At 55.6% G+C, this 136,214-nt stretch overlaps 7 protein-coding genes and 1 pseudogene across 25 annotated transcripts; 4 read left to right on the top strand and 4 right to left on the bottom strand.

The window, feature by feature from the left end:
- Positions 1 to 302: 302 nt before the first annotated feature.
- On the bottom strand, positions 303 to 10,254 carry PMPCA (peptidase, mitochondrial processing subunit alpha). Its single transcript, XM_081151444.1, has 13 exons — positions 10,153 to 10,254; positions 9,288 to 9,490; positions 8,823 to 8,902; positions 8,507 to 8,589; positions 6,215 to 6,309; positions 5,504 to 5,604; positions 4,828 to 5,091; positions 4,466 to 4,558; positions 4,272 to 4,390; positions 4,079 to 4,169; positions 3,921 to 3,983; positions 2,416 to 2,560; positions 303 to 1,558 (listed from the first exon to the last, which is right to left on the bottom strand). The coding sequence occupies exons 1-13, from the start codon at positions 10,221 to 10,223 to the stop codon at positions 1,389 to 1,391; spliced, it is 1,578 nt and encodes a 525-aa protein (XP_081007570.1). The 5' UTR covers positions 10,224 to 10,254; the 3' UTR covers positions 303 to 1,388.
- Positions 10,255 to 10,330: 76 nt separating this feature from the next.
- ENTR1 (endosome associated trafficking regulator 1) lies at positions 10,331 to 16,558 on the top strand. 4 transcript variants are annotated; one of them, XM_081151440.1, is made up of 10 exons: positions 10,331 to 10,546; positions 10,720 to 10,869; positions 11,548 to 11,616; positions 12,252 to 12,367; positions 12,629 to 13,033; positions 13,571 to 13,644; positions 14,051 to 14,162; positions 14,444 to 14,506; positions 14,915 to 15,054; positions 15,572 to 16,558. In XM_081151440.1, the coding sequence occupies exons 1-10, from the start codon at positions 10,477 to 10,479 to the stop codon at positions 15,672 to 15,674; spliced, it is 1,302 nt and encodes a 433-aa protein (XP_081007566.1). In that variant the 5' UTR covers positions 10,331 to 10,476; the 3' UTR covers positions 15,675 to 16,558. The 4 variants fall into 4 exon arrangements, with proteins under 4 accessions (XP_081007566.1, XP_081007568.1, XP_081007569.1 ...); XM_081151442.1 differs by lacking the exon at positions 10,720 to 10,869; XM_081151441.1 differs by lacking the exon at positions 14,444 to 14,506 and having other exon boundaries at positions 10,378 to 10,546.
- Positions 16,559 to 17,866: 1,308 nt separating this feature from the next.
- Positions 17,867 to 37,393, top strand: SNAPC4 (small nuclear RNA activating complex polypeptide 4). 3 transcript variants are annotated; one of them, XM_081152149.1, is made up of 24 exons: positions 17,867 to 17,918; positions 18,748 to 18,966; positions 19,848 to 19,894; positions 20,764 to 20,928; positions 21,036 to 21,161; positions 21,655 to 21,733; positions 22,028 to 22,109; positions 22,902 to 23,006; positions 23,082 to 23,154; positions 23,349 to 23,513; positions 26,380 to 26,527; positions 26,754 to 26,860; positions 27,023 to 27,117; positions 28,630 to 28,724; positions 29,224 to 29,303; positions 29,577 to 30,038; positions 30,609 to 30,692; positions 30,873 to 31,098; positions 31,591 to 31,661; positions 32,106 to 32,192; positions 32,908 to 32,935; positions 33,385 to 35,081; positions 36,349 to 36,469; positions 37,165 to 37,393. In XM_081152149.1, the coding sequence occupies exons 2-23, from the start codon at positions 18,837 to 18,839 to the stop codon at positions 36,463 to 36,465; spliced, it is 4,269 nt and encodes a 1,422-aa protein (XP_081008275.1). In that variant the 5' UTR covers positions 17,867 to 17,918; positions 18,748 to 18,836; the 3' UTR covers positions 36,466 to 36,469; positions 37,165 to 37,393. The 3 variants fall into 3 exon arrangements, with proteins under 3 accessions (XP_081008275.1, XP_081008277.1, XP_081008276.1); XM_081152151.1 differs by having other exon boundaries at positions 36,391 to 36,469; positions 37,165 to 37,249; XM_081152150.1 differs by having other exon boundaries at positions 17,894 to 18,018.
- Positions 37,394 to 39,369: 1,976 nt separating this feature from the next.
- On the top strand, positions 39,370 to 52,079 carry CARD9 (caspase recruitment domain family member 9). 3 transcript variants are annotated; one of them, XM_081152542.1, is made up of 16 exons: positions 39,376 to 39,465; positions 40,972 to 41,185; positions 41,453 to 41,590; positions 42,172 to 42,476; positions 42,576 to 42,755; positions 42,855 to 42,998; positions 43,307 to 43,432; positions 44,945 to 45,136; positions 45,497 to 45,538; positions 45,911 to 45,956; positions 47,234 to 47,310; positions 47,849 to 47,925; positions 48,510 to 48,978; positions 49,373 to 49,512; positions 50,350 to 50,511; positions 51,311 to 52,079. In XM_081152542.1, the coding sequence occupies exons 2-16, from the start codon at positions 41,002 to 41,004 to the stop codon at positions 51,375 to 51,377; spliced, it is 2,349 nt and encodes a 782-aa protein (XP_081008668.1). In that variant the 5' UTR covers positions 39,376 to 39,465; positions 40,972 to 41,001; the 3' UTR covers positions 51,378 to 52,079. The 3 variants fall into 3 exon arrangements, with proteins under 3 accessions (XP_081008670.1, XP_081008668.1, XP_081008669.1); XM_081152544.1 differs by lacking the exons at positions 49,373 to 49,512; positions 50,350 to 50,511; positions 51,311 to 52,079 and having other exon boundaries at positions 39,370 to 39,465; positions 48,015 to 48,516; XM_081152543.1 differs by lacking the exons at positions 49,373 to 49,512; positions 50,350 to 50,511; positions 51,311 to 52,079 and having other exon boundaries at positions 42,576 to 42,998; positions 48,015 to 48,516.
- Positions 52,080 to 53,018: 939 nt separating this feature from the next.
- On the bottom strand, positions 53,019 to 81,572 carry GPSM1 (G protein signaling modulator 1). Of its 8 annotated transcripts, none has more exons than XM_081152138.1 (14): positions 81,319 to 81,572; positions 73,345 to 73,566; positions 72,427 to 72,562; positions 72,050 to 72,192; positions 71,373 to 71,496; positions 71,059 to 71,174; positions 70,109 to 70,264; positions 69,117 to 69,225; positions 67,727 to 67,850; positions 62,985 to 63,055; positions 61,958 to 62,137; positions 56,432 to 56,588; positions 55,743 to 55,951; positions 53,019 to 54,679 (listed from the first exon to the last, which is right to left on the bottom strand). In XM_081152138.1, exons 2-14 carry the CDS (start codon positions 73,563 to 73,565, stop codon positions 54,473 to 54,475), a joined length of 1,953 nt encoding a protein of 650 aa, XP_081008264.1. In that variant the 5' UTR covers position 73,566; positions 81,319 to 81,572; the 3' UTR covers positions 53,019 to 54,472. The 8 variants fall into 8 exon arrangements, with proteins under 8 accessions (XP_081008264.1, XP_081008262.1, XP_081008266.1 ...); XM_081152136.1 differs by lacking the exon at positions 81,319 to 81,572 and adding an exon at positions 80,237 to 80,407; XM_081152135.1 differs by lacking the exons at positions 53,019 to 54,679; positions 81,319 to 81,572 and adding exons at positions 54,910 to 55,232; positions 80,237 to 80,392.
- A 10,699-nt stretch (positions 81,573 to 92,271) lies between these two features.
- On the bottom strand, positions 92,272 to 124,361 carry SLC25A25 (solute carrier family 25 member 25; the record flags this gene model as incomplete). 4 transcript variants are annotated; one of them, XM_081151190.1, is made up of 11 exons in its annotated part: positions 92,273 to 94,348; positions 94,456 to 94,606; positions 95,145 to 95,312; positions 95,412 to 95,519; positions 95,852 to 96,004; positions 97,475 to 97,633; positions 98,765 to 98,876; positions 99,769 to 99,856; positions 99,947 to 100,073; positions 101,980 to 102,066; positions 124,024 to 124,361. In XM_081151190.1, the coding sequence occupies 11 exons, from the start codon at positions 124,273 to 124,275 to the stop codon at positions 94,164 to 94,166; spliced, it is 1,590 nt and encodes a 529-aa protein (XP_081007316.1). In that variant the 3' UTR covers positions 92,273 to 94,163. The 4 variants fall into 4 exon arrangements, with proteins under 4 accessions (XP_081007314.1, XP_081007315.1, XP_081007316.1 ...); XM_081151188.1 differs by lacking the exon at positions 101,980 to 102,066 and having other exon boundaries at positions 92,272 to 94,348; XM_081151189.1 differs by lacking the exon at positions 124,024 to 124,361 and having other exon boundaries at positions 92,272 to 94,348; positions 101,980 to 102,201.
- On the bottom strand, positions 117,724 to 118,163 carry LOC308563846 (large ribosomal subunit protein eL29 pseudogene; annotated as a pseudogene). Its single transcript has one exon. The product of its transcript is annotated as a large ribosomal subunit protein eL29 pseudogene (transcript).
- An 849-nt stretch (positions 124,362 to 125,210) lies between the features above and the next one.
- On the top strand, positions 125,211 to 130,081 carry NAIF1 (nuclear apoptosis inducing factor 1). Its single transcript, XM_081150823.1, has 2 exons — positions 125,211 to 125,965; positions 127,677 to 130,081. Exons 1-2 carry the CDS (start codon positions 125,455 to 125,457, stop codon positions 128,147 to 128,149), a joined length of 984 nt encoding a protein of 327 aa, XP_081006949.1. The 5' UTR covers positions 125,211 to 125,454; the 3' UTR covers positions 128,150 to 130,081.
- Positions 130,082 to 136,214: the final 6,133 nt, after the last annotated feature.

Raw genomic sequence — 136,214 nt, forward strand, 5'->3', positions numbered from 1 at the left:
ATCCACCTCACGTTTTTTGTGAGCTCTGTCTGGTCTTAAGGCACATTTAGTGGCAGCTGAACTCCTGAGCTGACCAGTCCATTGCCAGGTACTTTTCCCAGTGTGATAACTGCAGGGGAGTCTAACAATAGAAAGTCCACGGTTGGACTAACAGCACCCAACTCCCCAGGTTCCCACCCAGTGTGGGCCAGCATAAGGAGGGCGGTAGAGCTGACATTCTCCACCAAGGCAGAGCAGTCGCCTACCCTGGGGTGTTGTAAAGGCATCTGACAGGCTCCGGCAAAATAATCTGATTACAGAAGTAACATGTAAACGTTTATTTGACTTCCTAACCCCCTCACCCCACCTGTACTGCAGAGGCTGGGCTTCCCAGGGTCGCAGAAAAAATGATGTGGAGACCCCCCCTCTCCTCCAGTACCCTGTGCAATGCCACAGGGTCCGGGAGGTTCCCAGGCCCTCCCACATGGAACCTGGGGCTTCTATGGGTGTTTGAGAATCACAAATCTATCCTGTCACCAAAGTCATGTGCTTTCACTTCTCCTGAACCTACAGCTCCTGAATCTTCCCACCTTTTAACACGTGATCACCAAACCCCAATTCTAAGAAGCCCCCTCCCACCCCATGTGACCTGACACCTCTGAAATCAACCCATCTTTCAATTACAGAGCAAGAGGCTTGGCAACACTGGGTCAAACGGGATTCTCAGGGAGAAAAGTGACTGGCTGCCTCCATGCGTCCTGTTTTAGAAGACTTGCCAGTTGAGACAGGTCTTTAACAATCCTGTCCTAAATCAAGGGTGGACAGCAGGCACAATTTATCATATTTGTGAGCTCTGTCCAGTCTTAACACACATTCAGTGGCAGCTGAACTCCTGAGCTGAACAGTCCATTGCCAGGTCCACTGTGCCCTGTGAAGCAGACCATGTGGTGCTGGCCTTGCCCTGGCACCAACAAGGTGCTTAGTGACCAGCACAGGAAGTGGCAGCTCAGGTGGGTGACAGGCCCCTCAAGAAACCAAGCAGGGCTGACGGCCCACTATCCTCGGTGATGCGATGGTGCGGCATTTACCCGCCCTGACCACTAGACTTGTGACCTCACAGTGGCCCTACCTGCTGAAACTCACAGACGAGAGGTGTGCACGCTAACCTGGTTTTACTGCAGCTGCTGCTTGGAGCCTCTCTGCACTTCACTTTCTGAGTGGAGTGCTAAAGGCAAATGTTTATTCAAGGGCTGCATGTTCAGTTCTGAGGAAGAAGCCGAGCTATGCTCAGCGATATTAAACTTGTGCATTCACATTGAGGAGAAGCATCCTGTGGCTTGCATCACTCTTGAGTTTTTGCACTAAACTGACCTCCAAAGAAATGTGTGTGTAAACACACCCTCATCCATCTACCGGAAGAGCCGGTAGGTCCTGGGTAGGCGCCCATCTCTGCTGGACAGCGCTGCCTGGATGTGCTCGTAGGTTGGCAGGTCACTCAGGTCACCCAAGGCAGCCACTGCTGGCTTCCCGCGAAGCATTTTAGAAGCAACTCTCTTAATGTCCTCTGGCTTCACGTTGCCTGGCACAGGGAACAAAGGACAGGGAAGGCCTGATGCACCCACCATTCTGTATATCCAGGTTCCTCCCGAGGGAACCCCAGGGGGCTAATCTGCCGCCATTACCACCCGGGGGAGGATGTGCTGAGGACTCCAGAGGGTCCGTCTGGTCCCGGTGCTGCCGTGTGTAGACAGCATGGTGAGTCAGGACAGAAAGACTGAAATGAGTTTTCCTTAGTGAATGGGGAAGTGTCCATGGCTTAAGATGGTTTTCAAAATCATCTGGACATGTCCACCCCAACAGGAGTTAAGTAAAAAAGAGTAGGGTCAGCAGAGAAGGAAAAACCACCCTGAGTGCATGGCCAGAAGGGGAGGGGGAACGAGGGCTGAGGGCTGCACACTGGCCTTGGGCAGGGAAGCCAGAAACCCACACCCCTGGCAACGCACTCAGTAGTGTTTGCTTTGCTACAGAAGACGCGGCCATAGGGAGATTAAGCACTGTCATACTCGAGGGTCTGGGGGTTCTCTAAGGAGGGATGGGGGTCCCCCACAGCACCCCAAGCCCCAAGGGGACACTACAAAACTACCAGCTTCACACCAGGTGACTCACCTCACAACAGAAATAGTGCTGACCCTCTGGGGTCACAGACCCCTTGGGAATCTAATGAAACTAAAAGAAACCTGCCCCCCAAAGACTCACAAGCAAATAAAATTTGGCACACATCGGAGGAAGCTCAAAGACCTCCTGAATGTTACTCACGGGAGGCCATGGAAACCTAGGCCAAGACACCTGCCACCTTCCACAGAGCCACAAAAGGCCACAATTAGAGTTGCTGACTGCACACGCAGTCCAGCCCTGGGCTGCAAGCACAGTACTCACGGATAAGTGCACACAGCTCATGGGGCAGCTTTCTGGAACGGGTTGCCAACACCTGCCTCCCCACGTCCTCAAAAATCACAGGCCTGGACTCCAGGTTCATCATGAGCATGGACATCAGCTGCGTCTTGGCTCGCTCCAGCTCCACCTGAGGGTCAACAGCCCAGTCCTGCAGTCTGGCTCCCACCATCAGCTGACCACAGACAGCCACCTCACCAGTGCAGTGGCTCAGGGAAATGGGTCCTGGCAAAAGGTCTGCACTAAGGGCATAAGGGCTCCCCAGTGGCCGGAGGCCCAAGTCCTGAACACAGCCCGCCTTCCTTCCTTTGCACATTTCCGGGATCAGGGTTGGAAGTGCTTAATGGGGCCTCTGTCACGTTTGAATTAAGGAAGAAAAGTGCCTCCCTTGAGCTCTGGTTCACTGTGTAAAAAGTTAGCCATGCAGCATGGGAAGGGTAAAATGCCCAACATCCAAGCTCCAGGACTCCAAAGTTGGCCACGTGTCAGAATCACAAGGAAACAGAATTCAACACAGATGACTATCCACTGCACACCCAGGGAAACAGGGAAACCGGCTCCTTCTGACTGCATGTGAAACGCACAACTCAGCCCAGCCAAGTCGGTTCATGAAGCCCAGCCCAGGATGCAAGGACAGAAGCAGCTGTGAGAAAGGTAACCTGATGGCTCTGGGACCCAACAGATTTCGAAGAACAAACACCGGACAGACTGGCTATTGAATTTGTGTCATTTTTAAAGTAAAATAACTCCTAATTTAGGTCGGTCGTTTTTATTTTTGCAACTTCAGGCAAATACTTAAAGTTTATCTCAAACTGACCTCACATCGGTGGGAAGCACTGCTTTTCCAGCAGGACACGCATGGAACCACCGGTGATTTTTAAACACACTATTTTTAAATAATGCTTTTTTTTTTCTGCTTAGAAAGGAACTAAGTGACTATTACAGAAAACATGGAACGTGCAGAAAATATGATTTGGGGGTGAAGCACGTGCACCAACCCCCAGAGGTACAGGGCTTGCATGCTAGGCTTATCTGGTACTCTGTGCACGTGTGTGTGTACACATGCATGCATATACGTGTGTGTAAAATCTGCTATTTGTACCGGCTCTGACCCAGAAAGTAACAACACTTCTGAACATGTAAGGTACCGAAAACCGAGCTAGAAACCGAGAAACTAAAAAGCTAGAGCTCCCTGAGGGGCCGCTCATTATGTCTGATGCTGCTCTAACTCACACTGCTCTGCGGGGTGGCTGAGAAGGACCCAGACTTGTCTGTAATTTCCTTCAGCAGAGCTAAAAAGGACACCAGGCAGCCACAGGACACAAGGTGCCTGGTAAATACCAGGGAGGGCTCCCCATGGGGACAAGTTCAGACATAGGCAGGGTCACCTGGTGGGCTGTACTATTTTGGCTGGGCCACCGATGTTGAGGACATAGAACACCCTGCCCAGCGCTATAGGGATGTGGGAAATGGCACCCTGCTATACTTACCACGTCCACGGTTCCGCCCATTAAAATGAACTCCTTTGTGATGATCTCCACCATTTCTCGAACCTGTGAAGGAGGCATAAGGTGAAAGTGTGAGCTGTTTATGCAGTTCCGCCAAGAGGAGATTCATGTGAGAGGCAACTGAGAGGAACCAGCCTCACCTGTCTGGGGTCAGCGCTGGCATGGATGCACAAGAGGCCTGTGTCCTCGTAGCTGTGGTGGTAGGCGGTCGCGTTGTACATCCAGTGGTGCCTGTGGGACACGGAGAGACACTTGGAAGGTGGCGTCATGGTTCAATGCCCCATCAGCTAGGCCTGTGGCCCTGGGGACAACAAGGTGGCAGGCATCACCCACCTGTTGAGCACGTTGAGGTAGAGCCTGGTGAACATGCCCTTGCCGGGCCCGCCGGCCGAGAAGGAGCCGCCGCCACCCATCATCATGTTCAGCACAGCGAAGGGAATGAAGTCTGCCTCCTGCAAGGACAGGACAGCTTGGCCAAGGGGCCAAGCCAGGGCTGGGGGTGCACAGTGGGGACTAGGGGGACTTACCAAGAAGGAGCAGCTCTCCAGCCCTATCATGATGTGAGTGAGCTCAGGGAACGGAGCAGGGCCCAGGCTGACCTTGGACATGTCTCTTTCTAGCTGTAACCAGAAAGAATGAACAGTGAACCAGGCCTCACCAACGCCTTGGGTGAGACCTACCCTCATCCTGCCCTGAAGCTAAACACCTTCCTAACAATCCCTCAGCTTTGGAGAGAGAACATGTGTCTTACTGAGACCAGAATGTGTTCAAGGCAAAGCCACGAATGCAGTTCATTATAATGCCTTCACAACAAGTAAAAATTAACCCAAACCTGAGGTCATAAAGCGTGTCTATGACTCAAGGTCACATATCTTCTGTCCCATTTTACCTTGACAACCCCTCCGGTGTACTGTGCTACTGATCGGTCAACGTCCACAGCTGCCTGGCTTCCCCAGGCCGGCTGGGTGCCCAGGAGGTACTTTCTGGCACATTCCACCAGGTGGTCATGCTCGATCCCCACCCCTGCCAGCACCATGCGGTCAGGGGTGTAGTAGTTTCTCAGGTAGGAATGGAGCACTTCTCGGTCAATCTTTGCTATGTTTTCTGTAGGGCAGAAACGGTGGAGGCCAACTGTGTTTTCCCTGTAAGCAGCCTGACAATGGAAGCGAGAGAAGCACAAGTGACATGGAGAACACACCAGCTTTCCCTGAGCGAGCTGGGCTGCTGCCACCCCAGCTGGCCTCGGGAAGCCCACCAGCTGCTCCATTTAGTGACAGTCGGGCAATCACGGCCTCATTTGTTTACTAGAAGTGAAATCTACCTCTCCAGAATGGAAAGTCATCAAATAGTAAAACAGAAGGCTCATTCTAGAGATGAAGTAGAAAAGATCTTCTTAAGAACTGAAAAGTTTAAAACTTGCACAGACAACAGGTTCAGAAATAAAGAATGTTCTGCCAACACCTGTACCCTACGAGGACATCAGGCATGCCAACATCCCTCCCCACTGCCCTGGTCCAAGGGTCACGGGCACAGAGGTGCAGCAGCCTCAGTGAGCTATCCTTCACCTCGTGAATCATCTCGGTGAGAAGTGGTTCCGGGTCAGGCCGCATATTGAGGTCCTCCAGCTCAAATTGGACAGCCATTCGAGCCATCTCAATTTCTTCCTCTGCAAAGGACACAAAGACAGGGCTCAGACCACACAGGCCAGCAGAGGCAGGCCAAGAGTCCTTGGTGATGGATGTTGGCAGTCTCCTCTGCCTTTGTCTGGGGCAGGCTGGGGGACACAACACGTATGAGTGAGGGGAAGAGCACCCCTGGGCATCCACTTGGTCTGCTGTGAGCCTGGGTTTCCTCCCCTAGAGGCACTGACCCTGAACCTACCCCAATATTGTGTGAGGATGCGATGACAATGGGCGTGACAGTGCTAAAGAAACAGAGGCATAGACTAGTGTCAGCTAACTACAGCAAGTACCAGAAAGACGTGAACACGAAACTGCAGCCCCGGACTGGACAGGCTGTATGAAATGCAGCAGTCAGACCAGCTGCGACAGCAGCATGGCCCACTCCTGCCCCTCCTAGCAGAAAACTCAGAGTCCTGCCATTTGCAAGGCCAAGGAAGGGAATGGATACGGACAGGTCATTTGGGATGTTTAAACACAACTCACAGGCAGGTGAGCTGAGGTCTCCAACAACAGCGCTTATCCCCATGGGCACTGCTCCCACACACCTCCCAGTGTTCCACTCCCACTGGCCCCTCAAGCAGCCAAGACACACACCTGTGAGCCTGGGGTGCAAGACCACATCAGCCAGCAAGCCAACCACCGTATCCAGGCCTTTAGAATCAGCAGACACAGCATACATGGTGGTGTCTCTGGAAAAAAACAACACTGGCACTGAGGTCATGATAAGCACACACTCAGCACACACTCAGGGCTTTTCCCTATTCCCATCTCTGAGGTAAACTCCTAGCAGGCAGAAACTACAGCAGCACACAGGCTGCATGCTGAGTAAGACACTGTCCAGCTCTGAGGGGTTTTCTCAAGCACAGGCTGCGCCATGCTGAAACACTTCATTCCGTGGTCTGTCTCTCCTACATGAACTAATTGGTCAGTGTGGGAACATGCCTGCCCTAGATGGCTGAGGGACAAAGACTGGTGGTATCATTAGCTCACAGCATGAGGCACTGTGGTCAGATGGGCACACTGAGTCAACCAGGAAAGGCACAGGCATGCCAACCATAGAACCGTAAGATGAAGCATAGTCAACGGGGAGACCTGTAGACACAGTTGCCATGCGGACGAGAGAGAGCTCATGAGGAGGGACATGGCCACTGGTGCCTTTGCAGGGGAGGGGCTGTTCTCAGTGGGGCTGCAGAACCACATGGGACAACAGCAGGAAAAAACCTGAGCTGAGAATGAGTGGGCATGTCCACGTCAGGACACTGGCCTGCTTGACCAAAAGTCAAAGAGATTTTAGGCAAAAACATGGAGGATCTGCCATGGCCGGTTTTGGTCAGCGGTTAGTGTCAGCCCTTAGACTGAAGGATCCTGGGTTCGATTCCAGCTAAGTGCACGTACCTCGGCTGCAGGCTCAGCCTTGGTCTGCGCATGTGTGGGAGGCAGCCAATCGATGTTTCTCACGTCAATGTTTCTTCTCTCTCTCCCCCCCCCCTCCACTCTCTGAAAAAGCAATGGAAAAAATATCCTCAGGTGAGGATTAAAAAAAAAGACAAAATAAACAAAAAAACCATGGAGGATGTAACACTAGGCAATGAGTCTGAACTTCACTGATGGACAGCTGGGAGCCAGAGGTTTCTGAATAGACCTTTTTTGGAAATATGAATATACTGTCTCCATGCTCACTAATTCTTGGCATTTAACCCATCGTTTCTTTGTATTGTTAATCCTCACACCTGAGGATTTTTTACAGAGAGTGGAAGGGAGGGGGAGAGAAAGAAACATCAATGTGAGAGAGACACATCGGCTGGTTGCCTCCTGCATGCACCCCAACCAGGGCCGGGGACTGAACTTGCAAACCCAGGTATGTGCCCTTAACCGGAAATCAAACCGGCAACCCTTCAGTGTGCAGGCTGATGCTCTAACCATGGAGCCACATAGGCCGGGACTGCATTTAACCTATCTTTTACATGTAAAGATGATCTGCCCTGGCCAGTTTGGCTCCATGGTTAGAGCATCAGCCTGTGGACCGAAGGGTCCCAGGTTTGATTCCCAGTCAATGGCACGTACCTTGGTTGCAGGTTCGATTCACAGCCCCAGTCGGGGTGCACACAGGAGGCAACCAATCAATGTGTCTCCCTCACATCAATGTTCCTCTCTCACCTTCCCTTTCTCCCTCTCTCCCACTCTCTCTAAAAATCAATGGAAAGAAATATTGAGTGAGAATTGAAAAAAAAAGTGACCTTTGTCTATCCATCTCATATTGCCCTAAACAGAGCTTTCTGAACGTGCTCCATACCCGAGACAAATGCTACCTGGCCTTGTCCACAGCATCCACACCAACCTGAGTGAGCTGCAGCTACATAGGGGACCTCTCCCCATCCCCAAGCAGACCCCTGATCTTCTAGGCTGAGCCTCTGCATCTGCTGTTCCTAGGGTCGGAGCCTCCTCCCTTTGTTCTGTTTGGTAAAGTTCTTCGAGAGCCAGCACCAATGGCAAGTTTTCAGTCAGTCCTTCCCTGACTCCAGACCAAGTTAGTTGCTCGTCCCCACCACCCTTGGTCCTGGCTCTTGTGTCCATTACCTGTGGCATGGCCGTCTGTCCGATCTGTGAGCATCTTGGGGACAGGGTCTATTCTTGTGTCCCCAGTGCCCGGCTACTGCCTGGCTCAAATCACAGGGTAAGCAGCCTTCTGGGGACTGCTTGGCCCTCGAAAAGTTTTCCTCTATATGAGTGTGTGTTTTGCCCACCCAACTCTGCCCCAGCTAGGGCTCACTTCTCACTGTTGACCTCCACAGCCTCTCTGATGAGGGGCCTCAGTGGGACTCTGACCAAGGATGAGAACAGTTCCACATGGACACAAAATAAGCTTGTATGTAAAAGCTGGTGTACCTTGACGTCTGGCAGTCACAAATACCCCCATGCTTTTCCAAAGTAAGCAGAATTCCATCTTTGCTGTCAAAGCGGTCTGTGGACTAGTAAAAACAAGTAAAAAACCTATTTAGGTTTTAGCAATCCAAAACAACCCCTAAAACACAATTTTTAGGAAAAAAAATTTACTTTTGCTTTCAAAACACATGAAATCAAATTATCTTTTATTAGCATTAACTGGGCAACTTAATCACTTATTATAATAACCATTCTTGAAAGGCAAAGCTATATAGTTCTTCCCAATTATATTCTCAAAACTCACAAATTGAACACTGACCGAAAATGCCAACTTTTCCAAAAAGTGAGCAATTCCACTAAGATATTTTGCTTCATATCTTGATCCTGAATTAATAAGAACTGCAATAAAAAAAAAAAATTGACAGGTTAAATCAACGTTCAAAAGATAAAAATTTACTCAAAAGAAACCTTTAAAATTAAAACTGTGAATATAACTAAATAAACAGGCAGATCTAATTACACCAGGGCGAGGAGTACGTTCATTACTTACGTAGCTACAATGGCTTCACGGCTACATACATAAGTCAACATTTATGGAACTGCTTACTTTACGTTTGTGGCCATCAAAGGTTTTTAGTTACAGAAAAGTAGAAAAAGCGGGAAAAAGGCATCAAAAGGCCACCGTTCACACTGAGTTACTAAGTCTTCAGACTTCACACCCTGCTTTTTCACTAAGGATACAATTCATAAATGATGCACCCACACCACCACCAACAGTACTTACTTCCTACGGTACAAAACTGTCCAAACTTATTTTGGGATGCCACTCGAAGCCCATTATCCAGAGTAGTAATTCTGGTCTCAAACTTTTCCTGTCCGTCGACGGTGGCAAAAACGGGCGTGGGCACTCCGGGTAAGGGAGCGGAGAGGGGGATGTTGGGGTAGGCACCACCACTGCTGAACTGTCTGTACGCGGGGGCTCCAAACCTGAAACAGAGAGGTCGGCCCAGTTACAACAGACGCGAGCTGCGGGAACGCGAGGGGGAAACGCGGCTAGTTTATTTCGGAGCACTAGCAAGACGGCTGTTGCTTGGGGCCGCAGTGCAACTACCGCCTGGGGGCAGCAGCTTCCCGCCGCAGCCAGGCCCGGTGGTGCCGGGACAGGGACAGGTCACACCTGTCTGCCGCCTGAATGAACGCGCCAGGGTGGGAAAAGGCAGGCCGGGCGGCCCGGCGGGGACAGCCAGGTGTCTGCAGGCGGGGGCGGGGCGCCGCTGTCCAGGGCACGGCCGTGGCGTGGACGTTCCGAACCCCGGCTCCGCCGGCTCGGGCTTAGAAGGGGCGCGCGCGGCGGGAAGCGGCCGGGCGGAGACGACACGTGACCTGGGCCCAGCCCCGTGAGCCCGGGAGTGGAGGGGGGAAGCGGACCCAGCAGCCGGGAAGCGGAGAAGCGGATGGGGCTGGGGGCCCGGGCCCAGAGCGCCGGGCAGGGAAGCGCCCCTGTCGCCTCCGGGACGAGGCTGGAGTCCCGCAGTCCGAGCCTGCCCACCCGGCGCCGCGTCTGGGCGTCAGGAAACCAGAGACCGAGCGTCCTGAGAGACGCCGGCCGCCCCGGCCCCCGGCCGAGCCCCAGCCGGCCCTCGGCTCACCTCAGCCGCGAGCGGCCCCAAGAGCGCGAGCCTCGCAGTAGCCGCGTAGCCGCCACTACCACCGCCGCCATCTTGTGTCTCCGCCCACCGCTTCTGTCGTCACTTCCGACACCACCCGCGGCGCCCCGCCCCCCCGGCGCCGGCCCTCTCCGTTCCCGCGCTCGCTTCCGGTGCTCGGAGCGGAGGCTGCGGCGAGAGGCTCGGAGCGGCGGCCGAGCGGCGGGCGACGGGGGCGGGGGACTCGGGCCGCGGCCGGGGCTGAGCCGGGGCCATGGAACCGCCGCTGCCGGGCTAGGGAGGGCCGGCGCCCCCGGGCCCGCGGCGATGTCGGGCTACGCGCGCCGTCCGGGCGCCTCCCCGCTGTCCCGGGCCCGTAGCCTCGTCATTCCGGACGGTGAGCGGGCGGACGGGCGGGCGGGCTGGGGGGAGGGCGGCCCAGGCGGCGCCCCAGGCTCCGGGCCTCCGTCCAGGTGGGCGCTGGCCGCCGGTCGCGCCGAGGTCCAGGTGAGGTGGCTGCGCAGAGCGCCGGCGCGGCGCGCGGTGAAGTCGCTCTTATTGTTATTCCAGCTGCTGCGTTCTATGAGCGCCGGTCTTGTCTCCCCCAGCTAGACTGTGAGCGCCCCCATGGCAGGGACCCGGACTCCCACTTCTTCGGCATTCGGCCGACGTTTATGTGCTATGTGCCCAGTCCGGTGCTAGCTTCCGTGGGAGACTCAGGTGAGAGACGAGCCGCAGGGACCCCGGGTCCCGGCACTACCTGTAGGTTAGCTCTGCCGTAGCGTTAACTCACCCCTTGACCCAGCGGTGAGCGCTGAGCGCCACTGTACGCCCGGCACTGGGAACACAAAGGTGGAGAGCGTCCAGCCGCTAGGAGCTCACAGTCTGGTTTTGGGGGAGACTCGCCCCCCCCCAGACAGACAGTTCCAATGTAGGATGGCAAGTGCCGGAACAAAAGCGTACTTCCCCGTGCTGGAGGGAGGGCCAGGTAGCCTTCAGCCATAGGCATGGTTGGAAGCCCGCTGCGGCCAGGCAGTGGCCAGCCTTCCTTCATCCTCCCCCTCCCCAAGCAGCTGCCCCGGGGGCCATCCAGGGTATGTGGGGAGTGTTCAGGTGGTCGCATCAGGGCCTGAGAGGCTGAGGGCAGCCGTGGGGGCATTCAGGAGGTGTCACATACAGGAGGACATGCGCAGTCCCATTGAGCATTAGAACCTACTGGGAGCTTTTTCTGAATCACACGCCATGTCCCATGGAAAGCAGCCCAGGGGCAGGAGCCCAGGGGCTTGTGTTTTAAAGGTTCCCCAGGCTGTGAGAAGCACTGCAGTGGAGACCCTATGTCAGGGAAAGCTGTGGTTGGCAAGGATCCTGGTGACCACGGGTGACGGTGTCTCTCTGCAGATTTTGTCTGCGGAAAGGGGAAGTGTGCTAAGCAAGGTCCACCAGGAGCCCAGGAGACACATTTTGGAGGTAGAGTACTTCAGTAATCCTTTTTTTCTCTCTCTGACCAACATGCAGTTCCAGGGGATAGGGTTGTCCATCTGACACCATATACCTAGTGCACCTGTAGCCGACAGAGCAGGTAGAGTGGAACCCACAGATTCAGGCTTGATCCTACGGTAGAAGGAAGTAGGGTACAACCTGAGACATAAGGGCCAGCAGGAAGGTGGAAAGTCACTCCTAGGGGTCTGAAAGACAGCAAGGGCTGGAATCATAGGAGCCAACTTAACACAAAGCTGACCCCTGGGCTCAGATGACTGGTGAACTAAAAGGGCCACAGTGTGGCTGGTTAGGTAGTAGGAAGGTGAGAAGGACAGGGGCAGGGTGGTGATTCCCAGCTTGGTGGGGCCTTTGGAGCTGGGTCAGCCCCTGGGGGAGTGCAGGCCATCCCCACCCAGGTGGTCTCTGTGCCAGAGGTACAGGAGCCAAGGTGCTGTGTGTGGGAGGGAGAAAGGAAGGAGGCCCGTTTTGCGGGCCAGCTACCTCGCTTCCTGGTGTTGCTGAGTCCTGGTGCAGTGAAGAGGGTGGGAAGAGGAATGAATAGGGGAGTCCCCTTTGCCGACCTTCAGGAGACTTCATGTTTGTGACCTTTGTCGTTATTTCAGATGATAAACTTGGAAATCTCGAAGAAGCAAATCCATTCTCCTTCAAAGAGTTTCTGAAAACCAAGAACCTCAGCCTGTTGAAAGAGGACACAGCCAACAGCAGGCTGCTTTCAAAGGTAACCCTCGGGTCACTTGCCGTGACGTGCGGACCCCCGAGCTGGTCGCCTCCGACGTGCAGCGTTCCTCGCAGGAGGCTGTGCAGGAGGCGTGGGGAGAGCCGGGCGGCTGAGGATGCCGTGGGGAAGCTGTGTGGGCCCCCCTGGCTCGCACCCTCCCTGGTGGGCAGGCAGAGCCTCTGTGTCCTGGCCTCGAGCATCAGGAAGAGAGGCCGGCCGTGGCTTTCGGGCCTGAGCCGTGCCTTCTGCTGTGTCTTTTAGGAAGCCACAAGGTACTCACTGGGACTCAACTGCAGCTCGGCGGCCTCCCAGCCCGTGGGCTTTGGCCTGGAATACCAGCAGCCGTTCTTTGAAGACCCGACGGGGGCGGGTGACCTCCTGGACGAGGATGAGGACGAGGACGGGTGGGACGGGGCCTACCTGCCGTCCGCCGTGGAGCAGGCCCGTTCCCCGGGAGCCTCGGCCAGCACGTCGCCCTGCAGCACGTACATCTCCTTCTTCTCCAGCCCGCCGGAGCTGGCGAGGCCCGAGGCCCTGCCCCCCTGGACTCTGAGTGACTCCGACTCTCGAGTCTCTCCGGCGGCCAGCCCCGGCGCAGACTTTGCAGCCCACGGAGAGTCCCTGGGGGACAGGCACCTTCGGACGCTGCAGATAAGTTACGAAGCAGTAAGTGAGGGGGCTGTGCGTCAGCACCCTGGCAAATGACCCGTGTCTGAGCAGCATTCTTAGAGAAAACCCGGAGCCTTCTGGTGTCCCGGTGGTCTGGGGATGGTTCCAGGACAAGGCGTCCTGGCGCAGCAGTGTGCTCCAGCGTCTCCACGCCGAGCACTTCCCTGTGCGGGCAGGTGACGTGTGAATATGGCCGACTGAGGGGCAGTCAGGGGCGACCTGTGTAGGAACGGACCGGAACAAAGTGAGACCCCCAGAGGGCTGCCCCACAGAAAGGGTCCGCTTCAGCGTGCTCGGAGTAGAAATTTTTTAAAATGTTACAATGGCCTAAAAACAAGTTATGTAAGTAAAGCTAGAGTTTGACCACAGGCCCTAAGTTGATGCCTTTACTCGTGGTTTCTCTGCAGGTGGCCTGTGGGTTGACTCGAGAATACTCCTGTTTAACAAGAAGTTCCCGAGTCAAATTGCCGAAGTGCAGACCCTTCTTGAGGGAGACACACTGAGTTTCTAATGAGGAGTTTTTTTTCTCTGCAGCTGAAAGATGAGAATTCTAAGCTAAGAAGAAAGCTGACTGAAGTGCAGAGCTTCTCTGAGACGCAAACTGAAATGTAAGCCTTTAGTTAGGGCTGCCCTTCAGAACATAGGACACCAAGTCATTTCCAAAATGGGAATGCCATGGTCAGACTTAGGCAGAGTCTGGGCTTTGTTCTGTGTCAACCCTCAGCATCAGACAAGTTTCTCATGTTGTGTCAAAGTGTATTTTAAACATTGGCCTGAGTCTGCCACGTTGAGGACAGAGCGGCCGACTGTCAGGCCCGCCACGGGGACCGTGGTTGGCGCTCACCCCGACCGGCTGAGGCAGTCGCCTCGTGCTGTGCTTCACTGACACTGCTCATTCTGAAACAGTGGGTGCTTGTGGTCTTTATTGAATCGATCCAGTTTTAGTGCCTTTTAGAAGTACTCCCGGAGTCAGCTGCGTGAGTTATTAGTGACATGGGTGTGTTCTTTAACAAGGGTGAGGACACTTGAGCGGAAATTAGAAGCAAAAATGATCAAGGAAGAGAGCGACTACCACGACCTGGAATCCGTGGTGCAGCAGGTGGAGCAGAACCTGGAGCTGATGACCGTAAGACCGGGTGGCACCAGTCGGGGGAGGGGGGGCATTGTGAAGCGTTGGGCGTGTCACTCAAGGTGGACCAGAGCTCTGGCCCAGTTGGTCCCAGAAGCCAGCAATGAGCATGGGGCAGAGCTTCTGTGAGAGGAGGGTCCCTCATGATGGCTGTGTGACTGTAGGTGGGCCTGCCTGTTAGCGGGAGCTGGCCAGGGGCACCGGGTGAGGGCTCAGGTGTCCACATTGCCACGTCAGTGATGCTTTTGTGTTTTTTGGGGGGTTTTTTTTGGCGACAGAAACGTGCAGTGAAGGCAGAAAATCATGTCACGAAACTGAAACAAGACATAAGTTTGCTGCAGGTAATTGGACAGTCTCAAGTTTCATGTCTTTGTGAATACAAGTGACTCGGGAAGACACCATGGAGCCTCTGATGGGCTCTTACCTCCCTGATGGACAGGCAGTGTGAGCTCCTCGGGTGCAGGTGAAGGTGACAGCTCAGTCCTCCTAAGCCCGCTCCCACTCCCCAAGGGCCACGGCCACTCTGGGCCATGTGCATTCTTGTACAAATCTCTTAGTCCCGTGGGTTAGTGCCGAGAACCGGCTCGAAGTTGAGGGGAGGTGTTAGGAGCCCCCCAGTTAGGAAAGAGCCCTATTGTCAAGGCTGGGCCCCATCCTCTTCCAAGGTGCCCTGTTAGCTTTAGGTGGACAGCTCGTGGATGCTCACTGTTCACTATAAAACTCTTTAACGGCCGCCTACCCTCCCCCAGGCACAGGTCTCAAACTTCAAGCGTGAGAATGAGGCCCTGCGCATGGGCCAGGGTGCCAGCCTGACGGTGGTGAAGCAGAACACTGACGTGGCCCTGCAGAACCTCCGCGTGGTCATGAACAGCGCCCACACCTCCATAAAGTGAGCAGCGGTCGCCAAGGGGAGTGGGAATAGCGGGGCACTTGCACAGTGTTGAAGACCATGAGCGCACTGCCTGCCGCCCACAGTGGCAGTGCTCAGGACAGGGCTGCTTGATGGTCCTGTTAACCCCGAGGTCGTGGGGCGTAGAGGGCCAGCAGGCTCTAGCCTGTGCAGTGATGGCTGTTTTCACCTGAGAGGCATGGGTGTTAAAGCGAATCCCATCCCATCCTCCTCATCCCCCACAAACTGGCTCCTCAGAGGCCCCTACAGGCTGCCTGAGCAGTGAGAGCTCCTGGGAGACAGCAGTGGTGTCATAAACAGTCCTCACACTGTCTCCCATTGGCTGGGTGCTGAGGGCGCCTGTGTGAGCGAGAGCCCGAGCTGCTTCAGTGAGGGCCTCTGCAGGGTGGGGCCAAGACCTCAGGTCCCTCCACTCAGCTCTCTCCACCGTCTGCTCGGTCCCTCGTTCTGTTGAACAATGTGGTAGCAGTTCGTGGTATCCGTGTTTTCATTTTAGGCAGCTGGTTTCTGGAGCCGAAACGCTGAACCTGGTTGCTGAAATCCTCAAGTCCATAGACAGAATTTCTGAGATTAGAGAGGACGAGGAGGAAGAGCCCTGAGACGTCCACTGGCAGCTCTGTTTACATTCTGAAATCACTACCTGATTTAAAATGCCATTGTGTCTTTAAATATGCAGTCTTCACAGTAAAAATATTTATCATGAGATACTAATTTCATGACCTAGAACAGTATTATTAGCCAACCGCAACGAGGAGCAGCTCTAGTGAGTCGCACCTCAGGTTTCTATTCTATGCAGCCCTTCCTTGGTGAACTCCCTGCTGTTAGAGACTATGAGCTACTGGAAGACACGTTTATAAAAGCCACCAATTTTTTTAATTTACTGAACATGAACACAGCAGTTCTGATTGTCTTCCACTATTCCAGAACATTCATTCTAAGTTTAATCGATTGTCCTTGATTTCACAAGTAAAGAAAAACACTAAATGAGCCGACATCCAGATGATTGCCTTGGACAGGGCCCTGTGCCTTTTTGCCATTGTTCAGTGCCCCCTCTGGCTCAGTCCACTCCTGCAGCCTTCACAGGGGTGGCTCTTGGGATTGGTGGCCTGAGTGGGGACACCCCACGTGATGGACACTATCCTCTGGCAGGTACCAAGGTTGGCACGATTCTACACTGTGAAGCGTGGAAACATACCTCTTTAGGGGCCTTCAGGTTTGAAAAGATGTTTTTGATGGAGGGTTTTGATTCATGTTCCTAGTGGCCTTTTGTATAATGAAGTCTGGAATTCAGGAATTCAGAGGACGTGCAGAGCCTTCCCGGTTAGCACGAGTCTCCCAGACTGCCTTTGCAGCAGCTTTCTGACATAGGGAGGCTTAACATGCACTCTGTGCCTTTTTGGCTGTTTTCCTGTAGATGTTATTTTTTAAAATACATTTCCCTCCTGTTCAAATGGACGACTTTCTTAATAAATTCTAAAATGCACATACTTTGTCCTTTTTTTCTGACTTATCCAGTTCTTTATGCTTGAGAATCAGATTGACTGCCCTCTACGCCAGGGCACACATCTGGTCCTTGTCTTACGGGGTGATTTATGCAGAAGCCTGCCTGTAGGGTCCAGGGTAGTGCAGACCTCTGCTGCCTACCTGGCATGTTTGGAGGTGGATAGATTGGATTCTAGAATTAGAACATTCTTGGAGATCATGTGGTTGAATTTTCAAAAGGTGATAAACTGCTAGACCTTCTGATCTTGGCTACTCGGAAGAGCATTCCAGAAATCACCATTGAACTGTCCTTCAGCTCATCCTCTTAACTTCAGACATGGTGCTAGAAGGAGGTTCTCTTCTGGGTGTACACACAAGAGCTCTGGGAAACCTGTAAAGGCTGGGCTGGACTACCATAGGGAGGCAGCTTGCTGCCTCCAGCAGGGCATGTGGAAGGAGCAGAGCTTTTTACCAGGAGCTGGGGGATATACTGCAGATCGCCTGCCCCTGCTCTTCAGCCCCCTCGGAATGCTGCAGTGGAACAGGGTGGGTGGGATAGATACAGACCTATACAACCCTCAACTTTAATATAAAGTGTTCACCCAGTAAAAGCCTTGAACATACAAGTCAGGCTAACATTGCTAAATGCTCACCCCCCCCCCCTCTGGATTGCTGCAGGGCTGCAGGTCCGCTCGCCACTCTGCACGGGAACAAGCCACTTCATGGCTCTGCCCTTCCAGCGCTCACTTGCAGGCGGACTGAGCTCCTGCTGCCCCATAGGCCCGCTCCTTTTGGAGAGGTTCCCATTCACTTCCCGAAACGCGCCCTGGTGCTTGCTTAGCACAGATACTAAAATTGAAAAGATACAGAGAAGATTAGGAAGGCCTTTGCTCAAGGATGACATGCAAATTTGTGAAGAGTTCCATATTGGGGGGAAAAAAAACTTGCCTCGGACACCCTGGGCCCTGCAGGTGTGCAGAGACCCGGCCTGGCTAGAACCAAGCCCAGCACTTGGCAGGTTTCCGCACTCGTGGCTCCTCCAAAACTATATCCAATTCACAGAGAAGAACGGAGCACGGGAGGTACCTGCTGGGATCCCGTGGGGCGGGGCCGGGGCCGGGGCGGGCTTGAGGACGGGACCCCACTGCGCATTGGGCTAAGTGGCCCGGCTAGGCGGCGTGCGCATGCGGGCAGTGCTCGGGGCGTCCTCACGGGGGCAGCATCGGGCCGCCAGCCGCTCTAGTCCCCTCCCGGCGTTCTGCGGCCCAGGGCGCGACCGCGGAGGCGGGACTTCCGGTCCGCAGCGTCCGAGTCGCGTGGTTGCCGGAAGTGTGGTGCGGCAGCGGTGGTGCTGCGAACCGGTGAGGGCGGCGGCGGCGGCTCCCCGGGGCGGGGAGGGAAGGGGCGAGCGTGCGTGCTGCCAGCCCACGGTCCCGGCTGGCTCTCCACTGAGTCCCGTCTGTAAGCATTTCGGGTGTAAAGTGGGCGCTCTGTGCAGGGACAGGGGCTATCCCGAGCGGTGGCTGGTCGATCTCCGCCGGGAGAGGCTGTGCCGAGGGCGGGGACGCTGTTCCTCTCTCTCGCTTTCGGCCCCCGGGTCTGTGCTGTGCTCCTTTGGCGTTTTCCCTGCCCGTGCTTTATTGTCCTACCCTCTGTGTCCAGCCTCCTCCCCCTTTCCGACTCCCAGACCGGGGCCCCGTTCCTTCAACAGGCGTCCGCTCAGTGTCAGTCACGACAGTCCCTGTTCTAGCTGCGGGGCACAGGGCCAAGCAGACCCTGCCCCGGGACTGCCATCCCCTGCTGTCGGTGCCGGCCACTTGGTCACGGAGCAATCGCAAGACACCCGCTGTGCAGCCAGCTCTGGTGCGGGAGAGCTGCATGGCCTCCTCCTGTCCCCTGGTCACTGCCACCACACCCTACCCTTTCTGCACAGGCTGACCAGCTCTCTGGTGGCTTGCTTGTGGGGAGACAGACCAGCCAGTTGGGTCCTGTTGGTGCACATCACTCCCTTCCTCACATGCTGGTTGCAGCCTGGGAGCAGGCAGGACCCATGTAGTTGGTTTCAGCACCCGACAGCAGAGCCGGAACGCAATGGGGCATGGAGGGTGTCAGGTCTCAGCCCCGCGGCCCCCCAGCCAGGCCTCTCAGAGTCCAGTACTTGTTTTGGTCAGCTCCTGCCATGCCCTGCAGGTGAGCACATCCGAAGGAAAGGAGGGTTCCCGCGCACCTTGGTTTTTAATGTAACGTCTCGTGACATATTTTGAAAGAAGGCAGAAACCATGGATGTAGACGCTGAAAGAGAGAAAATAACACAGGAGATCAAGGAGCTGGAAAGGATTTTGGATCCCGGCTCCTCTAGTTTCAACGTGGAGGTCTCGGAATCAAGTCTTGATTCAGATTCTGACGCAGGTAAGCTCCCAGGTGTGCAGCCTCCTCAAGTGTTTAGAGCAGCCATGTCTGCCCTAGGCTCCTGCTAGCCATGTGACACTGCTGTGCAGCTGGGACCAGGCCATTTCTCACCGGAACCGGCCTCCGCCTTCACCCCATGGACAGTTTTTTGCTGTTCCTGCTTCATCAGCCCCTGGACCTGCTGAGTGTGTGCGAGTACCCTGCCCCATGATGGGCACCTGCATCAGGCTGTCCTGGAAGAACCCCATTCCTGGACAGCCACCACAGCTGACAGCCCCCTGCCCCCCAGCTCTCTTCTCTGGGCTCAACCAGCTGCCCTCTGGGTCCCCTGCTGCCAAAGCTCACATTCTGCCTCCCTACCCACTGTCCTCCGTTCTCCCCTGAGGCCTGAGTGCTCCTCATAGCTCCTACTAGAGACCTGATTGCAGTGGCTGAGCTGTCCAGGGTCCCCCAGCCTGTCTACCTCTCCCCGGTCCCAGGCTCAGTTCTGAGGCCCAACTTCTAACAGTTCCCGACCCCTCCAGGGCCTTTTTTCCCCCTATTCCCAGGGCCTCTTCCCCTGGTTGTCCCCATAGTTACTGTTCCCTACATGCCTGGGGGCACTTCATGTCAGGTCTCTGTCTTCTCTTTCTCACTACCCTGCCCATTCCAGTTCCCACCTGCCTGGTCAGTGAGCAGTGCTCAGCCTCTGGGTGCTGTCGGGGAGGGAAGGTCCAGCAACGCAAGGCTCACCCTGAGGCCTTTCGGCCCTCCCCTCATCTGCAGCTGCCCAGGAGATGGGCCGTGTGCTGCACCTGCCAGTCGGCTCCTCAGTCTGTTGTGTCCCCTTGCCAGCCACCTTTTTATTTCAAGGTCACAGCGGTGTGCTTGTGTTCCCACAGATTCACTGCCTGATGAGGACTCGGACGCTGCTGCTCCCCTGATCTCGGTAACTACTGGCCTGAGCTGGCTGCTCCCTCCACGGCAGACATACCACCCTTCCAGCCGGCCCAGGGAGGGGGGTGTTCCTACAATACAAAAACAATGTGTGTGTGTCGTTAAAGTTACACATCAAAGTTCTTAGCGTAAAATTGCCCCTACAAGGAATCACTGTTGGTGTTTAGCCCTCATTCGTTTCAACACATCACACATGGAGGGCAGGCAGGGTGCTGCCCCCCGCAGCTCACCTCTGGGCCTCGGTTTCCCAGTCTGTGCAGTGGGGACAGTTATAGCCCAAGTCAGTTCTCAGGTGGAAGTACCTAGAGTAGTACCTAGCAAGAAGTTAGTTAGGCTGGTGACTGTTAACTGTTCTTTGATTATTTTGGAATTTTCTCTAACTTGGGGAAATTTCCATAGTTTGCTTGTTTCTTCACCCTGTGGGTGGGAGCAGCACCACCTCCTGTCCACAGCAGCTGGCAGGCCCCCTGTTGTGGGCTGGCAGTAGCTGTTCAGACTCACTGTGTCTTCTAATGAGTTTAATTACTTCCATTTTCTGGCTTTGCATGCACTGTAGCTGCCTGTCACCTGCCAGTAATGTACGTCACACGGACCCATCACAGAGTCCAAATTTAGCATAAATGCTTGTTGTAGAGAGTGAAACTACCGTTTCCTCACACCTCCCCAACCCCAATTCCTAGACATTGAGTTTCCTGCATTTTTGATGAGGAAATGGGTACACTTTGGAATTCCACATCAGGGTGGTATCACCAGTCGAGTGGCCAGGACATGGGCTCAGGGCCCAGCTGCACCACCAGGCCCCGAGGATGGGAGCGTTTGTATGCCCCATTTTCTCACTTGTGGTCTCCCATTTGTGACTAGGAAGAAGAAAGGTGGGATGAAGCCAGCAATGATGAGGACGACCCCAAGAAGACGCTTCCTGAGGACCCAGAGACCTGCCTGCAGCTGAACATGGTCTACCAGGAGGTCATCCAAGAGAAACTGACAGAGGTCAGCCTGCTGCTGGCCCAGAACCGGGAGCAGCAGGTAGGTTGGGGTCTGGCTCCGAGGACCCCCATGACCAGGCCTCCTGGGACTGGCACCCTTCTCCACAAAGAGTGTTTGAGCTGCCCATGGGCCTGTTGTGTCCACAGGAGGAAGTCATGTGGGACCTGGCAGGATCCAAAGGCCCCAAGGTGAAGGATGGCAAGAGCCTGCCCCTGAACCTGTACGTCGGCCACTTCCTGAAGCCCTACTTCAAGGACAGGGTCACTGGAGTGGTGAGTCACAAGGTGGTCAGGCTCTATGGGGAGGGCTTGTGCCTCCACAGCCTGCTGTGGCTGTCGTGAATTCTCTTGGTCTTCAGGATAATATTCTCCTAAAACTCTCCTGGGCCCACTGGAGAAAGTCAAGGCCTCCTTCCCTTGTAGGAATGGGGCTGGCCAATCTCTGCTCCACGGATAAGCCCCAGGACATGTCCTTTAGAGATACCCATGGGCACCAGCTTGGCAGGGATATCCTGTCCTGGCAGTATTGGGCCCGGTGTTGCTAGTGGCAACCCTCCCCCTTTATCAGCCCTTCTGCAGTCCCTGAGCCCACCCTCTGCCTGTTGGGTGGTGCCCAATGCCCCTCATGAGGCAGCTACTCTGGGTCTAGGTGTACGTCGCCAGGCTGCTCAAGGAGGCTGAGGAGAAGGAGTCCCGAGGCCACACTGGGCCCTCCAGGTGAGCACACCTGGGTCTGTCCGCATTGTGATGCTGCATTCTCTGACAGGGGCCTCCTGCCAACGAGGACACTCGGGAGAAGGCTGCCCAGGGCATTAAGACTTTCGAGGAGCTCCTGGTGACCAAATGTAAGAGCCGAGCTTGGGCACCACAGAGGCCTCCCCACACCTGCTCTCCCCAAGCTTGTTCTGGGTTCTCACAGCTCCCTCCTGAGCCTTGACCACTGGGACGGGCCACTTGAAGCCCCTGCCAACCCCCACACTGAGCGGGGTCCTTGTGAGGACTCCTCACGCTGGGCCTAGATGGGTCATTTACCTTTCATTTCTTCTGACTTTACGTGGAAGTCAGAGCTAGTGGCGTGCAGGGGTTCTGAGGAGGCAGTGACCCATGTGAGCTCTCACTGAGCCATCGTTTCTTCTCAGGGAAGAGCTGGGAGAAGGCCTTGCTCAGAAAGTCAGTGGTGAGCGACCGCCTGCAGCGCCTGCTTCAGCCCAAGTTACTGAAGTGAGTCTACAAGGACTGGCGAGGGCAGCCTCCCTGGGGTTGTCAGAGGCTCCGTGTGCCTCCTTCCTGCCGGGTCTTCTGCTGCAGCGGGAGGAGGCAGCGGCATGGAGGTCCAGTATGGAAGCAGGGTTGACCAAGCACCCGCATTTACTTGTCTGACTCAGGCAGTTTCTCTGGTCTGGGCCTTTTTCCCACCTGTGAAAATGGGGACCATTCATGAGACCTGCTTTATGTGTGTGCTGACGGGGTGGCATCATGTGACCAAATCACAGCACCTGTGGCCTGGCCAGTGGGTCCCAGGGGCCACTTGTTGCCTCACACCTTGATGCTGGAGTTAGGATTATCTGTGATGATGGTCGGGTCCCTCCTTGGGCTGTGGGAGCGGTTGGTTTTCTGAACTGTTCTGGATGTGGGCAAGTGCGGGTGTCAGGGCTCACCTCCAACCTGACCTTGTTGCTGAGCACAAGGGTCAGGACGTCTGCGGCCCAACTCCTGTGCTGGGACACGGCTCCGGGACATGAGGTGGCCACAGTTACCACCCCCTGCATCAGCAAGCACATTGCTGTACTAGCTGCCAATGTGACTATGGTGACAGCCAGAGGGGGTCCACTGCATTCTCCGTGGGCAAGGAAGCCGAGGCAGCTCGGGAAGGTTAACTAGTCTGTGGGGTCAGAATCCATCAGAGCCGGGCTCCCAGTCAATACCCCCTACCCCTGTGCTTTGGGGAGTAACCTGCCCAGCTGGCCCCCGAGCCCCCCACAGGTAACCCTGCTGCCTCTGCCCCGCCAACAGGCTCGAGTACCTGCACCAGAAACAGAGCAGAGTCACGAGTGAAGCGGAGAGACGGGTCCTGGAGAAGCAGAGCAGTGAGGCAGAGAAGGAGATCCAGGATATCAAGTGAGTGGGGGACACCAGGTGGTGTGGTTGGGGAGTGAGGGGGGCCAGCCTAACCCAGTGCCCTCACCTCTGCAGCCAGCTCCCGGAGGAGACCTTGCTGGGGAGCAGGCTGGACAACCATGACTGGGAGAAGATTTCCAACGTTAATGTAAGTCGGGGCACACTCCCTGGCCAACAGGCCTGCCATGACCCCCATGGTCAGGTGCATGTCCAGCACCACGGAGCGGCTTCATGGACCTGCCCGCTGGTGCGAGGCCTCTGCTGAGAGGGATGGTTGCAGAGGAAGCTTCGCATCTGCCCGCCATCCTTGACAGCCCCCGCAGGCTGGGTCTCTCTGTGCAGTTTGAAGGTGGCCGCAGCGCAGAGGAGATCCGGAAGTTCTGGCAGAACTGGGAACACCCTAGCATCAATAAGCAGGAGTGGACCGGGCAGGAGGTGGACAGGCTGAAGGCCATCGCGGCCAAGCACAGCTACCTGCATTGGCAGAAGATCGCCGAGGAGCTGGGGGTAAGGACTTGGCCTCCAAGACCCCAGGGCAGAGACCCCAGGGGGGTGTGAGTTCTACAGCTGGGCGGCCACCAGGTTTGGGGTTTTCACAGGCTGTATGTCACACCACAGCCAGGGCTCGTCGCTTGGAGCCTGTGAAATCTTGTCTGGCCACTTTCAAGGGTGTGGGCCTCAGGCAGGGTGACCCCTCCATACCTCTCAGACCCCGTAGCCCTTCTGAGAGCACACTTGCCTTAGTGTGCTCAAGACCAGCCTTAGTGCCTTCTGTCTCCGTTCCTTTCTGTCCCCATTTTTCCTTCTGTCCCCATCAACTTCAGAGGAGTTAATTTGGAAGTGTTCGAGAACACTTTCCTAGTTTCTTTTCAGTTCTTTTGTTGTTTTTCACTTGGCCTCTGTCTTTGATAACAAAGGCATTTAAGGCGGCCTTACTGACAGCAGCTTGACAGAAAGTGTTCTCTTTATAAATGTCTAACTTCAGATTCATCACCTCTTTGGATCTTAGCTTACATAGGAGTAGGTTTCCTCGTTTTTAAATAGTTAGGTTTCGCGTAGTCCTTCTTGTTCTTTGGTTTGAATTTTATTGACTTGTGACCTGAAAACGTGATCTATAAAATCTCAATTTCTTTATTTATCACAGTCAGGTCCAAGCCTGTGATTGCAGCAAACGTAGCCAAACCTACCAGAGCCTTTTAAAAACCAACATGTGCTCTCCTCTTGCAGGGTCTTGGGGACTAAATAAATAAGCCCATTAAATAACTTGTCTGTAATATTCCTGAATTTTTATCCCAAGAGCTGTTTAATTCCTAGAGTTGTATCAATGTAACTTGGATTAAACCTGACATAACAATATTAAAAAGATATTTTCTTCTTGTATCTCTAATAGTTTTGCTTTGTTTTCTTAGCTGCTGTATAGTTTGGTACATATAACTTTATGCTTTTACTAACTTGGTAAATTATGATTTTTAAAAAGTCATTCCTTTTTTTTAACTCTTCTCCAAGGGCATGTTTTCATTGATTTGACAGAGAGAGAGAGAGAGAGAGGGAGAGAGAAACATTGATATGAGAGAGAAAAATTGATTAGTTGCCTCCTGCACAAGCTCCAACCAGGGATCAAACTTGCATCCTAGGTATGTGCCCTTGACCAGGATGCAAACCCGCAGCCCTTTAGTGCATAGCACAGTACTCTAACCACTGAGCCATACTGACCAGGGCTAGTTTTATATTGAAAGACTTTTTTTATTAGAACATTTCTAGGTTCACAGCAAAATTGAGAAGAACAAAGGTACAGAGATTTCTATATACCCTTTGCCCCCACGTGCACAGCTTCCCCCATTATCAACATCACTTCCCAGGTGCTTTTTTTTTTTTTAATACCAAGGATGGACCCACACTGACATATCATCACCCGGAGTCCACAGTTGACATTGGGGTCACTCTTGGTATTGTGTGTTCTGTGGGTTTGGACAACGTGTAATGACATACCTGCTATTACAGCATCACCCAGAGCAGTTTCACTGCCCTAAAAAAATCCCCTGTGCTCCACCTGTTCATCCCCCAACCCCTGATCCCTCCCCCTGGTCTTTTCACTGTCCCACAGTTTGGCCTTTTCCAGAATGTCAGAGTTGGAGTCACACAGTGTGTAGCCTTGTCAGTTTGGCTTCTCTCACTTGGTCATAGGCATGTTAGGTTCCTCCGTGTGTCTTCATGGCCTACATCACTCATGTCCTTTTAGTGCTGAATAACATCCCACTGTCTGGGTGGACCATGGTTTATTATGTATCACCTACTGAAGGACATCGTGGTGGCTTCCAAGTCTTGGCAATTGTGGATAAAGCTGCTATAAACATCCATGTGAAGGTCTTTGTGTGGACTTAAGTTTTCAACTCCTTTGGGTAAATACCAAGGAGCACAATTGCTGGATCGCATGGTTAGAGTACGTTTAGTTTTGTAAGAAACCACCAAACTGCCGTCCAAAGTGGCTGCCCCATCTGCATCCCCACCAGCAGTGGGTGAGCGTTCCTGCGGCCCCCACCCGCCCAGCGTCCCGTGTTGTCAGTGCTCTTGGTTCGGCCGTTCTGATAGGTGGGCAGTGGTGTCTCATTTTAATTTGCGTTTCCCTGGTGATATGACTTGGAGCTTCTCGCACACTTATTCGCCATACACATACCTTCTTTCACGAGGTGTCTGAAGGTCTTTGGTCCATTTTCTAATCGGATTGTTTCTTGTTGAGTTTTAAGATTCTTTGTATTTTTTAGATAACAGTCCTTTGTGAGATATGTTTTTTGCAAATATTTTCTCCCAGTCTGTGGATTGTCCCCTAATTCTCTTGACATCTTTCACTGAGCAGAAGTTTTTAATTTTAGTGAAGTCCCGCTTCTCAGTTATTTCTTTCATGGGTCATGCTTTAGGTGTTGTGTATAAGGAGGAGTCACCATCCTCGCTGGCGGGGTGCACAGGTCCCTCCCACACATGTGCCCTTTCCACTACCCTGACCCCGCTGCAGAGAGACCTTAGAGACTCTAGTGCTTGAGGTGGAGCCGCCATGCTGGCCACTAAGCTGAGAGGCATGAGCTATGCCAGGCGTGGCAGAGCTGGAAGTTTCGGGTGTTTGAGTCCAAGTGTGGTTTTGGTGTCATATAAATGAAGTGTTATTGTGACTTTTTCTGAGCTACTTTCTTTCCAAAAATGTCTGTTCCCATTGTGGGGTGCTCCTGTTATCCCCATTGGGGTCTGGTGGGGGTAAGTAGACCATTGGTGCACAGGAGCATGTTACCCGCATGGCACTCTGACCCAGCTGTGCCCTGGACGCCCCTCTGCACATGGGTGAGCGCCTTTAACAGCCTTTGCTTTGGTTTGGCTTTGGAAGACCAGCCGCAGTGCCTTCCAGTGCCTGCAGAAATACCAGCAGCACAGCAAAGCCCTGAAGCGCAGAGAGTGGACAGAGGAGGAGGACCGCATGCTCACCCAGCTGGTGCAGGAGATGCGCGTGGGCAGCCACATCCCCTACCGCAGAAGTGAGTCTGCCGGGCCTCTAGGCACATCCCAGCACCCTCAGCCTGAGCCCCGCCTATGGCAGAGCAGGGATGGCCAAGGTGGTTCCCAAGTATAGTGAGGAGAGGCTGGAGGAAGAAGGGAGGGTCCTGTCTTCCCAGGGGTTCCAGTTACATCCTCAGTGGTTAGAGCCACTCTTTCCTGGGTGAACCGGGAGGTACAGCATTCACAAGGCCCCTCTGTCCCCAGTTGTCTACTACATGGAAGGACGAGACTCCATGCAGCTCACCTATCGGTGGACCAAGAGCTTGGATCCCAGCCTCAGAAAGGGCCTCTGGACCCCAGAGGAAGATGCGGTAGGTATGGGGTATCCAAGGAGGACCATCTTTCTCCTGGGAAGTGCACCTGGACACCTTGAGTGGCCACCAGGCCCCTGGGTTCCGCTTACATGGACTGAGTCAAGGGGGGAGGTTGTGACTGCTGCGGAGGCTCATCTGTCTGTGTGTCCCTTCCTGCAGAAGTTGCTTCAAGCGGTTGCCAAATACGGGGAGCAGGATTGGTTTAAAATCAGGGAAGAGGTGCCAGGTAGGAGCGATGCCCAGTGCCGAGATCGGTGAGTCAGACATGCCTGGTGCAGTGGACCTGGGTGGGCAAGGAGACCGGGGCCTGGGAGATCTGGCACAGGGGCACCTTGGGGCACAGGGGTAACCCAGTCGGGAAGCAAGATAGCTTTTATTTTTAAACTGCACCTTGTTCAGGCTCAGCTTGAGATGGTCCCTGGTTGGCAGTTGCCCTGAGCCCTATTGTCCAAATTTCTCAAATCACTGGTGGGCAAGGTCCCAGGCAGACGGCTTTCGCCCCCTCCTCTTCTGGGCTTGCTTTTACTTCACACAGTTTCATTAAGGCGTAATTCACTTACCGCATAACTTACCCTTTTAACATGTATGTTTTCTGGTTTCCAGTACATTCGCTGAGTCATGCAGCTACAATAGTATTTTAGGATATTTGGAGTACCCCACAACAGAACCTCATTCCCCAACAAAGGAAACAATTCAAAACTGGGCAAAGGACCTGAATAGACATATCTCCAAAGTTTAAACACATGAAAAGGTGCTCACATCATTAGTCATTTCACAAACACAAGTCAAACCGCGAGTTAGCACTTCACACACAAGGACATGGAGAAACCGGAACCCGGGGCTCTGCTGGTGGGAATGCGCTGTGGAGCCACCGCTGTGGAGAACAGCCTGCAGGCTCCTCAGAAATTAAACAGGACTGCCACGTGACCCAGAAATGCCCCTCCACACCCAGGTTGTGAGCACAGGGACTCAAACCTGTTTGCACACCGTGTCCACAGTAGCACTATTCACAGCATCCAAGAGGTGGACACACCCAAGCACCCATGGACGGAGGGTGGGTAAGGAGGACGGTTCTGCAGTGTCTGGACAGCAGGGTATTATTTAGCCTTAGAAACTCGTGAAAACCTACTGTGTGCTGCAGCATGCACGAGCCTGGGAGACGTGGGCTTCACGAGCAAGTCCTCCTGTGCTCGATGTCCTCATTTCTCAGATACGCACCTAGGAGTGCAGTTGCTGGGTCACATGGCAACGCTGGTTTATCCTTTTGGGGATAAACTGCCAGACTGCTCTCCACAGTGGCTACCCCACACTCTGTCCCACAACAGTGTGCAGGAGCCAGTCTCCCACAGCATCCCCAGTACTTAATACTATTCTGATGGAGCCATCCTGGGGGGTGACGTGTGTGTCACTGGTTTGGTTTGGCCTTTCCCTGATGGCTGCCCACGTGAGCATCTTTCTGTATGCTTGTCTTCTCTGGAAAAATGTCTGTTCGTGTCCTTCACCCATTTTTAAACTTGAGTTAATTTGTTTTGTACTATTTCCTGGTAGAGTGCTTCATAAATTCCAGGTACAAGTTCCTTTTCAGATGTTTGGTTTGTAAATTCTCAGTGTGGGTTGTCTTTCACTTTCTTGATGGTGAAGCACACGAGTTTTTAATTTTGATCAAGTCCAGTTTATCTGTATTTTGGGGGTTGCCTGGGCTTTCGATGTCAGGGGGAGGCCATCTTAGCATCTAAAACATGCATTTGTTTTCATGTCATTTTCAGATACCTCAGAAGGCTACATTTCAACTTGAAAAAGGGACGATGGAATTCAAAGGAAGAGGAGAAGTTAATTGAACTAATAGAGAAACACGGCGTCGGTAAGTTCTTTCTGATGCAGCCACAAGAGGCTGGCAGCGCTCCGCTCCCGGGCTGCCTCCCTGGTTGACTCATTCCTACAGGGGGTTGTCACCTTGTCAAATGGTGGTGGTTACCACCGAACAAACTAACTCACAGTCACTAGAGAACATTGAGAATTGGAGATGAACCAAGAGAAGGGAAGTGAGGTAACTCACCTCTTTCGCTCCTGGAGCCGACTGGCCCACTGGTGTGCACGTGCCTGGTTCTCCGTGCAAGTTGCTTTTCTGAGAAAGGCATTTTCACATTGAATCATTCAGTTAACTGAGTTGAGCCAGCTGTTTTTTACTTGACGGTGAAGCTCAGTGCGGGAGCAGTAGGAGGGGGATCAGGAGCCCATCCTGAGAGGACAATGCCCGTCTTCTGACAGAGATAGCACTTCTCAGAGAAGAGCCTCTCCCAGGCCAAGGAGCCTGTGTCGTCAAAGATGCGAAGTGGCTTCCACATTGTTTTGCTTTGCAGGTCACTGGGAAAAAATCGCTTCTGAACTCCCCCACCGGACAGGCTCCCAGTGTCTGAGCAAGTGGAAAGTCATGGTCAGGGTAAGCCTCACCCAACATCCGTCACGGGCCTGCCCCTGTGCTATGGGGCTGGCCTCCCCTGGGCAGGATGAGGGGCTCAGGTGGGACAGAAAGGAGAGGGCCTCTGATTTCTGGCCCTGGTGTCTCTTCCAAGAGGCCAAGGGCAGAGAGAGACCTGCCTGGTGGGTAGCCGCCCTCCCCAGAGCAGTCAGGAGGGGCTGGCCTGCCTGCCTGTGTCCCTGTTTGCTGAGCCCCAGGTGGCTGAGGCCTCAGGCAGCCCTTTCTCCACAAAAGAGGCAGGGTCAGGGCAGAAGGAGGCGGCGGCGGCGCCTGCGCAGCGTGCGGTGGAGCTCCAGCAGTGAGGACAGCAGCAGCGAGGACAGCAGTGTCGAGGACAGCAGCAGCGGGGACAGCAAGGACAGCGGGGACTCGGAGCCAGAGCCGGAGGAAGCCCCAGATGCCCAGGAGAGTGGCCAAGCACTGCCGTCAGCACAGCACACCGTGCCAGACATAGACCTGTGGATTCCTGCCAGGCAGAGCGCCCACCCACTTAAGGCAGCAGGGGCAGAGGGCTGCCCAGAACGCTTGCCTGCTTCTCCCAACACCTCAAATAAGGCCCAAGGTGGTAGCAGGAAAGTCGCAGAGGTGGGCCAGGCTCAGCCCCCCTCCAGGACCCAAAGCGCCAGCCTGAGAGGTGTCGGGTACCCACACTCCACGGACACTCATCCCACGAGCTCAGAGGGGCCGGCAGATGAGGTGGGCATGGCCCTGGTATATCCCAGACTGGGGGGATTAGTTGCTGCTGCTCAGCAGTCACCAAGGCAGCAGGTACTCAGTGCAGTGGGCCAGCCCAATCTCGTGCCAGCCCTGTCCCCAAGTGTGGGGCAGCACCCCCCTCCTTGCTCTTAGAACATTGGTTTCTGGCCCGTATCAGAACTGGGGCTAGGGCAGCAGCCTTCCTCAGTGAGGCCTACGGCCTCATTGCCCCGATTTCTTCGCTCTAAAAGCCACTTGGGAGAACTACTGAGGGCACTTAGACCTGGAGCCGTTTCCAAAGTGTTTCACCTCAAGCTGGCGCAGAAAGGTGGGGCAAGGAGGAGCCGCTTCCCTCTGACCTGCATCAGTGCAGTGGCTCAGGTCCAATGGGATTAGTCACATGTGTGCCTGTCTTGGGGGAGGCCCTGCCTGAGGCCACTGGGCTTCAGGGTATGTTTCTCACCAGTGCAGGTGCCAACTTTGGGGTCTGGGCAAGAGGTGTGTGCACTGCCCACATGGCAGTCTCCATGCCAGGCTCCTTGCCCTCCATCCTCAATCTGTCTTTATCAGAGCGGGAGGCATCTGCTGAAGGTACCTCTGGAGACCGTGCTGCAGGTGCTCAGGACCAACACGGCCACCCGGTGCCGGACACGAGTAAGGGCCTGCCTGCATCCGTCCACCCACTGCTCCCATCACCCCGCCATGCACCTGTGTGTGCACGCACTGCCACAACCACCCCTTCCCCCGTTCCCATCCTGGTCTGGCCTCCCTTTCCCTCTGGTACACAGGAGTGGAGGACGGTGAGGGTGGAGCTCAGATGCCTTCCTCCCACAGAAGGAGAAGCTAAAGCAGCCGTGCCTGTTCAGCGCACCCCAGGGGACCACCCCTGGTGGCAGCATTGCAGCCAGGCCCCACATGCGGCAGCTGTGGCAGCGGCCCCGGGGACATGCCCTGCAAAGGAGGCTCCTTGAGCGCCGGCTGCTGATGGCTGTGAGCCCATGGGTGGGCGACATCATCCTGCCCTGCGCTCCTCAGAGGCCCACCGCGGTGCACACTCGAGGTGCTGCCCTGGGGTTCTGGGAGCCTGCTGTGGGGCCATGGGGTGGGGAGGGGGAAACACAGGGTTACCTACAGACACATGCTTATCTTTCTAGAAGGGCATCCTGCTTGGAGGGATGTCGGGTTTAGCCCCTGTTGTCCTGCTTAGCACACGGTGGTCAGTCTGGAAAGTGGCCTGACACTCAGCAGAGCCATCTTCTTGCAACCATAAGCACATGGGTGCATGAGCAGGTTGGGTTTTCTGAAGATCTCGCTCATCAACACTCTCTCTCAGGAGTGCCTGTCCCCAAAGGCCAAGCTGAGGACCAGTCAGGGCCAGCCTGCCCTCTGGCCCTTGTTCTTCTTGGTCCAGTGTGGTGGCAGCTGGAATTGGGGTTCTTTGGGGGCTCCCTGCCTGGCTCCCATGCTCTGGGGCTCTTGGAGCCTCTTGGGGCCTCCAGGAGAGGGACTTGGTAGCTGAGGCCACTTTGCACATGTACCGTTGTCCCCCTAGCTGACAGCATCAGGGCGCAGCTGCAGGACGCCCACCTGGCCAGCACGCCGGTGTTCACCCTCTTTATTCAGGTGAGCCCTGTGCAGAGCTCCCGCCTGTGTTTCTGTGGCCTGTGGGAGTTTACAGCTCTCTGAAGTTGTGGGTCCCAGAAAACGGTTTCTCAGTGGCCAACAGCTTTTAGTACGCAGTGACCCTGTCACTGTCATCTAAACCTGGTCCCAGAAGGGATGGGATACAGGGAGGCCTGGTGCGTCATGGCAGCCGGGAACACTGTCCCTAAGGGTCTGGGTCAGGGCAGGGAAGGCAGCCAGGTGACTGGCCTGCAGAGGTTGCACTGAGCTCTGGCCTGTGCCTCTGGGGCCTTGGACCTGCTCCTGAGAGGTGCTGTGGGCAGGGCTGGTTTGAGTCTGACTGCAAACACCTTTGTCATCTTGGCCCTTGGGTGGGGCACGGGGGGGCACCATCAAAGCGGGGAAGGGCCTCCTGTCACATGTTGTCATGTGTATGTCCCTTAGCTGTTTCAGATCGACACTACCGGCTGTATGGAGGTCGTTCAAGAGAGAAAGGCCCAGCTGCCCACCCTGCCCCAGGCTGGTGCTCAGGTGAGAAGTGAGGGTGAGTGCCTGGCATGGGCTCACCTGGCTCCTCCCACCCTTTCCTCCCATCCCCCAGGCAGTACTGGATGTAGATGGCATTGGTCCAGCTCTTCCCAGGGACAGGAGGTGTCTGGGTTCCCATGAGAGCTTGACTCAGAGAGAGGCCTGCCCGTCTCTCAGTGAGGTTCTGGAGCCCGGAGGACTTCCAGACAAATCCAAGGGTGCAGAGACAGGACCCGCACTCGGGCCCACCTGGCTTCCAGAGTGTGCTTCTCTCATACACACACCACCCCTGGTGCAGGTAGCCGAGAGCGCATGTTGTCTGTCAGTGAAAGGCTGTATTCTGAGCCCCGTCACCCCTGGGAGAGATGACAAAATAGCCTGAGGACCAAATATGGCCCATGGTGCCCCATCCAGGCCCCTGTGCCCTTCTGCCCAAACAACCAGTCCCCTGCCTCCCCCTGCAGACCAGCCCAGACTCACCTAGATGAGCTCTCCCAAGGGTGCCTTTGGGTGGAGTTGCGTCAGAAGGGAGGCAAGGGGTCCTGGGGAAGGGTGCAAAGACTGGGCCATGGCCTGAGTTGCATGTAGGGGCTGTGCAGGGCCAGCCCTTGTCCCCACTACGGGCAAGAGGTGAGCTATGGTCTTGGTGGTGATGGTGGGAAAAGGGTCCAGGCCGCTGGGATTCCCTGAGGTGCTGACTCTCTCCCTTCTTTTTCAGGTGTCCTCAAGTGCTCAGAACGCCCCAGGTACTGCCTCTCCCTTTCTCTTGACTGTTTTGTGTAGTGGGGAGAGGCCAGACCTGTCCCAGGCTGGGAGCAGCATAGCCACTCCCCTGATGAGGGTTTTGTTTGAGTCCCATAAGAGGGATGGGAGCCTGGCTGGCCTGTACAGGGTGGGAGGGGTAGTGTTGAGCACAGTAGGTGAGCCCTGAGGCCTCCCCAGCACAGACCACAGGTCCCCCCACACCAGCAGAATCAGGCAAGGGTCTGGGATCCTGAGAGACGATGCCAGGAGGGCTAGGCAGTGGTTTGAAGATGTTCAAGATGTAGGGGACTCCTGAGCCCCTTGGCGTGGATGCCAGGCTCCTGCTTCCGTGCTCCCAGCAGCTGCCTCTAGAGGGCCCCCTGACGGGGTGCAGGGCAAGGCCTGTCTAGCCAGTCCCTGGACCTCATCGGTGTGTTTTGTCATCCCTCAGGTTGCCTCTTAAGCAGCGTGCCAGCCCGGGAAGGTGCAAAGAAGGGTGCCAGCCACAGAGGGAGTGGGGGCCTGCAGACCTTCCAAGCCGAGTCCGCTTCTCAGGTGCCCCTGCCAACTCCATGCGGCACCCGGCCCAAGCCCAAAACTGTGTCCGAGCTGCTTCGGGAGAAGCGCCTGCGGGAAGCTCGAGCCAGCAAGGCTACCCAGGCCCCCGTGGTTCTCCCACCCCAGCTGCTGGTCTCCTCACCTGTGATCCTCCAGCCCCCTCTTCCGCTGGCCTCCCAAGGCCCCATAGCCACAGGGCCCGTCATCTCAAAGTCAGCGCTCTCTGCGTCTAGAGCCCCTGCAGCAGCCAGCCCAAGTACTTCAAGCTCCTCAGCCTCAGCCACAGAGAAGGGGCCCCCTGCCCTGCAAGCCTTGGCCTTGACTCCTATCTCCACAGTGGCTGCAAAGGCCTCACCTGCCTCCAGTGCCCCTGATCCAGGCGCCAGCCAGGTTCCTGTGAGCTGCCATCTGAACAGTCTTGGACAGTGTCAGGCCCCTGCCACGTCCTGGAAGCAGGGCCTGCCTGAGGCACCACCCCTTCTTCCTACAGCCCCCAGCCCTGCTCAGCTGCCTGTCCAGCCCCTCAGCCTGACGCCAGCTCTGGGCACCCAGAGGAGTAGACCACACATGGCGGCCAACACCCCTCTGCCCGTCACCTGGGTACTCACAGCCCAGGGGCTGCTCCCTGTGTCGATGCCAGCTGTGGTGGGCCTTCCCAGGCCAGCAGGGACCCCTGACCCCAAAGGGCTGTCTGTGACTTTGTCGCCCTCCTTGACTGAGACTCTGGCAGGCCAGGGCCCAGCCAGCACGGACACAGAATCAGGCCTTCCCTCAAAGACAGACCACAAGACCCTTTTGATGCCCCCACCATCCCAAATCCCTGCAGAGGTGGATGGTGACATGGTCTGTGCTCCTGGGGGAGTCTCTTCTCCTGGAGAAGCCCAAGTGACGGGGGCGACGACCTCCCAGGCTGCAGTCCTGGCTGACCACCCTGAAGCAGAGTCTCCCCAGTCCAGCCAGCTGCCTCCGCACTGTGGTGCTGGCCCAGGGAATAGCCCAGGAAGAACACTGGTGTCTCCCTCAGATCCAGGGGAGACCAGGGCGCCTCTGGAATTGGAGAGGCCACCCCCACCCCAGCTTGGGCCTGGGAAGGGTGCCCTGGACCTCAGTCTCCTCTCCCAGGAGAATGAGACAACTGTGCGGGAGTGGCTGAGGGGGCAGCGAGGGGTACATGTGTTCCCACTGGGCAGCAGGCTGCCCTACCAGCCCCCCGCCCTGTGCAACCTGCGAGCATTGTCTCGCCTCCTGCTCCACAAGAAGACCTTGGAACATAGAGCAGCCTCCCTGGTGCCCGGCGAGGCGGCTGAAGCCCTGCAGGCCTCGCTGGGGCGGGTGCGGAGGCAGCTGCAGGACAGCCCAGCCTACCTGCTGCTGAAGGCCCGCTTCCTGGCAGCCTTCACCCTCCCCGCGCTCCTAGCCACCCTGCCCCCTCGTGGTGTCTGCACCACCTTGTCAGCAGCCATGAGAGCTGACCCTGGGAGTGAGGAGGACGACCAGGAGGAGCTGGAGCTCCTTGATGGCGACAGGCAGCCAGGCTGCTGGGTGAGCGGCAGGCCCCAGGCAGGGCCAGTGGCCACGGCCCCTGTCCAGGTAGGTGGTCATGGTCACAGAGGGCTGCCCCCCATGGTGCCCCCGCCTGCCTGCGGGTGTGTGGCCTGCCCAGAGTAGTGGGGTGGGGGCAGGGACTTGAGCAGGTGGAAGTGGCGGCCAAGAGAACTGGGGCTGGTTTCGGAGGAGGAAGCAGGTGGCCGCACGCCTGCCCAGCTGTGTGTGGATTGTGTGCAGAAAGTGCCTCCCCTTTGGCCACTGTAGAGAGGAAGGAACCTTGCTTCTAACACAGGGAGACCCTCAGCTGTGTCTGAGGGAGAACCTGAACTTGGGCTCTGTGCCCCCCGTGCACCCCCCACCCCACTCTTGGGTGGCCCTACTCCTGCCCCTGCACTTCTGTGGACACCAGGACCCCACCAGTCACCTCAGGAGGACTTTCTAAGCTTCGGGGCAAAACCATTGTCCCTGTTTTCTAATAAGAAACATGATAGGAACATGCAGGAAGGTGTCCCTGCACCTCTGTGGCTGTGGGCACCCAAGAATCCCCAGCAAGGCCACCTCCACTTCCCCTATTGTCTGGGGCCAAGCAGGAGAGCTGGACCACTTCAGACACTTTGTGCTAAGTCAGGGAGGTTGTCCAGGGTCCTTGCAGGTATGTCCCAGGAGCAAGTGGTGGCCCTCCCCTTCCCCACCTAGGCTGCCATGGCCGCAGGGCTGGTGAACACATGGAAGGCAGGGGCTATGGCTGAGGACTGTACCACCCTCCCTATAGACTCAATCCAGCCTGGGCTATTGGAAATGTCACCACCTTCCCAGGGTCCTTGCCTAGTGGTGCCAGGGCTGTCTTCTGGGCTGACGAGCAGTGGAGACACGGCTGGACCCTAGATATCAAGGGAAAGAGGCTCCCTGTCCCCTGTTGTGTGTGCAGTCTCTCCACCCACCTCTCCATGTGTTCCTCAGTCACTGTCCTGCTGACCCAGCTGGGGAAACCAGGACACAGGCTGGCACCCAGGGGTTTAGAGGGCGTTGGAGCCCCAGATGAGACATTGATAAGCAGAAAGCCAGAGCCCCCATATGGCCCCAGGAAGGGCAGCGTCCCTCCCGTTCCTTGCCTGTTGTGGCCCCTGGTATCACCAGGCCCAGCCTGCAGTGGCTGTGCTACTGGGGCCTCTGCGTCTGAGAGCTGCCTGTCCCAGAGGTTGGGAGGTGCGGTGTCCACAGCCCACTCCTTGCTGCTCCTCACTGCCCCCCATCCAGTCCATCCTGGCTAGAGCATCACTCTCGTCCCCCTGCCTGGAATTTGTTTCAGGGAGCCCCCGACTCTGGCAAGGTCTCTGCCCCCTCCTTCCAGGACGATTCTGATGACTTCGATGTGCTCAGGACCCGGCATGGCCGGCACGTCCGGAAGCGGAGGAGGCTGCTGTGAGCAGGTGAGTACGGGGCAGCTGCTGTCCAGGTGCAGTGGGGTGGCCAGGGCTGATGGCTGGTGTGGCCCTGCCTCGGGGAGCTCACATCAGGTTTGATGGTATTAGGCAGGTGGGTCCAGATGCTGGAGGGGTCCCAGGTGGAGGGCCAGCTGACTCAGCTACCACACCCTGGTGTCCAGGCACTTCCTTCCTTCTGTCCCTCGGTCCCGCAGTCTTTCCTGTCTGCCTGCTCCTCAGAGGCACCCTCCTCGATCACTCTCCTAAGGAGGCATAGCCTGACCCAGTGTCCATCTTTCCTGAGGCATTCAGCCCTCCCTGACACTCTGTCCATGTTTGTCCATTGTCTTCCCTGTGAACATGAGGCCATGAGGGCAGGTACATGGCTTTTTGCTGCTGGGTCCCCAGTGCCCAGACCGCAGGCACCAAGGAGGCTCTCAGATTGGTTGAGTCCCTGAAACAGACCTAATGTGGGAGGACACCTGGTCAGCAGGTCCCCAGAGGCAGTAGCGGCTCCTCAGAGCAGTGTGGGCTGTGAGTTTCCCGGGGCGGGGGGCAAGCCCACAGAGGAGACCTGTCATTGCAGGCCACCCTCTGGCTCTTGCTGCCCTCCATGGATCCTGCCCTCCCCCGCCAGGCACAGTGCCTCCTAGGATCCAGTCAGGATGCGCCCCCCACACCAGGGTGTTCTTGTGTTCCAGGACTACCCGATCTGGATGCCCACTGTCACCACCACTGACAGGAGTTGGGACCTTGCTGGACCTGGCCAGCCCATCACCCACCTGGAGGAGAAAGCGGCCGGGTTCCGGGGAGGCTCTGCCAATAGTGACTGTGTTGTCACAGGGACTTGGCTGCTTCCCAAGTGCAAATTGTAATATTTGAAAGAATTAATACATGTCCTATTTTTTAATTAAAAAGCAAGCCACAGACTCTTGTGGTCTCATCCTGAGATACTGGGTGGTGAGCAGAGGGATTGGGCCTCTCTTGGACATGCTGGGAGCCAGCAGGCTGGGCCCTGGCGTCCTCGGAGCCCCTGCACTCTGGGCCTCTCCAGGATGTGGAGGGATAGAGAAGCAGAGGCCCTTTTCACAAGAAGCAATGTGGCTGCTGGCCCTCTGGGTGCCACCTTAGGGACCAGGGGGACCCACTTCCTCTGCCGTCCAGACCACACCGGCCAACCCAGACGGCCCATGAGGTGCTCCTTCCTTTCATGCAGGTGTATTAGCATTAAGACCAAGTCCCAGTAGCTCCTATCCCTGTCCCTCTGTCCCAAAGGCACTGGGCTTGGCTTCAGTTTACAGCCTCTGAGGCTCGTGGTTCCCTGGTTCATCCTTGTGGGCGCTTCACTTTGATTTCACTGACTTACTACCGGAAGTGTACAACAGAGAAATGGAACTACTGGGCCCAGCTGTGTCCTGGCCCCAGCCTCCCCTTCACCTCTCCAGACAGCACACGTCACACCTGCCTTGGGCCCATGGCCACTCAGTTGCCTGTTCATGTGGGTGTTGCTTTGCACCCAGTGCTCTCAACTAATTTCTAGTTTTCCTTGACTTCCTATGACCTGTGGCTTACTTAGGGGTTTGTATTTCATTTCCAAAAATGCAGGGGTTGTCCAGACAGTTCCTGTCCCTGATTTCTAGCTTGGTCCCTGTGTACCCTGAGAATGAGATATGTTTATTATTTAATGCCCCTCTCAGCCTCATTTCACAAAGTGGGGAAATGGGTGGTCAGGGGTCCCTCACAAGCCTGCCATTGGGTCAGAGCGGAGCTGCCCACTCCCGCAGGGACACAGCCCCGCCCCGCCCGGGGCACAGGTCCCCAAAGTGCAGCCCCCCCCAAGGGCGTGGGGGACCCCTGGCTGCCTGCTTCTCCAGGCATTATGCCTTGCCTTTGCTGGTCTCTGGGAGGGCCATGCTGCCATGCTGCCACCAAGACTCAGCAGAACCTGGTTATGCCAAGACTCTCAAGGTTTCAGCCATACAGGTGGCTGACTGCTGTGGGCTGGGAGGCAGAGAAGCCCAGGGCTGAGGATCAGGGCCCCACAGGAAGGGAGCAGCTAGGCGAGGTGGCACCTCAGGAAGGTGGAGCCGGGAGCACGTCAGGTGCCCATCCTGCTCATCCTGCTTGTCCTGTAGCTGTCACCTCAACCCAGGAGGTGGCAACTCAGTTCAACCGGTATGGCTGCACTGGTGAGGTGGTGGCCTGGGGATTTCCACAGCCCACGGAGGACTGATGCTGTGGCCACCGGAGTCTTGGGAGCTGCTGTCACTGTCCCATATGTCCTGGTGGAAAGTGGGGATGTTCCCAGGAAGGGATGGGGGTATGCTAGCTGCGGTGTTGGCTGGCGATGGTGTGGGGCAAGAATGGCCGGGCCTGTGCCTTCTTCCTAGCTGCAGTGGCCTCCCCAGACCCTGCGTTCGGGACACCACACTGTAGTCCTTATGTGCCCAAAGCATGTGCTGGCCTGGCTGTGTGTGGGAGCCCAGAGTCAGGCTGATCCCCTCAGATCGCTGGCTGAGCTCTTCTTGCCAGCACCCCCTATGTAGGCCTGGTCCCCGCCTGGCTGCTGGTCCCCGTGGGGCTGCTGAAGGTGAACATGTTAGGCATAGAGTACCCCCTGCCCAAAAAGCCCCCAGAAGCCTGTGTCTGGGCCACAGCAGAATGGATGGTGATGGCCTTGCCAGCCCCTGGGAGAGCCTTTGCCAACACTTGTACTTTATGGGGTGCTGAGGCTGGGCCTCTTGGCCTGGGAGGGCTCCCAACAGCTTTCCTCTGAGCGCAGGCAACTTCCACTTCCCTGGACCCGGCCTCAGGGCCTCCATGGCTGGGCCAATCAGAAGGCAGCCACCTGGGACTGTCCCCCTTGAGGAAGTTCAGGGCTCCCTCCCGGCTCCACCCTCCCTCCCAGGCTATCCAGCAGCACCTCCTGTCCCTCATTGAATCGGTGGCGGCGTTGACTGACCGGCATCCAGTTGTGCGGGTACCCCCTTCAGGACCCTGAGGTAGGCTGGTCCTTGTCTTTTCTGAGAGGTGGCTGGGGAGACACTGGGCTCTCTGCTGGGACTCCTGGGGCAGGAGCAGGTCCTGGAGCAAAGGTCCCAGAGGGGCACCAAGTGGCCTCAACTTTTCTGTCCTGTCCCCCTTCACAGCCACTGACACCTGCTTATGCATTTTAGTGGAACCAATGGCAAGGGGTCAGGTGCAGGACCTGCGGGCTTTAGGCTAGAAAGGCAGGGGAAGACTGAAGGTCCAAGGACCGTCCAGAGTTGCTGTTTTTTTCCTTGTTGCCTTCGCTGTTGCTGGACTGGGTGGGATTACAAAGTGCAGCAGGAAGTCAGAGAAACTCCTCAAAAGCCCAGCCTGCTACCACCCAGGTCTCTAGGACTGTGGTCTAGCTCCTGGGAGCTGGAACTGACCTTTCCCACATGAGCTGAAGGCTCTGTCTCAGGTGGCTGGGTCAAGGCCTCTGTCCCTACCACCCAAGGAGCAACCACATGGCTGCTTCCTGCCTCGGCCTGGCCCCAGAGAGTAGTTTGCCTTTTGCTGGTAGAAGGAACAGCAATGGGTGGTCCCAACATAAATAGTCCCCTTGCCAGAGAGCTGACATGACAGTCCCCAAGAGTGGGACCTAGAGCAGGCCTCATCTGGGAGGCAGGAGAGGAGCCCAGAGATGGCTAGGTGCCTGGGACCAGAGCGCCTGGGGCAGGCGCCAAAGCCACATGTCAGGCAGTCCCTGGGTGTCACCTCAGGCAGCCCCTCCCCTTGTGCCGGCACTGGCTCTCCTATAGGCACCCGGTCACCCTTCCCAAACAGCAGTGTCGCTGAGCCTGACTCAGAGCCAGCCAGCACTGGGCAACTGCTGGGTGACTGTTGCACCACCAGCCGGCTGCCGGAAGGAGAGGAGGGGATAGGGCTGGGATGTGAGCGGGTGTTAAGTCGGGGAATGAGGAAGTCAGTTGTGGGGCTGCGCGGGTGGGAGGGTCATTTGCCAACGTGCTTCTGGCCCCAGCCTGGGCACCGGCTGCCTGGGGGCCGGAGCCTCCCTCCCCCACCTGCCAGGGAGGTAGTGCCAGCTCGCACAAACAGCTCCTCCTGCCTGCTCACCTCCCTGCCAGCTCCAGTTCCATGGCACTTGAGGGTGTCCAGGAGCAGGGAAGAGGCCAGAGGGCATGGTGTGGAGGACCATATTTCTTAGACTCCACCTGTCCCTGGAGCATCTCCATACCTCCTGCCACACTCACCCTGGAGACTCAGGGACAGAGGAAGGCCAGGGTGGCCAGAGGGGTGGGAGCAGGGCCCAAGGAAGGCTGGAAAGGGCCACCCGGTGAGCTGATGGGGAGCAGATCACCATGCCACTATCGCCCCCTCTGGTTGCCCAGATGGGAGGGTCGGGTGAGGCTGCACACCTCTCCTTGTCGGGCTCTGCCCAGAGCTCTGGCCGGGCATCTGGGTGGCAGGCCTGGGTCCTGGCTGGGACTGACAGCTCAGCGAGCGGGTGTCGCTCCCAGTGCTCTCCGGACTCCCGCCACCCTGCTGCCATGTCGGACTATGAGAACGAGGACGAGTGCTGGAGCACCCTGGAGGGCTTCAGGGTGAAGCTCATCTCCGTCATCGACCCCTCGCGCATCACGCCCTACCTGCGGCAGTGCAAGGTCCTAAACCCCGATGACGAGGAGCAGGTGCTCAGCGACCCCAACCTGGTCATCCGCAAGCGGAAAGTGGGTCAGTGCTGCCCCACCCCGGTCATCCAGGAGCCAGCCCAGAGGGGGCCGCTGCTGTTCCCCACCCTGGTCCCCAGGAGGGCTAGCCCCAGTGGCGGCATGTGAATGGGAAATCCCGTTTACTAGCACCTGTCCTGTGTGCTTGGCACGTGTGGGTGGTCAGCACCTGGACCCCAGCCCAGGACAGGGCCTGCAGGGCTGTCTGGGCCCCAGCCCCACGCACCTCCCAAAGGCGACCACTGGCCCAGCAGGCCTCTCTGGGTTGCAGGCGTGCTCCTGGACATCCTGCAGCGGACAGGCCACAAGGGCTATGTGGCCTTCCTCGAGAGCCTGGAGCTGTACTACCCACAGCTCTACAAGAAGGTCACGGGCAAGGAGCCTGCCCGAGTCTTCTCTATGATCATTGGTGAGGACTGGACACCAGTGTGGGGTGGGCCCAGACATGGGGGCCGGAGGGCCTGTGGGGCACAGTCATGGTCAAGGGGCAGGGGGACCGTGTGGGGTGGGCCTGGGAGCAGGGCTGGGGGTCCTTCCCTGTATCGTCTCCCAGTGGATAAAATGAGGGGGGAAAATGCATGAGGAGGGTCCACATGGGGGTGTCTGGTCCTGGCTCCCATGCAGGTGGGAGGTGAGGGTGCACAGACTGACTCATGGCCTAGAGTCTGTCCTATCCAGAAGACAGTCTGACCCCTGAGAGGTCAGGGACCTGTTAGTCCCAGCAAAGGCGAGGCAGCACTCTCCTGGCCCTGGAGTTAAGTCCTCTTGACTCACAGTCAAGATCACAACAAAATTAGAGAAAGGGATAGGTGCCCAGCACCCTGTCCTGTGGGGGGCTGAGTCAGAATCTCAGTCCATTTCCTCAACAGAGGGTAACTCAGAATTGTCCCCAGGAGCCAGGAGCTGCTGGTCAAGTCCAGGGCCCTGGGAGGTGATGGGGCCGGGCAGCGAGGGTGGCAGGGGACCGTCTGACACTAGCCCGGCCTGCAGATGCGTCCGGGGAGTCGGGCCTGACGCAGCTGCTGATGAGTGAGGTCATGAAGCTGCAGAAGAAGGTGCAGGACCTCACGGCCCTGCTGAGCTCCAAGGATGACTTCATCAAGGAGCTTCGGGTCAAGGACAGCCTGCTGCGCAAGCACCAGGAGCGCGTGCAGAGGCTCAAGGAGGAGTGCGAGGCCTGCAGCCGGGAGCTCAAGCGCTGCAAGGACGAGAACTACGACCTGGCCATGCGCCTGGCCCGCCAGAGCGAGGAGAAGGGCGCCGCGCTCATGCGGAACCGTGACCTGCAGCTGGAGGTGCTCTCCGGGTCCAAGGCGGGCGTCCTGGGCAGTGGGGGATGGCTGTGGGCCCCGCCACCGTGAGGAGGGGCTGCCAGGCTGATGGCCGTCCTGCAGGTGGACCGGCTCAAGCACAGCCTGATGAAGGCCGAGGATGACTGCAAGGTGGAACGCAAGCACACGCTGAAGCTTCGGCACGCCATGGAGCAGCGGCCCAGCCAGGAGCTGCTGTGGGAGCTGCAGCAGGAGAAGGCGCTGCTGCAGGCCCGCGTGCAGGAGCTGGAGGCCTCCATCCAGGTGGGGGCTGGCGGGGCAGGTGCAGCCGGGGCTGGCGGGTCGGGCGCCTGCCTCCGCCAGGCTGCTGCCCTGCCGCCCTATGCCCTGCGCCACCCACAGGAGGGGAAGCCGAACAAGAACAGCCCCTACATCCAGGTGCTGGAGGAGGACTGGCGGCAGGCGCTGCGGGACCACCAGGAGCAGGCGAACGTCATCTTCGCCCTGCGCAAAGACCTGCGCCAGGGCGAGGCCCTGCGCGCCCGGGTACGCCGCTGGGACAGCTGAGCACAGGGCCCGGGGGCCGAGCCAGGCTGGGCGGGCTGCGGGTCTGTCCTGTGCCCACACAGTGCCTAGAACGGGCACAGTGTTCGCTCTCAGCGCCACATCCCTGCGTCCCCCTTCCTGGAGGCACAGGGGCCTGATTCCTCACCCCACCCCTTGCCCACTCTCCCTGGGATGGTCAGGCCCAATGGTTGGTCTGGAAGCCCAGAGCTGGCGGGGCCTGAGGGGCTCACACAGCCTCCAGAATGGGGGACAGCGGGTGGCGGTGGCTAGCTACCGTCTCCCCACAGTGCATGGAGGAGAAGGAGGTGTTCGAGCTGCAGTGCATGGCCCTGCGGAAGGATTCCAAGATGTACAAGGACCGCATCGAGGCCATCCTGCAGCAGATGGAGGAGGTCGCTATCGAGCGGGACCAGGTAGAGAACACCTGCGGGGGGCAAAAGCCCAGGAGAGGGCTGTTCCCTCCTCCACGTGGGCCGCCAGTGCAGCAGCTGGCGGGGTTGGGGTGGGAGGGCAGTTGTCAAAGTGGTTTTTGAAGGACAAAAGCAGTACACGCTTGTCTAAAAATGTGAACGGTAGTGAAGTTAATATTGCTCCCACCTCCACCCAGTCCACTGCCAGGAAATCCACACTCCACCTTCCACTGGACTTTCCAGACTTTTCCAATGTACATATAGTTTCGTTTTTGTTTTACAAACATGGAAGCTATCTGTCTTGTTTTGCAAATAACTTTTAAACCTAAAAACCATGGGCACCTTGGCCAGCTGCAGTCTTGTGGACAGGAGGCAGTGTGCCACATAGAACTGAATCCGCTTCACCTTCCCCAGCACCCATCTGCCTCAGTGACATCTGGAGGGTCGCTGACCATGTGTCAGCAGGAGCCTTAAACTGAAGATTCCTTTTTTTTAATCTTCAACTGAGGATATTTTTTCCATTGCTTTTCAGAGAAAGAGAGAGACGCATCGATTGGTTGCCTCCCACACATGTCCCTACCAGGGCTGGGGATCGAGCCTGCAGCCTAGGTACGTGCCCTGGGCTGAAATTGAACCTGGGACCCTGACAGCCCTCCAGCCAATGCTCTAACCATTAAGCCAAACCGGCTAGACCCGCAGATTCCTTTTAGCCGGGCAATTCCACTTCTAGAAACCTCCCTCCTGGGAGTAATAGGAATGCAGATTATCTTGAGGCCATGGACAGTAGTGAGAACTGGGAAGCACCTCTGAGCTGGCTGGAGCAGGGGTCCCCTCGCTGGCAGCTGCGGAGGCTCGTAGGCAGGCAGCATGGAGAGCATTAGTCACGTAGGCAGGCCAGGTGTGTGGGCCTGGGGAGGGTGGGGCAGGGCAGCCGGGAGAGTGCGTACGGTCATCTGGGTGGTCCTAAGTTGGAAGCAGGTTTGAACTTAGGAAGTTCTGCTATTAATCCAGTCCTGGCTGTTGGGGGCCGATGGTTACCAGGGATGTGGATGGGCCTACCACGTGCGACTGGCAGCTGTGCCTCCTGGGCCTGTCACTGTAGACAATGGCTGCAGGCCGCGGGTCTGAGTTTGTCCTCGGACATGGTGTACGTTCAGTCTCACGCTCAGCGTCCTGTGAGGGGTGGGCATGACACAGTGTGATGCATTCGTTTTAAAGAATATTACATGGCTGTTCACAATCACGGTCTTGATATCAGCCACAGCCAAAATTTATACACCCGTGTATGGGGCACAAAGTGTGAGGAATGTCCCCGCGGCACACTGGGCTGGTTGAGTGTGGAGAATTTTAATCTCCTGGATCTTTTCGGAACTGCCCACATTTCGCATCACGAGCCTTTGTTACGGTTACAATCCCCGAACAAGGACAGAGGAGGCTGAGCTGGGCCTTTGCTGGATGTGGGCGGCTGTGCTGGGAGCGGGGCTATGCAGATCCCAACCCTGGGTCTCCTTGCAGGCCATCGCGTCCCGGGAGGAGCTGCACACGCAGTACGCCCGAAGCCTGAAGGACAAGGACACGCTGCGCAAGCAGGTGCGGGAGCTGGGTGAGAAGGCCGACGAGCTGCAGCTACAGCTGTTCCAGCGTGAGGGCCAGCTGCTGGCCGTGGAGGGCAGGCTCAAGCAACAGCAGCTGGAGATGCTCATCCTGGTGCGCCTCCCTGGGGCCCCTGCTGCGGTGGGACACTGGGGTGGCCTCTCAGGGGCAGGCAGGTCCCCAGAGACCCCAGAGCCCGGAGGAGGAACTGCTGGATAGCCTCGGTCCTGGACTGGCTCGGCCACTGCCCCCTGGTGGCCCTGGCAGGTCCTGGGGCCTTCCTGAGCCCCCTCAAAAGGAGCCCACCTCTAGGAGTTCAGGGCCTGGCAGGTGGCTCTGTGTGTGGTAATGGGGAGAGAGGGACCTCCCTGGAGGACAGGCTGGCCTCCCCTCACCATACCCCACCACAGCCCATTCCCGAGGCGGTTCAATTCCCCCACAGCCTGCTGACCAGCCCCTCTTCTGTGACTACAGAGCTCCGACCTGGAGGACAGCTCACCCAGGAACTCCCAGGAGGTGAGTGTGACCCCCGGGTGGGCTCCTGGCCACAGCCTCTGCCAGACAACAGCCCCATACATGTCCCTCGGAAGCTCCAGAAACTCGGCCGCCTGCCACCAGCTCTGGTGAGCTGGGCTGTCCCCTCTCCTCCCAACACTCAGCCGGGCAGAGAAAGGGCAGCTGATGCCTGCAGGTCCTCCGTATGTTCAGGGCAGGACAGACCTGGCAGCACCCACCCCAGGCCCTCATAGGGCCCTGGCCTGGCTGTGCAGCAGAGGTCCCTGAGAAGTTTGTGCAGAGGGTGACAGCAATGGAGACGGCAGCACAGTGGGTTAGGTCCAGGTCCACAGGGGCAGTGTCCTAACCAGCTGCCCCATCTCTCTTTGAAAGCTTTCGATCCCCCGGGACCTGGAGGAGGCCCAGCTCTCTGACAAAGGTGAGGAGGGGGCATGGGTGCTGCCAAGGCCTCCCTGTTGCCCTGAGTTGATGCCAGATCCTCGGCACACGCAGCCCCATGTGGCTGGTGCCTGGGGATGGGTCCTCCGGCCCTGTCCCACTGCACTTTACAGATAGGGACACTGAACCTGGGGCCAGGTCTGCAGGGCCTATGTCCCTCCTCCAGCTCCAGGATTGCAGGGTGCAGGCATCCTGCCCCCACTGAACTTCTTCCAGCAGAGAGCAAGGGGAGGTGGCCATCAGCCAATGCCCAGGTGTGCCATGTGTGCCATGCTAGGAAGTGGGGACAGAACAGGAAAGAGAGGCTGTCGTGAATGACAGGGAGCTGGGGACTTCAGGTAGCAGGGCGGGATCCCTCTGCCTGCCTGGAGACAGGACTGTGCTGGGGCAGCCAGATGGCCCAGAGGTGACATAGGGTGAGGGGCTTGTTCTGAAGGTGGTGTGAGTTCCAGAAGAGCCTGGTGCTGGGCCAGGAAGAGGGGGGGAGGGGGAGGGTCCACAGAAGAAGTTGCGTGGGAAGCCAGATAAGACTTCCCAGCATCAGGCCTGAACCCAGCTTCTAAGGGGGCAAAAGAGGAAGAAGGGGCACCAAATAGAGAAGTGAGGGTTGGGCAGTCTGCTGTTCCCCAAAGACTGAGCTTGAGGTCACTGAGCCCCCACAGGGGGACAGGCAGCAGGACCTGGAAGGTGGCAAGCCCAACCAGCCCAGGAGCCCCAGCCCAGTGGTGGCGGGGCCCCATGCGGGAGCCAGGGCAGCTTGATGATCGGAGGCTGAGGAGAGAGAAGGTGTCAGCTCCAGGCAGAGACCTGGGCCCACTATGACGTCCTTGAGACTGGAGTCCATAGTGCCCCCATCATGGCCAGTTTAGGGGAGCCAGCCCCTCAGAGCACCTGTTATCCGAGAGTCCTGAGCCCCGGGCCCATCCAGGCCCTGGCACATTCGGAGGGTCCCAGCAGCCTGGAATCTTCTGCTCTCTACCACTGCCATACCCCAGCCCCCACTGAGGAGGGGCTGGGCCATCCTGGTGGGAAGAGCAGAGGTCCATGGTTGGAGCAGCCTCAGAGGACCTTCTCCTGGGAGAGTGAGCCCCAGGACCCTCATTTATACAATGGGAGTCCTTGTGGGGTCCAAGCAAGAACCCAACACATGGTGCAGGACTGACCAGGCAACATCAGGGGTGAGGAGGTGGGTGTTGGCCCTGCCACGCTTGGTCCTGGCAGGTGGGCAGTACCCACAGGCACACCTTTCCTTTCCAGGTGGTCCAGCTGACAGGGAGAGCCCAGAGCAGCCCTTTGAGGCTCTGCAGAAGGAGCGGCTTTCACTAACCCCCAATGTAAGGCAGCCCTGGGGTGCCCCTGGTATGGGGACACTGATTCCTCCACATGGATGCTCTGGGGCTGGGGGGGGGGGCAGGGAAACACAAGGGTCTTTGCCCAAGGGCTCTTGGGGTGCAGTGTTAGGAACATGAAGCTGAGCGCCCTCCCTTGCACGAAAGCAGTGGGCGGAGAGGTGGCCAGGCCAGGGTTGTCCCTGGGCAGTGGCAGCCATGGGAAGCCTGTCTTCTGTGCGGGCCGCGCAGCGTTAAAGGGTAACTGCCACTGCCCGGGAGTCTCCCAAAGCGAAGGAATAGAGGAACCCTGGCCTGGAGCCCCACCCACGCTGGCTGCACTAGGTCCTTCTTGTCATCTGAAAGGAGGGACCCACACCCTCCTTCCCCCAAGGGCTGCGCGCAGGACGCAGACAATGGCGAGCCTGCTGCGGTGCGGAGCTGGTGCCGCCGCTCCCGCGGCCTGGGCCCTCCGCTTGCAGTCGGGGCGGGGGCGGGGCCCATGCGGGCGCGGGCCAGGCCCTCAGCCTCAACGTTGCTGCAGAACTCAGGCCTGAGCGGCGGGGAGCCTCCCGAGAAGGAGCGGCGGCGCCTCAAAGAGAGCTTTGAGAACTACCGCAGGTGGGCCCGCGTGCGCGCTGGGCTGGGAAAGGGGCGTGGGGACGGCCCCCAGGGGCACTGTGCACACCCGCGCCTCGGCTCTCCCGCAGGAAGCGGGCGCTCCGCAAGCTGCAGCACGGCCCGAGACAAGGGGAGGTGGACTGGGAGAACACCACGGGCAGCGACAACACGGACACCGAGGGCTCCTAGCGGCTCGGGGCGCCGGCGGCGGGCTGGCCCGGGCCAGCAGCTGATCCCCCGGCCCAGGCGCGGGCGCCGCCTCGTTAGGCCACCTCTCTGGCCGCCCGTTTCCGCACCGGCACACGCACTGTGTCAGTCACCAGCGTGTTCCACCTTTATGTAATGCAGACGCAGGAGCAGTGTTAGAAATGCAGCTCCTGCCGGGCCGGGGGTGGCTCAGCGGTTGAGCATCGACCCAGGATCCAGGCGATCAGGGTTCGATTCCCAATCAGGGCATATGCCGGGGTTGCAGGCTCCATCCCCAGTCCGGGGCATGCAGGAGGCAGCGTATCAGTGACTCTCTCATCATTGATGTTTCTATCTCTCTCCCTCCCTCTCCTTTCCTCTCTCTGAAATCAATAAAGATATATTAAAAAGAAAACAAAATTAATGCAGCTCCTAAATAAAGGACCGTCGCATCTCATGATGCCTTTACTCCGGCGCGCATCTTCCAACCCTCCAGTCCGCCAGCGCGCACCGCCCGCCGCCAGGGGGCAGCAGAGCCCGCTCCAGACGCCGCCACGGAGGCCGAGTAGGGTCGCTTCCGCCGATGCCCTCTTCCAAGATGGCTCTGGTGCGGCTTCAGCTCTGCCGGGCGACAGCGAGGCGGAGCGGTTAAAGTCGGTGGGAGGGATGTTGCGAGCGACGTTGTGCCTCGTGTCGTCGCTGGTGAGCCGCGCGCGGCCCCGGGGGCCCGGACTGAGGCGGCTGTGGGCGTGCAGAGCCCTCCCGGACGCCGCGGGGAAAAGACGGCCCCGGGCCTGCGGCTGGCGGCGCTCGAGCTCCGCGCCTGGGCCCAGGGCGTCCCATTACCAGCTCGTCTACACCTGCAAGGTGGGCGTGCGCGGGGCCGACCCCGGGCCCGCACCTGGCGCTGGACTGCGCGGTGGACAGAGGGGGCGCGGGACCGACCGCGTGGAAGGGCGGAGCTATCTCTTAGGGGGCGTGTCCTTCTCGGAGAGTGGCGCTCTCCCTGGGGCGGGCCTTCCTGGAGAGGGGTGGAGCTATTAGGTGGCTGGTCCGTCTGGGGGGTGGGGAGGGGCCGCACGGGGGTGGAGCTACCCTAGGGGCGGGGCCTTCTGGGAGACAGGTGGAGCTACCTTTTAGAGCACAGGTGCTTCTGGGAGAGGGGTGGGAGCTAATCTTCACAATGGGAGGGGCCTTTAGGGGGCGGGGCACGGCCAGGCCCTTGGCCTCTTCTGAGCCCTGTCTCCCTCGTGTGCACCAGGTCTGTGGGACCCGGTCCTCCAAACACATCTCCAAGCTGGCTTATCACCAGGGTGTGGTCATCGTGACTTGCCCTGGCTGCCAGAACCACCACATCATCGCCGACAACCTGGGCTGGTTCTCCGACTTGGATGGGAAGAGGTGAGGCCTCCTGGGCAGGGTTGGCAGGACAGAGTCCCAGGTCAGGGGCCCCACCCAGCCTCCCTGGGGCTCCCTCCCCCTAATGAAGTTTATGGAGCCCCCTTCTCTCACCTTATCAATACTGGAGGAACAATTAAATTTGAATGTCAGATAAGCCACAAATAACTTTTGTATAAATATGCCCCAAGTATGGGATGTGTTTTTATTTGCCAAATCTTCTGCCCTAGATCAGCCCCCTTTGGTCCTGCTGCACTGCCTGACTTCCTCCCTCACTGACAGCAGGCAGGACCCTCTTGTCAGGGCCACAGGCCCCCCCTAAAGTGAAGGGTCAGGCTAGATTGACTCTTAAAGCAGTGACTTCCTTTCATTTTGTGGTTCCTTCCTTCACCCTACAAAGATTTCTTGAGTGCCTGCTGTGGGGCGGGGATCCTAGCCAGTCAGTTTCTTATCTTCTATCACTGCTGGCTGGTTGACCATGCCAGACTTGGGGGTGCATGTAAGGTAGTGTCGACGGGGTCCTGGGCCTGCAGAGTTGGCCTCACCCCTCTGTGGAGAGCAGTGGGGGGCAGTGGTCAGGAGCTTGTGGCCAGGTAGCCCCGGACAGTTCAGTTTGGTTTCTGAGCAAACATTCTCCCCTGGGAATGGCATGGTAAAAGTGCTTCCCCTGGGGGGCATGGAGAAGGCTCCACGAGGACCACATACAGTAGCCCTGATGCCACACCAGTACAGGGACCCATGTTCCTGGCTCAAGCCTGGCCTTGGGTGCTCTCAAGGGACTGAGTTGTAGGATTGGTGAGGGAGGGGCCTGGAGTGTCATGGTGCCTCCCTCTCTCTCAGGAATGTTGAAGAAATCCTGGCTGCCAGAGGGGAGAAGGTGTGCCGAGTGGCCGGTGATGGGGCCCTGGAGCTGGTTTTAGAGGCAGTGGGAGCCCCTAAATCTGCTGCAACAGAAGAGGTTGAGGACCAAGATCCTACCCACCCTGGCAAGACAGAGCCCAGGTGACCCTACCTTATGCCCTTAAGAACGATGCTTTGACCCTGGGCCACTCTGCACTTACCTGTTTCTGTCAATAAACAGATATCACTTGCAGGTGACAGGCCTTGGGCTCTCCTGTTGTCCCTAGTTCTGGAGTTAGAATGACTTACAGGAACTCCTCCAGGTGCAGCTATAGAACTCCTGGCCCACCACTGTCACCCTGCTCAGAGGAACCGCCCTTGTACTTGCCTCATGCAGGTCATGTCCGTGTGGGAAGGGGCTGGACATGGGGTCTGAGACCCTCCTGACTGGCTGTGTGGACTTGGGGAGATCACTTTGCCCCTCTGAGCCTCTGTCTTCCTGTGTGCAGATGAAGATGCTCATAGTGTCACCCTGTCAGGTGCACAGATGGGAAGAGCAGACTTGGGACGGGCACAGGGTGACTCAGTTGGCTCATTTGTGCCCAAAATGTCTGAGGAGAGGCCTGGAAGGGATGGCCAGCTAGCCACTGTTCCTCCTGGGGGCAGGATCAGTGCACCTTGTGGGTCCCATTTCTCTGGCCAGACACAGGGAGGCCCCACAGATCCTTCCCATGCCACCTGCTATCCCCTGGATACAAACCAGGCTGCTCACTGCAGCTGCAGATGGGCTGGTTGGCCTTGGTGACAAGACCAGTGGGAGCTGGGCTGCCATCTGATGGGTGGGGGGCCGTGAGTGCCCCACGTGGTTCCCCCACCTCTGGGGTATGCAATTTGTCTTGCAACCTTGTTTGACTGCCTTCTCAGGATGTTCCTGTGTTTATAAAAGTGTGTTTATTTCCAGAAGTGTTCTGGGTTGTGTGACCTTCAACATGAATCACCAGCCAGTCTTGGATCCCTGCACGATCTGAGCTCCTGATTACTGCCCCGTGTTGGCACTCAGAGCCTTGGCTTTGTTCTCTGGGGCATTGGCAGTTTGCTTTGCCTCGATTACCCCCTGTCCTTCCCTTGGCAAACAACCCCCTATTATTCCTACCCAGAGAGAGCCTGTTCCGTTTGCAGAAACTGTCGTCATCCTGGAGTCTCAGCCGCCCCTTCTGCTCCTTCGTGGAGGCGCTGAGGCCATGTGGGGACTGGCTGGCCTTGAAATACAGGAGCAGGGGGCTGTGCCTTGGCCTGGCTGCCTCACTGCCCCCAGAGTTGGGACCAGAGTTTGGGAAGACCTGGGGAGCTGGCTCAACCTAGTAGGGCCACTCAGGATCCTCCCTTCATGGGTGAGGAAACAGGCCTGTGGTTTGGATGTGTGTGTTGACCATGTCTTATTTTTTCCATTCTGATGCTTTGACATCTGAACCCTGCTGACCTGGAGAGACTGCCCTTTCCCCGGCCCCAGGCCTGCCAGGGCTAGTCAGTTCCCAGAGAGGTGACAGACATATGTGAGGGCACCCAGGCAGGCACCAGACAACCAGAGCATCCCTTCAGCCTGGTTGAACTCCTATGTCCCCCCTCCTCTTGGGACCTGTGACAGTATCATCAACTGCCTTTTCAGTGGCATCATCTCCTGACCTACTGGCTTCACACCTGAAGGACAATAAAACCTACCTTTTCAAACTATGGCCATCTCCAGGCCTCGCCCGTTTTCCAGTCATGTCTGAAAAAGCCCATTGGGGGCCTTCCTGTTGTCTGCCCCCCTGATTATCTTTCTTCCCCCAGCCCCAGTCCGAGACCCTCTCCAAAAGGTCAAATTAGGGAGTCCTGTGTCTGGGGACATTCAGTAGGGTTAGACACCACCACACAGCTTCCTGTGGGACTTCTCAAAGCCTTTAGTTGCTGAGAGAGGACATGGCACCCAGTGTTATTTGCAGAGCCTTTGAGTGCCAGGGTTCTTGAAGCATTGAGAACTATCTGGGGTGGGGGGGGGACTGTAGTCAAAGTCCCTGGGGCCTCCTTCTCCACTTCAGGAGGAGCGATGGCCACCCTGTGTGTTCCTGCCGTATCTTCTACTCCTGCCTACTTTCCCTCCCCAGTGCCACCCTCACCCCTCTGGGGCTCCCCAGCCCCCTGTGCTCAGTGTGGGGCATGAAGGGAGCAGCAGGGCTCCTTGCACAGTGGATCATGGGGAGTGAGGTGAGCAGGGTCTCCCTGCCTCCACCCAGTGCCCAGACCCTACTAGGGACAGTGCCTTATGATGGCTGTTATTTTGGGGTGTCCATATTTGTGGGGTGTCATCCCCAAGCTGCTTTCTCAGCTGCATCTTCACAGGCTGTTCCATCAGAGTCATCAGCAGCGTCTGGGGATGTGATGTCACAGGTCCACTGCACCCGTCCCCCCTTGCTCTAGGTGGCCCTCTGGTCCTGGGTGAGGACTCCCAGCCGGAAAGGTAAGCACATCCTGGAGTGTGTGAGTAGTTAGGACAGTGACAGCCCCTCCCAGGGACCAGGCCGATGTGTGGGGTTGGGAGTGCAGCAGGGCACCTTGGGTGGATGGGCACTGCGAGCCCCAGGCCCTCTGCACCCACATTCTAGCTCACCCCCGTCTTAAAATGGACAGCATTCACTTGGCAGACTTTATTTTTAAAATAAAACAGAAAAACGTACCTCTTGGGTTGGAAAGGACCCATGGACAATATGGCAAACACATGAGGGCAATAAATACACATGTACATTCAAGTACCGGGTAGCTGAGCAGAAGCCCGTGCTCTGGTGCCTGACCCCACACCTGCCAGCCCTCAGGGGTCCCCATGCCTTTCATCACACCCTGCTCAGGTCGCCCTCCAGCACCCTCCACCCAGAGCTCCCAGGCTGTGTGCTCAGAGAGGAGACGCCTGGGGTGGGGCTGTTGCACCCTCACATGAGGAGGTGCTGTCCTGGGCCCTGGGGACCATAATGAGGCTCAACCCAAGGCTGAGGGGGTGCTGCAGGTTGGCTGAGGAATGGATGTGGGTGAGAACTGATGGCCACAGTTCCCAGGAGGCCTGTCTCCTGCCCAGTCCCATGGGCCAACTTGGGTGTTCTGGGACTGGACCCCCTCCACACATATGGGAGAAGGCAGGGACATATCCCTAGATGGTGGGGGGAAGGGCTGGGTGCTCACTGGGGGGCCCGGGGATGAGTTAAGCCCCTCTCAGCTTTGCTGACCCACCACCCCCATAGCTCCCGTGCTGGCATAGTCAGCGTGCAGACCTGGCTGTCGGCCGATCCTCCTAGAACCAGGCTCCATCCGTTGCTGGGATTCAGAGCTTGGAGCCGAGGAATGTCACTGCTTACCCCCTCCTTCCCCTCTGGGCCCCTGTCTGCTCAGGACGTCATGGGGCTGGGAGCTCAAGCGCCAGGCCCAGGAACTCTGTGGGAGCACGTGAGCCTGCCTCCACTGCGGGCTTCCTGTGAGGCCTTCTGGTTCCCCCTTCTCCAGCCTGGGTACGAGGGAAGGGAGAGGGGCCGGGAGGGGGCCCTCCTGGGGTGAGAGGCTGGGACTGGGGCGAACATGTCTGTGTCTGATCTTCCTGGGACCAGCTCTGGGAGGCCCCCAGAGACGACGCTGCAGAGAACTGTAGGGGGTATGGGGGAGGCAGCAGGGTTTTCACATTTGGCTGGGCAAAATGGAGCGGTGGGGGGCAGGGAGAGGGCACAGAAGGTCTGGGCAGCACCGGGGTCTGGGGCCGACATGCTGAAGGCCCACCTGGGCCAGGGGCAGAGGTGAGGGCAGGGCTGGCCTGGGCAGGCCTGCAGGGAGCTGTGTACCATGTGGGCAGGCCCAGTACAGAGAGTGCCCTCTACACGCATAGCAGCCCTGGCCCCAGCCCGCCTCCCTGGGGAGGGAAACTCTGCGGGAGCAGTGTGCCCATGTCCGGCTCAGTGGGAAGGGCGGGGGGCTCAGAGCCTGTCCTCAGCCATGGCCTTGGGAAGATTCAGCTTCTCAGGGACCTTGGGCATCCTGGACAATTGTGAGCCACTCCCCGGGCATCCAGGAGCGGGGTTGGGGCGGGCCTGGCTGTGGATTAGAGACCTTAGCTGGTGCCAGGCTGGCACTGTTGCCGAGGCTCAGCTGGCCCGCCCGCCTCCTGCTCTGGGCTCCCGGCGAGGTCCACCCGCTGCTCGTCCATCCGCTTGGCCTGCACCCTCTGGATGAGGCTGAAGAAGTCCTCGTCGGGCATGGTGGGGCCGCGGGGCAGCCCGTCGGGCGGTGGGCAGCGCTGGTCATCGATCCTGGAGGACTAGGCAGACAGACACACGGGTCGGTGGCCTTGCCCTCCTAAGCCTTGGAGGGCCAGCCCAACGCCTGGACCAGTGCAGTGGCCCTCTGGACAACCCCAAGGCAGGGGCTGTCATCCAGTGAGTGCCAGTTCAAGGGGTCGCCTTGGGCTTCTCTGGATCTGCCTGGGAATCAGCACCAGGGGCAGCGGTGGGAGCCTTGACCCCCAAAGAGATTGGGTTGAACAACAGCCACTGGGTGTGGGGAGAGCTGTCAGAGACAGAGCTGGTGGGGCAGCCATGGAGACCACCCTGACAGTGGCGTGGTCACAAGCCCCTGGGACAGGGCAGGGGGCTGCAGCTCCCAGAGCCCAAGGCGTGGAGCTCCTCAGGGACCTGTCGGGTCGGGCTGACGCTGGTAGGCCGAGAGGGACGAGGAGCGTGTGGGCTTCTCTGCAGGGTCTGGAGCAGAAGGGCCAGGAACCTGCGTGCATGTGGACGGGGTGCTTGGGGGTGCTCGGGAGGGGCTGGTTTTGAGGCTCCCCGGGCTCGCCGAGGGCTGCGCTTTCCTGTCCTCTGTGGGAATGAACGTCAGGTCTGCAAACTGTCCAGCTTCTACACAGCAGCCATGCGGCAGCCCCTCCCCAGCCAACTCTGGGAGGCTCTCCTGACCCTGAAACCCACCTAGATTGGCCCAGATCCCCCGTGGCAGTGAGACCTCTCCTGCCCTCCCCACTCCAGGGGTGCTGTCTGGCCCTTGGTTTTCTCTGTCCAGAGTGGAAGGCTGGAGGGATTCCTGAGGCCACTGCCTTGGGGACCTGGGGATGCCCCGTATCTGTACGAACAGCCGAACTGAGGACATCCTGGGGTGGCCTTCCCAGGGGGTCTGACCACCTGTGGGCACTCGGTGACACTTGCTGAGCCAGCCTGTCATTCCTCTCCCCCCAGGGCATCCCCCAGACCCAGCCTGAGATGAGGGGAGGGGCCAGAGCCCCCTGCAGCGGGCCGGGAGCCTCCCCCGCAGATGGCAGAGGGGCCAGAGCGGCCTGCGGGGACGAGCACCCACCTTCCTGGCTGCAGGCCTACCTGGCACTTGATGAGCATGTTGAAGAACTCGTCCCCTGGCTCCTGGGGGTCCCCGTCGCCGCGCAGGTGCCCCAGGTTGTTGTGGGTGATGCGCAGCCCCGGAAGGCTGCCCACGCTGGCCCGCTGGTCATCCAGCCGGCGGCTCTGGGAGCTGGCGATGAGGTCAAAGAACTCCTCCGTCTGCGGGGACGCTGTCAGCGAGGGCTGTGCTGCGGGGGACAGGGGATGAGCCCAGGGGAGTTTCCCTTGGGTGGGGGCAGCTGGGCTGACACAGGGACCCTGTGAGGGTCAGACCTGAGGTGGGCCAGGTGGGAACTCTGACAGCTGTGAGTCCAGCCCAGCCCATCGCACTCCTGGGGGCACATGGGGTCCCAGGTACCCCTGCCTGGAGCCCCACACCCGCCTCCGGGGACTTCTGGGAGGTGATGGGGTTATGGGAGGAGAGCTTCCCCTCCCACATCCACCCCAGACACTGATGCTCCTGACACCCTGTGTTCCCGAGGGAGGGCGGGATGATGACATGTTCCCCAGGATGCAACTCTGGGAAAGGCAGGGGTGGAGAGCTCACAGTGACAAGGGGCACTTTGCAGCTGGTCTGCACCGCCCCTCAGGAGCTCAAGGGGGGCAGTGGAGGGAGAGGAAAGACTGGTTGTGCACCTCTCAAGTCAGGGGAGCCAGCCAGTGCTCACCAATCCTCTCCTCCAGGGTGGAGGCAGCTGTGGCCTCAGCAGCCCCCGGCTGGCCCTCTTCCAGGGGACAACGCTGGTCGTCCATGCGGCTGCTCTGGAACTTGCTCAGCAGGTCAAAGAAGCACTCCTCGTCGGAGGACGGGGCCCGAGGGATGCTCTGGGGAGAAGGGGCAGGGGCATTAAGCACTAGCAACAAAGGTGGCCCTGCTCCAGTCATCGGCCCCTCACAGACCCGTGAACACGACTGAGGGGGCTGCTCAGCCTGGGCCAAGGTGAGGACTCTCATCTGCCACCTGCTGGTCCCCCAGCCCCAAACCTGCTCCCCAGCCTGACCCTTCCTTCTCCTCCCAGTACTTGCTGTCCAGCTCTTTGTCATCCTCCCCAGACATGGCACTGCCCCTCCCCTGGGCCACTCACCCCCACCCTGCTCACACATCCCAAGCCTTCCTCCCCCTCCGGGCAGCCTCCCTGTGCCCCACCCCCTGGGGCTTTTATCCTGTGTCAGCCCCTGCAATGAGCTCCACCTGTGCACCTCTGGAGCCCTGCACCTCGCACAGCACTCACCAGTGTCTGCTGAGCAAATGAGTGAGTGAGGGAGGGGACGAATGACTAGGCCTTCAGCAGGCAGGGAGCCCTGCTGACCATAGTCATGGTCTGTGCAGGGCCCAGAGGTGCCAGCAACATCAGGTCCTATCACCAAAGGCAAGGAGACTGAATTGGGGGAGGTGAGGGCTCCTGTGTTCCACCCTAGTCCCACCCTAAGCACGAGTTTATAAGTTCCTGGACCAGTGGACAGACCCAGAGAACAGCAGTGTGTGCGGGCTGAGGCCCTAGAGAGCAAGTGCTAACAGGCCAAGGTGGGAGTGTGCAGGCCCAGGGCGGCTCTAGGTGGCTGGGGGTGCAGCCTGGATGTCAGGCTGAAGGCAGTGGGTTTGTATCTGGACCACACGGACTCCAGGAGACACCATCAATACAGCCTGGGTGTTGAGGAGGGCTGACCCAGCCGGGCCTGGGCAAGTCCCTCTGCTGGGGTTAGGATAAGAGGGAAGGGTGGCCCTTGAAGGGGCCACAGTTCTGGAGGGAGGGGCAGGGGTGGAATGAAAAGCAAAAGACCAGGTCACTGAGTCCCAACCAGCAGAGTGACCTTGGGCAAGCCCACCCCCACTCTGGGCCTCAGTTTACACATCCACAGAAGGGGTGGCTGGAGGGTGGGGTCCATCCGGCCTCCCCAAAGGGCAGAGCCAGAGCAGGCCCACCCCCTCCCCAGCCTCGCCAGGCCTTGCCCAGGGCCCCAAGGGCTGACAGATGGCACTCTGGCTGCAAATCACCCTATCACCTCCCCCAGAAGCCAGGATACCCTGCCCAGCTCCACCCGTCCATCTCAGCTGGCTGGTGGCCTCCTCAGGGCCCGCTTAGAACTGGGAGCATGGAGACACCACAGCAGCAGACACCACCCACTGGGTGCCTGAAATGTGCGGCTCCCATCACCAGCCCACTTCACAGAGGAGACTGAGGCAAGGGGAGCTTGCAGGGCCCCTCAAGGCCACACAGTAGCAAGGAGCAGGCCCAGCTTGGCCTCCCGGAGCACAGCCAAGGGGAGTTCAGAGCTGGGCTCCTGCTGTGGCAGCTTGAAAGAGAGACCCTACCAGGTCCTCCTGGTCCCCACCCCCTCAGGGCAGGTCCAGAGCCAAGGCCGGGGGCAGTTCAAGAACCTCCTCAGGGCTCTGCTCTCATGCGGGGAGCGGGGGAAGGGACAGCTGGTATGAGGGGCCCAGAGGGGCCCTGGCCAAGGGGCTGCCCTTAGGGCCTCCTCCGGGACCTGCAGGCAGAGCACAGCCGATAGCACAGACTGGGGCTGTCGGGTGCCTCCTTCAGTAGGTGTGGGCTCTGCTCCCAGGATGTTTGGGGCCAAGTGGCTGTGGGGAACCCCAGGCTCAGCCAGGAGTGGGGTGAGCACAGCAGCACCTCACAGAGGGTTCCCAGGTGGACTGTGGGCCAGGTGAAGGGAGCCAGGCCCCTCCCAAGACAGGTGTGACCCCAATACTCCTTCAGCCTCCCCTGGACTGAGACTCGGTGCTTGAGGGACACACCTAAAGGAGACTGGGGTTTGTTCTGAGGCCCCTCACAGCCCCATCACCACTGTGGCCAGGGCTGGGCTGAGAGGGACCCTCCACTGCCCTCCAAAGAGGTTCCTGAGGCCCCAAGGCAGAGCCCATCTCCGGCCTGAGGCTTGGCAGCCCCCACCCTCTGGAGCCCAGGGCCACCTCTGAAGGACTGATGCCTCCCTTATGTGATGTGGGGGGCCGCGGGCCTGAGACCAGGGCAACACACAGTGAGGGTCTGGACAGTTCCAAAGCCCCACGCCCTCAGGGCACCACCTGGATCCTAGCAAGACAGGGCTCCTGGGGGCTACCCCCATGCTATGACCTCTCCTTTGCCCCAAATTCAGGCTCCATCCATCCCGGGGGGTCTCAGAGCTCCTCCTCAGATCGCACTCCATTCCCTCCTGCTAGAATTTCAGTCGTTTCTCACTAGGAGCAAGGGGCCTCCCCTCCCCTGGCCTGGGGCTGCCCTCCCCAGCCTGCCTACCAACCCCTCAGAGCGGTGGTGCCACGGCCCCGGTGATGCCCAGAACTGAGGCCAGGGGCTGAAGGCAGGAGGGGAGGCTGCTGGGGCAAAGCAGAACACGCTCGAGCTCACCCCCACAGCGTGGGTCCTAGGCTGACCGCTTGGTCCCCTGGGGTGACTGCACGCCCACCCGAGTGGCCCCCAGGAGAGCCTAGGAGCCTGGCCTCAGTCCAGCTTCACACAGGCCCGGGTGCTCCCTGGCCTCCACCTGTGTCGGGGCCCCACACTCACACCGGATCTGTAGCTTGCTGGATCCACCAGGTGCTGATCAAGGTGCTCGGCCACGTGGAGCCTGGGCAGGACGCCAAGGTGCCCGTGTCACTACCCTGTCTGTGATACCCAGTGCCACTTCGCTGCTGAGACCCACGGGGCCCTGTTAGCTGGATGCTTAAATAGGACCAGGGTGAGGGCCCCTCCCTGTCCCCGCCCACCCCCACTGAAGCTCCGTCACTCACACTACACACACACACACATACACACACACACACACAGGCGCACTCCGTAAACACTCAAGATGGATTTTCCTGAGCACAGCACTGAGCACTCTGGCTCTGGGCCTGTGGCAGTCACACCAGAGGGGCAAGGGGGATGGGAACCGTGTGGAAAGTACTTTCCCACTCTGACCCCAGGCCCAGCTTCCTTCTCAAGCTGGGTCAGCCCAGGAAAAACCACCACTTTCTCTAGCTGATTCCTGAGCCAGGGTTGCTGCAGCCCCATGAGGAGCTGGACAAACAGCGCCTTTCCCATTCTGGGGCTTGGTCACCCTCAGGATGGGCCGTGAAGCCCAACACCCCCCCACATGGCCACGTCCCCACACAGCAGCCCCCCTGGCCTCTGCCTAGCCCCAAGCCCAGGCCCATGGGCCCCAAGGCCCTCCCTGGCCTCAAGCTGGCTCAGGAAGAGCCCTGTCCTTGCTCCCATCACTGCCAGCCCTGGGTCCAACCACGAAGCAGGGGCCAACCAGCAGGGCAGACCACAAGAAGCATCTGGGGAAGTGGCTGTGAGCCCTGCAGGACAGGTGAAGACAGGATGGGGGACACCTGAGCCCTCCTCCTAGGGCCCTCCCTTCCAGGTTCCTTCCACAGCAAGCTCAGATCCCTGGGGACAGAGCTGTCCCAGCCAGCGGCCCAGGCCCAGCCCTCTAAGGCTGCCTCCTGTCCCAGGAGCTAGGTCAAGTGTCTGGTGGGCAGGGGGCTCAGCCTGCCACTGGGGTCCAGGCCTCCAGCTGGAGCCAGGCTCAGTACTCTGCCATGAGAATCCCCTCCAACACCAGAACCACCCGAAGCTCTGCTCTGTTCTCCATGGGGCGAAGCTACGGGTGCCAGGGCTGACCCGGCCTTGGAACCCCAGGTCCACAGGTCCTAGCTGGATACCCCCGGCCAGATTCTTTGCTGCTCTGGGCCTCAGTTTCCCCTCTCAGGGTTTCTGTAAATGAGCTACACAGACAAGCCTGAGTGTTGGCCGTTGTCTCTGTTCAGAAAAAGTGGTCCCGAGACGGCAGCCAGAGGGGCGCTGTGGGAGTAGTGGGAGTAGTGGGAGTGGGGCTCACGGCTGACCTGCTGCATGTGCCAGTCGGGCTGGACGGGAGCAGCCTGGGCCACTGCAAGCCAGGGCCCACCTCTGGGGCCCGAGGCTCTGACGCCCTTGGGACTGGATGTGGCAGGTGCACAGCTTTGCCCTGGTGGGGAGGCTGATGTGATTTAGGGGTGTGGGGAATCAAAAAGACAACTCTCCCTTTGTTCTCCCTGCTGTGGGGGAAGGGCGGGGCAACTGGGATTCAGGCTCTGCCCCCTGCCTCACTCGGCCCCATTTCACATGAAAAATGGTGGGTGCAGACAGTGTGTCCCCTGATAAGTACAGTGCCTGGATGGAGAAACTCAGGCAATGAGGGGCCATGAGTAAGGGCAGGTTTCACCCACCCTCACCAGCCCTGGTCAGGTTCCTACTCCACAGCCTGCCATGGCTCCCCAGTGCCTTGGCATTGGTGGTCCTCCCCTGCCCAGGCCTTTCTGGCTGGGCCCACTTCCAGACTCCCCCAACCCCCATCTTTAGGGCTGGCCCAGCCATTCCCCGTGCTCTGTCCCGAGACGAGTTCTTGAGGCCCCTCAGACCACACAGCCCTCTGTGTTACTGTGAGGCCCTGTACTGCCTGGGCTCAGGGTAGGGCTGGCCCCCAACAACAAAGCCACAGTGTCAATACTGGCCCCATTCACCTGGGGCAACCAGTGACCCTTCCCCCAGGAAGGGATCCCCTCCTCACCAAACTTCATGGACACAGACCCTGGCCAACTGGGCAGCGCTGGGGTCAAATGGGGTTGGCAGAGACACCCCCACCCCCGGACTCATGGAAAAGAGGGCGGGAAGCAGCCATCTGTGTGGAAAAATCCTGCACCCACACCCACTACGGGCTAGGAAGGTGCTGACTAAGCCCTCGAAGGGAACTGTTTTTAGACTGATTCCCAGAGGCTTGGACCAGGTGTTCTGTGTAGGGGGGTCCAGGCTGACCTCTGACCTCTGACCCATTCCTGTGAGCCTGGAAGGGCTCCTGGGCACAGTGGGACACCTACCAGACGGCAAGAGGCCATCCCCCATCCCTCCAGCCCCCATCTGTCTGTCTACCTGTCTGTCTACCAGGATGGGCTGCAGGCCACCTGAGGACCTGAGCTGCCGCTGCCCCTTGCTGAACACTGTTGCTCTGTCCACTGGGCCTGACTGCGGCTGGGCCTGACAGTTACACACTGTCCCTGCACTGCCAGTAAGCCTGGCGCCCACCAGGTCCTGCGAACAGCCACGGCCACGATCTCTGCCCCCTGGAGTAGCTCCCACGTCTTCTGTCCAGCATGGATGGTGGAGGCCCCACCTGGGCTCCCTGTTGGAGCCCAAGGAGAAACTGCCTACCGTGCGAGGCACCTGCACCCGGACGTCCGCGCTGTCCAGTGGGGAGTGGCCGCCCTCCCGGGGCCTCCTCTCAGCAGCGTCCGGCCCTTCCTGGTACTTCCTGCTCCTCATGGGGAGGGGGAGCACGTCCCTGCCCTGCCCCCGCCAGTCCCCAGAGTGATGGCTGTCTCCATTCTGCTCCTGGGGAGGGGGAGGGAGGCCAGGCGTGGGTAGGGCCACCAGCAATCCCAGGACCCTAAGGGGGGGGCCTGGTGAATGCAGTCACCCCATTTCACAGACACAAGGGAGGAGGAAGAGGGCTAGCAAGGCCCGGGGGGCGGGGAGGGGGGCTGGCAGGGAGGGACAGAGCAGGGCACTGGAGGAGCTCAGGCTGCACCTCTGACCCCCCAAATGTTGACCTTCCCACACTAGGAAACATATGACTGTGGGTGACCCTGAGCCTCATCTCCCAGGAGGCCCCCCATGGGCCTGTGCAACCAAACCCAGTGTACACTGGAGTAATGAGAGGCTCAGAGGGTAGGTCACTTCCCCAGGGCCGTACCGAACCCACCCCAGCAGATACAGAGGGCCCAGAGCCCACCTGCCCAGCCCCAAATCTGCTTGGGGTTTGCAGAGCCCCAGCAGCTCCACTGGTAACAGCTCTGCTTCCCCATGAGACAGTGTCCGAGTGGGAAGGAGCAGATAGGAGCGGGCTGGCCGAGACGCTGGGGACATGGCTGGGCAGGGCAGAGGGGTCTGCAGTGTGTAAGGACCCGTGGCTTGTCCCAGGGTATGCAGCAGGCAGGACCCTGAGGTGTGATGGGAGGGAGTGGGTGCTGGTAGTACAGGGCCTTGTGGTGCCTCTCAGGGAACCAACGGGGGCAGATGGCACATTTATCTCCCATGGCAGGGACATGACGTGGACAGAGTGGTGGCAGCTCAGCAAACACTGCAGCAGCCTCATTAGCCTGCTGCCTGCACTCTGCCCATGCTCTGCCACTCTGCTGACGTCCTGTGTCCCCCAGCCGCCCACCCAAACCCGGCTCACCCGCTCCAGGGGGAGCCTCAGCAGGTCCCAGGTCTCCGCACTCAGCCTCTGCGTCCTCTTGGGCCTGGCCCCTGGAAAACAGTGGCTCAGTCAGCCAGTGTTGACCCCTGGCCTCCAGGTTGGCTGGCACCGGTGGGGCCCTCTGGGGAGCAGAGGCTAGTGAGCCTGCACCCCAGGAGGGAGATGAGCTTGCTATGCCCCACCCCATGTGGAGGCAAAGGCAGTGTCTGCAAGAACTCTGGGCTGGGGTGGAGATGGGATGGACCCTGCAGGGCCTGGGTGGAGTCTCGCTTTAGTGTTTCCAAGTTCTGGACCCGGCTCTCTTCCTGCCCTCTCTGTGATCACCCCAGCATTACACATGGGCTCCGCTCGTGAAGCTCAGAGGCTCTGTGCACACCTGCGGTGGACAGCATAGGAGCTGAGCCCCGAGACATCCCCATACTGGGCACGCCACAGCAGGGAGCCCTCAGCGGGCGCCCTGACCTCAGCCCCAGACCATACCCACTGCCTGGACACAGTCCCCAGAGGGAGGGAGCCAGCTCAGGTGGTCAGTGACTCAGGCCAGCCCAAACCAAGTGTCCAGGGCTTCATGAGAACTGGGCAGTTCAGAGACAGCTGGAGGGGATGGCGTGGGCAGCTGTGCCCTTTCCCTGTCCTGGCCTCTAGGTTCTGAGGAAGCCACACCCTGTCCAAGAAATAAGATGGCCGGCAGTGGGAATGCAGTGGTCCTCGGAGGCTGCTGTCCCAGGAGCCCAAGGAGGGGGCGGATGCAGAGGCCTCACCAGGAGGCAGCCGACTGTTTGCTTCCCTTCCCACCACTAACTGCCCTAGAGCAGGGCAGCCTGACCCTATGTTGTGTCATGAGGCTGAAAGACACGGGGCTGAGAGTGGGGTCAGGGTCCCCACTCCTCCCAGCCCATTAGGAAGAAATGACATCTCACTCCCAAACCCCACTGCACTTGGGAGCATCGCCTGTCCTCTCTGCCACATGCAGTGATGGGGAGAAGGGAGGGGACACCTTAGTCCCAGGCCTGAGATGCCCACAGGGCCAGGACGCAGCCACTGTACAGGGCCCCTACTCACCACAGGCAGCGGAAACCCTGCTCCATCGCCCGCCAGGGCCTGGCTGGGGCCTTTCTTGGCTGCCCCCTGACACCCTAGCGGCCCGACTCGGTTTCCCCACCTTGTCTGCTGGGCCCCAGGACCCACTCGGCCGCTTCTGCCCTGCCTGGCCCTCCTCGCCCCTGGCCTCGGCAGAGGCTGGAACGCCCCTGACACGCAGCGTCTGGCTCCGGGGCGGGTCCCTTCATGGTCAGCAAGGGCGGCAGGCCCTCTGGGCCAAGCTAAATGCACCCTCTGTGTGAGAGTGCCCAGGTCCTCCTCGCCTGCCAGTTCCAGCGCCCGCACCACTGGCTGACTGGGGCATTCAAGCTAGGGCACCACAGGCTTGCTCTCCACCCCTCCCAACCATGAGGGTGAGGTCTGGAAATTTCCCGGAGCACTGTGCGAGTCTGCCAAGATTTATTGCCATCTTTGCCAGTTTGGGTTGCTGATGTGCACCCAGGGCTCCCACGGAGCTTGGCGTGTAGTAGGTACTTAACCAGGATGTGGTCAAGTAGCTAGTGTTTGCTGAGCACCTAAGTGTGGGACCCTGTGTGTGGTTTCCCACGCACTGTCCTCCTTCAGGGCACCCACCTGGACAAGTCACAGAGCCTTGGGTCAGGACATGGGAAGTAGGGCTGCAGGCCCCACCGCACAGGGCAGGTGTTATAGAAAGTCAGGCTGGCCTCAGAGGGTTAGGTGAGGGTGGGTGGAGAAGGGGCAGACATAAAGACAGGGGGCCCCTGCAGCCCTACAGCCTTCACCTGTGTGTCACAGGTGCCTGAGGCCACTGACTGCACAGATGGACAGTGATGTGTCTACATCTTTAGCCCTCCCTGGGGGCATGAGATGTGCCCTCATTCCTGCCAGGCGCTGTTCCAAGGATGACCAGTGGGCCCACTTCCCAGATGGGGAAACTGAGGCACAGCTGGGTCAAGACATTTAGCCAGCCAGGACATGACAGAGCCAGGGTGAGAGCCCACAGCCTAAACTGCCTGTCAGACATGACACCATGTACATCAACTCCTCAACGCAGTGTCCAGGGGACTCCTGCTGCTCTGTACCCCGGACGCGCTGAGCAGGGACCAGAGGACCGAAGGAGCTGCAGAGCAGTGCAAGCCCGTGGGACAGAGGACAGCCCAGGCCCATCAGGACAGACGGGGTGATCCAACAGAGAGGGCAGGTGGACTGGCTACCTCTGCTTATGCACTGATGGAACAGCCGTGTCAAGGGGGTCACAGGGCCCCCATCCAGCATGCCCCAGCCACCAGGTGCCCTTGCTGGGAAGGGAAGGGGTGGGACACCCAGGACACCTGGGACTGACCGGGGCTCAGACAGCAGTGACAGGGAGGTGCCCCGGCCCACACAGACTCGCTCAGGGCCCTCTTTGTTGGGGTGGGGGCAGCAGAGCTGAGAGGTGAACTGAATAGCAGCCGGCTCTGGGTCCTCCAGCTACAGGAAGGGCCCTTGTTTCTATCAAGACAGGGAAGAAAAGCCCAAGGCCTGGCCTCCAGCTGGCCAGCTACCACCACACCCACCGCAAGCCCCGCCCACCAAGCAGGCCCCGCCCACCAAGCAGGCCCCGCCCATGGCTCCCTCCAGAATTCCTCCTGGACCCCGCTGAGTGCCTCCCTCCTCCCTAAACGGCTCCGGCCAGGTGCTCCCCTTCCCCCTCCACCTCCCACCCCAACTGATAGGCTCTGGATATGCAACTGCCCCCTCCCCCAAGGGAGTTTCCAGAAGGCAAGCTCTTGGCTTCTGGAAATTGGGCCAGCCCACCACTCGGGCCCAGTATGCACTGAGCGAATGAGCGAATGTATGCTACCACCCCTGCAGGAGGCCCTGCCCGGGCCAGGGTGCCAGGCTCACCTGGTTGGGGGGCTCCTCCTCCAGGGACGCCCAGACTCAGGGCTCCAGCCTGCCTCCAGAGGCTGCATCCCAGAGCTGGAGCCCCCAGGGCTGCCGGCCCCCAGACCAGTTTCCTCCGGCCTGAGCAGATTGCACTGGTCACCGCCCTCCCAGGAAGATGGCCTGTTCCCAGAGCCTGCTGGCATTCCATTGCTAGCGTTCCAGAAGCCCACTGGAGAGGCTTCTGGGGGCCCTGGCCTGGGAGGGCCAGACTTGGGCAGAGCAAAGGAATTGGCGTGGGGAGGACAGAAGCTGCCTTGTTCCCGCACAGCCAGGCTGTTCACCCACCACGCCCCCCTTTCCTCAGGAGATCCGAAGCTCGGCTGCGCCTCCGCCTTCGTGGGAGCCTTTCCAGACGCTGACCCAGCCCTGCCCCCACCTACTGCTGGGGTTCCCAGAGGGTGGCCTCCAAGGGCCAGGGGTTGCCAGGGGCTCTGGGCAGAGTTGCCCACCCTCAGAAAACCTGGCCTGATACTTTCTGGGGGACCACACTCCATCCCAACCCCTTTGACCACAGCACATCAAAAGAGGGGCAAGCTGAGGATCCCAGAAGCCTCTGCTCCCTCCCTTCAGTCCTCAGCAATCTAAGTTGGGGGTGACGTATGCCCCCCATCTCCTAGGGCAGGCCATCATCAGAAACCCTGGGGAACCACCACCAGCCAGCACCAGCTTCCTTGGCCTGGTTTTCAGCAGGTCAGGGGCCTTTGGCAGCTCAGGCAGAGTGGGCACCCCTGGGAACACAGCCATTAAAAGACTGGGGCCAGACTCCCTGAAAACTCAAGAACCGTGTGGGTGGGGAGGGGCAGCTACCTCCCTGACCTGAGCCTGTCCCACAGTCACCTGTAGCCACCTGGGGAAGCCAGCTCAGGGCGTAATACCCTCCCCCAGTCCCCTGACTTTATTAATCTATTTGCTTTGCAGGGAACAGTCTGTCCTTGAGAGCACATCGCTGACCTGTATGGAGCGACCAGCAGCCCGTGAGTGATGAGGTCATTACAGTGGAGTGGACCTGATTAGTACCGGCTGCATGCTCCCTGGGCCCCTCTGGTTGACTCAGCCCCTCCCTCCTCCCAGCAGCCTCCTCTCACCCTGGTCCCCTAGGCCCAGCCCCAGCCTGGAAGGGTCCTCAGCCCCAGAGAGGGGGTGGAGCAGTTGAGTAGGGGCAGTGAGGGCCCTCTCCTCTTCCTGATGGTCATGGTGCAACTGGGTGATAAACCCAGGGGAGGTTCAGGGTGACTACAGGCTCTTGCTGCCCCAGAGACCATGAAGAAGAGGCCTGAATGCCCATATTTCCCCATGCTGTCCCCACCCCTTGAATGCCCAATCCCATCCCACCTCACCAATCATCCTGATCCCTGCCCTGCCCTGGGAGACAGGGTCCACCTTCTGTGCCCCCAGCACCTGGAGAGCCTGTCATGCCCTCATCCCCACTGTGAGCTCCGGAGCAGGGCAGAAAAGGGCTCCAATGCTGACACACCCCAGGCATAGGGGCTCCCCACCCCTGGGGGCCCTTCCCTTACTGGGCAGCTCTGTTAGAAATTCTCCGTTTGGGTTCAGAGCTCACCTCCATGGAACCTGCACCCACAGGCCGCAGTGCTAATCTGGCCCCTGTATGAGCCAGCCCCTCCCCAGGCAGCCCTCCTATCACAGCCCTGTCCACCAAGGCCCTGCATCCCAGCCAAGGTCTCAGCCTGTGGGGAACCAGACTCCCTACCCCCAGCCCAGGAACTCACCTTGAGCCTCGTAGCCGGCCAGGTCTGGCTTCTCTGCGGCCGCCGGGCTGGTCAGCCGGCCCAGAGCCAGCTGCAACTGTGCAACGTTCATGCGGGCCGTGAGCTCCCCGTTTCGGTCCCCAATCTGTGGCCAAGCAGGGCCAGGTCAGTGGGCAGGCAGGCTAGGAGGCCCTCGATGGGTCTCCAGGGAACCAGGACTCACCGTGCCCCAAGGTGAGTCTGGGGTCTGTCCCTAGGTGGAGGTGGCCTCACATACCCTCTCACACTGCAGGAAGGCGTAGGGCCCTCCTTCTCAGGTACCCTCCCGTGGGTCTTGGCCTGCTCTGGCCACGCTGCACCTCTCTCAGCCCCTGGAGCTTTACACCAACCCCTCAGGTGCCTGCCAGGCTCACGGCTCCTCCTCGGCTCCTCCCCAGTTCCCAGCTCAGAGCAGCGGCTCCCCAGGAGAACCCTCAGTGCAGAGGTGACATGCATCGTCCAGGAACAAGCCAAAGAAAGGGCAACCTGGCAGGTCTTCTGCATGGTGCTACAGGCACCACTGCTAGGCCCCTGCCTGTGCTCAGATGGACAAGGGCTGCCCTGCTGGTGGCCCAGGTGGAGGGCTCTCCAGGCCAGGCCCTCCCCTGTCCTGAGCTCTCCTGCTCCTTCCATCTCCACCTGGGCACCTGTGGGCCTCACCTGCCCATGGACATGAGGCTGTGGTGGGTCTGGGCAGGCGTTAGGGGTGTGCTAGAGGAAGGTGACGGGGGCTGCTTCTTGGAGATCCGGGGGGGGGGGGGGGGGGGGCCAAAGAGCAGGAAGGGGGTGTGGTCAGGAGAAGTAAGGCAAGGAGCCAGGGAACCAGAGTTCGCCTGTGATAACTCTGTGGTTTCCAGCCACGGGAATACTCTGATCACAACAGGAGGGTTCTGGGTGGACAGGCCCCTTGGCTGCCCACCTTCCCCAGGAAGGTGTCTGGCTGGGGGAGTCCCAGGGGAAGATCCTGCAGGGATAGCCTCTGGCAGGTCATTTCCACCTTGGGTGTTGGGCACAGGCATCCCTGTGGCCCAGCCTGGCCAGTTTCCCTAGGGACAGAAGGACCTGGTTATGGACATGCCCACAGGGCACACTAATGCACTAGGAGTGGAAAACAGGCCCCCTGATCCCCTCACCCCCACCTCCTGGCTACAGCAGACAATTAGCCACCAAGCCTCAGAGGACATGGGGTGGCCAGCCCGCCCCTGGGCAGCACGCAGCAATAGACCGGAGAGGACACAGGGACAGTCCACGAAGAGCTCAGAACACACAAAGGCACCCGGCCAGTCTGGAGCTGGTTGGGCAGCGCCTAGGGGCCCCCAGTGCCAGCTGAGGCAGTGGTTGGGGACTGGGGGGGGGGGCTGGACTGGCTCACCTCCTGGGAGATCTCCAAGTGCTTCTTGGCGAAGGTCAGGGCCTGCGCCGGGCTCCCCATGGACACGTAGGCATTCCCCAGACTCCAGCATGCCCGGCCTTCACCCACTCTGCCAGGGAGGGAAACTGAGTCCACATGTGCACCACCATGCAGGCCTACCAGCCTGCCCACCAGCCCAGCCATCCCAATCCCCGTCTCCAGGTGGTCGGGCCCAACAGGACAGGAGGTGGAAAGGACAGAGGAGGTGGGGGGTGGGCAGCTTCATGGGTGGGCTAGGGGTGGGGCACTCATCCTGGAGTGGAGCTGGGAGCTGGCTACCTCAGCTGCTAGGGTTTCCAGCCTGGCCTTGCTTGCCCCCTAGTGGCCAGCGAGGCTCTCACCTCCATGGCTCCTTCCACCCTTGGGGACAGTGGTGACCTCAATCACTCTGTTCATTAATTTTTTAGTTGAGGTGAAAATCATCTAACATAAGCTTAACCATTCTAGAGCACATGATTCGGTGACAGTGTGTACAATCTGTGACTGTTGCCACTATCTAGTTCCAAAACATCACCACCACCACCCCAAAAAAGTGCCTCCTGGCGGGGCAGCCTTTTAGAAGACCCCTCCTGTCCACCACCTGTGAGAGGCCCACGGCCTGTGGCTCTGAGCCCCCTTGTTCTGGCCACTGCCCACCCAAACGACCGTTGTGCATGGCTGTGTGTTTAGGAATCTTTGGTCTGTCTGTCTCCATAGAGACTGGTACTTATATAGATATGGGGGCAGCTCAAAGGAGTGACGAACTAGATAAAGAGGGCGACCCTCCTCCGCCAGCTTGTGCCAGGGGTTTGCTGCAAGTGGTCCTGCTCGGGGTCACTCGGCCAGTGGCAGAGCAGGGCCTTGGACCCAGGCCTTGGCCTCTGTCACCAGCTTGTGATTCAGCCTGCAGGGCCTGCACGGAGCCCTCTGGGTGGGGTCTGCCCACCTCCGCATCCGCACCGCACCGCACACACCTGTCGGCCAGCTCCTGGGCGATGAGCAGGTGCCGCAGGTGGAACTCGGCCGCGCGCTCGTAGTCCTGCAGCAGCGTGTACGTGTTGCCCAGGCTGTAGCAGGCCTGCGCCTCCACCGCCTGGTCCTTGAGCTGCCGGGACAGCTGCAGCGTCTTCCTGCGGGCAGAGGGGCAGCCCTCAGGAAAGAGGTTCTAGTATCCCCCTCTCCTGGGGGGCAGGGCACATCTTATGACCCTCACTCCTGTCTGAGGGGTAGACGGTGGGCAATGGGGCAAGCAGCCCACCCACCCAGAGGCCTCCGGCCCCAGGACCCCACAGGGTTTTCTCTGGGGCCTGGCTGTGTCCCCATCCTCAGATGACCAAAGCACCTGACTCTGCTGGGAGCAGACAGATGGGGCCCCACCAGGCTCTGCCCACACTGGCCAGTCGCCTCACCCTCCTGAGCCTCCGCCTGTCCACAGGGGTCCCGGGGACAGCAACACTTAGGTCAGGGTCCCGACATGGAGCATCAAGGCTCGGCGCAGGACCTGGTGCATGTGACCTGGTCTCTGCCCCGTGGCTACCGCTCAGCTACTCAGACCAGGAGGCAGATGGCCCAGCGAGTGTCTTGGCACCAGTCAGGGAGCCCCAGGAGCCAACAAGGTCCTTACCATACTAAGTCCATATGGGAATGGTTATACCTGCTCTGGGGTCCTTCCAAAAACTGGCACCAGAAGGCCCTCAGCCAAGGCCGGCTGTGTGCCTGGCACATGGTGCCTCCCCCAGTGCTCACCAAGTCCCCAGCAGCCCCGGACTACAGCTTTGTCAGTCTGCCTTTCTGGGGTGGCCAGAGACCCCCCACCTGCCCCTGGGGAGCCTGGAAAGTCAGACTCCCCACCTTGGGGCAGATGCCTCCTGGGCCTGTGCCCCCCTCAGGCCCCACCCTCGCCCTGGCTGAAGGGGGCGCCTACTTGTAGTACTCGGCAGCCACATCGAAGCGCCCCAGGAAGATGTGGGCATTCCCCAGGTTGCTGTAGGCCCTCCGCTCCGCTGCCTTGTCTCCAAATTCCTTAGCAATGGCCAGGCGCTGAGGACACAAACCCACAACACAGGTGGTCACGGAGCAGCCACAGGACCCAAGCCGACAGCAGGTGCTGCCTCCCCGCCAGGGTTGCCCGCCCCATGTCTGTGTGTCCAGACGGAGCAGCCCCAGGAGCCCCAGCACCAAGGTCAGACAAAGCCTGGGTGGATGTGGGGCTGCCCACATTGCTGTCTGTCCACTCACCTCCTTGTGGAAGGTCGTGGCCTCCACGAAGCTCCCCAGCAGGTAGTGGGTATTGCCCAGGTTGCCGTAGGCCCTGCCCTGGGCCGCTCGGTCGCCCAGCTCCTTCACCAGGGACAGGTTCCTCCTGGAGGCCGAGTCCATCAGAGGCATGTCCCTCCCAGTGTGAGGGAAGCAAGGCCCCATGACCCATCCCTCCAGGCAGAGGATGCCAAGCGGGTGCCTGGCTCTGGTGCCACTTGGTCCTGTCTGAGCTCCAAGGCTCGGGTTAGGGGCTCCCCCTGTCTCCAACTCTGGTTTTCAGGTATAACCTCTGTTCTAAAAGGAAGAGTTCTCCCAGACCCAGGGGTTCAGCCCAATGCCCTGGCCCTTTTTCTAGCCGAATGTTTTTTAAATGTCACACACACTTTGGTGAGCAGTCTCCCTACTTCTCTCCACTGCTGCGGATGAGCACGGGGCAGGAAAAGCAGGGGCTTCAGGGAGTCCCAGCAGACCCAGAGGACAGGTGCGGGAGGGTGTGGGGTAGGAGGGCCAGCCTGGCTGCCACTGTCAGGGGCCTCAGGGAGGTGGTGGGCCGGGTGTGGGCACTGTACTTGGGGCTGCCGCTAAGTCTCTGTGCCGAGGGCAGGGGCCCTGGGAACGTCTGTGGAATTTGTGGACCAACCCCGCCACCCACTCACTCGTAAAACTCGGAGGCCCTGCGCAGCGTCTCTCGAACATCGGGTGGCAGGTGCCCGGGGTCCTGTGCGGTGTTCCAGGACAGCTGCTTGCCCTTGGCGTGGTATACGTTCCCAATGTTGTAGAGCGCCCTCGCCTCCCCAATCTGTGGACAACACCAAGGTTGGGGTGTCTCCAAAGCCACAACTGTCAAGAAGCCCACTAGCCTTGGACCAGTGGGTGGGAACATCGCCCCAAAGCGTACACGCAAAGCTGGTATGCGCACTGTCCAGGCTGTACCTGGGGCTCCAAAAGCAAGAACTTGGGGAGGGACATCATTAGGTCCATATGCTAAGGTAGGGGGCTGGACAGGGAAGCAGCCCGGGGGTTGATAACCTACCTTGTCCCCCTGCTCCTGGGCAATGTCCAGGTGCCGCTGGCAGCAGACAACAGCCTCATCAAAGCGGCCCAGGACCTTGAGTGTGTTGCCCAGGTTCCCACTGGCCTTGGCCTCCCCCATGCGGTCACCGATGGTCCTAGAGGGCAGGAAAGAGGGTCCAGGCTGAGTACTGGTTGGAACCGAGCTCAGCAGGGAATGAGGGCCTGGGAGAACCAGCCCTTGGCTGGAGTGCACAGCTCAGGATTACCCTTCTCCTGGGCCAGGTCTGGGGGAGACCCCTGCATAGCCTGCAGCTGTCAGGGCTCAGGGAGGACCTTGGGTCGAGGCAAGGAGAGTTAGGGGGGCCTCGAAGTGAGAATTGACATTAGGATAATTCATGCAGTGAGTCTTCGATGCATGCATTCCAGCACCACTCTAGGGCTGGGTGCTGAGGACAGGATGCAGGGCTCACTGGCTGGTGGGGAGTCCAGCCGCTGAGGCTGCTGAGAAGTGGCTACTGCAGCCTCAAGAAGGAGCAGGAGCAGGGGGTAGCAAGTGAGGGAAGAGTGTTTCGGGGTGGGAACAGAATGAGCAAAGGCTTGGAGGCTGAAGGAGAACAGAGACAGATACAGGCAAAAACACAGGGGTAGGGAGGGGTAGCTACCCTCCTACACACAGTCCCAGAGACAGGCACAGGCTCTTGGACACACGTGTGCTCAGTCACAGGATACTGGGCCACACCCATGCTCACACACATGCAGACATACAGACACGCTCACACGTGTCTCAGCTTAAACACAGCCTCCTAGGGGCACTTCCTGGATCCCTTGGACCCTGAGAGCTCTGCCACCGGGCTCGTATTGTGACCCACTTCCCGGGGGCAGGGCACCCAGACCCTGCTTGGACAACCCTTCGCGCCCACACTGCACCGCAGCTCACCGGGCCAGCAGTAGGTCGTGCTTGTGGTACTCCAGGGCGCGGGCGTACTCCTTCAGGTAGAAGTAGGCATTGCCCAGCTGGCTGTAGATGGCACTCAGCGTCTTCAGATCCTCAGTGCCCACCTGCACAGCAGCCTCGAAGAAGGCCACACCTGCCTTGAAGTCCCCAGACTTGCATAGACGCTCGCCCTCCAGGGCCAGCTCCAGGCATGAGGCCTCCATCCTGGGTGGAGAGAGGAGGGGTCACAGCCTGCCTCTCACGCAGTCACACCTAGGGACCTGTCCTCCTCCGAGTCATCACTATGGACAACCGGGTCCCTCAGATGGCTGTGGCCTTTGCCATGCTTATAGACACAAACATAAGTCTCTTCTTGGATAAACGCCTAGAAGAGGTGCTAGGTCCAGTGGCATGCCCATCCCCAGGTTGGCACACCCGTGCTGCTCACCTATGCCCAAACCTCCTCACTGCCAGGGCTCAGGAGCACCTGGGGCGAAGTCGTGAGTCTGTGATTGCAACAAGACCCTCGGCCTGCGATGGTGGAGCTCCAAACACTGCCAACCCCCAAGTGTCAGCCGCCCAGGAGAGGGGCCACACACCATCTTCCTGAGAGGCATGGTAGCCTGCGACAGGCCCTGATCCCACTGAGAGCAACCGAGGCTCAGAGAGGGTCAGTGAGCTGACAGACCACACAGGCAGGATCTGAGCCCAGCCCCTCCCCAGTCTGCAACCTGGAGGGGAGGCCACATCCTCCAAGCCCCCAGTGGGAATTGGAGGCTCAGCCATCATCTGTCCTCACTCCCTGACCTCTTCGGGAACACGGCTGTGTCTGAGCCCAGGGTCAACCAGCCCCCGGCCCCTTCCTGCCCCTCCAGGCTGAGAAGCGCTCTGCTGGCTGCCGGCCAGGACTGGCTTGAGAAACAGCTGTTCCCGCCATGTGCCCCCACCCTGTGGTGCGGCTGTGGGAAGAAGTGGACAGTACCATGTCCCAGGATGAACCCACATCCTGGAAACCGGCCCCGGGTTCCTGCCCCTTGAATCTGGCCCAACCCCAAGGGCCCAGGGCCCTACGTGACCACCAACACCTCTCTGGTGGCTGTGCTGGCTCCCCCCGCCCCGCCGCCTTTGGGCAGGGACTTCCGAGAAGAAGCCCCTCACCCTTGGGCGCTGCACAGCACCCTGAGGTGCGGCCCTGGGCCGGCCACTTTCCCTCAGGGCCTCGGCCTTCTCCGCGATACTCCCTATTGGTCACCTGACCTGTTGCCCTGCCCTGGGGACACAGATGCCATGGAGGCACAGAAGCCCCAAACTGGAGGACGGCCTGAGGGCGGGAGGGGAGGGGCACGGGCCTCAGTGAGGGCACCACCTCGGCAGCAGGAGGAGCCAAGGGACAGGGTCTTACCACAGAGACCCTGGAAAAGAGGGAGCCTGCTCCACGTGATCACAGGCCAGCCCCTGCTGTCCCTGTCTCAGTCCCATTGCTTTCTGAGGTTTTCAGAGTTCATGGAAGACCTACAGAGTCATTAAAAATGTCCACAGAACAATCCCGTTGCGCCCCAAGGTGCTCGGCCCTTCTCTGTGTTGTTAGAAACGTGCAATGATCAGGAGTTATTGAGGGGAAACCAACGTATTTCCTTAAAAAATAAAGTTGTCTAGGCCAGTGCTTCTAAGCTGTTTTAACCAAACACCCCTTTGATACAAACCACAAGTCCGCTTACTCTGTTGCCACGTTATCAAGAACGTGGGCACCTCAAACATTTCCAACGACAGCAACACCACATGGACAGGCTGGGTGGGGCTAGTGGACCCCCCAGAAGCCACACCCAGCACCCTGGGCCCCACAGGCTCACAGTTTTCTGCTGGGGAAGCCCCCCACCTTTGCAGGGCCCCTTGCCCAGCTGTGACTCCCAACACCAGGGTCACTCGTCCTGGGGAGAGTAGGCTCGTTCACTCCATGGAGAACACAGGGCCTGAGCTCTGGGACCTCACCCCCACTCTTCCTCTCCCAGATTCAAGCAGAGCTTGTGTGACCTCTCCGAGAGCCAGGGGTCAGGAACATGGCCTTGAAACCTCAGGACACCAGACCCTTGGGCCTCCCTCCAGCCCCTGCACGCCAGGGCCTCCCATGGGTGATGTGCCTGTTCCTCCGCAGCCACCTGACCAAGTGCTCAAGGAAGAGCCATCCGGATGCCACATCACAGGAGCCCACGGGCAGCCCTGCGGTGCCAGGCATGGGGCTTCTTTATTAGGACCAGTATGTCCCTGCCCAGTTGCTTGGCAAGCCATCTGATGGGCGAACTGCCCTCTCCTCCTAGGTGACTGTGGAAGGGACATGGGCTCTGAACCGTGGGTATTTTCAGAGAGGAACATGCCGTGTTGGCTCCGGCAGATCTGGCGGCCTCCCTCCACCTGTCTCAGAGCAAAGGTTTCTGGCTTAGGAACTTGGGGCCCCAAAATCAAGGGGGTAGGGGTCATCCTGATGGGACATCATCGCAAATGCAGACTGGGGGGGTCTAACATGGGTCCCTGGCAACATGGGGAGGTCATCTGGAGAAGCACCAGGCAGAGTATACCGGGCTAGAAGCCCCCACCCTCTCCATTTACCCCAAAACCTCCAATGGCACCTTGACCTCCTGGCAGGCACCCATCACGCGCCCCTTGCCCAGGTGCCCTCCCAGGTGCCCACCGCACCTTGTCCTCTGCAGGTTACGCATCTTCTGCACGTACAGCCACAGCTCCAGGCCCACCGGCAGCAGTAGTGGGCGGGGGCGGGGGGCTCCATATACCACTTTGCACACTGCCTTCTCGGCCAAGCTCAGGGCCACAGGCTGGCCCTCCATGGCCACAGCCAGCATTGCTGGGCTCTGGGCCTCCCTCCTGGGCAGCCAGCCCTTGCCCTGCCTTGGCTGTTGGTCCTGGGGTTGCACCAAACTTGGGGTTCCCTTGACTCTCCCCACCCCAGGGTGGTGGGCTGAAGGCTCTGGCGGCCTCAGCTGCAGGAGACCCCAGGTCCTTGGACAGATCATTTGGGGTTCCCAAGGCCTGAGGTGGATCAGAGGATCAAGGGCAGCTCAGAGCCGGGATCAGCGCAGTCAGCAGGGCGGGGCCTGGTGGGTGGGCGGGGTGGGTGTGTGCAAGCCCTGAGCTGCACAAAGCCTAGAGGATGTCCCTTTGGGGGCTGGCACGCAGCAGGGTGCAGAGGCAGTGCCCTCCTTCCCACTTTCCCCAGGCCAGCCCTGGGCCAGAGCTGTCACTCAGCACAAAGGAGCCTCAGGTCAACGTTTGTGCCTCCAGGACCCACCTGGAGTGAAGCTAGGATTCCTTCTGGGCAGGGTCCCTGCCCTTCTGGGCAACTGGCCCCTCACCCCATCCTGTTAGTGTCTCCCAACCCTCTGGGGGCTGTAGGGTTACCCAGGGCGGGCAGACATTTCCTTTCCTGAAAGGTGCCAGCCCCTTGACGGTCTATTCTGCCAGGCTCCCAGCTCCTCCAGCCACTTGTGGCCAATGAGGAGGGCGGCTGATGTGAACTTCCCTGGGCAAGGGGAGGGGCCGCCTGGAGTAGCAGGGTGGGTGCAGACATTGAGCCACAGAGGCTCAGTGCTGGCTGGGTCCCCTGTCCAGGCCCATCAGAGTAGAATGGTGGAAAGAAGTCAAGGTGTCTCTCGGGGCCTCCCTTCTCAGCCCTTCCAAGGTGCTGCCCTACCCCAGGAGCCCCTGGGACCCCATGGGCCCTCCCAGAGGTTCTGTCTGCTCCACTTGTGGGCAGCCCCTCCTGCCAGGAAGGTTCCCCAAGGCTGTGCAGCTAGGAACTGCAGCTCCAGGGCAAGGGAACTGGAGAGCCAAGGTGGGCTCTACCACCTGAGATCACCCTGGGGTCTGAGCAGGAATAGGAGCCCAAGTGGGGTGGGTGAAGGATGCTGCAGGCCCTGCACATTTGGGGAGGGGTCTGAGAGGGTATAGCCCTTGGAAGGGGCTGGGAGGTGGATGCCAAGGTAGGGAATCAGGTCCCAGGCCACCCACCTGCACCAGGCCCTGCTCTGGGAAAGCCGGACACCAAGGGTGTCCAGGCCAGGCACTCTCCTCTCTACCCTGAGGTCTCTGTCCAATGCCACTATCCACCCTCCAGGACAGGTCGGCTGAGGGGAGCAGGGCTTAGACCACCTCCTCCGTACCCAACTCCTGTTCACAAGTTGAATCCCCAAACTCTGCAGCTCACATCAACCCCAGGCCCCTATTCCGCCTCCCAGGGCTGCCACTTGACACCTGTACTGCAGGCCACCCTCTCCTGTCCTCTGTGATGCTACCTAGAATGGCCAGGCCCACTTGCCTGCCCTCGGCCCCACACGCCACCTTTGCAGGCCTATGGGTATTTGCCCTGGCAAGGTGCCTGCGTGCACTGGGCGAAGTGTTCTGCGAGCCCACTCTCCTGCCCACTGCCAGCTCATGCACCCTACAAGACTGCCTGGGCCTCCCAGAGGCCTGTATACCCCAAGGGCTGCCAAGAGCCCCACTCTCAGGACAGGAGACTGGGGCTGGGCCGGCCAGGGCGCTCTGGCCCCTGGGGCTGTGGTCTTAGCTCTCCCTGCCAGACCCTGGGGGCGTACAACCTTCCCACTTGGGATTTGCCATCTACTTAAAAAGATGCTTAAATGTTCATCTCCAGTTCTCCACCTCCTTGGGCACCTCGGTACCAGCCTGCCCCACCCCAGCTGGTATACCTGTGCAGGTCTACTCTCTAACACCATGCCTGCCCAGCGCATGCACCTCTCCTCAAAAGGGGGCTGACTAGGGCCGGCTTTCCCAGCAGCCAGACCGCAGTGGCCAGGAGGCTGGGGCCTGTCTGCCAAGCTCCCGCCGACTGACTGCTGGCTCACCGGGTAATGAAGTGGTTATCGACTCCCTGGTGGCCAGCTTTACTGCTCTGCTACCAAATCGTGGTGGGCTCTCCCCATCTTCCCCCAACATGCAGGCTTCACAGGGGCCGACGACCATGGCCTGAGGCTGCTGATCAGGCCTCTCCTCTCCTGCCCCATGGCCCCACTGGAAAAGGATTCCCCCACCCCATCCTGCCAGCCTCCAAAAGCCAGCTCTGACCAGGAGTTGCCCTGCCCACACCTGGCCATGGCTACCCAGTGGGGTCTAAACCCACCATGGGCCTCATGGGCCCTGCAGAAAGATCGTGGCCCCACATCCCAAACCTGTGCCGGGCTCACCCAGCCCAGCTTAGCACGGGTCTCAGCTTGTAACGATGCCAGGCGGGGCTCAGGACTCTCCCAGCATCTCCAGTGAGCTGTCCCCCAGGCCAGGGTCCTGCCTGGTGTGTCCCCACTGGGCTCTGGCACCGGCCCACACCCTAGGCTTCCATGTCAAGCTGTGGAGTGACTAGGATGTTTTGGACCTCATGCTCAGCTGTGCCAGGTCTCCCAGCCCTCCCTCCCTCCCTCCCTCCCTCCCTCCCTCTCTCTCTCTCTCTCTCACTCTCACTCTCACTCTCTCTCTCTCTCACACACACACACACACACTCACACACCAGTGGCAGCCAGATTAACTCCTGTTGTTCTTTGGGACCAAGCACCCCCTCTTCATCAACCATAACCCTGGGGTAAATGCTGCCTGCACTGCCGTCCATCCCATGGGGGGGGGGGGGTGGAAGGGGTCCTTTAGGGCAGGCCTCCAGCGTCAGCTGCCAGCAAACCCACCCGCATGCACTCCCCCTACATGGGGCCCAGGAGCCAGGCTGGGGGCTCAGCACTCAATTCCGGAGACCACACAATGGGGGCTGTGTCTCTGGCCAGCAGCACAGACCAGACCAAGGTGGGGAGGGGCAGCAAGGCATTTCACCCACCACCACGCCCTCATTCTACACATGGGGGGCACAGGCAGAGGTTTGCTGCTGATGGACTGCCTGGCTAGGCCCCCTGAAGGCCACCAGTATTAGGGGTGGCCTGGGGGTGCTGGGATGATAGTGTCTTTCAAGCTAGGGGGTGGGGGGTGCCATCGGGCTCACTGCAGGGAGCCAGGTGTGCCTCTGGGATCTGCCAACAATAATCACCTCTGCCCAGCACTTATGCCTGCCCCACTCTGCTGGACACCTTCATGGGTTGGCAGAGTCCAGCCCCCCTCAAAGGGTCCTGGTGCCCACCTAGGCCAGGCCCAGGGCATCATCCTGTGGAGCACCCTTGAAAAGCCTGGTGTCACCAAACAGGCACGCAGCCCTGGGCCAGGCCACCTGACGGGCACGGGGCGCAGAGCCCAGACCGCTGCCGTCACCCATGAATCTGCCCCGAGGTAGGTGTCTTTTTAGGCAGGCACACACCCACCTGGTGGCTGGCTCTGCAGCCCCAACCCCCGTGCAATCCGCTGGACCCAGGCTCTGAGCGGGCTGGCTGGGGGCAGAGCACCACCCATGACACAGCCCGCTCCCTCCTGCCACGCCGCCCCCTGAGTGCTTGGGCCCCGGCAGTGGCAGGTGAGGCCAGGCGTGCGAGAGAAGCTCCTGGCAGCCCCCTCCACACCCCGGCTGTGCCAGGTGGCCCAGCCGCCAGGAGAAGCTGCCCTGTACCGGGTGGGGGCCGGGCAGGCAGCAGCCCACCCAGCCACCTACCCTTACCCTGCCCACCGCTTAGCCTGCGGGCTTTAGCTAGTCCCCGGCTCCCGCGGGCGCGCGGGCGGAGGGAGGCCCAGCACCCCCACACCCCGTCCTCGCGCCCCCGCCCCCCCCCCGCAGCTACCCATCCCCGCGCCCTCCTCTGCCGCGCGGCGCCCCCCGCGCTCGCGCTCCCCGCTCTGCGCCCCACCCCGGCGGCCCCGCGGGAGGGCGCGTCCCGGCCACGTTGCGCGCCCGCCGCCGCCTTTGTTCCCGGGTCCCCGCCGCCCGCGCGACCGCCCAGCCCACCTGGAGTAGAGGCGCCGGGCCGCGCCGGGCAGCTCGTCCGCGCCGGGCGGGGCCGGGCCGGCCATGGGCAGGGTCGCCGCAGGCCGCGGCCGCGCTCCGCTCGCGCGCTCCGCCCGGCGTCTGTCCCCTGTGCACTGTCTGCTGTCCGGTGTCCACTGTCAGTCCTCCTGCCCCGCCGCCCGAGGCGCCGAGGAAGTGATGTGCGCGGGGCACCGCCCCTCCCGCCGTGGCCGTGATGTCACCGGTCCCTCCTCCCTCCGAGCGGCGGGGGAGGGGAGAGGGAGGAGGGGACGCTGTGGGGGACTGGCCGCGGCGGGGGAGGGGGGACCTCGTGTGGCTGGTACAGGGGCCGGCAGGGGTGCTCCCCCTGACCCCCAAGGACCCAGGGCTGGGGGCCTGGCGTTGGCATTGCTACTGGGCCCTGCTGGCCTCCCCACCCCCTTCCTTCCACCCCCCACGTGGGGCTGTTTGAGGGCCCACTGCCTTTGTTTGACAGGCACCCCCTCCTTGGTCGTCCTCTGCCCCCTCCTCTGGTCCAGCCCCCACACGTGTCACCCCTTCTTCAAACTGGCAATGGGGTGCGGGCGTGGGGGAGCTGCTCTGCTTAGTTTAGAGAGACCCGGGGCGAGGGGTGTTGATCACAAACACCGCCCTGGCCCCTGTGTGAGTTCACAGGTCGGGGAGGAGGGGATGGAGGAACAGGGGATGTGAAGGGGATGTGTGTGGCCTGGCCCAGGAAGCTGTGGGCAGTGGCAGCCCCCTGTCCCTGCTGTTCCTCACCATTGAGACCTTGAGTGGCCACGTTGCCCTCTTAACCTTGGCCTTACCTGTGAAATGGGGTAACTGGGGAAACTTGGAAGGATGCAGGTAGGGCAGCTTGCGGAGCCCACCCCTGTTCCTGTTGGTGTCCTAGGACTGGGTCACCTCCTCTGAATTCCTGGAGCCTGACTGTGAGATGAGGCCTCATATCCACCCGCCCTGGCTCTGCCCTGCTCTAGGGCGTTCTCGCCAGTGTGGGGACAGGGCCAGCTCCTGGGCACAGCAGGCACAGAGCAGGCCCTCGGAGCACATTTGGGTCTCACCTTCTGGTTCTGTCCTGCTCCTTTCTCAGTCCCAACCGTCCTGGTGCAGCAAGGAGATTCCAAACCCTGGAAAGTCGCTGTGACAAAGCGGGATGGAGACAAGTCCAGGCGCGGGAAATGGGCTACTTTCCTCCGGAGCATTCCAGCCCCTCCCTGGAGAGCTGCCCTAGGTCAGAAAAATGCCACAGCGTCCCAGCAAGACCCTGGGCAGAACAGCAGAATGCAGCCCACAGGACACTGGCTTCAAGCAAAGGAAGAGGGATTGAAAACAAACACAAGATAAAGCAGGGCCCGCTGGCCCGGGTGGTTTGTTTTTGCTGTGGAAGAGAGGCGGGCGGCCTGCAATGAGAACCATCTGTGCCCAGAGCCGGCCGCCCCGAGGCTTGTCCCACGCGCCCTCCCCCGATAACCACAGGAGCTGGGCAAGGCCTTGCTTCTGGCCTTGGCTGCGGCTGCCAACTGGCCCCTGCAGGGTGTGTGGTACAGTGGGGGGAGGGGCTCCACCCTGGTCTGCAGCAGCCCCAGGCCTGCCTTTTTGGGGCTCCCCCTGAGCTGGCATCATTGGAAGGGCAGGGGCTGCCACGGGCCCACTAATGCCAGGCCTGAGCTCAGCGTCCCTAGGAAGCCACCGCTGCAATCCTCCTACATGTACCCATGTGTGTGGCCAGGTGCCTGGTGCCAGGAAGGTCCCCATGAGTGATGCACCGTGAATGGCAGAATGAGGGAGAGCTTGGTGGCCCCAGAGCTCACTGAAGGGAGACGGTCTCCTTCCTTCCTTGAAGCGAGGAGGCTAGGGAACTGGGGTCCCTGAGCTAGAAGAGCCTCAACTTTATACCAGAGCTTCCCCGGGGAGCGGGAACCCTCCGGGGGTGGCTGTGCAGTGAGCGGGCCGAGGGCTCAGACTCCGAGTTAGGCCGAGCAGGACTGAGGGCCACAGGTTGCTTTCCCTCTCTGAGCTTTGGTGCTGCCACCCGGGATGACAGGTCTGAGAGGGGGGCTCCTGGGTAACAGGTCTGGGAGAGGGGAAGTTCCCGCAGGGCACTAACCCTCCCTCACAACTGCCCCCCGCTGGCGCTGCGCCCACCCCTGTACTCTGCTCGCCCTCCCCAGCTGCTCCTCCCTTCCCCAGCCTTGGGGGCACTCTGCCTGTGCACACCGGGCCACCTCACTCCACTCTTTCTTGGAAATCCCCCCCAAGCTTCGGGCGCCAGTCTAGACACTGTGCCCCCAGGAGAGGCTGTGAGGCTGTGAGGCTGGGAGCACAGCCTCCATCCACCCCTGAGGGGCCTCATCTCCAGAGGAGCATTAGAGAGAAGAAAAGCGATTTCCCACCCAGCTGTCCTCCCCGCCCGCTCGGCAGCTGGGGTGGCAGGAAGAAGATGCCACCAGAGGTGCAGCAGGCGACACTGGACCTGGTCCAGGAGGCACCCACCCATTGCACTCGGAGTGCCAAGGGTTTATGTCAGCACACCCAGGGCCCTGCTCTTGGTACTGGTCAGCAGTGCCACCCCACCCTGAGGGCACCTGCCACATGCCAGCCGATGTCACTCAGCTCCCCCTGGCATCCCGCCTCATGGGACAGACAAGAGGACAGAGCAGTGATGCCCCAGGTTGCCAGGCTGTGCCACAGGGCAGCTGAAGTCAAGCCCTGGTTTCCTGACTTGCCCCTTCCTGGGCCTGTAGGGACAGGCCTGGCGGGAGATGACAGTGGATGTTGCAGGGCTCCTGCTGAGCCCCTGGGAATGGGGAGGCCTGGGCTCCTAGAGAGAGAAGTGGACACGCAAGGCCCATCTGGGCCTCAGACAAGGGCCAGGCCAGGCCAAGGTGGCCAGGCTACCTGGAGCCATCGCAGGAACAAAGAACCAGACCCCGAGCTTCAGCCAGGGGAGGGTAGATGGAGATATCCCCATGGCTGATGTGGCAGCTCCCAGCCCCCACCTCCCGCACCCCGCCTTCCTCCTAAGCCCACCTCCCTAGAGCCCCTCCCAGCAAGGCTGCTCCCTGAGGGCCCAATGGCGGCTAGAGCCACCGCCGGTGGGCGCCACCAGGACCGGAGGGGTCCTGGCCAACCTCTGCCGTGGATTCCAAGCTGGAGAGGGCAGAGGTGGCCAGGGGAGGGGGAGGAGAGACACACACACAAATGAACTTGCTTAAGTAAAGAGAGCTCTTAGATTTACCACTGATTCCAATAAGCTCGTTACCCTGAGAAAAAAATTATTCTGTACAGTTTGGGGATCATGTGCCACCCATTGCCCCGAGGTCCCCATGGATCATCCACAGCCATTTCCCCTCCTTGGGGGCCTCCAAGTCCCTGGAGAGTGGGGGGTCCACAGGCACATGCTGCGGGGAACCCAAAAGGAAACTGCGTGAGCGCCTCCCTGGGAGATGACACACACCCAGGAAATAGCTGGAGGCTGCGTGAGGCTGTGCTCCACCCGTGGCATCATGGCATCGAGTGACACCTGGCCACGCAGCATTCCTGGGCACCTGCTGGCAGCTGCCAGCTTTGTCACCCAATGTATGTGCCTGGGGCCTGTGGGAAGGAGGCAGGGCACACACAAAACAGTCACCTGATCCTTTGTCCATGGCAGGGTGGTCTGTGGGCACTGGTTCTGGCCGGTGTGACGCAAACCCCCGCTCTACCCCATCCTATTTGTGCCCCCTGGCCTGGCAGACTGTGACACTGTGAGTGCTAGAGAGAGGCAGAGAGACCAAAAGGGAGAGAGGGCAGGAGAGACAGACAGACAGACAGTGAAAGAGAGGGAGAGAGACAGAGACAGATACACAGAAAGACACTGAGAGAAAGCTGAAGAGAAAGAGACAGAGAGAGGGAGAGAGAGACAGCGGAGACAGAGAGACAGGGACAGACAGAAACAGCTGAGCTCAGGCCCAGCTCAGCTGCTCACAAGCCGGCTCCGCTTCTCTGGGCCGCTGTCTCCTCTCAGATGGAAGCCTGGTGAGGGAGGTCTTCCCTGGAGGCCCTGGCGTGGGCCTGGAGCAGAGCAGACACTCCGCAGGGGAGCACTGTCACTGTCGCTGTGAAACCTGCACCCGCACTGACCCCGCCGGCCACCTGGGACTGACTCCTGCTGGCAGGGTTCCAGGCAGGTGCAGGGACCTCCAGACACACGCCTGGGTGTGGGGCCCATGGGCCGGAAGGTAGTCCATTTGGCAGCAAGATCAGAGGGAGCCCAGGTGCCGTGGGGCCACCAGGCTGAGGGACAGGAGCTGTCCTGCTGGCTGGGAACCTGGAGAAGCAGCCAGGAGGGGAGGACGCCGCTGTGGGCTCTGGGCCCTGGAGCAGGGGCACCCACCCCTCGGTACTCCTCCCCACCCCATCCCCGCTCCCTCTGGCCTTGGCCCCTGAGCTCACTTGGGCCCCTGGGTGCTCATCACCCGAGCACCACCTTCCATGCCTGGGGGCTGCCGTGGAAACGGCCACCTTCCTCTAGGGCCCACTGCCCCGCAAGCCGCTCCTTCCCCACCCCGCCCGCTGCAGCTTCTGCGGCCTCCACGGGGCTGAAAGTAGCTCGTCTGTGGGAGCCCAGCGCCCCAGACAAGCCTGTTTCCTGGGTTGATCTTCCACAGTTGCCCTGGGACGGGAGAGCTGGCATTTCCCTAACTTCTGAACCATCTGGTCAGGCCTGCGGGAGGAGGGAGAGACCCTGGGGTCCAGTCCATAGTGTTCAGGCTGCCCTTGGTGTGGGGCCCCTGTGTCTGTGGCCCTAATTAACCTAGGGGCAATGACTGAGGTGCACAGGGGGCAACGGCCTTCGTGTGGCAAAGCAGGCATCCAAGGGAGACCCTAGGGAGCCCTGCATCCCCTCGTCAGAAAGCCTCAGACCCGAATGATTTTATCTGTGGGCTGGGCACCGTCCCCTTCAATCTGCAAATCTCCCAAACGACCAACAGCTGACAGGGAAGCTGAGGGAAGGAGAGATGGGGCTGGGCCTGCTTCTCCAGACCTGGGACTCCGGGGCCCAGGGCCCTGCCCCTCCAGGGTTCCTGCCTCTCCCTGCAGGACTGTCAAAGCTCAGAGCCGGGCAGATTCAGAAATTAGGGAAAGGTCCCCTGTGAGCCGGTGGAAACGCCCCCTACTGACCTGCTGTGCCTGGGAGGGGCTGGGGACAGCAGTGGGAGCCTGTTTTCTTTTTTTAAATAAAAGTTCTATTGATTTTTAGAGAGAGGAAGGGAGAGGGACATTGATCAGTTGCCTCCCATGTGAGCCCTAACTCAGGGCAGAACCTGCAACCTGGGTGTGTGCCCTGGCCTGTGGTGGAACCCGAGACCTTTTGGTGTACAGGGCGATGCTCCAACCAACTGAGCCACCAGGCCAGGGCTGAGAGCCTGATTTTAAGGTAGAGCAAGTGGCTGCAGGTGGAGGACATGACCAATTGAAATGTTTCACTTCCAGCTTCCAGGTGGGAGAAACCCCATCACCTATATTTACTTTTAAAAAAATAATATGGTCTTTTCTTTTTTGAAATCACTTTTTCAAGTATGTTTTTATTGATTTTTAGAGAGAGAGGAAGGGAGAGAAAGAGAGAGAGAGAAACATCCACATGAGAAACATTCATCAGCTGCGTCCTGCATCCCCCCTGCTAGGGATCAAGCCCGGCAGCCTGGCCCGCACTCGGCAGCCCAGGACAGGTGCAGGCTAGGCCTGCTCAGCTCGCCAAGAGGCCCGGCTGGCCTCCCGGGCTCTGGCCACCCTCGGCTCGCCAAGGCTAGGCTCTGCTTCCTGAGGCCCCGAGGCTCGGCCCGATGCTCCGAGGCTACGCTAATCAGTCTTTAATGACGTCAAGGTGCGCATTGACAAGTCACACGCTTTGTTCTTGTGTTGGCCGTGGCAACTTACAATGAGCCTGTAGGGTCTGAGCCTCAGACTGGCCTGCAGGGAACAGACACTCCAACCCCCATTCCAAGCTCCATCATGGGCCTGCACAGAAAGCAGCAGCTGCCACGGACTGGTTTCATTTGAGTGTACACCAGCTTTACCTGGAATTATGGAAATATATTTACAGAAGTTCCATCGTGCTCATATAATCAGGAATGGCTAAAGAATGGCTGATTAGCATGGAAAAGATTGTCTCTAGTGAAACAGATCTCTTCAAAGTTCTTAAACAACTATAAAGGGAGCTCAAGATCCTAGATCAGAGGTCAGCAGACTTTTTCTTTAACAGCCAGAGAGTTAATGGCTTAGGGTCTCTGTTAAAACTCCAAGTCTCTCCTCAAGAGACAATATGTAAACAAATATGTGTGGCTGTAATCTAATAAAACTTTATTTGTGGACACTAGAGTGTGAATTTGATATAATTGTCATATTTTAGGCTCCAAGTTATCCCTTGGACTCTTCGAGAGGCCCAGTCCCAGGCTCAGGCTGCTGGGGCTCTGGGCCTCGTTCAGACACTCCAAGGACTGTGCTAACTAGACTCCCATCTCTGTGACTGGGGCTGGAGACTGGGTAGTCAACCCAAGGCCACCATGGGGCACCAGCTGAGCACTGCTTCTTTCACCAGGTATCCTCCCCTTCACCCTCAGAAGAGGTGACAACCCTGGCTCAATTTTCCTGAGTTCCTTGGTCTGGTCCCCGGTGCATGTTTTCCCATAACCACCAGAGGGCGGTAGAGACTGCAAAATTCTATAGGAGCCGGAAACAAGGTCTGCTGCTTCCACCTTGAGGTCAACTCCTGGATTGCATCTTCTCTGGACACTTCATTATCCAGGGACGCTATTTGCCCATCTGTAAAATGGGGTTAGCAAGCAAGGGCTGAAGATGGGCAGGTAGGAAAAGCCACACCTCCCAGGGATAAGGGCCTCAAGCCAAGAACCCTTGACCCATCTTGGTCATATTCAGGTTCCCTATGGCCTTGATGGTAGCAGAAGGCCTGAGGAGGAAACCCTGCCTCTGCTCTCTGTGACCTTGGATAAGCCCTTGGAGTCAGTTAACCTCCACAGGGTTGGTGCCATCAGTCAATGCACCCAGGAGTCAACATGTGAGGGATGTTTTTATACAGTCAGGGGGTCTGCTGTCCTCAGAACACACTTCCTGCTCTGTTCCCAGCCAGGTTCCCAGAGCTCACAGTCAAGAGCTTCAGGAATTAAAAAGGACCAGAGTTCTGAGAACAGCGAGAGCCCTCCTCCCTGGGAGTCAGGAGGGCTCCCTGGAGAGGGCGAGGCACAGCCCAGGCTTCAAAGATTGGGAGAATTCTACTTCACTTTTGTTAGATTGTTAAATTTTTAAATTTCACCTTGATTATGCAAATAATTAACGTTTATTGTACATAAATAGAACTGTCAGATAAGCAAAAAGCTGGTACCAACTATTACCATCCCACCACCCAGAGATATAATCACTGAAAATTTCTTTGGAGTTCAGCCTTCTAGTTTAATTTTTATGCAGCCTACATATAGTGCACATATATATTTATATTTTATATGTAATAAATATATATATATATATCTAACAGTTAAATTTGGTGGCAAGCGCTGTTTTAAGCTTTTCACACACATTACCTCATTTAATTCTTACAACATCCCTACAAAGTAGCTACAAATATTTCACAGATGAGGAAACTGAGGCATCAGAAAGGTTAAGTGAATTTCCTAGTGTCACACAACTAGTAAGTGCCAGAGGCAGGATGTGAACCCAAACCTCCTGGCTCCAGAGTCTGTGGTCTTCACCACAGTGTCACACTGCTCCTCTCTCTCTAGATAAGTTTTTCTTTGTTTTAAATAAAAATTCAGATCACATAGTAGCTCCTCAATCATTAGCGCATCCAGATCGGCACCGCTCCCCCTCATCACGATTGATGATTGTGTGGTACTCCATTGCACAGTGTTCCATTGGGTGACTGTCCCTGGTTTGTTTAACCAGTCAAGTGGGAAGGATTTGTTTGGGCTAAAGTGTCTAATAGGGAACAGGAGTTGTAGGGGGCTGAATACTGGAACCTGTGAAAGTTACCTTATGTGGTAAAGGGAATTTGTAGATGGAGTTAAATTCATGATTTTGAGATGGAGAGAGTCTCCCGAATTACCCAGGCGGGCCTTAAATGTAACCACAAGTGTCCTTAGAAGAGGGAGACTTGACCAGAGAAGCAAGAGGCTGGAGTCATGCAGAGAAGAGGCCACAAGCCAAGGAATGCAGGTGGCCTCCAGAAACTGGGAGAGACAAGAACTTGGGTTCTCCTTGAGAACTGAGGCCTTAGAAGGAACCAGCCCTGTGGACACCTGATTTCAGCCCAGTGAAATTGATTTCAGACGTCTGGTCTCTAGCACTGCAAGAGAATACATTTGTGTTGTTTTAAGACACCAAGTTTGTGGCAATTTGTGACAGCAGCCCCAGGATACTAACACACATGGTATCAGCCAGGCAGTCAGGGAAGAGAAACTGCTACAGTGATCTGACCTGACCTGGGCAAGGCCCCCACCCCCTGCTCTGTAAAATGAGGGGGTAGGGGGTGGGCTCTTTGGTGGGCATGGGCGAGGTCAACGCCCTCACTCATCAGTCTTTGCAACTGTTGTGGGGAGATAAAGGTTCCTCCTGGGCCACAGGGGCTGTGCTGGTGGGGCAGCAAATGGCCAAAAGAGGCCATTCCTTTGTGGCCACTACCCTGCCGGAGAAGCTGCGAGCAGGAGGCCGGGGTTTATCTTGCTCCCTTGGGGGACTGGGGCAGGCCTCCGGTTCTCTGTGTCCTCAGTTTGCTCATTCTGGGCTCCTCCCTGCCCTCCTCCATCATCCACTCCTGCTGGCCCTTCCCATCCAGCCCTGGCCGGCCTCTCTGGCCGCTGGGACTGGGCCTCGCTGGTCTGTTCTGGCTTCCAAGTCTGCCCTGGAGGGACACCAGGGACCAAGGTCCACACCTGGGCGGCTGGGCCCAGCTCGGTCTGCTCGGCCTCTCACCCTTCCCCTACATTGCAGCCTGACCAGACCAGTGGGACTGGGGGCGCCCAGCCAGGAGCCAAGGCCGAGAGCATGGCCTCAGGGTCAGCAAAGCTCGTTTGACTCTCAGCTGGACATTTACCCCGGGTGAACCTGGGCGAGTCCTTCCAGGTTCCTCCCTGAGCCGTGAGGAAGGCACTGGGCCCTCCTGGCTTGTGAGGAAACAGGCTCAGAGAGCCATGAGATGTGCCCAAGATCCCACTGCCAAGGTGCCAGGGTTGACTCAAGTACAGGCCTGCCCCACAGGTTCTCTGTGGCCCCCTGGCCCGGGAGAGCAGCCAGGGACCAGGTGCCCCTCAGTGAAGGTCCCCAAGAAGTGCATCCCCCGGTGCAGCCCACCATCTTCACCCCCAGGCATCCAGCACCCTGGGACGTGTGGTGGGATTACCTCCTAGAACTACTGGGGGCTAAGCGAGGTCCTGCGTGTGCTGTCCCCCAGCTGGTACTCTATGAATGTCGCTCCTAGGATTTAGAGATGACCCTTCACCTCTAGTTTCAGGAAGGAAGCTGAAGGGCCCCCCCCACACACACACACAGCACAAGTGGCTCCCCCACCCCCACCCCCACCCCCACCCCCACTCCCCCTCCTGGTTGGATTTCCTCTCTGATGTCAGATCCCAGGCCAGCATGAGCCTCCTTCCTCACTGGGAGGCTGGAATGAAAAGCATTTAGGTGGAAATTACTGTGTGCGGTTGGAATCCTGGACGGGGAGGGGAGCTGGGAGATGAAACTGCTTATCAAGGACCAGGCATTTCCACTCAGCCTTCTTTGACTTTCCAGGCAAATCTGTAAGTCAGGGTCTGAAATGTGGCTCACCTGGGCTCAAACCCAGGCGTCAGCAGGACAGCACGTTCCTTCTGGAGGCTCCAGGGTTGAGTCTGTTCCTGGCCTTTTCCAGCTCCTAGAGGCGCCCGCTTTCCTGATCTTGTGGCCCCTTCCTCTGTCCTCAAAGCCAGGGACCTGGGGCAGAGTCCTCGCACCACCTCTCTGGCTCTCTCCCGCCTCCCTCTCCCACACTGAAAGATCTTGTGATTATTTGGGGCCACTCAGGTAATACAGGCTCATCTCCCTGTTTTAAGGGCAGCTGATTAGCAACTTTAATTCCACCTGCAGCCTTAACCCCCTTGGCCACGTCACCTAACTCACAGGTTCGGGGGATCAGGACGCGGACGTCCTTGGGAGGGGGCGTAATGCTGCGTATCACACCATGAAATGCCTGGATGGGTTTCAGTCAACTAGCAACTATCCATTAAGCACCGAGTGGGTGCCCAGCACCCACTGGGCACAGCGATGAAGCCAGCCAGCAAATATCCAGCCCTCGGGGAGGAAACAGACGCTAAAGCAAGAGCGGGAGTAGGCAGTGGAGTGGTGGTGGGCAGTGCCAGGGAGGAAACTAAAACGACGTGGGGCTGGGTTGGGCGGGGGAAACAGGTCACCATATTTTAAATGTTTTTATTTTATTATTTATTTATTTATAGAGAGGAAAGGAGAGGGGGAGGGAGAGAAACACCAGTGGGCTGCCTCCTGCGCGCCCCGACCGGGAATCGGCCTGGCGACCTCTCCTCGCGGTGACTGGACAACGCGCAAACAGCCGACCCGTACTGGCCAGGACAGCAAGTTCCCATTTTCAATAGGGGGGTCAGGGAAGGCTTGTAAAAAGGTGACATTTGTGGAGAGACTGGAGGGATGAAGGGACAAAGGAGACTGTAGGACAGCTGGCTTGGTGAGGCTCAGAGCTTCAGCCACGTCAGAGCACCTGTGAGGTTAACTTCTGTGCTTGAGAAGCAAGCCCCTGGCCAGGCTGCAGGGACCCGAGGATCTGGGAGGAACCCAGGCCATTGTCCCACGGGGGGGACTGGGGAGGATGGGATAGCAGGTTGGAGGGGTGGGGCACCGATTCGCCAAGATCCGATGGTTGGGAAATGATTTATGCCCATTACCCTGACAACAAACTGAGGCAAACAGCATGTTAGTCTCCTAGGGCTGACAACTCACCACAGACTTAGAGGGCCTGAAACAGCAGCAAGCCAGTCTCTCACACTCAGGGGCTGGGGTCTGAAATCCGGGTGTCCCGGAGGGGCTGAGAGGAACTTCCTTGCCCTCCTCTGTTCAGGCGGCTGCCAGCAGGGGATCCTTGAAGACGCACCACTCCCAACCTCTACCTGTCGTCACAGGGTGTTCACCATGTCTCTCCTGTGTGTCTGTGTCCAAATTTCCCTCTTCTATGATGCCAACCATTGGATTTAGGGCCCACCCTCATCTGGTATGACTTCATCTTAACCGGACTACATCTGCAAAAACCCTATTCCAAATAGAGCAACATTCTGAGGTTCCCAGTGGACACAAGTTGGGGGGGGGGGGGCACACACTATTCACCTCAGACAAGTGCAATGTGCCAGTCCACCCATGGGCACACTCCCGTGCTCCCCTCACAGCCTCTGAGCAGGTTCCCCAAGCTGCTTCATACGGTCCGGGACCCATGGCAGCCAGGGCTACCAGGGGATGGGAGTGTGGACCATTATTTAATAAACGTTTTATTGAGTACTTTGTGCACCGGGCACTATCTTAGGGTTGCAAACACAGCCCTGCCCCCAAGGCCTCATCCTCTCCTGGGGTGACAGGCAGAAAGCAAACAGAGCCAGGTGGGGCCCTCCAACATCTCTAAGCCAGAAAGATGGGCAGGAACCAACTGGGAGGCTGGGGAGGGGCAGCCAGTGAGGTGAAGCTGGTGGTGGCTGGAGCTGCTTCAAGCAGGAGGGAGCAACCAGCTCTACCGGAGAGGAGCCAAATCAGAGGGCTGTGGGGGGACCACCAGACTCAGCAATCAGAGAGCACAGTAGTCTGGTCAGAGCACCCCAAATCCAACAAACACACATTCTAAAGAGGGAGCCTCTTCGAGAAACCCTGAGAGGGTGGCTTTGTTTTCTATGATGAAAAAAGTGGGTTCATTTTCTAACATGTGAACACCCCACCACCACCCAAGCCCAGATCAGAAAAATCAGGCTCCAACATCGGCTTTGAAACTTTATTTGAAGGCTGTTTTAAACGACAACTCCCAATTCTTTCCTAATTTGCTTTTTTGCAATTCCAGTTAGAACTGTGTGTGTGTGTATATATATATATATATATATAACAATAATTTTTGCATTGATCTTTGCATCCTGTTTAAATTGTCCTCACCGGGCCATTCTGGTGGAATGAAAAGTGCAACTGGAGGCTGCAGGCTGACCAGCGCTGCTGAGAGGCAGCAGGAGCGGGGCTGCAAGGAAGCAGTCCACTTCACAGGTGGCGTGGGGAGCTGGCCCCCCTCTCCTCTGGCCCCACCCCAAACTCACAGTGATAGGAACCTCGCTGCCTTGTCACTCAGAAAGAGTGAAATAAAGAATCCTGGTCCAAAAAAGGATTCGGACTTCCATCCTCAATGGAATTGAGGTTTCTCCCACTCGTCCCACCCCTAGTCAAACCCTCAGGTCCTAAGGCTTCCTGGGTGCACGCCCTGCCCCAACCTGCCAAAGGACACCTCTCTGTGATCAGGGGCTCCCCTCCTTGCCCCTTTCTTTGGAAAGATGTGGCGCCGGCGTGGGCAGTGACAGGAAGGCTGCTCCTACGTTCTCTCCTCACCCCACCTCTCGGGTACTGGGAAGGTACAATCAACCATAAACATAAATATGAATAAAAAATGAACTTGAAAATGACAGGCTATTAATTAAACAAATCTATAAAAATAGTTAGGACATAAATCTGTTCAAATAAATAGGAAATAAATAGGCTCCAAGCAGTGTACACGCTGCGTCAGTGGAATGTGAGGCTGGTCCCACTTTGCCCCAGCTGGGACTGGACGGAAACCCCCAGGGCGTTGGAAGCAGGCTTTAGTGCGTCAACCAAGCCGCCTTCTCGGGTTGTCTTCCCTCTGGAAGCACAGAACTTGCACATTTGTCCAGCTTGTCTTTCTGAACAAAACTCTTTTCTCAAAAATACATAATTAAGGCTGTTAACCCCTTTCCCTTCTCTCAGGGCACGCAGACATGGGGCAGAAACTGGCCTTCCCGTTACACCACCATGCCCCACTGCCCTCATGCCAGAGCGGGGACAGGGAGTTGGTCCTGAGCTGGTGCCAGTCCAGGCAGAGTCTGGAGCCAGCTCAGAGCACCAGGAGACCTCCAGCAGCACAGGGCACACGCCTCCCGGGAAGCCATGCGCCCGGGTGCCAGGCAGCCGAGGGTGGGGCCGGGCCTTGCCCCTGCATGCACAAGCGCATTGGTGCCCCTCCGCTGGTGGGCTCAGAGGAGGGTGAGCACACAGCCAGATTCCTCTTTCTCCTCTGCACAACCTAGCCAGAGGCGATGCTGTAGGTCGGGAAATCAGGGTGGTGAGCTCAGGTGGAAGCACCTTTCCCCATGGGCTCAGGGGAGAGGAGCGAGCGGGTCATGGGAGTAGGCTGGTAGCCCTCCTCCTACCATGTTAAAACAGCAGTGAGAAAGAAGCAAAGTGGGCATGGGACAGACACCCAGCAGGCCGGAGGGCAGGGGCCCATGGCACATGGTCTGGGTGGGAAGAGGAGATGAAAGAACTAAGCCGGCCTCCAAGCCCCGCTGTCTGGCAGGCACTACAGGAAACGCTCGGTCTCTACTGCGCAGAAGCCTGAGTCCTGCTGACCCCTGGACCCGAGGGATACCCACGGGTCTTCCCTGGAATGGACACGAGGGTCAGCCATGGTCAGCAGGACACACCCAGTGATTCTGCCAGCTCCCCCCACCCCTCCCTGCGGGTGCACCCCAGGGTTTTCACAGCTTGGCTTAAGTCAGCTTAGTGTTGGCACATTCACAGAATGAGATGGCTACACATCCCAGGGCTGCAGGCCCAGGATCAGCAAGTCCGCTAGGTGGGGCTGTCCTCCCTCCCATCACCGAGACTGCACGCCCAGGGTGATCTTCAGGTTCTCGTACACCACATAGCTGATGCTCACGGCTGGGATCACCTTCATGAAGTTGGGGGCCAGCCCCCGGTACAGGCCAAAGGCTCCCTCAGTCTGCAGGATCTGTTTGAAGAGGCTGCTCATGGTCACCTCCGGAGCGCCCTCAATGGAGGCTGCAGAGAGAAAGGTTGCCCATCAGAGGCCTTTCACTAACTTCTCCCTGGATCCCAATTTGCCCAGGGACAAAGGCCCCTGGGGACTGGCCTAGGACCAGCCTTACCTTGGGCCTGCATCCGGGTCCTGACCAGGGCCAGTGGGTAGCTGGCCAGCTGGCCACAGGTGCTGGACATGGTGCCACAGGCCAGGAGCACAAACACTCCAGGGTCTGCGCTGTTCACTGCATAGCGCTGCAGCCAGGCATTCTTGAGTGTCTGCAAGGGGAAAGGGTGCAGGGATGAGCCAAAGTGCCTGCAAGCTCCAAGGAGAGAGAGCTTGTGAAGCAAGGAGAGGCTGGGGGGTGGGGGAGGCAAAAATTACTGGATCCCATCACATGGGATCTATGAGGCCACTGTAACTTGATTCACTTGGCCTGGGCTGGCTGAGCGCCTGGTCTGCCTGCCCTTTGTTTCTGCTGTCACTGGGGATTCTGGGCAGACCAGGAAATGGGGATGAGGCAGAGGCAGCACCCCCTTCCCCAACAGAGAAACTGACTTGTCACTTGGAGTCTGCTGGGGGCCCAGTGAACCCCCAGGGCATTGTGCTCTGGAGATCTGGGTGCCAAGTCTCTGGGGGAGCAGAGGTGGGGGCTGCCATGAGACCCTTGCAATGAATGGATGAGTCTGAAGGAAAGAGACACTCTTTGGTGCCGTTCCTGTCCCACCCATCCCCAGTGGTTATCAGGCATGGAGACAGCAGGTGGGGACCTGGTGAGAAGGGGGTTTCAAGGTGCCTGCGCCCTTAGGGCCTCACCTCGTAGACAGCTAGGTCTATCCCAGCATAGGGGATGATCCCCAGCATGTTGGGAACATAGCCTTTGTAGAAGGCAGCCATGCCCTCTCTGGCCAGGATCTTCCTGGCACAGTCCAGCATGCCCGAGTACTGGCCTGTCTTGCGCAGGGCCATCCGGGTCTTCAGAACCTGCAGAACCCAACAGAAGCAACAAAGCATGAACACAGCTCACCCCTCAGCCTCATCCCCACACACACTGCCCACCCTAGGACCAAGGTGGTCTCTCACCTCCATCGGGTAGATGCTGCTCTGAGCGATGGCCCCTGCCAAGGACCCTGCCACAAGTCTCTCGTGAATCCTTAGAGTCTCCTGGTCACTCCCAACAAGACGCTTGATCTACATCAGGGAGCAAACAAACTGATACACCCGACACCAGTTCACCATCCCCTGGCCCACCCTTCCTCACGGAGCCAGTCAGGCTTAGCTGAGACATGGTGTCCCTGGCCCATTTGACACTTCCCAGAAATGGAAGGAGCTGGCCTACAGCGGAAATGGCAGCAGAGACAGGGTCAGACCCGGGCCTCCCACGTCCCACCTCACCCTGCTCTCCCTCAGGTACAGTGACTGGCTCCAGGTTCTAGGGCATCTGCAGAGCAGAGACCTCAGCCCAGGAGCAACTCAGCAGAAAGCTGCAAGTGACAACTCTTCCTGGGGAGCCGGGTCCTCACCTGCTCATAGGCCATGAATTTGATGGCCGACTCAGGGGCAATTTTGATGACATTGATGCCGTTGCCCCGCCAGAGTGACCTGGCCCCTCCCTCTCGAATCATCTGGGTGAACCCGCCCACGATGCACATGTTGTTGCTTCGGGAGGCGTGGACCTGAGGAGGGAAGAACAAGGGGTCAGAGAACTCAGGGGCCCCAGAGATGCCATCATCCGACAGAGAGCCTTTTCTCACTGGCCAACCATCACGGTCGACGGGCAGGCTCTTCCCTCTCGTATTCTGAAGACTAACTCAGCACTGTGAGACTCAAACAGGACCACTCTAAGTCCAGCTAGATCTCACCATGCACCTACTGTGTGCCAACACTGTGCTAAACTCCTCTGCAAGGGCTACTTTTTAAAATTAAAAAAACTGAACTGCCCTGGCTGGGTGGCTCAGTTGGTTGGAGCATTGTCCTGCACACCAAAAGGTTGTGGGTTTGATCCCTGGTTGGGGCGTACAGGGGAGGCAACCCATTGATGTTTCTCTTCTGTCTCTCCCCCTTCTGCTCTCTCTAAAAGCAATAAAAACATATCCTCGGGTGAGGATTTAGAAAAAAAAAAAAATTGAGCTTTTTATTATGGAAAAATTTCAAATATGTACAACAGTACAGAGATTTATATAATGAGCTCCCATGAACCCATGATCAGCTTCCACAATCATGAAACCACAGCCAATCCCTGTGCTTGCATGCCCCACCCCCACTGGGTTACTTTAAGGTACACAGCAGGGCTGTGTCATTTCGCCCGGGAGAAATGCTTTCAGTAGCTGCAGCATCCCTGGGAATTCGGTGAAGAGAACAAAACTGACAAGGAAGGCGACGTGTTAAAAAGCCCCTCCGGCTCAGAGGAATGAAGTCCTGGGGGTCAAGTGACTTGACCAAGATCACACAACTCTGAGGGTGAGCTGGGGCCAGATTCGAGGCCTAGAGCTCTTCTCCCTAACCCACTCCACTTCCCTGTTTCCCACAAGGAGGGGTCACATTCGTGATCAACAGGCTTCAAACCAAGGCGGGCCAGGAGGGCAAAGGGGGAAGGGAAAGGATGACGCCTCTTCTGAGCAGGAAAGTGCCAGAACAAACAAGGGACAAGGGGCAAATGGCCACTGCTCCTAAGATGCTAAAGTCCAACAGTGAACGCTTATGCAGATTGATTTTGAAACCCTGCCCCTGACGCTGGTCTAGCTTATCTCTCCTACGGTCATGGAGTCAGGCATTGGCAATGATAATGGTGTCTGGGCCAGGTGACCATCTGCTCACACCTTCCCCCATGTGACACCTACACAAGAAGTGTCCAAAGAAAGGTTCCTGCCACACTCCCATTCTCAATGGCTTTACCTGTTCACATTATGGCCCTGGAATGTGACCCCTGGCTTAAGGGCCTTGAATAAAATTAGATCAGCTATGTGCAAAAGGTCACCCAGGCCTGGATCTACTGTTGTCCTTGTCTGAGCAATAATTCCAATCTAATTTATTGGGACAGAAAAATATGGGCCCAAAGCAGGGCCCCAGACAAGGGAGGGGAGACCAACCCACTGAAGAACCCCAGGGTGGAAGCCAGGAGGTTTGGGGCCTGTTTTCCTGCGTACCTGCATGAGCACCTTGAGTCTGTCCAGGGGAGCTGTGCAGGTTCTGGATACAGCCCCGGCCCCACCTCCAGCCACGAGGTGTCTCCACCACATCCCCGTCTGCCTCTCCTCCACTGTGAACTCATCGGGGACCGTCAGATTCTCACCTACATCAAAGATCTACGAGGAAGACCAACAAAGATCAAACAGGCAGGCCCTAACACTTGTGGCAGAGCTGCTGGTGGACAGCTAGATCCACCACCTTCCACCATCTAGAAGGGGCCACCCAGGTGGTGAGAACACCAAGGACTTTGGGTGGGAAACTGATGCACCAGCCCAGCCCTCCTCCATGTGAAGGTGGCAAAGCTCTGGTCCCTGTCTGTGGACTTGGAGAGGCCCAGGAATGGAATGTGAGAGCACAGCTGGAAGAAAGCAGTTCCAAAACCCCGCAGACAGTGGTTCAGTTATTGCAAGGCAGCTCTTGCGAGAACAGCTGACACAGGCATTTCAGCTGAGGATCACCAGGCTGGCTGTACTGAAGCGATCAAGCCAAGGGTGAACATTCTCCTGAAACTTGATGCGTAACCAGATCACACTCACTGGCAGAACATTATGTAAGGCCTTAGCAAATATGAGAGGGTGCAATGCCTGCGTATCACCCTCTCTTCTGGGTGGCATCCTGGCTGGTCAGACAGAGTCAGCTCGTCTATGACCTGCGGCTCCAAGCCAGACCCAGGGTCAGCAGTCCACATAATTTCACCCAACAAAGATGCCAGGTGTCCCCTGAGGGTGAGGCACTGGTCTGGGCACTGCAGGAGACTGACCAGGAGGAGCACCTTGGCCTCCCTTCCTGGAGTTGACAGCCTAGGGTGGGTCAGACTAAAATCGAGGGGATGCTCAGCAAGGACCAGCAAAGAGGGACACATCCTCCATGAAGGAGGCTCAAGGGCAGGGGAGTCAATGTGGACACTACCAGTGAGGGTGCAGATCTGTATTTCCCAATGACAGCTCTGACGGGGTGTTTAAAGTGGGCCTTGAAGAACAGGCAGCCTGTGGGGACAGGAGGGCACTGCTGGCAGAGGAACCCCGTGTTTGGGGAATGGTCAGGCCATTCAGGTGTGCGAGCGTCTGGGAAATGGAGGGGGCATGTGGAGGGCTTTGTGGGGCTGGCAGAGGAGTAGACAGTCTTGCTACTGTACGGGAGGTAAGCTGGGCCCCCCACCCCTTGGATGGGGACTGATGCTGGGCAAAGGGGACCCTGTGAACAGACAAGGGGGAAACTGCCTTCGGGCTCTGGGAGAGAGGGCTCACCGTGGAATGCTTCCAGTACAGAATGATCTCGGGGATGTTTTCCACTGGATGCAGGAGGTGGTAGTCTCTCCACTCGTTCCAGTCGATGGTCATCGTGCCATTTTTATCCATGCTGCAAGAGAAACACAGGTGCCCACTGTAAACAGGCCCCATCTGTCAGCCACACTTCCCTCCTCCAGGTGAGGCACAGGCAGGCACATGGCCACCGAGGACACCACGAGGGTGCCTCTGCCCCAGGAGACAAGGCAAGGTGGCTCCGCACTTCACTTTGCACAAGAATGGGATATAATGACACAAGAACCACATTCCGATCAGGCACAAAGGTTAAGGAGGGAGGCAGTCACCAGGGTGACACGGATACTTACTAGGTTACAGGGCCCCAGAAATGGCCCGTTCGTATTCTGACAGACAGACAAAGGAGGATGCACAGGAGAGAGGAGAGACAGTACAAATAAGTGCTCCGAGCAGATGTCAGTGAGGCACGCACAGCATAGCACAGGACACGCCCCGCAGAGCCCGAGCAGCCCAGGAGGCTGCTGTCCTGACCAGCGGGCTTTGGGCCCAAGGGACCTGGAGAGGCTCTGCCAGGAGGATGCTGCTCCTAGGGACATTCTGTGCGACCTCCCTGCACAGCAGCAGCCACGCCATCCCCCAGGAACACCGCCACCTTCGACCTGTCTTTCGGGGCAGCACCTGATTATGGTGTTAAGCCCACCTAAGTGGAGGGCTGATGAGGCAGAGAAGGGCATCCCCTGCTAGCCTCTCACCTACTTGATGCCCCCCGCCTAGTCCTTTCTCCCTGAGGGTCACTGGTGGACAGGCACATTTCCAGGTGGGACCTGGCACCTGGGGAGGGGTTACTTATTCATCCCTTCAAACCACCAGAAGCCAAAGTTCGGAGAACAGGGTCAGTACGGTGGATGACACCAGAGTTAGTCCAGGGACGTTTCTTTCGTCACACTGAGTTTCGTTAGGCCAAACACAGGGACCAGCTAAGCACTCACCTCTTGAGAATTTTCTCTGCCTGCTGTTCAGATATCTTGACCCCCAGGTCCCGCAGGGACTGCATGATCTCCTGAGAGTCGATGCGTCCTGCAACGATAGAGGCTGTGAGCTGTGAGCTGGGCGGTGGGGAACCCAAGACAGGGCCGGCCACTGGCTCGAGAGGCAACGCTCACTCACCATCATTCTTTTTGTCCAAACTCTTGAACACCAGCCTCAGTTTCTTCTCATGATCCTGGAGATAATGGACGAACTCTTCAAAGTCTAGTTGCCCATCAAGGTCTTTATCACCAGCTTGTACAATTTTCTATGAAACAAAAGTAAGGTTTTGTCCTTTAGCTCATGCACCAGCTTGTCCCTTGTGGAGCCCTGTCCCCAGGAAACAACTGCATTAACCCGTGAGCAGAGGTGGCCCTAATGACCCAAGAGGCTTCCCCTGCTACAGTCCCTAAGCCATCACTTGGATCCCCAAGGACTGGCCAGAACCCAAGAACCCACCTTGCTTTTCTTACAAGCAAAGAGAAAAAGGTATTACCCCCACCTCCCACCCCAGGGGCCCTTTAGGCAGAGGCCAGCAGTGGCAGGCTTGGTGAGTTCTCATTCCAAGTGTTTTAAAGCCCAACTTGTCATACCGCCAGGGTCAGCTGCTTGGCTCCCCTGCAGTGCTATCCCTGGCGCCAGGCCTCAGCCCACATGCTCTCAGCCCAAATGTGGATGGCCTTGGAGTTCCAGATTCCACCAGGAACTCTGCAGCTTGCTCTTTTTAATCCCTACAAGTGGCAGTGGCCCAGAACAATCGGTGGCCAGGGTGAAGGTATGGGGCAGAGCTGGCCCCTGCCAATGCCTGCTTGGCAGAAATACAGTCAAAGAGAACTCAGGAGGCTGGAGAAGCAGTAAGAGCTACAGGGAACTATTCCTGGGCATGTGCTTGATGGCACACCAGTCTCTGACCTCAGGGGAGCCAGATGACATAACCAACCTCAGCTCCCTCAGCAGGCACTGTACAGTAGGGGAGCTCTACTTAGCTTAGTGACCCGAGAGGCTTGAAGAGACCCTGAGGTCCTAAGCCGTGGGTCCTGCTAAATGCATTATCTCTAGTAACCTGCTGAATTCTCATAAGCAGCTCTAGGAAGTAGGCACTATCATATCCCTCATTTTACAGAGAAGGAAACAGAAGCTCAGAGAGGTTAAGTCATTTATCCTAGCTCACACAGCTAGGGAAGTGATGGGTGGGCCTCAAGCCAGGCTTGTTGGACTCCAAAGCAGCCTCCCTAAAGATCCTGCTGCCATTCTAAAGGTTAATCTTAAGAAGGTGGGGACATACATGAGTCACTCCAACCCAGCAACACCCCACAACTAGGAACAAAAATCTCCTAAGGAAAATGGTTATAGTCTTCTTGTGTTGACCAATTCTCTCAGCGAGAATTCACTCACTATCCACAAACCAATATGGGTTTCCAAGTCTTCTGACCAGTGGGTTTGGAAATTGACAGACTACTGGCAAGCTGGTGTTCTCCAATGATTACGATCAGCCACTCTCTAAACCACCTGGTGGCTCTTTGTGATTGCTCTGTCACCAAGGGTGCTAGGAGGAGGCCTGGGCAGATGCCATGTCACCTAACACAATCCCAAGAACAACGCAGTGGGTGTGGCTGGAATGTGAGACCAATACTGGTATTTTATCTACTATCTGAAGTTATGTTAACTTCCTGCAGACACTGTGCTCTCAGCCAAGAATTACGTATGGGGTTGTCACTGCAGATTTATGGTAAGAGCGGAAATAGAATCTACATGCCGTTCAGGGCGGGGGTGAATGGTAGGCACGAAGCTCTTTGGTATCTGGCTGCTCTGCCACCAAGGTGAACCACAGGCTTATTGGGGTGAGTGACCTATGATACTGCTTCCACCTCCAGCTCAGAGAAATAGCCCCACAGCAGCTGGACTATTCCTCCCTTCTCAGGATCCCCCCTACCATTCCTCAGCAAGAGAATTCCTTTCCATTTCTTCCAAAAGTGCCTTCCCTATAATTCAAGTCACAGGAAAGCCAGTCATTCCCATGAAGTAGCCCTTTCACAGGCTATTGCCACATGACAACCGTGGGAAAAACTCGCCCATTTCACGGGTATCCCCCTACCAGCACTCGTTCATTCACTCAGCCAACACTGATGAAATGCCCGCTGCCTTCCCTGGCCTAGCATGACCCCCATACACACCTGCTTCCACTGGCGGAAGGTGGAGAACTCCTGGGAGGGGATAAAGACACTGAGTTTGAAGATGGACTTCAGCTCAGAGGGAAGCCCCTTGGACTCGAAGTACTGGAACTCGGTCTGAGCCTCCCCGATGAGCGGTACATACAGGCACAGGCAGAGCATGCTGAGAGGGAGAGCCGGGGCTCAGCGGCCACCCGCCACAGGAGCAGTTCTGGCAGCGTGGAGAATGGGGAATGCTGCCGGCAAACTTGCGCAAGATATACTGGGGCACAGCTGTCGTAGGCTGCTCAAGCCCCGCCCTTTTACTTAATTGAAAAAATCCCTCCCACTCTAAGTCCTGCCAACAGCCAATCAGCACAGAGCCCTGGATTGCACAAGAGGAGGTATAAAGATCAGGACTGACGTCACTCGCTCCCCAAGTTAACTCTTCCAAGACAGACAGAGTCCAAACAAACCTCATCCCCAGGCCGCATACCCCTCCAAATGAACAAATAGCCTTTAGCCTGTTTCTCCACAAGGTCCCAAACACGTCACACAATATGGTGATCTTCCTCTCCTTAGGCAATCATTCCCAACAGAAAAATAAGTGGATGTAGAGATTGAATCAATGCTTACTGACGAGGCCCCATTTTAGCTGCGAGAGTATAAGGGGGGGGTGGGATGGTTGAGGGCCAGGTCCCCAGTCATCCATGAAGTGGCCACACCGTGGGCTCATTCATCCGCAGGGAAGCTGCCCCAGCTGGCTGAGCCCTCGATTCAGGCTACCTTGGCTACACGGCCCCCTAGGCACAGTTCTGACCAGGTCCAGTGCCTTTTCCAGGCCACTCCACTAGGTGAGCACCTCAAGAACCCACCCATTCCCCTGCAGGATTCTCCAGGGAATCCCATAGCACTGAGGCGCTGACATGATGGGGACAGGAAGAGGACACTGTAGGCTTAAAGGTCGTTGTACTAAGGGACTCCCCAGCAGCATCAATCTGGGGTCAGCCAGGGCCTCACCTAAGACCCACAGAGGTAGTCTTCAGAGCCATGTTCACTCAGAACACTTGACAGGTCAGTACAGCTGTAGCTTTCTAGCCTAGAACTGTGCTGCTCAACATGGAAACGGTTAAACTTTAAATTAGCTGAAATAAAATGAAAAATTTAGTTCCTTGGTGGCACGGCCAAAGCTCAGGTATTCCATAGCCACATGGACTCAACTGAGCATGTCCACACTGAGCATGCCCACCATCACAGAAAGTTCCCCTGGGCAATGCTGCTCTAGGAGGTCCCTTTGAGTTGAGGGTGAGAGAAGATATCAGGTCCTGGAAAGTCAAGATTTGATCTTTATTTCAGGGTGATCCTCTCCATGCCAGCCTGCAACCGCCACCTCATTCCTTCCCCACAGAAAGTGTCAGAGATTCATGCTGCGGAGGAAGAGCCCGTCACAAAGATGAAATGAAAGTCAGTCTCGCTTGCTCCTGCTACGAAGTACCACTTCCTAATATAGTCCAAATCGCACTACCAGGAGGGATAAGAATGGGGGGCTATCATTTGGGGATCAAGAAAAGTAAAAGGAATTTCTTAATTTGCTAAAAAGCTTTTTGCGAAGAACATGAAAAAAGGATTTTAAAATAAGATGATGATGAAGCTTACGGAGTATAACATAAAACAGATTTTATCAACTTATATGACATTTCTGCCCTTCTAAAAGATCTGATGACGAGCCTATATAAACGAGTCTTGGGCTTCACTAGGGTGGATCCCACAAGCTATTCAGAGGCAGCTCAGGACTGTCCAGGTAGATTTCCACTTAAATCATCTGACACTCAACTGTCTCTTAAACTGTCCAATCCAGAATGTTCGGCTTTGGGGCTATTTTTATCTCTATTGTTGGGATGCTTGAACGCTGGAGGCTATTGTTTCAAACATTTGTACCTCCTGGTGTAGAAGGAGCCCTTGCCTTGATCACGGAAGGTGCTGGATATAAGTAGTTCCTGAATAAATGAATCAGGCCTGGCAGGCCTTAAGACCCCAATTCCATCCACCTCAACAAAATAATGTATTTTTATTTTTAAAGGAGGTTCGCATTTATAAACAAAAGGGCTGAATTTCAAAATGCTGATGTTCCTTTGTTAATTTATTCACATTTGCTTCTGAAACAAAAATAAATTACTCAGATCTGTTGAAATGTCGCATTTCAATGATGACTGCAGTTCTTCCAAAATGGCAAATATTTTGACTGAATAAATTGTCAGCTGGAGATGTTAATTTCCTAATAAAATGTATTTTTTGCCCAGCAGGCCATGGCTCAGTGGTTGACCTAGGGATCCAGGAGATCGCAGCTCGATTCCCAGTCAGAGCACATGCCTGGGTTGCAGGTGTGATCTCCAGTTGGGGGCGTGCAGGAGGCAGCCAATCAATGACAACTCTCTAATCATTGATGTTTCTATCTTTCTCCCTTCCTCCCTCTGAAATCAATAAAGATATAATTTTTTAAATGTATTTTTCATATAATTTTGGTAACTGTACCATTGAGTTTTTTCTTTTTGTACCATTGAGTTTTATGATGTATTTACAAGACAAATCTGAGAAGAGATTTGAAAACAATACCAAATAAAAGTGAAATCTATATTCAATGTGTAAGAAAAAAAATTAAAACATTCAGCAAATAAGAGCAACTATTTTAAAGAAAAACTAGAATAGAATTTCCCTGGTTATAACAAAGCTCATTGCTTTACAGACCAACGGTCTCAGGAAATATTCTCTGAAAAGTCTGGCATGTTTGCCAAGATGTTACTTTACAATGTTAACATTAATTCTATTCCAATGTTAATTTTCAAAAGGGGTTGTAACTGTAAGCCAATCTCCAGGCACCTAGTGTCCAAAGTAAATGCTTCATCCTTGGAATTATAGACAGAGGGCCCAAAGGGGCTCTGCAGTCACCCCTTAATCTCTGAGATGAGCAAACAGGTCAGGAGAGGTTGACCAGGCCCCAGGTCTTGTTACAACAGCCATTTAACAGCACCTAAATCAAACCCGACACTGCCAAAAGATCTGAAATTAGTTTCCAAAGAACTCTTGTCAGGCTGACACTGAGAACTACTGTAAGCAGCACCTCAAATTGGAAGGTGGCGGGTGTGTGGGAACAGTGTAACCCGACCAAGTTTAAGCTTAGTCTTGGCTAAAACACAACAAATGAATCCGTGTTACTGCTTCTGAACACATATAAGAAATACAAATGAGGAAGACTAAGGGCTCATGCTCATTCCTGATGTCTCACCCCAGCTCAGGCTCTTTAAGATCCCATATCTAGCTGTCTCTCCCCCTCCTGCCATCTACCAGTCTTTTCTGCTCTCTTATTCTAATTTTGTGACCCAGATCTACTTTTGTTTCTTCTCTGAAACAATTAACATTCAGGAACAATGACAGCAACTCTAGGTTCCTTCAAATTTAGTGGTATCAGATTTCATCAACTCCGTACAGTAGTTCCTCCCAGAGCATCCTGCCACCCCAAATCGGCCAATGCCACCACCAGCTTTCCTTGTTCTACCACTCTGCTTCATGCCAATAAAACAGGTGCTTCCTGAATGTGCCAAAATACCATGAGTAAGGCCAGGGCAGGCAGACTACCTTAGGGAGTGCAGCATTAGGTCATAAAGTATTCCCCCTCCTCTGCAATGACTCAGACCAAGCCAAAATATTAATATGCAAAGGAGCCTTGCCAGCATCCGGCTGCTCTAGCCCCGCCCACCCCTACAGCTCTGGAACCTCATTTGCCTCTGTGGCTACAGTGTCATTTGATGATCAGGTTGCCATGACAGCCCAATGTAGCTGAAACCTGCCTACACTTGGCAATCAGCCACACAATAAGCAAAATTATGCGGGCTTCGGAGAAGACAGCCCCTCAGGATCTGGAGGGCACCTCCCACTCCAGACTAAGGGCTTTCTACTCGACAGCAGACTCACTGTCAGCTGAAGATAAAGGGGAAACAAGGACAGTCTCTAGAATAAAAGCTCGCAGGGAACTGACTCACTAGCAGACATATTTAGATAGGAAGTGAGAGCCAAACAAAGTCGTGCTGCTGGCAAACTGAGAAGCCTGAGAACCAACCTGAACTTCTCTCTAAGGTTTCCATAATGTTTGGGGAGCCTACTCCTGAGAGAAATGGGGAGGCCAGGCCCCATTAGCCAGTGATCACAAACCCCAAAGCCTACCTTTAAGGGTACCTGCACTGGGAAAGGACACAGGCTGCAGAAACGCTACTACTATTCCAATACTCAGTTTACCTGCTTTTAAAAGAGTCCGCACCATCCAGATATGTTTGCTTTTTTGCTTCAAACCAAACAGGCTGATTCACCCCCCTCTTGGCCCCCCCAAGCCAGCTGATCTGTCTCCCTCCTGAGGCAGTGAAAGGTGTGCATCTCAGGTTCAGTCCTCCTCAATCCTGACTCTGCAGGCCAGGAACTAAGCTGTTCAGAACAGAAAGTCCCAATGCAAGGCCACCCTGGGAGAGGGCTGGCAAGAGGTGCCAGTATGAGTCTACAAAATGGAGCAATTAATTATTAAAGTCAAAAGTAGGTGACTTTAAAAGGGAGCCAGCCAACTCCTTAATTCCTTAGTCACAAGGCAAGCTGGTCTGTAGATAAATGTTCCTCAGAAAAGATAGTGCCACAGCCATTTTTGAGCTCATCTAAAACAATCAAAAGGCAGAAAGTGACACCTCTCAGAGCATATCCCAGGAATAATACAGATGCAGAGATCACTGCCCACCTGGAGCTCATCACAGTCTAAGGGTTCTTCTCAATGCTTAATCTTAAAAGACTGCGAGTAAGTTGTTGCATCAAAGGTCCCTCCCACTTAACAATGGAAAAAGGAACATTTATTTATTATAAATGTAGCAATTGAACAAACATTTTTTTAGGAATCTACAACATGCCAGACACAGGGCAGATTCTCCTTCTCTAGTTGGTTTTTATTCTAAGAAAGGAGAAAAGATTCAAAATAACCAAAGCTCAGGAAGTGAGCAAGGTCACTCCTACTGCAGGCAGGAGAAATCTCCGCTGGACGGCACCTCCGTTCTCACCCTAAGAACTCCGCTGGTCCCATTAGAAACTGCTTTCTTAAGGGAAAGTGAGACAATGCAGGGCGAAGTTCCAGACAGATTAGGGAGAAATCTCACCTCCACCCCTCAATTGTTTAACCCTGGGCAAATTACTTAACCTTTCTGCACCTCAGTTTCTCATCTACAAAATGGGGGCACCACTTACCCTGGCTCTTGTGTAGATCAGATGAGATAACCCACGCTCAGGGCACGAGATGGACGGAAGGCCCTGGCACTCAACAGACCCGCAGAACCAAGAGAGGCACAGGCCCCTGCACCAGGAAACTCCAGCCTCTCCTCTGACCACTCCCTTCCTCTCAGACCCAAAGGCCCTCTGCCCGCCAAGGCAAGGGGTCTGACCTTTGGGGCGCAGGGCAGGCTGGCTCTGCCCAGCTCCAGGCTGTTGGGTTCAACTTTGAAGGTCCACTGTGTTGCTGGTTTAGCTCAGTCCTCCCTGAATTGTTCAGATAGGCTAGGCCATAAGACACATTGTAATCGTTTGTCCTTTACTTTCAAATGGCTTTCTGGGGCCATTTGAAATGGCAAATCTTCTATTCCATTCAACCTTCCTTCCCCTAATGTCCACACTGAAGTGGCCATAATAGGGTATTAACAGGGTAATAAAGCTTTCACAGTGGCCACAGAAAGATTCTGGGCTGAAGGTCTGGGTCTCTTTATTGTCTAACACTTCTTCCCGGCCCCCAACACCAACCTAATGGATTTATAAGTCCTCTCTTCTTCCCCACACTCCTTTTTTTCAGGAAAATGTTCCTAGGCCAGTCCCTAAACTAGGAGGTCCTCTTGAGGTTGCCATTACCTTAGGAAACTGCTCTGCAGGTCCAACCACCAGCAAAATGGTGGGTCTCTTTTCCGTGGCCTCAGCCCTGCCGTCTTGTTTCCCCAAAAAGCTGGACATCTGGTCTCCCCGAGCAGGAGCTGGGGTGCCTCTGACTTCGTTATCGTTCCCCTCTTTGGAGCCTTGGCACCCAGCCCTAGGGAAAAAGCTAGACAGAAAATGCCACAGCATCTGCAACATCACGGCTTTCTCCCAGCGTCGCTGACGGTGACTGGTCACTTTGGAGGAGGAATGTGACCACAATACCAAGGGTCGCTGGCTACACGGCTGCTGGGAAGACCAGCCTGGGGAGCTGTGAGGCTGGACGCTCTGCATGCAGTGGCTGTTTCCTGCGCTTTCAAATTTGCTAGCACTGCTGTCGTGCCTGGCCTGAGAAACAGCTCACTCTTGGGGAGCCCCGCCGGGTGGCTGGCAACGAGCAGAGAGCAGCTGGAGCTTCTTCAATAAAAACTCACTTCTGCAGGTGGATGGTTAGCAAATGTTTGGCTTTTTAAAAAAAGGAAAAAGCCGTAGCCCAACAGACCTCTCCCGGAGGCAGAAGCAACTTCAAGCTCCCAATTATTCAACTGTCCTCGCTCAACTAATGATCATCACACGAGCGAGAACCTGAGCACCCAGTCTGCATTCGCACTGCAGCAGGGCGCGGCCAATCGCCTCCGCCGACACTACCAAGTTCATTATCCCAGCCGGCAGCATCCCTCCAATGGCCGCGGCCGCCTCCCTGCCCTTCTGCAGGGAGGAGCCAGGGCACCTCCAGATGAGCTTCCAGGCTCACTGAAAGCGCCCCGCGCTGGCTGCTGGCTCATCCGCAGGAGCCCACCGTCCTCTCCACCTCGGTTACTTCTGGGATCACATTCACCATCAAGTTTTACATGACCAAGAGTCCCTGGCAACACTTTTCCTTGTTCCGCGATCCCATTCTCTCCATCCATGTGTGACACGATGCACGCCACATCACAGCTGCTACTTCTCCCATGTCTCCCCGTACATGGTGAGCTGCCTGGGGACAGGGGCCAAGTGACAGAGCTTTCTACCCCTAGCACCCAGAACAGGTACAGATTAAGTCTGCAGACTGAACTGAGTACTTATTATGAATACAAGGGAATTAATCTTTGCTTATTTGGTTCTTAATTTACTAGCAGACACACGCAGGGACCAACTACTGCTATCCCTCACAAAGGTGACCCTTCGATACAGTGTTCATAACCATTGTTTTAAAAACACAAACATGAGAAAAGTTTGATCAATTATGCTGGGAAGAGTATGGGGAACTGTACACCCTCGTATACTGTTATGAGCATGTACATCAGTACAACCTCTCTGAACAGCAATTTAGTCACAGCTACCAACACTTCAAAAGTACAAACTCTTTGACACAGCAATTCCACTCTAAGCAAGTCATCCTACAGATATATTTGCACATGTGAGATTACATATACATGTATATGATATATGTGTGACATATATATATGTGGTCAAACATAAGGATACTTTTTGCAGCCTTGTTTATAATTGCACAAGTTTGGAAACAACTTAAAGTCCTCTAAAAGGGGAGTGGATACATAAATCATGGCACATCCATACAGTGGAACCCTGTGCAGCTGTCCAAAAGAATAAGGCAGCTCTATACCTACTTTGTAAAAAATAGTGTAAGTGGAACAACTTCAAAATGGAGGCGGAGCTGCCATCCCAGGGTAACTGCTTACTCCTCAAACCTTTGTAATGGTAAAATTGGGCACATTAACCTTTGGACTGGGCCTAAAGTAATACCGTTTTCCGAACAACTGCTTGTTATGGCTACCAGACAGAAAATTAAAGACATCCCTAGAATTAGCACTATACTTATCTGAGGTACAGAAGTTCCTTCCTTGGCTTATTAGCACCCATAGAAACTCCTTCCTTCTATTCATGTAATTATGCTCTTTCCCTTTCTCATAAATACCCTTTGCTTTTACCTCCTAATCGGGTCACTATTGGGTTTCTGCCTGAATTAGTGCTTCCTGAATAGCTGTTCTTTTAGATCTCAAATAAACACTTGTTGCCTCACACTTTGGCCTTTTATTTTTAAGTTACCACTCTTATGGAATGATTTGAAAACATCCTGCTAAATGAATAAAGCAAGATGCAGAAGAAAGGGGATAGTATGCTGCCATTTATTTCTAAGCTTGTATATGCGAAGAGTATCTCTGGAAAGACACTAACATTGAAGAGGTGGTTTGGGGCAGGGAGGAAACTTGGGGGTTTGAAGGGAGAAAGGCAGAACATTCTCATATCATGTGAAAACAAATCATGAGCATGTATGACCAGGCATACACACATACATTCAATTATTTAAAAAGAAAACACAAGAAGGGACATCAAGTTGGCCAAAGTAAGAATGACCTTATTGCCCTAGCCGGTTCGGCTCAATGGTTAGAGAGTCGGCCTGTGGACTGAAGGGTCCTGGGTTCGATTCCGGGCAAGAGCACGGACCTCGGTTGCAGGCTCGTTCCCCAGCCCTGGTTGGGACATGTGCGGGAGGCAACCAATCAATGTGTCTCTCTCACATCAATGTTTCTTTCTCTCTCTACCCCTTTCACTCTCTCTGAAAAGCAACAGAAAAAATATCCTCGGGTGAGGATTAAAAAGAAAAAGAAAAAGAATGACCTAATCTGGAAGCAGTTTTGTATGTTAATTAAATGCACAGTCTTTGGAGCCAGACCCCACTTTCAAGTCCTGGCCATGACTTACTAGCTGTGTGATCTTGGTCAAGTTACTTTTACCTCTTTGTGCTTTAATATCCTTATGTGCAAAATTAGAATAGTAACAGAACCATATTGTTACTTCATAGAGTTGGTTAGAGACTAAATTAGATAATATGTTAAAAGCTCTTAGAATCTCAGTGACCAAAAGTAACCACACTCCCCAATAACTTTAATTTAAAAATTAAATTTAAAAAAAAGAAGAAAAAAGTAACTACATAAATGGTCTGAACATAAAAATTCCTAACTGGAAATGCCATGGCGAGTAATCACATCCCAGGACTACAGCTTCCTTAGCAAAGATTAAGCTTGAGCGAGCTCTGTCCATTGTTCTTATGCATCTCGATAACATACCTTTGAAATATCAGAGTAATTTTCTTTTCCAGACCCCTTGGAGGCACAACCACTGGCACCAGAGCACAAAACCACAGAACCCCTCGTCATCTGGTTGCCCCATACTATCCCTATGTGCTGTGAACATTAATTATTAACTATTCTGTATCCACCAACGTAAAAGTATGTGTTTCTCATTTTGCTTTTTATCCAGTCCTAGAGATTTCCCTGCTTTGCTTTCTCCTGCCTCCTTAATCTACCCTCATGTTTTCATGTAACCCTCTTTAGGTTTTCACCTTTGAGTCTAGTGTATAAAATAAGCTGTAAAACTGCAATTCTCCAGACCATTTTCTCAATCCATTGAGATCTTGTTTCCAAGCATGTCCTCGAAAATGTGGCTCAAATAAACTTTTCTACAGGTTTAGATGTTCTTTCATAACTATTAACTATTTTATTATCATTATCTAGAAAATGATTGTGAGCTCATGCAACTAATTAGCTTTTTTGTTTTGTTTCCTTTGTTTTTAAATTGGGCACTGTCCCAATTACCCTTTATTTGTATTCTGCCCTTAATCTGGTAATCTTTTCAAGTTTATGAGTGTCTCAGTGTACCTACATCACTGGCTCCTTTAACAAAAGAAAACCAGAGGGATCAGAAAGCACAGTCATGGAAAGGGGAGCTGCTTCACAAATAAGTTATTTTAATGCTGTGAAAGAGAAAAACCGCAGGTCCAAAATGGTGTCACTTATGCTAGAAGCCCACGAGACCAGACCTAGATTTTAATACCTGGTCTAATTGCAGTTTAAACCTCTCCCACAAACATAATCTTAGTCAACCAGTCTGGAGTTTTCTGGTTAAGCACTAGTAAGGTATTCTGTCACCTGGGTCCTCTCCATCCCCCACAGAAAGAAGAGGCAAGAGACAATCTGTATGACAAAAACCTTGCCCCCCCCCAACAAAGATGTCCTGGTCTAAGAATAATCCTTTTTTTCTTTTGTTAATAGCTCCCTTGCCTCACCCACCTTCCTATAAAAAACCTTCCATTTTGCACAACCCCCCTGGAGCGCCCTTCTAGCTGCTAAAATAGGACGCTGCTCAATACATGAATCGCTTAATAAAGCCAATTAGATCTCTAAATTTACTTGGTTGAATTTTGTTTTTTAAAAATACTAAGAAGAGCCCATCCAGAGCCAAAACCTCTAACTAAACAAGTAATCCTTTCATGAAAACAAATCTTGTTTTTAATGCACGGAAAGTCTGGTGAAATGGAGGAGACATTGATATCTTGGGTCCCCATCTACAAACATAAGAGGAATCCCGTATTTAGTCGACTACTGGCTTTTAATTTAATGGACACCTACATACCACAGAACTGAGTTAGGAATTCAATATGGAGTTAAAAGGACCAATTCACCTTCCTGCCCAGTAAAAATTAAACACCCAGACAAAATATATAAAATGATGGTTTTCAAGACATTGGACTTCAGGTGACGAAGGGCAGTCACTCCTGGGAGATCCATACAAATGAGCTGAGCCCATGATTGCCCAGCTTCCTGGCTGGGGTTTCCAAGCTACAGTGTAGAGGGTGGGTACTCAGGCAGAGCCCAGCAGTCTCTCCATGTTGAAGGGTGGCAGGAGGCCCAGGGCAGCTAGAATTTGCAGGGCCCAGTACTGAATAGGAGGGGGCTGCTCAGGGCCCCACAGAGCCGCAGCACAGGCAAGAGGAAATGGCCTGAGGGTGGGAAAAGAACCATCCAAAGGCATCAGACACAAAGAACAGTTCCTGTTCCCACCAGCCAGAGTGGAAACCTCGTAATACAGAGAGGTTCAGGAAGGGTACTCAGGGTTATGCCTCAACAATGAGGCAAAACTAGCCCTACACTAAATGCTATTCCTGCCTAACTAAGAACGCTTTAATATACATATAAGTGAAATCCATAAAGGCAGAGACAGGAAAAATATTTAAGAAATAAAGACCAGATTTCCCCTCAAACTTATTGAGAACTACAAATCCACAGATCCAAGCTCAACAAACACCAAGCATAAGAAACAACCAGACCAAACCAAATCAACAAAAACTACTCAGGTACACCACAATTAAATTTCTGAAGAACAGTAATAAAGGGAAGTATCTTAAAAGCAGCTAGAGAGAAAAAATACCCATTACATACAGAGAAACAAAAGAAAGAATGACAGGGGACGTCCCATGAGAACCTATTAATGCAGAATTCTAAACCCAGAAAATACCTTCCAAAAGGAAGGCAAAATAATTTTCAGACATACAAAAACTGAAAGAATTTATCACAGCAGATTTGCCTCACAAGCAATGTTAAAGAAATCCTTCACTTAGAAGGAAAATGGTATCAGGTGACAATCTGAATGTACAGGAAGGAATGGAGAGAACCAGAAATGGTAACTGTGTGGGTAAATATAAAGGACTTTTTTCTTATTTAAATATCTTTAAAAGGTAAGTGACTGTTTAAAGCAAAAATAAAACAATGTACTGTCAGTTTATAACACATGTAGAAGTAAAAAAAATGTATGCGAACTGTAGCACAGAGGCCGGGAGGGGAGGAATTAAAGTATACTGCTTAAGACTCTTAAATGGTTGTGAAGTGGTACAGTATCAGTCGGGATTGGCTGTGATATATCAAAGATGTATACTATAATTAGTAAAGCAAGTGTCAGAGATAGAACGCCAATAAAAGATAAAATACAATCATAAATGATACTCAATTGCTCAAAAAAAGGGAGAGAGAGGTTCTTCAACCACAGTGGAATTAAATTAGAAATCAAGGAAAGAAAGGTATCTGGAAAATACCTAAATATGTGGAGCCTATTCAACACAATTCTAAATAATCCATGTGTCAAATAGAAATCAAAAGAGAAATTAGAAAGTATGGTGCATGATGTAAAAGCACAACATATTAAAAGATCTCAAATCAATGGCCTTCTGCTTCTGATCTTAAGAAATCAGAAAAGAACAAATGAAACCCAAAGTAAGCAGAAGAAAGGAAATAATAAAGTAGACAAGGAAGAGACGGTGTCTTATTTATCCTAAAATCTCTCTTGTTCACCACCTAACCCAGAGATCAAGGAAAATGGGAGCAATTGCATACTTTGTCAATATTTTTATTCTAAAGCCCCTTTCCCTGAATCTCTGATTTCCTCACGGGTTAATGCAGTATGTCTCTTTCCTTACACCGCAGCATCACCTAAACCAGCAGGATCTGGCAGACCGTTAGTGTCTTTTGGATTACATGCAATTACTATAAAACAACCCTACCAGGCTTAGCTTTCTTGTGTTTGAGGGACCACCCAAGTCCAACGGCAGGGTGGGCAAGTGTAACCCTCCTGCAAGTGAGCTCATAAACATCAACAGAAACTGGTTAATATGAGGCTAGTCACCTGCAGAAGTAACCCACTCGTCTAAGAATCTAGAAAACAAGAGACCTGCTGAATAAAAGTGAGTCACAGGAACTCCTACACTTTTCAGAGAAAACAGCAGGTTCTAAAGGAATGAACCCCCAGAGGGAGCCCCTTCCAAATTACCCTGATGAACTCCCCAGAATCTTATAAAACACGGCAGAGAGCCCCCCACAACACACTCCGGGGCAACGCTCCACGTCTCACATCTACCAATTTAATCACTTACTACCTACCTATCTTAGAATCATTATTCAGAAGACCTGTTGTGAAAGGGCCCGCCATTAACACTCTTTTTTTAATTGAGAAATGAAGCCAGGTTTTATTTGACAGAAAACCAGACTGATTTGCTTTGAAAGTGAAGACTGGCTGGGCCGATGAGGTTGTGCGGAGGGCACTTGCCACAAACTGAAAGAGGTGAATCTGCAAAACTAAGGTTTTCGGCAGAACCAGAACCCAAACTGACAGTCAAAACCACTTAAAGCAGACACACAATATGCCAGTATTATATCTCTGCAGCTTTTAAACTTATGACAAACATTTTCGGATGGCAACTTGAGTACATTCAAGGGGGCACCTGTTTTCTAAATTCTTTCAGGACAGTACAGGAGCAAGAGTTTGAAGATCTCTTTTATACACTGATATACGGTAGCGATTTATTATTTCAGAGGCACAACTGCAGCAGGTAACTAGCCCTCTCCTCCGACATGAGTCAACAGAAGTTAAATGCTTCGCGGCCACGTGCGGTCCTGCGCAGCCCCGTGGCAGTGGGGCTTTTGGATGGAAGGAGGACTACTGAGCCCCTTCCGCCCGCGACTCGGTCGGCAATTAGACAACGAAGAGAAGCCAGGCGCTCGCCTAATTTGGCACAAGCAAAACGAAGGCCTTGAAGATGACAACTGCTGTCATAAAAAAGGTGAACTCCTCTTAATCTATTTCCATTTTAGGAAATAAAACCAGAAATTCTAGCTTTGGCGAAAACTCCTGTGAATGTGGAAGAGAAAGAAGCGTGACAGAGAAAACGATCTCTTGGCCGGCCTCTGCGGACTCGTGGCCAAAAGCCAGTCCCCATCGAGGTCCCAAGTTCAAGGTCGATGCCTACTAACAAAGGTGTTGTTTGCTTTTATCTAACAGAAAGTTAGAAGTGTACGAAATTAACCCAGTTTTAGTTGGGTTAAGTGTAGGGCTTTGGATGTAACATGTAAATTAAAGTCCTGCAGAAGCAAGAAGAGACCACGTAGGAACAGCATCATTTCTCTTTTCCTGCTTTCTAAGAGCATGACTCTCCTTCAGATTAAACATGTGCCGAGTATAAGGGGCAGGGGAAGAATATGGTGTTGAGGCTGGCATGTAAAAACCCAATCACCTAAAATGATCAGAAAATTTTCAGCCGATCCAAAATTGCTCGTCAGTGGGGGCCGAACGGTTGGCCCAGCTGGGCCTGCTTGCCGCAGCCGCGATCTTCACCCACGCCCCTCTTCTCCGCGGCAGAAGGCAAGGCGGCAGGCGCATTAGTAAAAGCAACACTAAGTGCTTTCAGTTTCTTAAAACTGATTTCAGCTTACATGCTAAAACTGAGGTCATCTGAATAAGAGCGAATATAGCTGTCAGCAGCTGCTTGCTCTGTACCGAAAGAGGCCAGCAGAGAGAGGCGCAGGGACAGGGTAAACCACCCAACAGCTGCCTTCAGGGTGAGGGCAGTCAAGAGAGGTGTGTGTAACAGCTGGTTAAAACCAAGCCAGCTCTTAGAAACAATTCAGGCAAGGCGTTTTCTAGCTATAAAACTACTTACCAGAGACTATCTTCACTTTCCATATAGGTTAAAGAAGAGACTCTAGCAAAAAGAATACACCGGAGATGTAAATAACAAAGGGGAAAAAATGTGCTGTCTATAAATGCAACACTAAGGGATGCATCAGGGATGTCATCTCCCCGCTCTGGTGCCCTTGTGGGACCCTGGACAAGTCATCTAACCTCTCTGGCTGCAATACGTGGGGACTGAACTGGACACCTTGAAAACCTTTCCAGTTCTAACATCCTGTGGGTTCAAACTCAATCTACAGGCATTACCCAAAAGTGATAGCAGCATTTTACATGAGATGGGGAAAGGCCAGCACGTTGAGGAAAGTGGGCACTGTAGCGGCTGGTTTAACCAACAGGGCTATTCAATTGTGTCGGACGTACAGACAAAGATTTAACAGTTTGTGCTTACTTATTCTTGGTGATCTAAACTACCTTCTCTCTGCCCACTACCCCTCTTCCCCCAACATTTCTGTGGCTTTTGAGAGCTTTCTCACACAGTGTTTTTTGCATATTTTAGAGTTTCACATCAGATTCAGTGGAGGGGAGGGTGGGCTGGGGGAAGGAAGGCAGGAGGCCAGGGGTTGATGGAATGTGGAAGCTTCTAAAGCAACAGGAAGAACAGGAACAGCCATCTCCAGTTTCCCCTTTGACCTTGGGAAATTCAAGCTTTCAGGAAAGCCACAGCCAAGAGTTGAAAGCAGATAAGAAGCTCATGTTCTACCTTTGTACTTCATTTGTTTACTTCAAAGGAAGGTGCATCTTTTAGACAACAAAGCCTTTTTTTTTAGTTATTGTGTTGGGTCTTTTATATCCCATGCTTAGGAAGAGTGTACCTATCATTTCAGTCACTGCTTCCTGAGCACCATCGGGGGTCTTAAAATGCAGAGCTAAAGTTATGCACAGATATGGCAATGTCATAAACTGAATATCAACCTTTAGGGGCTAGTGGAGTATCTACAGCCATAGTAGGAAGCAGTGTATGTTGAGCTAAATTGGGTAGAGTCAAAATCCTGGGTTCAGCTACTGGCTTTGCGGTCAACCAACCGGGCCGCTAAGCCTCAGCCCCACTTCTGCAAAATAATGCAGTGAGTGAGAATCTCCAAGGGTTTTAACTAAGCTCTACTTAGCTTCCATTTTCACATCAAAGCGAGCTCTGTATTTGAGAAAAGTCCATCCATGGCCCATTTCCATCCAGGGAAACATTTGGGTCAACGACAGTGTTATGTATAGTGACTCTACCACTTCAATAATTTTTTTTAATGTTTTTATTGCTTTCAGAGAGAGGAAGGGAGGGGGAGAGAAAGATCAACGATGAGTGAGTCACTGAATGGCTGCCGCCTGCAAGCCCCCTGCTGGGGACCGAGCCCAAAACCTGACCAGGAATTGAACAGTGACCTCCTGGCTCAACCACTAGGCCACACCGGCAGGGCACTACTTCAATAATTTTTAAGAAAATTTCTGCCACCAAGATTCTTTCTTTTTCTTTCTTTTCTACAGAGGCCTCTACTGTGGAGCCTTTGTGGGGGCCTGGGCACCTTTGGGAGCCTGAGCCAGAACGGCAGCTGCAGCCTGGGGCTTGGTTTGAGGCTTGGTCTTTGGCTGGCAGAGTCTGAGACCCTTGGCAATGTGGGCACGAGCACATTTCCCAAGCTTGGGGTGAGCAATGTAGGCAAGTCAATTGAGTTAGGGGCTGCTGCCTGTTGGATGATAGGCTTGACCTCTTTGGGCTTTACAAGGGCCTTAAGAGTCTGGGCATATGCACTCACGGCCTTGGCATTGTTTGCCTGCATTTTCTTCAGGCCCTTCTTGTTGGGTCTCTTAGCAAAGCGCATGCTCTTCAGAAACTTAAGAAATTTGTGCCTTTGTGATCAGGGTTTCCTGATGCAGTTTCTATGCTATTTTTGGAACTGGTTGTGCATGGTGTGGTTCTTGGACTTGGCCATAATCTGCAGTGAAGCCTGTGGTTCCCGAAGCCTTTTTTTGTGTTTTAATTTTCCTATGTCCGCAGAGGGCTCAGGTTCTCTGCAACCCACACTCCTCCCCAAACTGCGGAAGGTCCTCTCGACTGACAGGAGACTGTGCTCTGCCTAGGGGCCACATGCCCTTTACTACTGGCATCCCCAGACTTTCTACTTCCTCTGTTCCACTTTTCACCTAAGCAATTCAGGAAAAATGTAGATGATTATGAGCAATTCTGGGGATCTTATTTTCAGACTCAATGGAGGAAGGTCACTTTGTGTTAAACACCTAAGTGTCAGACACTGTAACAGGCTCTTTATACACCTCATCTAATTTAACCCCCACCACAACCTGATGAAATAGGTATGCATACCATGTTTCTGATAAGGAAACAGACTTGGCGAGATTGAGTAACTTGCTCAAGGTCACATGGCTAGAAGCAACAGAAACAATATTTGAACCCAGGTTTATACCACAAAGCCCATATTGTCCTGTTTTAAAAAAAAATCATTTGATCTGGCCCTGCCAAGGCAACCGCAGGCGGGACTCGAAATTCAATAAATCTAGGAGCTTTTATCATAGCTAATTTTTAAGTTGATAATTTTGTATGGCCCCCAAATGATGTTATAAATAACCAAATGGCCCTTGGCAAAAAAAAAAAAAAGAAAAAAAGGTTCCCCACCTCTGCCTTAAATTTACAAGTCAGACAACCAGAACTCACCAAGGATCCCCTGTTCAACACAGAAACACACCTGAAAGATCTACACATTGGGATATCTGAAGGTGGGTATACTGGAAAGAGTAGGGGAGGGGGGACAGGGGGAAGGACAGAGACAATGGCTGCAGACACAGTTCATTGCTGTGACTTCAGCCAGCACAGTGTGTGTGTGTGTGGGGGGGGTCAGGCTGCAGCCCTCACAATGTGGCCTAGAGCATAAGAGGGACAGAAGCAGTTTCCCTCCCCAGATATGCACAACCATTGCCACAGTCAGTTTTAGAATATTTTCATCACCTCAAAAAGAGCCCCAAACCCTCACCTTCTTTCTCTCCATTCCCCTCCCTTCCCAGGCCTAGGCAACCAACCACCCATCTAGTCTCTGTATCTAGCTTTCCCTATCCTGGGATTTCATATAAATGGGTCATACAATATATGGCCTTTTGTGACTGGCTTCTTTCACTTAGTGTGTTTCCAAGGAAGTCTGTCCTCTTAATTAACTCTCCTGGTACACTGCCTCAGATGAGGGACCATGGAAGCTGTGGACAGCTTATTGTGAGAAGTGCATGATAAAGCCCAGTTCTTATAGCAACAGAGATTATAAGAAGATAAGACAGTTTTCAGATACTTAAAGGGCCCTTGGATCACTTCTGTGTATTGCTCCTGAAGGTAAACTTGGGGCTAATGGGAGGTAGATATAAGCAGATAGACTTTAGTCTGACATAAGAAAGTACTGTACTCACAATCACCCCAACTAAGTCCACAATGGCATGGCTGGCTGGCCATCTGTGAAGGATGCTCCATGAGGAATGCTCCCCACACTGGGTAAGAGGTTGGACTATGATGGCCAGTGACCCTCCCAAGACCAACTTCTTTGGTTCTGGCAAATTCACATCAGTATAAGAAATGGTTAAAATGAAAAGTCTGGCCCCACTTAACAAGACTGACTAGTCCTCAGTTAAGTACAGCTTTGTCACTGAATTCAACCTGCAGCTATACTCAGCTGGACTGGAAATGAACATCAGCAAAATATTTGTTTCTCTCACTCCCCTGTGGTTTCTGTGAGATTTCAACAATTAATGACTCTTTCAACACCAAAGGAATTCATCCAACTGAAGCTCCAGATCTGGCCTACTCAGGCTATATTCTTATTTTTTACCTGGTCTTAGGATCAGTGGATTTGATCCCACTTTTCCAAATATCAACTAATTTTTTTTAAATCTTCCTTTAAAAAATTCTATCTTGATGATAATTACTTCTAGCCAGGAACCAATTTTGCAACAATATAACACAATCAGTTTAATAAATGAACTCAGCCCAAGTGGCAGATAGCATTTTTCTTTTTCTAATGGGCCATTATATTATACCAAATGATGTCTATCCCTTTCCTGTGAAAAAGGCTCTGTCTTTTCTGTAGACTGTCTTATCTAAGTCCAGCTTCCCCCCAAATGACCACACATTTAAAAGGTACAGAGTTTAACAGCACTGTCTGATTAAGTAATACTACCAATTTGACCTTAATGATCTCCCATTCATTATTTCAGATCAACAGAGATTGCCTCAGGTGCACTGCTCAGGTCCAGGAGAGAATTAGGGCAGGGTGGATTCTCACTCTCAGATAGGATAATCTCTGGATAATATTAAAACCTATTTTAGGAAAAACAGACGTGGTTCTAAATTGATCTCTCCTCATCTTTCTCAAGTTCTCCTGAAAGTCCAGGTAGGAACTCTCTTCATGTCCCTCAGAAACAACTGGTATAGTTAAAGAGGAGTGGAGCACAAATCAGCAGTTGGTTCTAGTTCTTTCTCTGGTCTAATGAGTTTTGAGGTTTCATAGTTGTTTTGAACCTCTGTTCCTTCCGCAGTAAAGTGGGGTGAAATTATTGTCTTGCCTATTTCACAAAGTTACTGTGAGGCTTAAACTACCTGGTGCATATTCAAGTCTCTAAATCAAATCATACCATTTTCTAGAATCCTGATCTACATTAAACACCAGCCTCTTAGGAGAGCCCCACAAGCCTCAGTTAAAGGACAGGTATTTAAATCTAACCCAGCTTGTGTTCTTCCTCTAACTGGCTGCCTGAGTTATAACCTGTTTTAAATTTGTTTTAAGACGAAGATTTTGTTTGGTCACATGAAAATGCCTTAAATAGGCAATGCTATAATTAGCTCCAGCTGAAGCCTCATTTCCCAAAGTCACTACCGCTGCCGTCATCTTTTTTCTTTCTGTAGTAAACCCTTCCCTTCTTTTGTCCCAGGACCGGCTTCTTGCTCACATGTCCTTCCTTTACCAAGGAAATTTCCCTGGCTGGCTGCCATTAGTTTCTCTACTCTCTTCCATTTTAAGTAAATTTTCCTCGACTGTTCCAATTTCTTCTGGGGGGAAAAAGGGGCAGATGCCAAAAATTGCTGGTTCATTTCTTAAGAAAAGCAGATCTGACCTGTTGTAAGCTAGCAAGAGGCTTTGCTAGTCACATGGCTTGGGCTCACCCATCACCCACTGATAAGCACCCAAAGCTGACTCCTGAGCAAACCCTAGCACTTCAGACTGGTCCCGAAGGGTCAGATGAAGCAGCTGCCGAAGTCTGATGATGTATTTTTCAGCACCCATTCCCATGGCAGACAACCCATTTCTAACTGAAGGGCCCCCAACTGCTCTTTTGGCTATGCTAGTTCTGCAAAACTGCAGCATTGCTTTTTCTGTAAGTAGCTAATAATACTGTTGTTATTTCAGCAGGAAGTGGTATGGTATGGAGGTTCATGCGGCAAGGTGTCTTCCTGTTGCCCAAATATTTACAACAAAGCAGATCCTCTCTCTTAATAGTTAAAAAACATTCACCAGAAGACTAACATGTATTCCTCTACAGGTAATAAACAAATAAAGTGGATAATTCCCAGTCTCAGAGCTGTATAATTTAACTTACTCAAAAGCTAAAAGAGTTGTAGAAATAGAGTTCATACTAAATCCACACACCACAAGAATAAAGAGAGTCCTGACAGAGTAGCTCAGCTGGTTAGAGCATTGTCCCGATATGCTAAGGTTGCAGGTTCAATCCCTGATCAGGACACATAAAAGAGTTAACCAGTGAATGCATGGATAAGTCGAACAACAAATTGGTGTTTCTCTCTCTCTCTCTCCCTTCCTGTCTTTCTTTCTAAAATCAGCAAATTAAAATCAGAATATACTTTAAAAAAAAAGAATAGGACTTAGATCAGTCATAGAGTCAAAAATTTTAGAGCCAATGGGACGAAAGGACTAGGCAACCCTGGTTAATCAAAAAGGTTTCTTTCAACACTAGAAAGAAAAACAATCACTTATCTCCTTATTTGCCCCTAGAAATTTACTGCCAGAAAAATGGATTAGGATCAATATCAGATGTGCCGAGAATCACAAGAATATTGTGACTCTAGTTGGGGTACTAAGCATAGCGTAAACACTGAATACACTCCCACAGTCAGATGCCCTCGATGTGCCTGGCAGCATGTGCCAAGTAGGTACAAAGAGGCAGAAAGGTAAACCTGGGCCCACACCTCCCTGAGCCCATAAGGCACAACAGACCCTCTGAATTTAGCCATGCTATCTTTCCAAGTGACTTATTCATCAGATATATATAGGAAAATATTGAGCTCACACTACTATTTTGTGTAAAACTTACCTAAATTTTTTTTAAAATGTCTTTATTGATTTCAGAGAGAGGAAGGGAGAGGGAGAGAGAGAGATAGAAACATCAATGATGAGTCATTGATCAGCTGCCTCCTGCACGCCCCGGACTGGGGATCCAGCCCGCAACCTGGGCATGTACCCTAACTGGGAATCGAACCTCGATTTCCTGGATCATAGGTCGATGCTCAACGGTTGAGACACGCCAGCCGGGCTAAAATTTTTAAACTTGTCTCTAAATCTCTTGGATTTAACCCATTGATTCTATCTTACATAGTGTTACCCTTGGTCTTCTTCCCAGGGAGATCCTAAGTAGGTTAAATACCTCGGATGTTAATCCAAGATATCTTGGACATGAATTTAAAACACCTTATGTATACCTGCGTGACCAAAAAATTGGTTTAACTCTCTGGCATTTTACCAGATTTCTTCATACTTGGCTGTGAGATTCTGTACAAACTGACCAAATGGATTACTTAGAAGAGAAACAGGTTACTAGATAAAAATACTCAGGAGTCCTCCTCCGGGTTGTAAATCAGGCTAAGCCACAAGTAAATGAAATACTCGGGGAAAGGGAAGCTACAGCTACAAAGTCAGACAGAGAAACATCATGAGAGAAGGTGAAGAAACAGCCTCTGCTTGAGGTTCTTATAAAGAAAGGTCAGCAGGCCTGGAGATGGGCCATTGTCCGTGCCTCCTGCCCTTGGCCAAGAGCCCACTCCTGAACAAGAGTAAGATATCCCCTCCTAGGTATACAACACTTTCACTTTTAGGAAGTATTTCCCCCTAGATTCTTTTATGACCTGCAACCCTGCAAGGGATCACAATCCCACCTTCTGGATAAGCAAGTCAATAGGGATGAGCCTAAACCAGGAGAACTGTTAGTGCTCACCACCCACACCATCACAGATCTGCCTAGAACCCCAGTTCCCATTTTTTCCCAACTCCCACATGCTTCTGAGAGGAACAGATCAGGGCCAATGGCTGGCAGGGAAACCAGAGGGGAAGAGAGGAAGGCCGCTAGAGGAGGAGGATGAACCTGTCAGTGGTAGGTAGGAGGGTGCATCACGCTTAGCCTTGAGGTCAGCAGGTGAGGAAAAGCAGACTTCTGAGTCTTGGCTTTCTACTTTGGGGAAAGCTGGAGCAGGAAGGGGCTTTTCGCTCATCAGAAGGCCCAGAGGGTGCCCACCTGTGCCCACTAAGAGCCTTTCCCCCTGGCCCAAGCGCCCACAGAAGTCAAGGAGGTCCACTCCCACCAGCACATAAATGGGAAACCCATCTGTCACTCGCGGGTCCCACTCGGCCCAAGGCGCCGTCCAGCAGACCCGCCACGCTCCAAGGGGCTGCCCAAGAAGCCAGGCTGTTCAGACCTGTCACCCAGAGGCCCTGACCTGTTACCGGACCTCCCCGTAGTCTGGGACTCGAAAGGGGCCCCTCCCGACCCGGGCGGACGGTGCCCGCCGCCTACCCGAAGCTCGCCCTCGGTGCGGTGCAGTCCCAGGCGTTGCAGCCCCACGGCCAGGTCGTTGACACACAGGCCGCCGTCTCGATTCACGTCGAGCGTCTGAAAGAGGCTCCACAGGCGCAGCCGGTGGTCTGGGCCCCCGCAGACGGCGCCGCCGCACGGGTCCACGGACGCCGGCGACGAGGCGGACGAGGCGGAGGCGGCGGCGTCCGGCGGCGAGGAAGCCACGCAGCGGCACAAGACACTGCTCACCATCGGGCGCGAGGCAGGGGCGCCGGGCGGCGAGGAGAACGCGGAAGACACGCGTGTATCCTTACAGAGAGAGCGCGGGTTCCGAGATGCCGGCAAACTGGCGGGAGGGGCCGCTTCCGGGAGCTCCGCCCCGCCGCTCCGCTCCTCTGGCCACGCCCCCACGCTCGCCACGGGCCAATCAAAGGCCCGGACTACCCCCCGGAGGGGTGGAACCTCTGCAAGGACTGCCCACATCGTCTTGGACGACCCGGATCGATAGAGAGGGCGAGGCGATTCCGGCTCAGCCTGGGGCCGATTCAAACTAAGGGAGGCGGGGATTGGCTGAGCCCGGCCGAAAGGAGGAAATCTCGCCGCTGAAGGCATAAGTCATGTGATTGGCAGGCGGGAGGCCCCGTGTCCAGTTTTCATTGAGTAGTTCTGTTTAGATTCAGAATCATGAGGATGGGAGGAGGGACCGTGTACGAAGAGATCGTAGTCTTCGGTGGGAAATAGGATTTGTGTGAGGAGTAATTCTCAGCTGCTGCTCAAACCAGTTTGCGCCCGTGGGTGGAACTAAAAATTGGCCAACGTCTCAAGCCGAAAGCACTAGGGATCCTCAGGAGGCTGGGTTTTGATAATCTAATTCCCTAAACCACCAATAAAAATAACTGAATTTAGGAGCGTAATATTCGTAATACCGCTGACTGAACGACGACAATTTTCCAATGGAAGTTAAAAAAAGACTCAGGGGGCGGAGCACTCTGTAGCGACAGACACACCTTTAGACCAATGACCAGACCAATAACAGTAAGTGGGCGTGCTCTGTAGACGAGCGACAGGTCAAAAGAACCAGTGAGCGACCTGATGTTGAGCCGCGACCAACCGGGAGGGCGGGTTCCCCTGGAGAAGCGCTGGGAGGCGGGAAGAGGGGACGTGGGCGGATCTCCGCACAGCCGGGCGGAAGAGGCAGATTCAGGAAGCCATTACGCCGCTGGCTGGCAGCGGCTGGGCCGGTAGGCCCTGGGCCCTACGCACTTTGCGTAACGAGGGGGGTTACCAAAGGCTCGGTGCTTGGCCTTGGGCAAACCCTGCCTATCCCATGTAGGGGTGGGTGGGTGAGGAGTGAGGCTGAGGAAGAAGAGAAGGGAAATTGGACGGTTGAAGGGATTATAATTTCTCTAAAAAGAGGGGCAGGGAGAGGCCATGGCCGTCCCAGCCAAGAAGAGGAAGATGAACTTCTCTGAGCGAGAGGTGGAGATCATCGTGGAGGAGCTGGAACTGAAGAAGCACCTGCTGGTGAACCACTTCAACGCTGGTGTCTCTCTGGCTGCCAAGAGCGCGGCCTGGCACGGCATCCTGAGAAGGGTTAATGCTGTGGCCACCTGCCGCAGGGAGCTGCCTGAGGTCAAGAAGAAGTGGTCTGATCTCAAGACTGAGGTCCGTCGCAAGGTTGCCCAGGTCCGGGCAGCTGTAGAGGGTGGTGAGGCCCCAGGGCCCACTGAAGAAGATGGAGCTGGTGGGCCAGGGACAGGTGGTAGCAGCAGTGGCGGTGGCCCAGCTGTAGGCCCGGTACTGCTCACCCCCATGCAACAGCGCATCTGCAATCTGCTGGGTGAGGCCACCATCATCAGCCTGCCCAGTACCACAGAGATCCACCCTGTGGCCCTCGGACCCACGGCTAATGCAGCCGCAGCCACGGTCACCCTGACACAGAGTGAGTGACCTCTCCTGCCCAGTCCAGCGTGCATAAATGGGAAGGGCCAGCAAGAGATGGGGCAGCCTGGGGAAGGTTGACTGTAAAGGGCTGAAGGTTAGATAGGAGTCTTGGCAGACCATGAGACCTTCCATGAGCTCCCCAGACAGAAGTGGTTTTGTTCTCTTTGGGACTTCCTCAGCGCACAGTCTGGACGTCTACTCGACTGTGTTTTTCCACCATTCATGTCCATGACTGTACTGTGTGGTCTTTGAAGACAATGACCATGTTTATATCCCCACAGGACTTATCACAGGGCCTGGCACATACTAAGCAGTCAGAATATATTTGTTGAATGAGCAGGCAGGTGGGAATGATAATCCCCAAGTCAAACACGGATTCTAGACAGACATTCTGGATTCTCCGTGAGGCAAACATTCATCAGGCACAGTTGAGGAACCTCGTGGTTCCTGGTGTTAATCTACTCATTCATTCACTCAGCAAACATTAGCACTTATTCTGTGCCAAACCCTGTGCTTGGCTCTGGGATTACCAAGGTGTCTAAGACAGAGGCCAGCTAGAGTCTAGTAGGACAGGTAAGACACTATAAGTAACTGCAATGTCCGTTGGGAGAACATAAGAACTCAGAGGAAAAACGGGGCTTCTTGGTTGAGGTGGGGACACACAGCTGATGTTGGCAGCGAAGGGTGGAGAAGATTGACCTTTCCTCTATGCATGGAGGCGGAAAGAGCCTGCCTAGAATCCCTTCAAAGGTTCTCAACTGAATAACAATGGAACTGGCTTGGGTTGAACTTTTTAGTTCAGATAAGGGTTTGCATTGGTATCTGTTAACTGCTTCTTTGTGCTGGGTTACAAACTGTACTGATCAGATCAGTGATTCTCAGTGGGGCTTTGGGAAATTTGGTATATGTGCCATCCCCCACACTGGCATATTTCTCAAGGATATTGAGATGGGAAAGGGGATCCTACACTGGCCTAAATCAATTGCTGTTGTGGAACAGAAAGGACCTTTAGGTATTCCATTGACTAGGATGATCAAGAAGACAGGGAGGCATTTATTGGGCACTTTTGCCACCCCACTCCCACCTCCTTTTCTGCTTGGCCATGAGACTAGAAGTCAAGAAGGCACTGAAGGAGGTAGGACTAGTGTAGCTACAAACAGCCTATGTAGAGTTTCCCATTCAAGATGCCTGCTGCGTACTGGCACCACGGGGAGCATGTGGCCCTGCCTTTAATAGCAGAAGCAGCCCAGTGGGGTGGTATTGAGAGCACTATGGACTCTGGTGTTGGGAAGACCTGGGTTTGTTTCCTGCACCTGCTGAATAAGCTGTGTGACCTTAGGAAAGTCACTCCATGTTTCCAAGTCTGTTTCCTCATGACAGGACCTACCTCTTGGTGTCATGAGGATTCATTGAGCTAATGGGTGCACAGGGCTTCGCACAGTGCCACGCACATAGTAGGTACTCTAAATTTTTTGCTAATATCATTATTAGCATCTTTGCTTTTGCCAGATCCGGGACTGACCCTTTAGTTACCAAATAGATTAACATTCTAAACCTGTTAGAGTCTAGATTTAGTTAGGTACATGAATAGCTGTAAAGCCAGTAGAGGCCTGAGTAGCCCAGAATAGGGCTTAATGGCCTCCCCCTGACCCCACATGGCCAGCTTCATTCTAGAAAGTGAACTGACACTGCCTTTGCTCTTTCCACAGTTCCTACAGAGACCACCTATCACACCCTGGAGGAGGGAGTGGTGGAGTACTGCACAGCTGAGGCCCCCCCGCCCCTGCCAGCGGAGGCCCCTGTGGAGATGATCGCCCAGCACGCAGACCCCTCAGTCAAACCCCAGGCACTCAAGAGCCGCATCGCCCTCAACTCAGCCAAGCTGATCCAGGAGCAGCGGGTCACCAATCTGCACGTGAAGGAGATTGCCCAGCACCTGGAGCAGCAGAACGACCTGCTGCAGATGATCCGCCGCTCGCAGGAGGTGCAGGCCTGTGCCCAGGAGCGCCAGGCTCAGGCCATGGAGGGCACCCAGGCGGCCCTGAGTGTCCTCATTCAGATCCTCCGGCCCATGATTAAAGATTTCCGCCGCTACCTGCAGAGCCACACACTCAACCCTGCCCCCGCCTCCGAACCTGGACAGATGGCCCAGAATGGACAGCCAGACAGTATCATCCAGTGAGGGCAAGGGTCCAGCCAGCCTTCAGCTGTGATTGGATGACACCGCCGTGGTCCGGCAAGTGGGTCCTGTGACTGATCTTTGGCTAGGGCAGGCCACATGGACAGCTCCCTCTTTAATAGAATTTAGGGGGTCCACTATTTCTGAGAAAGGAGACTGGGAAGAGGAACTTATTGGGGTCCTGGAACCCAAACTCTCTTACCCCCACCACCCGAGCTGCCTTGTTAAGAACCTGAAGACCAGTTAGCTGGGGGTCAGGCGCTGGTGTTGGGACATGTGTTGTCACGAGCCAGGGCTTGGGACAGGACCAGACTCGGTCAGGGACCCTTGTAAGGAAGGCTCTCACTGGGGAATCAGAACACAGCAGCGTCTCTGTGCTGAAACGCCATCTTTTGAGTGAGATACTGTCAGTGGTGCCTCCTCTGGGAGGCAGAGTGGCAGAGAAACCCCACCCTTTCTCCTCACTGCACCTCGGTTCTCAGGGGACTCTGTTTAATGCCGTGACCCCCATCCCCTGCACAGCAGGGGCCTTTGGTAGTGCCCTGCGCTGCCTCTGCAATACACCTAGGATATGGCCCAGCGGGCTCAGGAGTGCTGTGCGTGGTGGGGGTGGCTTGGCCGCCTTCTGGTCTTCCACTGCTTCCTGGGGCAGCCCTTTAGTGGTTTATCCCAACAGCTCTTGACTCAGGTCAAGCATCAGGCTTTGGGTGCTGTAAATTTTAGAAAAAGCAAACCAGTGTAGACACTTGTTGCCCCACTGCAGTGAGTCTGTGATGACCCGTTGGCTCCTTCCAGAAGGTTTGTCTCAAGCCAGTTGTATTTATTCTGTTCATGAACTCCTCCTGGGAAGGCCTCCAGGACCTCCCGGGGCCGCTCCGGCTACTCCCTTCCTCCTTTCCTCTCTACTGACTGTGCATTTCCAAAACTCTGCAAGAAAAAGCCTGCTCAGCATCACACCCTGGACTCCCTTCACATATTATTCAGAGCCTTGAGTTCTTTCGAGAACCCCACTGGCTGGCTGGGTGAATCCGCAGGCCTGATTGGCCCTGAATGTGCGAGGTAGGAGCATCGCTGACCTACAAAGTGGGACTTTGACCTCTGTGCCGCGGAAGAGCAGACAGACCTCGGAGTCCTGAAGGTGGTGGTGGTCCCTGTTCCGCTGTGATGCTTTCCCCCTTTTGTAGGGAGTTTACCCAGATGGCATTTGTCTGTTTCATTTTCAGAATGAAATCTATTGAATTGATTACTGAGACTCTTGCAATTTTTCCAGATTATTTCCCAAGTTTGCCACCTTGCTGCTGGTGCCTTGACCACACATGACTGATGGTTACAACTCAAGGCTCCAGATCTCAGCTAAACAGCGAAGGTGCTGCCCTTCTGGGCACGGGCATTCAGAATTGCTCGGCTCCACGGTTGCAGTCATGAAAGGGTGCCCCCCCAGACGGTTGGGAGGTGACTCCTGTGCCACCAGTCTCTCTGCGGAGGCCATGTGCAGGGCCAGCTACAGAGCAATGGAGAGGAATCAGGCCTGTGAGGGGGTTGGGTGGCAGAAGAAAAGCTCTTCTCAGTGTGGCTAGCAACCTGGGCACCCTTCCTCCCAGGAGCCTGATGGCCCCAGCAGGGTAGCTGCAAGGACTTCCTGAGGATTTTCAGTCTGGTTTGTTTTTTCTCTGGGATTGGCAACCTGAACCAATATTGTGTCTGTTCCAATTGGGTATAAAGAGGAAGGAAGCCCAGATCACTTAAACTGACTGGTTCTTTCCAGGTCATAATTTTAAATTAAAGAAATATCATTTTTTTTTATATACCCATGTCTGTGTCTTTATTGGTTATATATAGAAGAGATATGGGCTGGCACACTGTGGCCCACAGGTCAAATCTGGCCCCTACCTGTCTTTGTAAATAAAGTTTTATTGGAACATAGTCACACCCCTTCACTTAATGTCTGGCTGTTTTCTGTGCTACTGTAGCAGAGTCAAGCAGTTGTGACAGAGACTTTTGGCCTACAAAGCCAAAGTATTTACCCTCTGGCCCTATTCCTGGCATAGGTCAGTGTTTCAGACTCAATGAGAACTGCCTGGGGTGTTTGTCTAACATACCCAACCGTTGGCCTCATCCCAAACCCAGAAGAGACTCCTGGAGAGAGAGCTCTAAGAATATTCATGGTAAATAAGCTCTTTGAGTGATTCTGATATTTCCTGAAGGTTAAGAAATTTGGCTCAGAGACTGGAAGAGTTAAACTCAGCTGGAATGGGAATCATGCCCCAGGAAGGGCTGGTTCTTGAGTTTCTCCAAGCAGAGATTCTCATTTAAGATTGGTCTTTATTCTGGAGAGATCCCAGACTTCTTGAACATAGCACTCTCTCTGGTATTTAGTAATAATAAAAACTGAAAATTATCCAGCCCTACTCTGTCCAGGCCTTATAAGCATTACCACATTGACTCCCTGCAACAGCCCCATGAATTAGGTACTTATATTGTTCTCAGTTTGCAGATGTGAACACTAAGGATCAGAGAGGTTAAACAATTTGCCTAAGGTCACACAGCTACCTTATTCCCTGGGGTGGCCCATGCTCTTAACCACTCTAACCTTGCAGCCTGTAGCAGTGGAATCCGCTAGGAGTCATTTGAGCCTGCCATCCAGGAGTTTCTGGGTCAAAGGAGGAAGCCTAGGAGATGGTTTGTGTTGCTACTCATCTTGGCATTTGAAAGGGAGCACTGACCTCTCCTACTCGCCACAGGCTTTGGACTTACTCATATTAAGAGAGAAAAGGGTAAATTAACAGAATTAAACCCACCACACCTTGATGGTGCTGGTGGAGAACTGTCATTTATATTGCTGAAATGTGGAGTTTTACATTGTTAAAAAGAAAATTACAGATGGCATCACTATGCTAAAAGCCCACGATACCAAATGTAGATTTAGTATCTGATCTAATTGCAGTGTCAACCTCTCCCAGAAATGTAATCTTAATCAATCAGTATAGAATTTTCTGGTCGAGCACCAGTAAGATAATCTGTCACTTGGGCTCTCTCCGTTCCTCTCACCCCCCATAAAAAGAAGAGGCAATCTGCCTGATAAAATCCCTTGCCATTCCCTTCCCCCTCAAAGGTGTCCTGGTCTAAAAATAATCCTTTCTTTTATTGTGTTAACAGCTCCCTGGCCTCACCTATAAAAACCTGTTATTTTGTACAACCCCTTGGAACACCCTTCTCGTTGCTAGGTGGGATGCTGCCCGACTCATGAATCACTTACTGAAACCAACTAGACCTTCAAATTTATTTACTCAGTTGAATTGTGTTTTTTAATAACATAAAAAAATCCTTTAAGCCACGGAAGCTTGCTACTTCAAGCATTGAAACCTTTTTTATTTTAAACTATTTTGACGGAAGTCTTTCAAAAAGGTGAGCTCTGTGAACTGTATGTTACCCGGCTGATCCTTACCCAATAGAGTCTGCACAGCAGGCCGAGGGGCGGCGCTGCTCGTGGGATGCCAGTGGGCTCCGGCAGGCTTGGGCTTGAGAGAGGCTCCACCACTCATTATTCACTGGCTCAACATGTCGGGGCCCCAGTTTTCCCAGTTCCAAAGTGAGGGTGATGAAGAGGGGCACCTGCTTGACGGTACAATAGCACTATGAGGACTGGATAGAAATAGGTACCATTTATTGAGCACTTGCTATGTCCAGATGCTGTTCTAAGCACTGTATGTATGAGCTCATTTCATGAGATCATGCTGATAAAACACTTGGCCTGTGCCTAGAACATAGCAGGTGTTCAATAAATACTGGTCGCTGTCATCACTGTTACAGTGTCTGATATGCCGAATAGGGAGTCTTCGCTGGTGATCACAATGGGAGCTTTGTCACAAGTGGTTTGAGTCTGATTATAAAAGATATGACCCAGGAAGTAGAGGGTGCGGGGCACAGGGAGCAGAGATTAGCTGGGATTCAAGGCAGCCTGGGCATGGGAGCCAAGGCCAGTACAGGGAAGAGCTGGACACTGGGGGGCTCTTGCTACAAGTGCTCTGACAGAAGGAGATTGAGCAAGTTGTCAGGAGCTGCCCTGCCCCATGTCAGACAGTCCATTAAGACGACAAGCCAGAATGAGAGGGACAGGCAAGCCTGTGATCACTTGCGGCGATGATATAAGCAAGAGGAGAAAGTGCCAGCTCGCCCAGTGTGCCATTTCTCCACGGGACAGTGCTGGGAAAAGGGGTCAGATGTGGTGCAGATGGGGAGTCATCTGACTGCTGAGGGTGCCCCCAACAAAACGTTCCTGCTGTTTTCCGGCTTGGGGGGGGGGGGTGAAGAGAGGGGGAAGGGCAGAGTGGAAAAGTACTGAGTCTGAGTCAGAGCAAAGTCTCCCCACGGCTTCCAGTGAGGAGGTCTTGGCAAAGAAAGCTGGGGAGGCTTCGGTTGACAGCCCCCAATAAAGAGGCCTCGCATGGAGGCACCGGGCCAGGAATGCAGCTCTGCATCAGAGCTCAGTCAGCCAGGGCCCTGCCTCTTTCACTGCAACTCCCCTCAGAGACTGCAGAGCCCTGGCTGTGCCCCCGGCCTGGTGGGGAGAGGGCAGTGTCCCCCCGTGGGGCTCGCCATATAAAACCTCTGTAACGGCCCATGGCTGGGCCTGAAAGATCACACATCGCTTTGTGCCAGGAGCTGTACTCCTCACAATTAAGTGCCAGGTCTTTGGAGCCAGCCAGCTTCTTACTTACTGGCTGTGTGTCCTGGCATGGGGTCATTTAATTTCCCCAAGCCTTGGCTTCCTCCTCTAGAAATCCTTCTCTAATGAGGTCGATGTGAGAAGTTAACAAGTTAGTGCCTATAGAACACTTAGCGTAGTGCTTGGCACATAGTAGGTGCTCAATAATGGTAACTGCTTGTTTCAGTGAGCTGTGTAACAAGCCACTCCAAAACTTAGAGGCTTGAAACAATAATCATTTATTTTGCAGTTTGACCAAGGCTCAGAAGGAACAGCTTGTCTCTGTTTCTCAGAGCATCAACAGGGGTGGCTCAGCTGGGCCTGAGGGATCCACTTCCAAGATGGCTCACTTCCATGTCTTGCAAATGAATGCTGGATGTGGACTGGGCACTCAGCTGGGACTGTCATCTGGGGCCAGGCACCTCGGTTCTCTACTTGCGCCTCTCCATGCAGCTGCTTGGGCTCCCTCACAGCATGGTGTCTGGGGTTCTGAGAACGAGGGATTTTAAATTGCCATTTCTCTTAAAGGTTGGGCTTAGATCTGAGACATCACTTTGTCATTTTCTCTTGGTCATGGGGTCTCAGGCCAGCCCAGATTCAAGGGGACAGAGGAATAGACTTAGGATGAAGGCGTGGCTTGTGCATATAAAGAGAAGAGGAACTGATGGTGGCCATCTTTGGAAACATGTTAACATGCTCCTTTTATTATCAGTTGGGGTCAGGATTCCAGACCCATGAAAGACAGCCTCTCTCCCACATTCCTGGGGGGGAGTGAGGACTCCCTCCAGTCCACCGATCAGGAGGCAAGGGAAATTTGGGAACTCCCCTAAATTTTGAAAGAGAACCCATTAAAGCTACTTTCCATTTCCAGTAGCTTTGAGTCAAGAGATTGGAAGGAGAAAAACCTTGGCAGGACAGGCCCACTTTGACTCCTTTCATGCAATTGGAAATCTTTGCACATTAGGAAAGGGCCTGGGACCTCTGAGGGGCCCATCCATGCAGATCTGATTGGAAATCTCCCTGGAAAGACCTCCTGACCCCTGGAGAAATTCTAGACAATTGGTAGAAGATGGCAAGGTGGTTACTAAGAGGAACAGGCAGGGACACACCCACTCTTTTGGTTGAAGCTGATGAGCTAAGCTCAGTATCGGTTTTTATTAAGAAGGGTGTGGTTCCTGAAATGGCCTGTGCAGCATCGAGGCTGTGCTGGAATGTGCCAGTTCTCTGCCAATTCAGGTCACCTTCTCTGCCCCACTTCTTCCCTCAGGGCTCAGCTTGGATGTCACTTCCTTAAGGGGCCCTTCCCAACCGCCTCCAGCCCAGGTAGGCCCTCCCCTGTGTGCACTCTCACAGCTCCCCGAGCAGTATCTCCTTCCCATCCCACACGGACTTGCTTGCTTTTTAACTGATCCCCTCGCTGGGAGCCCCGTGGCTTCGGTGACCTTTAGCTCAGCTCTGTGAAGGCACCATCATTCCCCAGTTGCCCAAGCTGGAAGCCCACTGTCTCACCCCCGTATCCACTAGTGGTTAAGACTTCTGCTCCTGACATTCCTCAGGTCTATCCCCACTCTCCTTCCACCTGGTTACCCACAGCAGCCCCTCACTGGCCTCCAGGCCCTTCTCTGGAAGGTCTTCAGGCCCTGTTCCATCCCTGGAGTGACTTCCCTTATCTCCCAGGGTGAAGTATAAGCTTCTGAACACTTCTGAACGTGACCTGCAGAGGTCCTTCATGCTTCCCACCTTAGACTCCATTCAGCCACACTGAAAGTTTCCTTCCCACTCAAAAAAAAAAAAAGTTTACTTCCTTGTGAATTATATCTCAATAAAACTGGGGACATTTTTCAAAAAAGAGTTTACTTAAAAATGTCAGGCTCTCTTCTATCCTCCAAACCTTTGCCTTTGCCATTCCTCCTACTGAGAACACCTTCCTTTCTCATCACTTTCCTAATGCCTATTAACCCTTCGCGTCCAGCTTGGGCATCACTTCCTCCAGGGAGCCTTCTTGGGTCACACCCTGTGTTTCCTCTCTCACGTGATCACACTCTGTTGCAGTCACATTTAAATGTCTGGGTCCTGCTGGAGGAGGGTTTCTCAGGCTCAGCGTGATGATCATCTGGGGCTGGATCCTTGTTGTGGGGGCAGCTGTAGCATGTTTAGCAGCGTCCCTGACCTCTCTACACTGGGTGCCAGTAACACCGCCCCCTCCAGTTGTGATGATCGGAAACGTATTGGGACAGTGCCAAATGTCCCCTGGGGGTGGGCAGAATAGCCCCTAGTGAAGAACAATGGTCCTGGCAATAGCATTTGTCTTTCTCGCAGTTACTTTCCAAGGGCGTGGGGCAGTCCCTGACAGGTATTTAATAGTTTTCATTGTAGTGTTGGCTGAACTGAACTCCAGTAGCATTCCTGTGAGATGTTTTTCATTTGCCCCATTTGACAGACAAAGACACTGATGGTGATACTCACTTGGTGGCACATCATTTGTAAAGACCGAGCTGGGAGTCTCCCCCAGGTGTGCTTGGCAGCCTCCTCTTTGTGAGTCAAGCTCCTGTGATCGCGAACATGAATCAGGCTTCCGGAGGTGTGGCCTGGACCTTGGACCTGTGACAGGTGCCTCAGGTGCCCCACCCTGAGTGGCTCAGTCTTACCAGAGTGCCGTGACCTTGGGCAGGCTGCATCTCCCCACTAGGCTGTGGGATGTCCCCTCCTCTGCAGGCCCCACTTCTGAGGGTGCCGAGAGCATTAAAGGAGATAAATGTAGTAGATGAATGATGTGAGGGGCTGTGCACAGGTGACATGGGTCCCCAGAGCCCCATACAGGGTCTGTCCCCAGGGAATGTAATGCATAAGAAATGAAGAGGCAGGGAGGGCCCCACCTGAGGACCTCCCACAGCACATTCATCAAAATTTCTGCTAATCCCAAGGTCACAGACTCAAATGCCTACAGCCTTCAGCCACCCAGATAAGAGTCCCTGGGCTCAGATAACAACTCCCCATCCCCCCACCCTGCCCCCCAGCATCTGTACAAGGTTGGCTGGATGGAGGCTGAGCTAGGCTTCGGGAAGTGCTGACAGTCAGGAATGTGGGCCCATTCTGCCAGATAGTCTCCTTTTACAAAAGCAGCCAGAAATCTGGGATTTTATGTAAAGTGTCCTGGTTTAAACATATTGACTAGTAAATATTTGTAAATCTTGTGCAAGCCAAACAAAACACACCTGTGGACTAGCATCAGTCCATGAAAGTCAGTTTGCAGGCTCTGTACTTAACCCTCTGGGGGACAGTTTGTACCCCTCAGGAGGAGCCAGAGGAAGGTGGCTGGAGGCAGAGGCTGGTAGGCAGGAGGCCCGGGTGCCAGATCCCTTT

The sequence above is a fragment of the Miniopterus schreibersii genome (genome assembly GCF_964146895.1).
Source record: "Miniopterus schreibersii genome assembly, chromosome: 11".
Classification (NCBI taxonomy): Eukaryota; Metazoa; Chordata; class Mammalia; order Chiroptera; family Miniopteridae; genus Miniopterus; species Miniopterus schreibersii.

Bases quoted from the DNA above. Each gene is read 5' to 3' on its own strand.
- GPSM1 (XM_081152135.1), bottom strand. From the start codon at position 80,301: ATGGCCGGCCCGGCCCCGCCCGGCGCGGACGAGCTGCCCGGCGCGGCC. The intron at 72,193-72,426 runs GTAGGTTATCAA...TGTTGTCCACAG, and splicing joins CCCAGGAGCAGGGGGACAAG to ATTGGGGAGGCGAGGGCGCT. The intron at 71,175-71,372 runs GTGAGTGGACAG...TTGTGTCCTCAG, and splicing joins CCACGACCTTCCACAAGGAG to CGCCTGGCCATTGCTAAGGA.
- SNAPC4 (XM_081152149.1), top strand. From the start codon at position 18,837: ATGGATGTAGACGCTGAAAGAGAGAAAATAACACAGGAGATCAAGGAG. The intron at 20,929-21,035 runs GTAGGTTGGGGT...TTGTGTCCACAG, and splicing joins CCCAGAACCGGGAGCAGCAG to GAGGAAGTCATGTGGGACCT. The intron at 31,662-32,105 runs GTGAGCCCTGTG...TATGTCCCTTAG, and splicing joins TGTTCACCCTCTTTATTCAG to CTGTTTCAGATCGACACTAC.
- NAIF1 (XM_081150823.1), top strand. From the start codon at position 125,455: ATGGCCGTCCCAGCCAAGAAGAGGAAGATGAACTTCTCTGAGCGAGAG. The intron at 125,966-127,676 runs GTGAGTGACCTC...CTCTTTCCACAG, and splicing joins CACGGTCACCCTGACACAGA to TTCCTACAGAGACCACCTAT.
- PMPCA (XM_081151444.1), bottom strand. From the start codon at position 10,223: ATGGCGGCGGTGGTAGTGGCGGCTACGCGGCTACTGCGAGGCTCGCGC. The intron at 5,605-6,214 runs GTGTGTGTCTTG...TGTCCTTTGCAG, and splicing joins CTTGCACCCCAGGCTCACAG to AGGAAGAAATTGAGATGGCT. The intron at 5,092-5,503 runs GTGAAGGATAGC...TTCCATTGTCAG, and splicing joins TCACCGAGATGATTCACGAG to GCTGCTTACAGGGAAAACAC.
- CARD9 (XM_081152542.1), top strand. From the start codon at position 41,002: ATGTCGGACTATGAGAACGAGGACGAGTGCTGGAGCACCCTGGAGGGC. The intron at 43,433-44,944 runs GTAGAGAACACC...GTCTCCTTGCAG, and splicing joins TCGCTATCGAGCGGGACCAG to GCCATCGCGTCCCGGGAGGA. The intron at 49,513-50,349 runs GTGAGGCCTCCT...CCTCTCTCTCAG, and splicing joins TCCGACTTGGATGGGAAGAG to GAATGTTGAAGAAATCCTGG.
- ENTR1 (XM_081151440.1), top strand. From the start codon at position 10,477: ATGTCGGGCTACGCGCGCCGTCCGGGCGCCTCCCCGCTGTCCCGGGCC. The intron at 14,507-14,914 runs GTAATTGGACAG...ACCCTCCCCCAG, and splicing joins AAGACATAAGTTTGCTGCAG to GCACAGGTCTCAAACTTCAA. The intron at 15,055-15,571 runs GTGAGCAGCGGT...TTTTCATTTTAG, and splicing joins AGCGCCCACACCTCCATAAA to GCAGCTGGTTTCTGGAGCCG.